The following is a 144,179-nucleotide window of genomic DNA, read 5'->3' as shown; positions in this document are numbered from 1 at the left end:
GAATGTGGTTAAGCTACAATACCACAGCACATGTGGGAAAAGTGTGTCAAGCGAGAAAATGACATTTGTTCGTCCTTCTTTTAATGACAAAAGTTTTTCTTTAGTGCTTTGCACTGTGGTTGGCCAAGAACACAGAACAACAGGAATTAGAATAACAATATAATTTATTGGCAACATGATAGGCTGAAAAAAAGGCACTACTGTTTCTTCATTAATGGGACCTGTTATCCAGAATGTTTGGGGCCTGGGGTTTTCCTGGTAGGGGGATTTGCCCCATACCTTAAGTCTACTAAATAAAATAATTTAAACATTAAATAAACCCAACAGGATTGTTTGTCCACAATGATGATTAATTATATCTTATGTATATAAAAGCCTGCAAATGTTCTGCATGGTCAGGCCCGGAAAGGCAAATGCCAGAGGGGCTGCTGTAAGATGCCACAGTCAGTCACTATATATTGGGCTGGTGAAGGCTGTTTTGGCCTCTGTGTACTTGACATGCCAGGGTCTATTTTGAAGTCCAGTCCAGCCCTGTGCATGGCCCAAATAAATAGTGCTTAGCCCCCTTCATCCCTACAACTTTTGTCTTTGGCATGCATGCTATGACTTCATTATACAGAGGTTTTATTTCTGTACAATCAGGGTGGTGGGATTGCATCTAAAGGTGCCCTACTTAGTGGATTCCTGAGGAATAATGCCCCATTATGGCTCTATGAGTTAATATATACACACAGCTTAAAATAATTAAATTCACACTCCATTATTGCAGACACCACTGCTAATTGTTCAGCCGGTATATCTAGGGAATAAATCAATCATGCTGCATGAGTAAAAATTGTGAAGTAGCCAACATGAGCAGCTACAATGAATGACTTAGTGTAAGCTGATGTACACTGAATACTTTCCTAAAGTTCTGAGAAGAATGTAGTTCTATGCACCACATGCATGTACACACAGTGTAATGCTCCCAGTTCATCTGTAAGATGAATAGATTGATATCTTATAAACCAGGTTGCCCTTGACTTATTTTATTTTGTCTAAAATCTTAGTCTATTTCCCTTTCTTCATCTTTGCTACTCTCTCTTTTCTTTTCTTCACATGCTTTGGAACCTTGTTTTTCCTTTTCTCTCGCTGGGCTTCTTTAACCATCTTTTTCCTTTCCTATTGAAAAGTGATGAAAAGACAGGATTAACGACTGATCACAAGACATAAAACCACAGGGAAATACTGGAATTCATACCATGTCTGCTCCAAAATCTGGTGTCAGTGGGTGGGGGGAAGACTTGGCAGAATATAAAAGGATTACTGTTAAAGCAGAAAATACAAGCAATAATATTAAATGACCACTACCTAAGCCTGATATATGAGTGTTAAAGAAGTTCTCTGTGACCCAAGCTAACCCCTAGTTTCAGTAAAGTAACTCTATAGATAAAATGTTACTGTATTCCTTACTGGCACCTATTGCCATGGCAGAAGGGAAATAAGAGGGATGTATCCCATTCTAATAAACCATGTAGATATTGGCAAAATGCCTTGCACTTACAATGTTAAAGGAGAACAAGGGATTAACTAAAGAAGTAGGAAAGAAATGCTGTACATTATGTTTGGCCTTCTGTTCCAGCTCAAGGCAACTACGGCCCTTTTACAGGAAAAATCGGTGCCTCTGAAATGCCCCCAGCAGCTCCCCATTTAATTTTCTGCTAATTCACTGCACATGCTCTGTGCTGCTGTCAGTTACTGAGCTTAGGGACTGACTCCCAATATACTCTACATACAGAATATAAATGTCATGATACAAGGCTGATTAGCATTTTATTCAGAGTCTCATTACATGGCAGGTCTAAAACCAGTGAAATTAACATCAGAATTTAATAATTAGCCGTGTAGCAACAGCATATGACAAGCCAGTCTCATTTTCTGCTTGCTCATTTGTGACAGCCCCTAGGCTTAGCTTCGCAGCAGCTGTTCAGAGCACATTGAGCATGTGAGTGTCACTGACATTCCTAATAAAATCCAAGATGGGGTGCTCCTGTGACAACTGTAAAGGCCGGCATCATTACTAATATAGAGATGCTAAACCTTTAGGCTGGTGTAGTAAGTTCAGTATAGAAAATATGACATTTACAGCTATATTAATTTGTAGGGTTTAGTTCCCCTTTAGTTTTAGTTTTATTATTTGTAGTCTAAATTACCCTAACAACCAGGCAGTGGTTTAAATGAGAAACTGAAATGTGAATAAGATAGGCCCAAATAGAAATATTAGTAATAAAAAGTAACAATAATAATGTTTTTTGGCTTCCGGGGGGCCATGACCTCATTTGAAAGCTGGGAAGAGTCAGAAGAAGTCAGTAAATAACTAAAAAACGAAGAATTGGCATTCTTAAAACATGCTAAGTTGACTTAAAGGTGAACTACTCTAAAATGGGGACTTGTTGACTGTTCTCAATACCCAGTTTCATTCAGAGTAAAAGAAATTGTATAGTCTATACAGCTTTTTACTAGTGATGAGCGAATTTTTTCACAACGAAATTCCACATTTCTCCATGGGCAAATTTTTGCCGTGATAAAATTTGACAAGAAAAAAAAAGTTGCCACACAAAAATGCCCATTGACTTTAATGCATTTGGAGTAAGAAAAAAAGTTGCGCATAAAAATGTTGCTGTGTAAAAAACACCAATTCGCTCATCACTACTTCTTACCCCTGGTCAAGTGGGAGATGTGTTGAGTATAGTTATTACACCATATGATATGTATTTATACAAACCTTTTTGTCCGTTGCTGGCTGAGACTCCTGATCTTTGGGATGTATTTCTTCATCTGAATCTGATGCAGAATCTTTAGCACTATCATCATCATCATCATCATCATCATCATCAGAGTCTGATCCCAGCTGCCCTTCAAGATTACTACTCTGAAGCAAGGCTGGAACCTACACACAAACAAACTAGGTTTACAGAATTTACAGACTACATTAAATGCTACATAGAGAAAGTAGATGAAGTAAGTTTCTACAGATGAGCTGATCAAATATATAAATACAATGCAAATATATAAATACAATGCAAAAATGCAATCAGAGACTCAACCTGCAAAATTTATAGCTATTCATAGCACACTTTCCTCTCCAAGGATTCGTAGTCATTTTACTTCCGGTCTATTGATCTGAACGGAGCTGCACTGACACAAACTATCTAAATCACACCAAATCCTATTTATTTGTTTAAAGTTTCTACTTGTTAGCTATAGTTAATTCGATTTACTAATATGGCTGAGCTCTCACTGAAGCATATGTGCAGTTAGAAACCCTGGCTCTGTATATATAAATATCCATGCTGTTTAGTTTCAGGTTAGCGGTTTGTTGGTTGCCTGAAGGAATCTTGGAAATAGCACAGGAATACAAACCAGAGATGATCGCTTTTTATTTAGGTCAGGAGGACATTTTTAAACTAGAAAGGGAAGTTTGAGAAAAAACTTCATGTTGGCTTGAAAAACATGAAGTCACTGAATGGGCTCCGCCCACTTTCTCTAACCTTGGACCACAGTTTTATAGTAAAAACCACTGTGCAAAGTTTGGGGACCCTGGTTTTAATAGTGTCTGAATGGCAGTAACTTAAATTTACCCACTGAAAGTCAACAAGTGACTTTTTCTAAACTGGAACTGCAGTTACCCAGTGACTAACTCTGCAAAGTTTAGGAACCCTAGGATTAATAGTTAAAGAACGGCAGCAGTTAAAATTTAAACCAATAAAAGTCAATAGGTGAATTGTGATAGGTGGTTGGTGGGTGTGCCCACTTTTTCTAACCCTGAGTCGAAGTCACCCAGTGACAAACAGTGGGCACCCTGACATAAATAGTGTGAGAATGACAGCATTTTAAATTTAAACCAATAAAATTCAATGGATGAAATCTGATTGGCTGTAAGTGACCCAACCCACTTTTCCTATTTTTGAACTGCAGTCCCCCAGTGAACAACTTTGCAAGTTTTGGGGACTCAGGCATAAAAATTGTGAGACTGACAGCATTTTACACTTCACCATTGAAAGTAAATAAGTGAAATGTGATTGGCTGTTGATGGCTCCGCCCACTTTTTTCTAACGTTGAACGGCAAATACCCAGTGACTAACTCTGGAAACTTTAACAACCCTGGAATTAATATTTAAATCATGGCTTCAGTTTAAATATAAACCAATGAAATCTAATGGGTGGAAATGGATTTGCTGTTGGTGGCTCCTCCCACTTGTTCTAACCCTGAATATGTAATCATCCCAAAGTTTGGGATGAACCCTGACATAAATAGTGTGAGAAAGATAGCATTTTAAATTTAAACCAAAAAAATTCAGTAGGTGAAGTCTGATTGGCTGTTGGTGGCTCCCTCCACTTTTTAAAACCTAAAAATGCAATCCCCTAGTGACCCTGGGGTTAATACTGTGAGAATGGCAGCAGGTTGAATTTCCCTATTGAAAATCAATAGTTAAAATCTGATTGACTTTTTCTAACTCTGAACCCCAGTTACCAGGTGACTAGCTCTGCAAAGTTTGGAGACCTTAGTATTAATATTTAAAGAATGGCCGCAGTTTAAATTTATGAAGCCTATAGATTAAATCTGATTGGTTGTAGGCCCTGCCCACTTTTGTAAACTTGGAACATAGTCACTCAGTGACAAACTGTGCAACGTGTGGGGACCCTGACATTAAATATGTGAGAATGGCAGCAGTTAAAATTTCCCCACTGAAAATAAAAGAAATGTGATTGGCTTTTGGCGGCCCCACCCACTTTTTTTAACCTTGAGTACGAAGTCACGCAGTGACTGACTGTGCAAAGTTTGCAAACCCTGGCACCTAACCAATAAAATTCAATAGGTGAAATTTGATTGGCTGTTGGTGGCCCCACCCACTTTTTCAAAACTAAAACTGCAGTCCTCTTGTGACCAACTGTGAAAAGTTTGGGGATCCTGGTGTTAATACTGTGAGAATGGCAGCAGATTGAATTTTCCCATTGAAAGTCAATAGGTAAAATCTGATTGGCTGTTGGTGGCTCCGCCCACTTTTTCTTACCTTAAACCACAGTTACCTGGTGCCTAACTCTGCAAAGTTTGGGGACCCTGCTGTTATTACTGTGAGAATGGCAGCAAGTTGAATTTCCGCCAAATCAATAGGTAAAATCTGATTGGCTGTTCACAGCTCCGCCCACTTTTGGGCATCCAGCAATCATCATATTTTCATTCAGGCTGACCTCATGACTATATGATTCAAGTTTGAGGAGTGTAGCCTCAAAGCTGTAAGATTGGCAGCAGTTTCAATTTCCCCATTAAAGTCAAAGGGTGAAATTTGATTGGCTGTTGTTGGCCCCTCCCACTTTGGGGTCATCCAACAAATGTCGCTGTTTCATTCGGGGTGACCCCATTATTATGTTATTCAAGTTTGGGGGGTGTAGCTTTAAAGCTGTAAGTGTGGCAGCAGTTTGAAAATCTTCCCTGTCAAAGTCAATGGAGAAATTGGCCACAAAAAGACGGGGGGCGGGATCGCTTAGAAAAGCACAAGCAACCTGCTCCGCTATAGGGTGAAGAAGTGTGGAGATTGGGTGTTGTACCCCTAAAACTGTAGGAGGAGTAGCGTTTAGAAAATGAGGGGCGCAGAATAAGAAGAAGAAGCGGAAGAATAAGCCAAAGTCGAAGAACAGTATGTTGGGGTTTTCAACCCAACACAACTATCCCATTAAAGGAGAAGGAAAGGCTAATAAAGAGTTAATCTCAAGCTGCAGGCATACCTTCAGTTGTCTCAATAGTCTCCCCATATTTCACCTGTTCAGATGATCAGAAGCCAAACAGGAAGATTAAACGCTGAGCTGTGTAAAGAAAGTTCCCATAATGCCTCACTCCTGCACCGAGACTGATACCAAGTGTACATGCTCAGTTAGTTAGACTATGGGGCAGATTTACTAATCCACGAACACTCCGAGCGTATTTTTGGCGACTTTTTTCAACGCTTGCACGACTTTTTCATATTTTGCGACAAAATTTGTGCGACAAAATCGTTACTGATACTTTCCTTTGGCCAGGTTGGAGCTGCAGAATGCCATGGATTCCTATTGGAGGCTTCCAAAATCATGCACAGAAGGAACAAAGTCGGAAAGGTTTTCCTGCATTTTACGATCGTTCAGTACGAAAATTTCGTGACTTTCGGATCGCCAATACGATATTATTGTGATTTTTTTGTAAGCATATTCATGATATTTGCGATCTTAAGAAATTATCGTATCCAATCCAAATTTATCCTATTCGGGATTTGAACTCGTGATTTCATGAATCTGGCCCTAAGAGTCAGCTTCCTGCCGATTGGCTCAGATCCACATTCCTAAGGGGGGGGGGAGTAAGTTCTTAGCATTCTTGAGGGAGGGGGGAGCAGGAGAGGGGAAAGAGCAGAGAGCTGCGTGTCTCTGGCACATGAATTACAGACACAAGAAATCTTTTGACAGAGGACTCAGTGCAGCATTTCTGTGAGTGCTTATGGCTGTATTTACATAGACCTTTCTGATAAAGCTTACTTAGTTTTTACTTTTCTTTCTCCTTTAAATGAAGATGAAGCCAGGAAAAGAAATCTTTTATGGTTAAATAACAATGAGTTTAAAGTGAAACCGACACTGAAAAATTACTTTTCAAAATCTACATGTACATAAAAGTGTATCTATAGGTCATGTTAATTGTTTTTCCCTGCTTTTCTATGTAATTGTTACCTATAGTTCTTAAACGGACTGTTTTGCCAACTTGACTGTCCCTTCCCAACCTGTCAGTTATAGCTTCTAATGCTTCCTGATGCCCAAATATGTTATACAGTATGTTAAAATGTTTGATTTCAGGTGTCAGTATACTGCTAATATTTTGTCTACGATTGTCTAAAAGACTATTCTTTCAGTAACTACGCAGTATCACACCAACTTAGACACCGCTTTAGTTTTCTGCATTTTCCAAAAACAATCGTGCTAAAATTGGGAAAAGTATAGCCATGGAAGCATAGATAGGTCTTCTTACCGTGATTTCATGAATCTGGCCCTAAGAGTCAGCTTCCTGCCGATTGGCTCAGATCCACATTCCTAAGGGGGGGGGGAGTAAGTTCTTAGCATTCTTGAGGGAGGGGGGAGCAGGAGAGGGGAAAGAGCAGAGAGCTGCGTGTCTCTGGCACATGAATTACAGACACAAGAAATCTTTTGACAGAGGACTCAGTGCAGCATTTCTGTGAGTGCTTATGGCTGTATTTACATAGACCTTTCTGATAAAGCTTACTTAGTTTTTACTTTTCTTTCTCCTTTAAATGAAGATGAAGCCAGGAAAAGAAATCTTTTATGGTTAAATAACAATGAGTTTAAAGTGAAACCGACACTGAAAAATTACTTTTCAAAATCTACATGTACATAAAAGTGTATCTATAGGTCATGTTAATTGTTTTTCCCTGCTTTTCTATGTAATTGTTACCTATAGTTCTTAAACGGACTGTTTTGCCAACTTGACTGTCCCTTCCCAACCTGTCAGTTATAGCTTCTAATGCTTCCTGATGCCCAAATATGTTATACAGTATGTTAAAATGTTTGATTTCAGGTGTCAGTATACTGCTAATATTTTGTCTACGATTGTCTAAAAGACTATTCTTTCAGTAACTACGCAGTATCACACCAACTTAGACACCGCTTTAGTTTTCTGCATTTTCCAAAAACAATCGTGCTAAAATTGGGAAAAGTATAGCCATGGAAGCATAGATAGGTCTTCTTACCGTTTCAGCACCTGACAAGTCTTTCTTCAGTCCAGTCACTGTCTGGTAGAGAATCTGCATGTGGCAAAAAACATGTCAGAGAAATAAATTTAACTTTAGGGCTGAGAGAGGAAAACTTCTGTGACTTCGGCAAATCGTGCTGCCGCCTATGCCATCCCGCCAGCGATTTACATTCTAGCCGGTGGGACGGCATTTCAGGGAGATTAGTCACCCGCGACAAGGGACTAATCTCTTCTTGTGTCACAGCCCTTAGTTGCAACCAGACATTATTACAATGTCATCTGCCTCCTTTAATCAATGACAGGACATCATGCAAAGTGAGAAAAGCAAATTTGTTTTCTTCATTTTGCAAACAGGACAAAGGGGCAGATTTGTCAAAATGAGTTTAGAGCTTACTACATAAAAACTCACAATGTTCTATTTATTCCTATGGGATTTTAAGAACATTTATCAACTAGTGAGCTCTAACTTCCACTCTGATAAATACACTTCTAAAAATCCCATAGGAATGAATAGAACATGGGTGAGTTTTTATGTAGTAAGCTCTAATTTCATTTTAATAAATCTGCCCCTTTGTCTGTCATGTTTGCCTATTTACTCCTATAATGGAGTGCACCTCACTGTGGATGTAACCCTGCCCACACCAATAAGGAGTTATAGGTGGGTGTCTAATGGCAACCCACTAAATGCTTCCAAGTGACTGATGAGCTCAAGGACCATGCCGATCAAAACACCTTGTGTGCCACTACCCTAATGAAAGCACAGCATCTGTATATGCGAGAGGGACACATTTTATTTCAGAGGAGTATGGATAGGTGTGGGTGCCTAAAGGTTTACTGTCATAATTTAAGGAATTACATTTATTATTATGGCCCTGCATTTTCGTGTACCTTTACTCCTCCTCTAAAGCAAAGCAAGCAATCTAGCACTGTTCATCAAATATTGCTGCTACACATAATTGCTATTACAACAGATGGAATGGTAGCTCATATATTCATTGCTATCAGAGAGTGCAGCCAGTGAATCCTGCGGCACATTACTATATTGTTTTAATCCACTTGGATGAAATATAAAGTATATTAAGTAGAACATTATACACTGATATGTAGCATAAGTTTAATGTGGGACATAACACAGTCAAAAACTTACGTTATCCTGTTGTGTGTTAAGGGCCATGTCTTCTTCTTTCAGCTTCTGCATTGTATCTACATCTCTCTCATAATTTTTTACCTCATTTAGAGTTCTAGGAATGTATGCCTTCATAAACACCTACAATGTCAATGAGAGTATGAAGCATAGGTGAAATGTCTGGGAGAGAAAGGAAACACGTCTCCTTCCTGGCCATAAGTTATTAAAAAATTAGTAACAATGTTTTATATATAAGGAATTTTAGTTGCCAAAGTATTCTAGTTACTTACTTCTTCATCAACCTTATCTTGGCTAGATCTCTCTTCCTCTGTCCGATCAACAGCTATCTCCATTACCTGCAGAATTCAGATATATGTTAAATTATACAAGTAGATTTGATTATCATATTAAAATGGAAAATGCCAAAAGCAAATACAAAAAAATATGTATTGTATGCTTATCTTTCTGTTTTACTAGAAACTTTTAAATCAACTGTCCCCCTTTTGTGGTTAAAAGCCTACAATCAGGTCCCCCAAAATTTTAGACTAGGCATTTCCCAGGTACCACAGACCAGTTACTGGTGTCAGATACAAACCCAAAGGATCAGACAGCAGGCTCTCATATTCAGCCTGGTCATAGATGGCATATGCAAAGTCTTTATTGCACTGTGTTGATTATCATACATAGGAATCCATAGGATGTGGTAGCAGTCTAGTTAAAGGGGATCTATACCATACATTTTTACAATGCACTAAACCATGTAAAATAGAAGTGCTTTTATTTTAATACCTTTGGGTTCAAATATGTCCATAACTGCTTGAAAACTGTTCTCTACCAAGACCTTTTGCCAGCTTCCAGTTTAGACTGTTCAGTATGTGGCTGGGAGCTGCTGGCCCTGATAGACTTTGGTAAGGCAGCCTCAGCTACTTAAAGTGCAGTGAATATGCATAGGGTGGGCAGGGCTTTGCGATGTCACAGGCAGTCTGTTCCTGCTCTGCTCACTCCCCCCTCCCCTGGCAGCAGCACAAGCAGAGAGACACAGAAGGAGGAAACTGGGAGGGGTTTTCCCTGATAATGTTGAGTAAAGCCCTCCCAGTTTCCTCCTTCTGTGTCTGTGCTGTTCCCACTTCCTGTGGAAGACTGAAGCGACACTCCTATGTTTCATTTTGCTTGGGCTTCTGATTAGAGAGGTTGTGTGTGCAACTCTCATATAATGACAGTTTTAGGAGGTAAAATGCTTTCAAAACATCTTTCTTTCTGCATCATTTCACATTTTGAGGGAGGATGAATATTATAACTGAATATGAATTTTATATAAAATGTCTCCTTTAAGATTTGACTGGTAGGCACTTCCAAAAATCCATTCAGGCATATTACAGCTTTTGGTCCTGAAAAATCAACAGCCTGTACTATCTTCTAAAGGACATCATGTTACACCTAAACTGCAACCTTTATACAGATCCGTTTTATATCATGCAAAGAATATAGAATTTAATGTAATACCTTCTCCAAGTAAGCATCCATATTGTCCATAGTAATTGATGGGTCTGTTATAAACTCAAACAGTTCTCGCACCGTCATTACTGCAACGCCATATTTGACAAAGAAATCTGTCAAAGAGGAACCAGTGTTTGATCAATATCAATACTAAACAATATGTTATTCGGAAATGAACCATTTGAAGAGGATAATGATAATGTTCTTGAAAGCTTTGGGTGTAAATACTAGGGATGCACTGAATGTCAGCATCCCATTCCAAATCTAAGGCAGAGCTCTCCCTATGCGCTTCTGCTCAGCAATCAGGGCCAAGAACTAGACGTAAAGCAGGCAAATATAGTGTATGGCAACCATGATTACCTTGATTCACAAAAACATTATCTTGTCCTATCGCCAGAATGTTACTCCATTCAAGCCCAAGACCTATGTTAATGTCACTGTGTGCTTTACTATGTTCCTTTTATTTTCGCAATTAAATTTTTATAGTGTGGGATCTGGATGAAAGCAAATAATGTACCATATACTGGTGGCTATGCCTTTTGTCTGCAGATTATTAATATAAATTTCTTTTCTATTACGCTTTATTTATATAGCACTGACATAATCAGCCGTACCTCCACAAAGACTGCTCATCCCTGCTCCAGTGGAGTGCAGAGCAATCCAAGGTCAATATCATGCTTTTTCAAGTATGAAAGGAGTAAAAGTACACACCTTGTGCCATAACTTGAACTGAATCCTGGACCCTAGTGCTGCTAGTAATTCTACTACTGGGTTTTTGCTTCCCAAATTAAAAATTAATTTCCAAGAAATACCACAATATAATAACGTCAGGGGTTGAAACATAAGGAATCAGCAGACAGGTCCCTGGAACTATCATTGAGATCACCTGTACATTAGAGGCTAAGGGCCAGATCATGTCAGGCCCCCTTAAGCTCAGAACAAAGTTATGGACATATGAAAACATGGCTGCACAGATCAAACTGTTATAGTTTTAAAGATACTGGAATATGAAAAGAAGCATTCTCCTTTATATCTCACCCATTTGCCTTGCAGCAGATTTAAACAAAAGAAATAATTAAAAAGTTATATTACTTATCTGAATGGTTATTTTACAGGCCTTGTGTAACGATTCTACATAGCTAAAAGCTATACTCAGGGATTGGTGATGCTCTACAGAAGCAGAGCAGTTGGCAGAAGCACAGTAAGTTAATAAAAAAGAACCAGCCTTACCATTAATATTAGAACAATCCTTTCGAAGGAACTCCAAGGCATGAGGATGATCGTGTTCAACTGATTGAGATACATCGATGATATACACCTTTCCATTGTGATAGCTTGTATATTCAGAAAAAAAAGGGGCAATTAATATACACTAATAATTGTCATATAAGATATTGTATTCCTCATCGCTTTGTTAGGAGTTACACCTTCTTCCAACAGTGATAAACAGAAAGCCCTAATTATTTATATGTGCATTTATTTCTTGGAGTGAACAGTGCCCTCCAGTGGACAAATCATCATGACACATGGCAGCATGCAAGGCAACAGTATACTAAAAATTAGTATAGATAGCAAATTGTTTAGACAAACATGAATGAGTGAGAAGTATATTCCGCAAACTCAGCAACATAACAAAACATAAGGTGAGCACAGTGACGAAAAACAAAAATGTATACTATATTTCAATATTTAATTAACACGAGATGCCCTTTAACAATATATGCAATTTTTACTCTAGTCTACGCTCTCTCTACATTCTATAAATCTGTGAACCAATAATCTTACTAACCACCAGCAAAAGAATCTTTGGTTACCTTATTATTTTAATTATTATTGATATATAATTTGGAAAACAGTGGTCAAACTTCTGCTTTCAACTGCAAATATGTAAAGATTTAATTTATATTGTCATTTATGTTATTTTGGAGAACTAAACCCTAAAAATGAATATGGCTAAAAATGCAATATTTTATACACTGTACTACTTATTGCCATATATACCAGCCTAAAGTTTCAGCATCTCAATAGCAGCAATATTGTGAGTTGGTCCCTAGGCTCAGTAACTGACAGCAGCACAGAGCACATGCAGTGAAGCAGCAGAAAAGAAGATGGGGAGCTTTGGCATCTTTAGAGGCAGAAATTTTCTGTGCTAAAGGGTTGTGGTTGCCTTGGGCAAAACATAACGGACAATATTTCTGCCCTACATCTTTAGTTATGTTTTAGTTCTCCAAAACGTTTTAAAGGGAGCTTTTTAAAGACATTAAAGCTGAGCAGAGACAGAAGACAAAAATAGCTGCAATTGCAAATTTTTTTTGGATTAAAGTTACTTACAGCATGTTAAACTCACTGAGATCAGCATGTACAAGCCTTGCATCTTGGTACATTCTCCTCATATACTGTATAATATCTAGGTAAAGCTCTCTAGCTTTGGAGTCTGATAGTGGAGCATTTTTCAGAAGAGGTGCAGGCCTAAAGGGAAATCATGATGCAGCAAGATTAGTATAAAAACAAAAAATCTGAATATTGAACTATTCTGTAGGTAAGAATTATTAATTCAGATGTGTATATAGTATAGATATGGGTATACAGAAATGTGTTTCTTACTTAAGATAAATATCCACAAATTGACAATACACATATGGGATCAGTTATCTAGAAACCTGTTATTCAGAATGCTCCAAATTACAGGAAGGCCATCTCCCACAGACATCACCTTGTATTTGATGGTAACTAACCTGCATGAATTCATATTGGAGGCAAAACAATCTGATTTAGTTTATCTAACTTATAAATAATTTTTAGTGGATTTAAGGGGCCTTTTTGTAATTTGGATCACCATACTATATCTGTAAAACCCCAAGTGCCAAGCATTCCGAATAATAGATCCAATACCTGCACTGCTTTATGAGACAGTGGATATAAAAAGTCTACACACCCCCTGGTAAAATGTCAGGTTCCTGTGCTGTACAAAAATGAGACAAAGATAAATCATTTCAGAACTTTCTCCACCTTTAATGTGACCTATAAACTGTACCACTCAATTGAAAAACAACCTGAAATCTTTTAGGTGGAGGAAAGAAAACCAAAAAAACTAAAATAATGTGGTTGCATAAGTGTGCACACCCTCTTCTAAATGGGGATGTAGCTGTGTTCAGAATTAAGCAATCACATTCAAAATCATGTTAAATAGGAGTCAGCATACACCTTCCATCATTTAAAGTGCCTCTGATTAACCCCAAATAAAGTTCAGCTGCTCTAGTTGGTCTTTCTTGACATTTTTTTAGTCGCATCCCAGAGCAAAAGCCATGGTCCACAGAGAGTTTCCAAAGCATCAGAGGGATCTCATTGTTAAAAGGATTGTCAGGAGAAGGGTACAAAAGAATTTCCAAGGCATTAGATATACCATGGAACACAGTGAAGACAGTCATCAGCAAGTGAAGAAAATATGGCACAACAGTGACATTACCAAGAACTGGACATCCCTCCAAAATTGATGAAAAGACGAGAAGAAAACTGGTCAGGGAGGCTACCAAGAGGCCTACAGCAACATTAAAGGAGCTGCAGGAATATCTGGCAAGTACTGGCTGTGGGGTACATGTGACAACAATCTCCTGTATTCTTCATATGTCTGGGCTATGGGGTAGAGTGGCAAGACGAAAGCCTTTTCTTAAAAAGAAAAACATCCAAGCCAGGCTACATTTTGCAAAAACACATCTGAAGTCTCCCAAAAGCACGTGGGAAAAGGTGTTATGGTCTGATGAAACCAAGGTTGAACTTTTTGGCCATAATTCCAAAAAATATGTTTGGTGCAAAAACAATACTGCACATCACCAAAAGAACACCATACCCACAGTGAAGCATGGTGGTGGCAGCATCATGCTTTGGGGCTGTTTTTCTTCAGCTGGAACTGGGGCCTTAGTTAAGATAGAGGGAATTATAAACAGTTCTAAATACCAGTCAATATTGGCACAAAACCTTCAGGCTTCTGCTAGAAAGCTGAACATAAGGAGGAACTTTATCTTTCAGCATGACAACGACCCAAAGCATACATCCAAATTAACAAAGAAATGGCTTCACCGGAAGAAGATTAAAGTTTTGGAATGGCCCAGCCAGAGCCCATACCTGAATCCAATTGAAAATCTGTGGGGTGATCTGAAGAGGGCTGTGCACAGGAGATGCCCTCGGAATCTGACAGATTTGGAGTGTTTCTGCAAAGAAGAGTGGGCAAATCTTGCAAAGTCAAAATGTGCCAAGCTGAGTATTAGTTTAAGGGTGTGCATACTTATGCAACCCCTTTTTTTTTTTTTTTTTTTTAGTTTTTTTGGTTTTCTTCCCTCCACCTAATAGATTTCAGTTTGTTTTTCAATTGAGTGGTACAGTGTATAGGTCACATTAAAGGTGGAAAAAGTTCTGAAATGATTTATCTGTGTCTTATTTTTGTACAGCACAGGAACCTAACATTTTATCAGGGGTGTGTAGACTTTTATATGCACTGTATGTGTGTAAAAGGCAAAGATAAGTTACTTAAAATGAACTGATGTGAAATCAGACAGCTCTAAATGTTTGTTTACTTACATGTCATTTTTCCCAATAAATCCCATAACAAGCACGTGGCTTCTCAACATGATAGGCTCTGGGCAAGGGATCCCTGCTGTGTTCAGCCTGTAAATAATTAACATAAATACATGGTACAAATCAGTTAGACATTTTTAAAGAATGAAAAAATGAAAATCCAATTTGAGTCAAGTATAGTAATCTCTGCCTCGGTGGACAGATGGGATGAAACAGACTTTTTAATTTACATTTTTCCCCCATAAATTCTAAGAGATTTATCTGGGAACTGAAAGAGGGCCTACAGCTCTTTTATAGTGTTGCTAGATTGAGCCCCTGTCATTGAATATAAAATGGTTTTGGAGCACATTAGAAGTGAACAGAACCTCTCCTTATATGTATGCAAAACAGCAGGAATCTTGCTCACGGAATCTTCATTCCCCCTACTGTTATAGAGAATTTGGTTTGGGAACAGAAACATTAGAGCACAAAAAAGAAAAATTATTAATTTGAATTAAATAACTTTTTGCAAAAAATGGTTTCTTTGAAGAAAAAGTCCTGGTATTGATGCAGTAATGCATTTAACACCACTGTACATTATGTAACATCATATATGGTACTAAAGCTGTCTGTATTTGCATATACGGTATATCCAAATATTGAACAGTTATTGTGGTGTAAAAAGCAGTGTTAAATTGAAAAAAGACACATATAGCACTGAAAGTGACTGCCTCAGACCTGGCATAACCCAGTAGTGTTCTATAACTATCGTGATCAGCTACTTGTAAATGATTATTTCCCTGACTGTGATACATGGTGTTATTCATGGTTAAGGAAAACAGACAGGTTTACACAACTTTTAACACTAGGGGTAAACACATGGGGTAAAACAATGCCTTTATAAATATGCCCATAGATGTAAAGGTATTTAGGGTATCTAAATTTCCTGTTATTAGCTGGCTGAAAACATCAATATCAGATTTTAACTTTGCACTTTGGTAAATGAGTAAAATAATATTCAATGCAATAGATGATATTATTAGAAGATAAATCTGAAAAACAAAATATCTTTAGGGACAATTTCTTATATACACACCTTATTAAGTTCCTCATTTCTTTTTCTGCCCATGTTTTCACCATTTTCCTTGGATTTCCTTTGCAGTAGCCATGACGAAATCTTAAAAAATACATTTATTTCTTAATTAGCAGTGGACATGTCAAAAGGGGAAGGCAATCTATTAGTGTTATTAAGCAGACACTGGCAATAAAAAAAAAATTCAACTTTTTTTGATTTCTAAATTACTGTGACTCCCCAGTTTAAACTGTTATCTGGCTTCTGCAACAGGCAAACCTAAACAAAGCTAAACATTTCTATGGACAGAGATTTGTAAAAAATAAAAAAAATTATAGTCTTAAAAAAAAAAAATTAACCTACTTGCTGAAAGTTTATTGAGAAAGCCAAGAGAAATACTTATAACACAAAACAGACCAACTGCAAACTAATATCTAACACTATGATACTAATTTTTTTATATGATTTTTCCCTTAAAAAGGAACAAGGCATATCCTCCCAGATTTCCTCACCTGAATTCCCCACTCACATATTTATCACGATCCTTAAACATCAGAATAGATGTCTTGTAAATTTTGATTGCTCTGCTGTCTCCAGATGAAGTGCCTGCATGGTACACATTTGCCTAGAAACATAGTAAAGAATTCAGTAAAGAATTGTATTAATCTCAAATTCTGTAAGGCTATTATTTGAATGGCAAACTGTCCAACTACATGCATTATGAATTTCGCACTAAGACACAAATAATTTTTCCCCTAACAGTCACTAAAGAGAAAATATTTAAATATATATTCTTGTATGACACTTGCTTCAGAAAAAAAAGAGAATACAAAAAATGCCAAGAGAGGAAGGTCACATTAATTGGGTTATTTGTAACCTCATCACTAACTAGGAAATAATTTTTCTAGATTTAGAACAAACTAAACACATTCATCAAATTCAGACAAAGTAATGAACATACTTCTTTGCCAGTGCTGATACACCCATTGATTTCTGATATGACCCCTCTTGTGAGCATCTTAAAAAGAATCATCCGAGTCCTAGGATCCAATACCTTAAAAATGACAGATAAAGATAAAGATAACTAAGTCAGGCAGTTATTCACTTTATTTATTAATGGCTAACAAAAGTGATTTTAGCAGCTAAGGTTCTTACAAAGACAAGGCAATCAAGTTCAACCGTTTGTTCTAATGCTTCCTACTTTGCTGAATGGGAAGACCAAATAACAAATCAGGGGTAGGTATAAAGAAGAATAACTATACCATTGAAATAAAGGTTCGGTTTTCAAGCTCAACCAATATCAAAACTCAGGAACAGAACCATTGCATTGTAACAAAATTCTGTACCACAGACATAACAGGTATAAAGATGCAAAAATATATTTAATTTCAATATTTGTTTTATTTTAAAGTGTAAAACAAACCACTGCTTTATATATTTATGACCGTGCCTTGTAAGAGCACTTATATCATAGGTCTGCAACATGTCTCTACAGCTACTATTAGAATACCCAGCACCTAATTTGATCCATTTACTCACAGGTAAATTCAGCAGCAGCAGCTTACACAAAAGTTACAGATACACCACCCAAGATGGGTGGGTCGCTGTAAGAATAATCACCATAAAACAAGATGTTGTGCAATCCAGAGCAGTACTTAAGGGTGGAGCAATGAGTGTACAAGATGGAGTGAATGAATTACAGCAAGTCTATCAAATAGGGAATGGCAATGAGCAAAGACACAGGCCTCTGATAATTGTGGCTCTCACAAAAAACCCACTTATTGCAACCATCTAAGTGCCAAGGGCCTAGGAATTTAATTAGCAATATAAAAGTTATAAATATCTACGTGATAATGGCTTATGAGGATAAAAGTTTACCTGCTCCACTGTTGCTCTGTCAGATTTATCTTTAACTCGGTACCTGATAAGGAAAAATATGGTTTAGTTCAGACAAAGTCACTGAAAATGCCCTAATTACTTTATCACAAGAAACGGGTATGAAATACAATATCTACACTTACATAGTTTTCAAGATTGCAATTAGATAGAGCTGAGAACTAGCCCCAGCAATTTGCAGTCATATTGAGCTACATTCTCAGCTTATGTTAAAGATTCAGTATACCCTCTTTTTACAATGGGTAACAGAAAAGTGCTAGTGTTATTTTCTGGTTGCTAGGGTCCCAATTACCTTAGCAACCAGGGATAGGAAAGGACCTGAATAGAAAAACGTTATAAAAAAAGTTATAGAAAAAGTTATAAAAAGTAACAATAACAATAAAATTGTAGCCTCATAAAGCAATAGTTTTTGACTGTTGGGGTCAGTGACCCCAATTTGAAAGCAAAGATTTAGTAGAAGAAGGGGCAAATAGTTCAAAAACTATAAAAATTGAAAAGTTGCTTAGAATAGGTCATCCTGTAACAAAGTTAACTTAAAGGTGAACCATCCCATTAACTGGTACAAATTTTTAAACTACTAAGTCACATTCTACTTCCTGATCCCAAAGAGAAAAATCAAACAAACCAACAGCCCACTGAGAAGCCTGTGTGTATATAAACACCATAAATATAATATAAGCAAAATGAGGATATATAAAGAACACTGTGGAGGTTGGGGTTGTTTTCCCTGATTAGATTAGCTTGTGAGGGGATATTATTACTTGTTAAAAGTACATTAGAGCACATTATAAACAGATAGCAGGGGAATGTTTCTCCTTAGAAAAGATCAAACATTGAGAGGGCATCCCTTTACACTTTAGGAACAAAACTTTCAATTGAAGCAGTGTAGGTGGTTCTTCACGGTGAGGGCATCCTGCCGGATGACATTTTGATACCAGATTCTATTACAGGTATGGGACCTGTTATCCAGAATGCTCGGGACCTGGGGTCTTCTGGATAAGGAATCTTTCTGTAATTTGGATCTCCATAACTTAAGTCTGCTAAAAATTATTTAAACATTAAATAAACCCAATAGGCTTGTTTTGCCTCTAATAAGGATTAACTACATTTTAGTTGGTACACAGTACTGTTTTATTGTTATAGAGAAAAAGCAAATCATTTTAAAAAAATTTGTTTTTTGTTTATAATGGAGTCTATGGGAAACAGCCTTTCCATAATTCAGAACTTTCTGGATAATGGGTTTCCAGATAAGGGATCCCATACCTGTTCTTGGATGATTTCTTACACAAGCATATTATACAAAATATACAAAGCTTTAGTAATCTTAGGATCTACAAGAAGTTTAGCATAGGTATCAGTATGTACAGTTAAGATCTATTTAAAAGGAATATTGTCATGGAAAAACATGTTATTTTTTTTCATAACGCATCAGTTAATAGAGCTTCTCCAGCAGAATCCTGCATTAAAATTATTTTTTCAAAAACAGATTTTTTTTTTTTTTTTAATTATTTAATTTTGAAATTTCACATGGGGCTAGCTATATTCCTCATTTCCCAGGGTGCCACAGACATGTGACCTGTGCTCTGATAAACTTCAGTCACACTTTATTGCTGAGCTGCAAGTTGGAGTGATATCATCCTCCCTTTCCCCTTCAGCAGTCGATCAGCAGAACAATGGATTTTATTTGGAGGGGTTATATTTTATGGACTTTTGTCTTTTTTTCAACCCAAATCAACTATGTCATATATATAAGCATAAAAGTAAGCAAAATTTTTGTAACTGGAACAAACTTTTATAGTTCAAAAACAGGCAGAGTCACTGGCAGCTATTTATCCCAGTTTCAAAGGGGTGAGAGGGAAAAAGTTATTTGTCTCTTCCATTCTGCAGTTCTAATATCAAAAGGATATTAATATTTATTTTGGTTTGATTTCTTTACTCACGTATCTGACTCCTTCTGCCTGGATTTTTCACTGACTTTATTGAGAACAGATTCAGAAATATAAAGCTTACCTGAAAATATACAAATTTTAAAACATTTCCTTAATTTGATTTGCTTTCACCCAGCTTCAAAGGAAGATTATTGTGATGATTATACAACTATACAATATAGATTATCTTTATAAGCAAAGACAGAAATGCTTATGAACTGATGCACCTAATGCACTTGATGTAAAAATAAACATAGAATAACTATAAACCCACCTAGTCTTGTAGACAATGATAAAAATATGTGGTACTGGATTCACTCTGGCCTAAAAATTATCATTATCTTTAAAAATGGCTTCTCTATTGAAGCTACCCAGGGTCGCCATCAAAAACTCTGGGGCCCCACACAGGTTATTTATATGGAGCCCCCCATGAACACAAGTACGCAGTACCCAAATTTTGGCCACGCCCCTTGTGTGTGCAATAAAAACGCTTGCCAAAAAACGTTTGCCAAAAATATCGCCATACCCTCCTACCTGTGCCTGCACCCAAATTAATGAAATACGCTGGGGTGCAGGCACATGTAGCTGATATCCGACGAAGATACGAAGTCTCTAGATTTTGGGTGGATACCGGCTATATGTGCCTGCACCCGAGTGTATTTCATTCGGGTGCAGGCACAAGATAGGGTAGATCTAGCACAGCATGGTGTATTCTCAGCTTGCCAAAAATACGCCCGTGTGGCATCAGCCTTACTCTATAATAAGCAGTATATATAAGGGCTGTGGCACACCCGAAATGCCATCCCACTGGCGAGAATTTAAATCGCCAGTGGGATGGCATATGCAGCGCCACGATTTCCCCGAAATCGCGGAAGTTTCCCCTTAAGGCAACTTTCACGATTTTGGGGAAACCGCAGCGCCATCCCACCGGCAGAATCCAGAATAGGCACAACTGTCTGTCTACTCCAAACTATCAAAATGGTTACCTGTGTCTTTCAACTCCAGAATACCAAGCCGCAAAGCTTTTCTAAAGTTAGCAATTTTGATGACATTTCCAAAAATCCCCTCAAAGCTTCCACTTTGCAGCATCTTATCTCCCACATAGTGTTATGTACCAAGATAAAACACCCTAAATTTGAACACCAGGGGTCCACTGAACAGTTTGATGCCCAATATGTATAGGTTTACCTAAATATGTGGCATGTAGGGGCCCCAATGGGAACATACCCCCATATGATCTATCATTTCAGCTCCTGCAAAATCAATACATTTACATCCTTTATGTGGGATAATGGTACAAAAAAGTACACTCACCCCAGAAAGCCATATATTTTTGGAAAGTACACATTCCCCCGAATCTATAATGGGTAAACATTTCTTTTTGCTCCAAAGTACCAATCCGTAAAGCTTTTCTAAGTTTGCAGATTTTTATGACATTTCAGAAAATCGCATAAAAATGTTGCACTTTGCCGCATTTATCTCTCAAAATTTCTTGATAAAGATCAGAAAAAGGCAAATCACCCCAAATAGGAACACCTAAGGTCTACTGAACAGTTTGATGCCCAATATGCATAGATATACCCAAGTCTGTGGTATATACTGACTGCAAAATGGTTGCCAACTTAGCTTTTGCATACAAAGCCCCCTGTCAACGTATTATGTGCCGTAACACCCCCTAACTATACAGAAAACCCAGAAAACCATATAGTTTTGGAAAGTACACATTCTGACAAATCCAACATGGGTAAAGAGTCCTTTCTACACCAAAGTACCAATCTGCAAAGCTTTCCTAAAGTTAGTGGTTTTTATGACATTTCAGAAAATCGCCTAAAAATGTTGCAATTTGCCCCATTTAACTCACACAATTTCTTGCGTACAAAGGCAAATCACCCCAAATAGGAACACCTAAGGTCTACTTAACAGTTTGATGCCCAATATGCATAGATATACCAAAGTCTGTGGTATGTACTGACCCCCAAAATAAAAATAGCGCATATGGATTTCTCGCCTGCCAAATCAACTTTTGCATACAGAGCCCCCTGTCAGCGTATTATGTTCTGTAACACCCCCTAACTATACAGAGACCCCCAGAAAACCATATATTTTTGAAAAGTACACATTCTGATTAATTCAAAATAGGTAAAGTTAATTTTGTACACCAAAGTTACACACAGCAAAGCTATGCTAAAAACATATTAGGAACACTTATACAGGGATAAAAATGCGATAAAACCACAAAAATTGTGCAAATCAGTGAAACAACAAAATAAGTCACACGACAGTGTAATTAGTGGTCAAAATATCTGATCCAATAGTCACGCTGTCAAAATAAGCAGTTTTTAGGGAAAAGAAACTAAGAACAAAGTGGTAAAATGAAAAAAACAAAGTGTTTGTGTATACATGTTGTGTACATGTGTAAAAGTTGTGTGACAATGTGTAAGTGTGTATATAAGTGTGAAAAATGAAAAAATAAATAAATAAATAAAAACTGCTAAATTGTGTGCTGTAAGTGTGTGTAAATGTATGTAAGTGTGTATAAATGTATGTAAGTGTGTGTGTGAGAAAAAAAAAAAAAAAATCGGCCTTACCTGCCCTGAAGATCAGATCGCTGCTCTGTCCTCCATGCTGCAGTCCTAGACCAGGAAGTCAGTAGCGCTGGGAGGGAAGGAGGAAGCAGGAACAAGCAGCAAACGCGATGCAATTGTGTCTGCTGCTTGTAGGTCGGTCCTGCGACGATCGCATTGCAGGACCGACATGACAGCCCCCCTGGCTCGTTGCCCAATCATCGCTACAAACTCTCTGCAGTGGCGGCACATGCTACCGCTGTAGGGAGAATCCTTTATCTGCCAACGACGTATGAGACACGTTGTTGGCAGTTAAACCTTTTTTCTGCCACAACGTATCCCATACTTTGTTGGCAGTAAAACGGTTAAAGCAATTAAATTTATATAATGTACTGTTTCCCTGCGCTGGTAAACATTGTGTGTTTTCTTCAGAAAGACTACTATATTTTATATCAACAAAGCTGGAAATAGGATAAATGGCACAGCTTAATTTACTGGATTACAAATAAGCTCTGTAGAACACCATTCTATTCTACATAGTATATCTGTTATCTTCAATGTAAACCAAGCATTTTCACTTTTGAATGTCTTTCTGAAGCAAACACACCAGTTTCACCAGTGCAGGGCAGCTGTCTATTACATTACTTTTATTTTTTTCGTTTTACTGTTCCTTTGTTATAGTTTTAAGCTTAGTGAAGTTTTTAAGGGTACATTATTACTGCAGCTTTTATTTAGCACCATCACAAATTACATCCAGGTGTATATAGAAATTCCGCTAGCTGTTGAAACTACATCTAGCCGTTGCATCCATATACATATATATATATATATATATATACACACACTATCTCTCCAGTAAGTAAAATCCACCAGCACTTCCAAACAATGATCCAGTGCGATTGCAGGACAACCTAATGAACTTCCAGATTTTTGGAAGTGATGCTGCACCAGAATCCTCTGCTATCATTCATTACTTCCCTCTAGCCTTCCCATCCCTCTGAACATGTTTTAATAGGTTGAAGGTCTGCTCTCTGCAGCTCTGTGTTTATCCAGATATTTATCATATTGTGATTGGACAGGAGTGAATATAACAACAATAAGCAACTAGACATCTAGAGAGCATAGAAACTGTAAAGAGTGAAGTTATATATTTTTTTTATATAGTTATATATATTTGATACGGTTGACCACTCCCTCCTAATGCAAATTCTGCATTCGATTGGTCTCCGTAGTCAGGCTGCATCCTGGATCTCTTCCTACCTCTCTAACCGTTCATTCACTGTCTCCTATGCTAACAAAATCTCATCTCCAGTTCCTCTTAATGTGGGGGTACCCCAAGGCTCTGTACTTGGGCCGTTGTTGTTCTCCCTTTACACGCTGTCTTTGGGAGATCTTATCCGTTCATTTGGCTTCAAATACCATCTGTATGCTGATGATACCCAAATTTACTTTTCGACCCCTTCATTAACAGTTGAAACTGAGACTCAAATCTCTAACTGCCTCCTGGCTATCTCCAATTGGATGAACCAACGCCACCTCAAATTCAACCTAACAAAAACTGAACTAATGATCTTTCCGCCTAAACCTGGTCCTACTCCCCCCTTTTCTATCTCTATTGAAGGCACCCTCATCAACCCTGTCAATTCCATGCTTTGTTTGGGGGTGATCTTTGACTCCAGTCTCTCCTTCTCTGACCATACTAACACCACTGTCAAAACCTGTCACTTTTTCTTACGCAATATTGCCAAAATCCGGCCCTTTCTTTCTACTGTAACAGCTAGGCTGCTCATGCATGCCCTCATCCTATCCCGACTTGACTACTGTAACCTGCTGCTAACCGGCCTCCCTAATTCCCATCTTTCCCCCCTACAGTCTATATTAAACACCGCTGCCAGAATTCTCCTCCTCTCATCCAGGAGAGTTCAGGCCCTTCCCCTGCTAAAGGCCTTATCATGGCTTTCTGTTAAACAAAGAATAGTTTACAAACTCCTTCTCTTAACCTTCAAAGCCCTCCATTCCTCTGCTCCTCACTACATCTCTTCCCTGGTGTCTCCGTACGTTCCTGGCCGACTCCTTCGTTCCTCGCAGAGCAACCGTTTGGTTGCGCCCCCCACTACTACTGCTGTTTCCCGCCTTAAACCCTTCTGCCTTGCTGCCCCTTACATTTGGAATTCCCTCCCTGATGTCCTCCGGAGAGAATCATCCCTCAGTCTTTTTAAAACTAAACTTAAAGACTACCTTTTGGAGCACTCGCCCAGCACCTGATCTGGAAACTGGCACTTATACTGTAATGTCACCCACTGTGACCTATAGCACTTATATTTGCCTATTTGTGTCTGTTAGTTACCCCTCCCATATAGATTGTAAGCTCTACAGGCAGGGACCGCCTTCATCTTGTGTTTCTGACTCTTATTGCAACTGCACTTTGTATTTATTGTATTTATTGTTGTACTTTGTATTTATCCATTATCTTTAACCCCCTGTCTGTATTAATGAATTCTACTGTACAGCGCTGCGTACATAAGTAGCGCTTTATAAATAAAGATATACATACATTATATCAATAAACAAAAAGCAAGCTATTATCAATAAAAGGATGCAGAACCAAGCACTTTGGGAGCAGAATCTGTCAAACCGAAACTGCACCCTCATTACAGCTAGTTTGAAATATGCACAAATCACTTCAAGGACACTGAACAGAAATTAAGGACTTACACTTAAGGCTTGTTATTTGTACTCACCCAAGTTGATTTTATTTTCATACTTCTGTAAAACTTTATCTGACACAGTGTAGGTTTTAGAGGACCCACTTTGTATGTCATTTCTGTTAGCCTGGAACACAACAAAGTGGTTTCTAAATAAGAATGTGAAAGAACATTAAAGGAGAAGGAAAGACATTTTGGCATTTTACTGCCAACAGATTAGCCACAATAGTGCAAGCTAGAACACTATATTTAGTGAGCAGAAAGTTTTACCATATCTGAGTACAGAGTCCTAGAAGCTCCCTCTCTCTGTTTAAGATAGAAGCTGCTATTTTAGCTTTGTCTCAGTAGCTTCCATGCTGCAGCTTTAGCTGCAGGTAGCTAAGATCTGCACAGCACAGTTGGGCGAGGGAGCAAGAGAAGGGAGGGGGAAAGGGAGAGAGGAGAAGACTCATTCCCCTGCCCTGAAAGATGTTTCTGACAGCAGGAAATCTGATACTGAAGAACATGTGTACAAAAAAGAAGAAAGGAAAATCCTGTGTTTCTTTTGCAGCTTTTCTGTGAGTGCTTATGGCTGTATTTACATAGACCTTTTCTGATAACTCCTGGTATGATGAAAAACACAAAAAGTAAAATGGTTTATTCAAATAATATGTACACCAAAAAACTTAACATGTTTAATGCCTACATGGCACCTAATCATATGTCTTAACACAAATTACAACAGGCCATAAGCAACCGTAATATGTCAAGAATTATTTTACTTTTAATTCCCTTCAAGGCAAAGCAAATTACCTGTGGATTACTACTTCTTGTAGCCGAATAGTGCTTCATGTTTGTATCAGTTCTATCCCAATACCAATCATCATCCTCATCCTGCTCCTCATCCTCACTATCCTCTTTATTGGCTCCTTCCTCCTGCATTGATGCCTGTTCTTTTCTCATGAGGAAACTTTCATAACTTTCCATTTCTTCATTATCTGACATTTGAGAAGTCATTGGCTTAACCTTTGCTCCCTTGTATAAATTATTTTGTGCCTTTGCTTTATACCTGGAAAAGAGTGTATCCAAAAAATGTTACAAGAATAAAAAGTAACACATGATTAACTAAAAAAATAGATTTCTCCATATAACACACAATAAACAAAAGTCTACCAATGTTTCCCATTAGTACATTCACTGGATACACATCCCTGCAAAATGGGAGGTTTTTGTTAAAGAACGGTAACACAAAAATATTTAAATACGTCACAAAACAATATTTATAAGTCACAAAACATCTTTAACATTAGGTCTAGCCTTTCCCCCCTTGCCTTTTTTAAATGCTTTATGTAGAATTTTAGTGACAAACTGCTCGAAAGCAGCATGGCAAAAAGGTGACAGGTGCTTGAATTCCTGTGTGTACTGACCCAATTTGAACAGCAATTTTCGCGAATCAAAAGCACAATTGGAAAAGATTTGGAGTAACGACGATAATTTCTGATGTGCTTAAATTCTTTTCTTGGTCATACAAAAATATTGTGGTTGCGATCCGAAAGTCACAAAATTTTTGTATCTGAGCTATCGTAAACGGAGAGAAAACCTTTCTGGCTTTGAAACTTCAATGCATGATTTTGAAAGCCTTCAATAGGACTCTCAATAGCACTCTACAGCTCCAACCTGGCCAAAAAAGGTCACAACACCAAAGCTTGAATGAATTCTGAAATGGCCATAGTCTTTGCAAAAAATACAACTTTTTTTGTGGAAGTTAATGGAAACCACAAAACAATCGCACTATTTTAACGATATTATCGTGGTCATTACCAAAAGTTCTATAAATTGGAAAAAATAGAATGTCTCAAAAAAAAAAATCGTGGTTTAATGAAACCATAATGAAGCCATAGTAACCTGGCCGCTAGTCTATGCTGGGACATGTAAGATTTATTTTGGGTTGAGGCGGGGCTTCCACTGACCAGTTTGAGTTACGAGATTTATAGTTTTTTAATTCCCACCTCTGTACACATTGCAACCATAGACTATACTGCCTAAAACCTGACCAACCATCAACCTTCTTTGTACAAGTACTCACCCGGTTACTTCGGAAGTGTTTATTATATCAGTAGCTCACATGTGGCGTGCAGACTGTACGTGCGGTGCGTCAAGACCACGTGACCAGACAGCGCTATGTGACGGAACTGGTGCTGCCTTCAGAGTACGCGAAAGCATTTCAGCTCTCTATTCCGGTCTCATACGTGCCACAGTGCGCACGCGTATTAGCGTATGTAGTTTGCGCATTCGTGCTAGGCTTTTCTGTTGGTTTCCGGGCCGTGGTGAGAGTCAACATGGCTACGTCGCTCGGATCAAACACGTACAATCGGCAAAATTGGGAAGACGCGGTGAGTTCTTAGTGTGTGAGGAAGGGTAGATTTGTGCGCTACATCATGGCCAGGTTTCTGTATGTTAGCATCGAGAAAGCCGCTTAGTAAAGACTAGAATTCTAAGTGAGCGGTAGGCCGGAGAGTAGTGAATGGCACTGTACTTTAGTAGGAATTCGCTGCAGACACGGTAGAAATGGAAAAAGACTCCTGGCTGTAGAACGGGGCTGGGTGCGGGTTAGGGATGTGATAGGGAGGGGTGAGTGCCAGGTTACACTGGTTAGTAATGAACTAGCTATAAGCGTCAGTGTGCCCCTGTACTGTGCGGGTTAGTAGTACGGCGGCCGCTGTGTGTGCGTTCTGCCTGCTGCTGGCTATTCCGTTACAGTGTTGGCTCCATCAGAGCAGCGAGTTTCAGTACAGTACATGGAAGTAGTGTTGAACTGCAAGTCGTGCCAGCTCTGTTATTCCCAGTGCAGTACAGCTGCAGTGCTAAACCTATTTTTAACTGTATTTGTTGGCTAGGAAAGTGATAGGTACTTATGGCACTTGCATGATGATGTGTTTGAACCCTAAACTATGCTCTGTATAGGACTAGATTTTACCTTTTACGTTGCCAGTAGTAATCTACGGTCTTGGGAAAAAGCCAACCTTCCCCTGACCCTAACCCACAAAACCTTAATCCGTGAGTCTTCCTGCTCCATACTCTACTTCTGCTACCTCTTGTTCCAAGACAGGGAATCTTAAGGAGCAGAGGACTTCCATAGTCTGACCTGCACCCTACCCAAACCCATGGCCAAATTTTAACTCTGACACTTTGTCGTCAACCCACACATCATTAATTGCCAGATATGAGCAGTGCTGCACTAAGGGACTACATGAAAGATATTATATCTGTCTGGCCAATTAATGGAAGCTTTTTTGCACTTAACTTTTGGGGCCTCGATTACCTACATACATTGTGCTTAGTCTTCTTAAGTCGGCAGCAGCTTGGCTAATTGTGGCCATGCTCCCAAACTATCTGAAGAACTGTAGATCAGGGGTCTCAAACTCGCGGCCCTCGGTACAATATTTTGTGGCCCGCACCAACGCCTTCGCAAAAGCAATGAATGGATCGCGATTTTTATTGCGATTCAAGGGATAATGCAAGACACGGCGGGCAGGAGCTGCTGATTGCGGAAATGACGTTATGCCATCATAACAGTTATTATGGGAAGACGTTCTGTGTGCACAATTAGCTGCTAACTAAGGAGCTAATTGTGCACACAGAACGTCTTCCCATAATAACTGTTATGATGGCATAACATCATTTCCGCAATCAACAGCGCCCGCCCGCCTTGCCTTGCATTATGCGATAATGCAAGCCTTCATGGACTTTTTTTTGTGAAATCCCTTATGCGGCCCAGCCTCATCCTGACTTTGCCTCCTGCGGCCCCCAGGTAAATTGAGTTTGAGCCCCCTGCTGTAGATGATTGGACATCTTTGCAAATTTTCCTTTGCAAAAACCTGCTGAGTTCATGTAGCATAGGCTCATGAGAAAGTGAAGAGGAATCACAGCTCCACTTTGCTTTTTGCCGTTCTAGTCATTTGAGCTTTTATCCCAAACAAACAGTAGAAAAATTGCTATACACGTCGCATGGTTGAAAACCTTTTCAGAAAAGAAATATGTAGCACACACTTATACGCATAACTTAGTAAGTGGTGAACTTCCCCCAAGATCCTCTACTCTTGGGACAACGTGCAAGAAATGGTTAAAGATGGCATTCTATTCTGAAAATGTTACAAAGCCAATTCATATCTGTTACTATTTAATTTTGAAGTCCAGTTTCGCATCCAGTACACAGCATCCACATAAATAATATAAAAATGAATAAAACAATGTTTTAAAAACAGTAGAAATATCATATTCTAAGTTTTTAAACATTAGGAGCCAAGACTGTTGAGTTTTTGAATCCACCAAGCTTACCTACATGAATTTTTGTTTGTATCACCTCCCCTACTCATCTTAGGGACTGAATCAACAGTTTAACATTTTAACTGATGCATTACATAGTTACATATTACCTATTTCTGGCCATCCATAATGTGTTTCCTACAAAAGTCATGTCACAAGTGAATTTAATCATGTATACTGCACACATGTTGGTCCATGAGTATTGACCAGAGATAGGAACAGGTATCCCTTGCATTGGATGATACACTGCGTCACCTTTTGCACACTGGAACATCAAATATAAGCACATGGGAAGGTACTGTACTTTTTTTTTAATTGTGCACAAAGTTGTTTGTCTGCAGGCTTTTTCAGGACCAATATATGCCTCAACCAACAATGACCCAATGGTCCATGGTTGTTTGTAAGACAAAACCAGTGTATTCTGAAAAGATTGTATGCTCTTTTTTAAAATACCCCAGTTCTCTTGCGCCCAATCCACCTACTTTAAAAGAACAGTAACACCAAAAAAATCGAAGTGTTTCAAAATATTTAATACATTGTGCTATTGCCCTGCACTGGTAAAAGTTGTGTGTTTGCTTCAGAAACACTACAATCTCATCCAGCCTTATTTCCACAGCTATTGTCTGAAACTATTCTTTTCACCTGAGCAAGGTATTGTGTATGTCTCCTTAAGAAACAGATCTCTTTGCAGAGGTGGTATTCGAATTTTTTTTAAACTTTTTTTTTTAATTATTGTTTGAGGCAAAATAGATGGCTTGGGGCCTTTGGTTAACGCTGCTGAATGATGATGCCTTGGTTTACCTCTTGTTTCTTTTTCACCCCCTATATAAAGGGTAGAGAGGTATGAGAGGTCAAGGCTTGCACTCTTGTAATGGCAAATCCGTATGATGTGCCTATTTTGTGAATGTGATCTAAGTGCACTTTGCAGCTTACCTTTGGTATATCCAAACTTGGTCATTTTGTTTTTAGGTTGTAAGCTAATAAAACCAAAAAAAGTAATGTACTGTTACCCTGCACTGTTCAAAAAATTGTGTTTACTTAAGAACTAATATAGCTATACTAATAAAATGCTGTAAACCCACAGAGCAGCAATTTTGTAACTATTGCAACTGGGCGAAAGGGAACACATACAGTATATAACAGATAATGTCATTTGTGTAGAATAAGCTTTTTTGGGTCAGATCTTCTTTACCTCTTTTATTGTTATTTGTTGTATTTGTATGCTATCTGTATGTTCAGTGTATATATATTTCTACTAAACAGCACTGCATTTATAAATAAATGTTAATAAAAATACAACACTTATAGTACTTAAACAGAAAGATAAACAGAAGTCAGATGCCTTTTGTGGCTCTCTACACAAGTGAACTTTATTTATCTTCCTTGTGGAATGAGTATTTGATTTGTTTTTCCAGGACTTTCCCATTTTGTGTCAGACATGTCTTGGCGAAAATCCATACATCAGGATGGTAAGCTATATTATTGAGTAATATTACTTTTTTAATTAGTTAAACAAAGGCTGCCATGTTATATTTGTAATACAAACAAATCTTTATATCTTGTATAACTTGATGTCCCCAGATAAGTGACTATTTTTCCTAGTTTGGGAACCCGAAGGGCCTAGGGCAAACAGCTTACGTAGGGGTGATGTACAGACTTGTCTGGAGAGGACAATGGCATGTTGTGCCCTCCACCTTATACAATTTTTTGACTGACTTGCGTCTGAGTCTTGATCAGATATCGGTCAGGGTGGCTGTACTTTTAGTTCAGTATGTTTCCAAGATGGTACCAGTGTTGAACTGTGCTTTAGGGCTCTGGCACACAGGGAGATTAGTCTCCCGCGGCAAAACTCCCTGTTCGCGGGCGACTAATCTCCCCGAGTTGCCTACCCCTGCCATCCCACCGGCGAACATGTAAGTCGCCGGCGGGATGGCAGATGCAGCAGCGTGATTTCGCACAAATCGCCGAAAAAGACTCGCGAGGCCGCGGGCGACTAATCTCCCCGTGTGCCAGAGCCCTTATAATCAGAGTAATGACTAGTTTTAAAGCTATTACAGTGGTACTCAATCATGTATCAGAAAATGTGCTTTTGCCTTCTTGCTTTTTTAGAATTTAGAGCCAAAAACAACTGCCCCTCAATGTAATTGTAAGTTGAAAGTATAGTAAGTGTGGCATGTTTCATCCCTTTATTTTCATTTGTTCTTTTACATGAATACTTGTTGAACTTCATGTTTTAATTGTAACTGTCACTTGAAAAAAAAATTGTGCTATTCTTTGCAGCAGTTGCAATTAGGAAGGGCTACGTAGCCCCCCAACAATTGACTCCTGCTTTGTGCAGTTTCTTTTCATTTGGCAATACACAAAAAGATCTGTTCGTTTTGTGAAGTTTCCTCATGAACATTATCTTGGCCCAAAAGCGGATGGCCAGACTTGGCAAATTCAGGCAGATCTGATCTCCTAAACCAGTGATTCGATCATAGCGTGGCCCTATGCTCACCTGTTGGGAGAGGAAGGCAGACGTGGGCTGATGCAATTTTTAGATCTGCTCAGTATGCTTCTTACAGATATCAATTGGGCAGCCCCCACTCATATTAAAACTGCCAAATCTGCAGCTTATGTCAAATTGTTTTAGCATATAATTTGAATTTTTATAAAATATTTGTTCAGTTCATTGAAATAACTTTATGCATTTTCTTTTAGACCAAAGAAAAATATGGAAAGGAGTGCAAGGTAAAGTAAAAAGGTGCACTTGATTGGGTTATTGTGCGCTTAAAAGTTTAGTGTTTTTTACGTAAGTGGTAATAAATTGGTGTGCTTTCCATTCCTCTTCAGCATGACACGATCACTGCATACAACAATTTTATTAGCACAGAAGTGCAGAATTCGGAGATTTCTGGATAACGGGTTTCTGGATAAGTGGTCCGATACCTGTACTATGTTTTGGGGCAAGGCGACATTTATTTGCCGTCCTTAATAATGTTGCATATTTAAAGTGGGGGAAAAACCTTTAGAGCCTTTATTTTTGAAAGCCAGTACTACCTAAAGTACTACCTACAGAGGTAGTAAGGGCAGTGACTGTATCTGGTTTATATGATATACATATACTGTCATGCATAGGTGTTGGAGAATCAATAAGCATTAGTTTCTTCCGTGCTAACACAGCTCCTTTTAAAGCGTATCTGCTTTCAATGTCTTAACTTTAAACAAATCAAAGAAACACTCAACCCTATTTTCTGAATTTCTCCTGTTTTCCCTCTATATAGTCTCCTTGAGCCTTTCTTTTCATTTGACTTCTAGCCTTAATTATGTCCTCTTTGGTCCTTTCCTTTATTCTTTTCTACTCTTCACATTACACATCTACACATTTTCTCCTGTTATCCTTTTTTTGTAATACATTTTTTCCTCATTGGAGTGAGATTTATACAGAAATAAAGAAAAATTAATATAAAACTCACCACAGGTAGGCTAGCTCTGCTGTTGGTATTTCAATAAATCTACTTGACTTTAAGTTGTATACCTTGAGCACTGCTCATTGAGTGCCTGCTCTCACATACACAGTTGTTTCCTCTTTGGAGTGAGCTACTATCCTATATTTGCATATAAGCGGATGTTTTGATCATTGCAATTCAAGTCCTTTAATACACTAGTTTTTCTTGATGTTAGCAAAAAATTTTTTTCAGATTTGTGCTCGTCCATTCACTGTGTTCCGCTGGTGTCCTGGTGTTCGGATGCGCTTTAAGAAGACCGAAGTGTGCCAAACGTGCAGCAAGTTGAAAAATGTCTGTCAGACCTGTCTGCTTGACCTTGAATATGGTGGGTTTTTTTTAATTTAATTGGGGTCTGACTTAGGTTAAGGGCAGTGGCAGACGGGGAGATTAGTCGCCCCAAGCTTGCTCTCAAGGCAACTTTGGGTGACTTGGGCAAATTGTAGCGACGCGTATGCTATCTCACTGCGATTTACATTCTTGCCGGTGGGATGGCATAGCTGGGAGATTAGTCGTCCGCGGCAACAAAGATTTGTCACGGGGTGATGGTTTATTAGCAGTGTTAAGCTGCACTACAAATTTCTGTTCTGTGTCAGAACACAATGTAGTAACACTTTAACACATAAAGTGGTATTTATGTAGAAGTTTCCTTTTTATAATGTATATTGTTTAAAACCTATTAGAGCAGGAAAAGGAGAATCAACTTAAAACTAAATTAATGCATAGAATAAGATTTGTAAATGATAAACTCTCATACAAAATTCAATTTTGCCTCTTGTCCATATTGTAAGTTTAGGAATATGTTGTCCACACACAGGTTTTGTTTCAGCTGCAAATACAAAGGAGGATTTGTGGAAGGGGTAGTTGACTGCTAACATGTTGCTGTTACATAGATGATGTTAGTAAAATCTTTTTGTATGGGTATTGTTGTTTCCTGCATGATGAATCCCATTCTTTCTTTAACCCATTTTTGTTTTGTGCCTTAACTTAGGACTGCCAATTCAAGTACGAGATGCTGGGGCATCCCTAAAAGATGAGATGCCTAGATCTGATGTGAATAAAGAGTATTATACACAGAACATGGAAAGAGAGGTATGTTTGATTTCATTGTGGTGATGATATTCCTAAGAATGCTGATGGTTGCTGTACTTTTAGAACATAATGAGAATATCAGTGTATTATCATCCTTTTCTGTATTTTAAAAGTTGCATGTACAGTGGCTTACAAAAGTATTCGGCCCCCTTGAACTTTTCCACATTTTGTCACATTACAGCCACAAACATGAATCAATTTTATTGGAATTCCACGTGAAAGACCAATACAAAGTGGTGTACACAGGAGAAGTGGAACGAAAATCATACATGATTCCAAACATTTTTTACAAATAAATAACTGCAAAGTGGGGTGTGCGTAATTATTCAGCCCCCTTTGGTCTGAGTGCAGTCAGTTGCCCATAGACATTGCCTGATGAGTGCTAAGGACTAAATAGAGTGCACCTGTGTGTAATCTAATGTCAGTACAAATACAGCTGCTCTGTGACGGCCTCAGAGGTTGTCTAAGAGAATATTGGGAGCAACAACACCATGAAGTCCAAAGAACACACCAGATAGGTCAGGGATAAAGTTATTGAGAAATTTAAAGCAGGCTTAGGCTACAAAAAGATTTCCAAAGCCTTGAACATCCCACGGAGCACTGTTCAAGCGATCATTCAGAAATGGAAGGAGTATGGCACAACTGTAAACCTACCAAGACAAGGCCGTCCACCTAAACTCACAGGCTGATCAGAAATGCAGCCAAGAGGCCCATGGTGACTCTGGACGAGCTGCAGAGATCTACAGCTCAGGTGGGGGAATCTGTCCATAGGACAACTATTAGTCGTGCACTGCACAAAGTTGGCCTTTATGGAAGAGTGGCAAGAAGAAAGCCATTGTTAACAGAAAACCATAAGAAGTCCCGTTTGCAGTTTGCCACAAGCCTTGTGGGGGACACAGCAAACATGTGGAAGAAGGTGCTCTGGTCAGATGAGACCAAAATGGAACTTTTTGGCCAAAATGCAAAACGCTATGTGTGGCGGAAAACTAACACTGCACATCACTCTGAACACACCATCCCCACTGTCAAATATGGTGGTGGCAGCATCATGCTCTGGGGGTGCTTCTCTACAGCAGGGACAGGGAAGCTGGTCAGAGTTGATGGGAAGATGGATGGAGCCAAATACAGGGCAATCGTGGAAGAAAACCTCTTGGAGTCTGCAAAAGACTTGAGACTGGGGCGGAGGTTCACTTTCCAGCAGGACAACGACCCTAAACATAAAGCCAGGGCAACAATGGAATGGTTTAAAACAAAACATATCCATGTGTTAGAATGGCCCAGTCAAAGTCCAGATCTAAATCCAATGGAGAATCTGTGGCAAGATCTGAAAACTGCTGTTCACAAACGCTGTCCATCTAATCTGACTGAGCTGGAGCTGTTTTGCAAAGAAGAATGGGCAAGGATTTCAGTCTCTAGATGTGCAAAGCTGGTAGAGACATACCCTAAAAGACTGGCAGCTGTAATTGCAGCAAAAGGTGGTTCTACAAAGTATTGACTCAGGGGGCTGAATAATTACGCACACCCCACTTTGCAGTTATTTATTTGTAAAAAATATTTGGAATCATGTATAATTTTCGTTCCACTTCTCACTTGTACACCACTTTGTATTGGTCTTTCACGTGGAATTCCAATAAAATTGATTCATGTTTGTGGCTGTAATGTGACAAAATGTGGAAAAGTTCAAGGGGGCCGAATATTTTTGCAAGACACTGTAAGTAAACCCTTTTATTTCTCACAGATTGCAAACTCTGATGGGACGAGACCTGTTGGTGCTCTGGGGAAAGCTACATCTAGCAGTGATATGCTGCTAAAACTTGCTCGCACCACCCCTTACTACAAACGCAACCGACCACATATTTGCTCTTTCTGGGTGAAAGGAGAATGTAAAAGAGGAGAGGAATGTCCATATAGGTACTGTGCAAAATCAAAGAAAAATAGAATAAAATGGTTGTAAAGAAAAAAAAAATTTTTCACAGGCAATTTCACTTCCTTGATTTTTTTTTTTTTTTTTTTTTTAACTTTAGACATGAGAAACCCACTGATCCTGATGATCCTCTTGCGGACCAGAATATCAAAGACCGCTACTATGGTATAAATGACCCTGTCGCAGACAAACTATTGAAAAGAGCCTCCACGATGCCACGTCTGGATCCACCAGAGGACAAGAGCATCACAACTCTTTATGTTGGGGGTTTGGGAGACACCATCAGTGAATCAGAACTCAGGTAAATACTTCTTTTTCTAAAGTGTACCCAGGTATCATTGGATTAAATCTGTTAACCAAAATGTTACAAGCTGGCTGCATATTAACCTTTTACAATTTAGATTTGATGTATGTTGTATGCTGTGTAATTGTCTCTCTTTAGCTATAACAGTCTAAAATATTTTTCCATTCTCAGGAATCATTTCTATCAGTTTGGTGAAATAAGGACAATTACTGTAGTTCAAAGGCAGCAATGTGCATTTATTCAGTTTGCCACTAGACAGGCAGCAGAAATGGCAGCAGAGAAATCCTTTAACAAGTTAATTGTGAATGGACGTCGACTCAATGTGAAGTGGGGAAGGTAAGTGTCAAAGCACTGGTATAACAGCATATGAATTTGAGTATCTGTCAGTGCAAATGTGCGTTTTAGATTACATTTTGTTGCCAATGCTTATTGTTTAGTTTTTATTTTCATGAATAATGTTTTTTAGGTCTCAGGCAGCCCGCGGAAAAGAGAGAGAACGTGATGGGTCAAGTGATCCTGGAATGAAACTTGAGCCTGTTCCTGGACTTCCTGGAGGTCTGTTTTCTTTGAAGGGACAGTTACAAAAAAAAAAAAACCAAAGGGCATTTAAACGTGCCATGCTGGAATGGAAAAAAGCTTTAGTGCATCATATTTAAAAAGCTACATTAAACATGGGTGCTGTCATTCAGATTTCAGTAGGACTTAAGTTAGGGCTCACATTTGCATAGCAAATGTTAGTTAGGGCAGTGGCATAATCAGTGCTGTTCAGGTCCTGAAATGTGCTCATGGTTTTAGGGCTAAAGAGCACCCATTTCTACATTTCCCTTTACTATTTTGTGTGGAAGACTATAAAAGCTGCTTTTCAGGTGTCTAAAAATCCTTTGCATATGCCATAGGGTCATTGCACATGGCACATGATTTCTGTTGCTTTGTCCCCAGTGATTACTACTTCCATGTAAGAGGTAAGCAAAATGCTAGCAAACACCCGCATATTCTGTGTCATTGTGAATTGCTGATACACACCTATCATGGCAAGTTCCTAGTGCATACCTATGATTCGCAGTGACACAGGATTGGGGGATGTTTTCTTGTGTTTTGTTTCATCCCATGGAGATAAAATTCTAGAAATTGTCCTGTGTGAAATTCCTCTTAGAATACAATTATTTTAGTATTTCATAGGAGATAAACAGGGGGCAGATGTTGTTCATGGTTCTCAACACACCTGTAGGTTGAAAACATTTTTCATGTAGAAGAAAGCTGGTTGTTGCTGCCAATAAATGTTATTTTAAGGCTCTGGTCAAAAAGATATAATTTTTAAATGTTTTTTTCTTTATAATGTTATTGGACATGTACAGCCTTGTGTATTGCCCAACAATAGCAATGCCTTATAATTTTAATTATAATCTTAATAAGGTCACTTTTCCAAGGAATAAGGGGGAAGACACACAGACTACTAGTAGCAGCTACTTGTCATGACTAATGCTGATAATTTACTAATATTTGTCTCTACATTTGTTTTAGCAAAGGCAATTCTCAATATTGTCTATGGCAGGGTATTTTCTGGAGTAGTCTTCACCCTAAAAATCATTGCCTGTTGCTTACCCTTAAGTTCTGTGACACAGTCAGTTTGGAAGCCTAACAGTTCCCAACTGTGCTGACATAAGTAGCTTAATTTAAACTTTGTGGGTTCCATTGCTGTAAGAGCTGAAGAGGTTTAATAGGATTGTCCAGTTTTCCAAGCAAAATGTTGATAAACTGGTTGGCCAACTTAAGTCCACATTACCAGTCAAGCAAATAGCTGCCCAAGCCTGTGTTGACTGCATACATACATTTTTAACTATAATTTAATAGATACCTGAAGCGCCTAGGCAGTATCGCTGATATAGTCTGGCACTGTAATTTTTGCAAACACATGTAGTAATTTTAACGTTAACAGTGGCATTTTCAAGTTCATAAAGATTGTTATAAAATACATAGTAAGTTAGGTTGAAAAAAGACATCCATCCATCAAGTTCAACCTTAATGCCTATATATAACCTGCTTAACAGATTGATCCAGAGGAAGGCAAAAAAAAAAAAAAACCCCATCTGAAGCCTCTCTAATTTGCCGCAGAGGGGGGAAAAATTCCTTCCTGACTCCAAAATGGGAATCATATCGGTCCCTGGATCAACTTGTACTAAGAGCTATCTCCCATAAACCCTGTATTCCCTCACTTGCTAAAAAGCCATCCAACCCCTTCTTGAAGCTATATAATGTATCAGCCAGTACGACTGGTTTTCTGAATATTTAAACAGAACCTCCTTTCTTCTAAACTGAGTGGGTGCCCTCATGTCAGTTGTAAGCACCTACTGGTAAATAAAGCATTAGAGAGGTTATTATATGATCCCCTTATATATTTATACATAGTTATCATACCACCCCTTAAAGGACATGTAAACCCCACACACACAAAATTTAATCAGTGAACAGCCTCTTTGAAATCTTTAAATAACTGCCATACTGGTTGTCCAGAGGTTAATAGTAAGGCTGCAACATCTCCTTAATCACTTAGATTTCCTTCTCCTCCTGTAACCCACTCAGCCCCCTCCCTTAGGAATTTGCTTTGGCTGTTGGCTTGTGGGCATGCTCAGTTGTTCTAAGCTCAGATTACTAAACACGCCCCCCAGTCTAGCAGCCAGTAAAGAGATGGCATTGCTGGTTCCCATAGAAACTCAGCTTTAGCTGTCTGCTTCAATTTGTTTCTCCTGAGCTTAGCTTTTACAGTGCAAAACAAAGCAAAACTTCTATCAGAGACAGTTGTGCCTGTGTGAGCCTGTATTCTTGATGAAATGTATGCTGAATAAGGGTCTGTGTGTGTGTATGCTGTTTGCAGATTTAAATGTATCTGATTACGTAGCAGAGGAAAAATGGCCACCGGGTGAAAGCTGCTATTTGCTTTAGGAAAATGTGATGGTGCTGGCATACGGAGGGGATATATGCAGTACAAATGATGCAATTTGGGAGACCTGCCTAACTGATATATATTGTAGGCAAATGTAGGCTTTACATGTCCTTTAAGCGCCTCTTCTCCAGTGTAAACAAATATAACTTGGCCAGCCTTTCTTCATAAGTGAGACTTTCCAAATTGAATCATGAATTAAAAGTATCAGCCTGTTTAATAAAACATTTCTGTTCTATCTCCAGCCCTGCCACCTCCACCAACAGAAGAAGAATCTTCAGCTAATTACTTTAACCTGCCTCCTAATGGGTCAGCAGCTCTAGTGAACATTTCTCTTCCACCTCCACCTGGATTAAGTGGGCCACCTCCAGGTAATGTTTGTTACAAGCTTCCATGTAAAGGCACTTTTTACATACTGAGAGTATTCAGAATCCTACATTAGCTCAGGAGCAATATAACTGTATCCTTAGTATTTTTGCATTGTGTTTTGGACATTTTCTCTACTAGTTGTACTCTGTTGCTTAATTAAAACACACATTTATAGCAGATTTCATTACAATTAATGTATTATTAATAATATTGCCCTACACCAACCTCTGTAGTAGCAGACTGTGTGTATATTGATTTTTTTTATCTTTTGGAAAAGATAGCATATTTCCATTTATTTGTTCATAGGGTAGAATAAATAGTATGCTGACTGAAAGATGTGTTTTTAATATAAAATGTGTGTTACAGTGGCTATTTGTACTCAAGTCACAGTTCTCTGGTGGTGTGCAACTGTTTATCTTGTGTTTTTTAGGATATGGCCCACACATGTTCCCACCCATGGCACCTCCACCATTCCTTCGTGCTCCTGGACATATCCACTATCCATCACAAGACCCTCAACGAATGGGAGCACATGCAGGAAAACCTAGCAGTGGTTAACATTTTGGTAACGGTGAAGCTAATGAAACTGTATGATGGCTAACGTGACCTGTATGGTCAAGGACACTTGCATTTAATGTTCAGGAAACAAAATGGGTATTCACAGCACCATTTGTATCAATGTACCACAGATTGTTCTGGTACAAGGAAAATACTGACCTGCCATGGTGGAAGCACCTTTTAAAGACAAAGTTAAAGGATTCAAGATCCATGACTGTCCTAAGGGAAATAAACATTTTTACCTTCTTGATGGTTGAATTTCATTTTTTTTCTTTTTATAAAACTGTTATTCATATTTGTATTGTGAAAAAAGCATTTTAGCTAAATGATGCAGTTGCTTAATATTTTTAGCCATCACTCTCTTGTTTTTCAGTAGCGGTTTTGTGGCCATGTTTGAATCAAGTTTTTATATATATATGGTTTTTTTTTTTAAACTTCTTAGTTGATGCGCCCTAATATATTGTTCCTGTGGTGGGGTACTACCTTGTCTGCCTTCCATTCTTTGTAACCAATTGGTGAGAGAAACTTGTAGAACGGTTCACACAGTAAGTTTTTGGCATGCTCCCACATTTTGCCTACCTAGGGTTTATGTGCTGCTATTACAAAAGCAGTCATGGTCAGCTTGTCTGTAAAATGACTGGGCTAGTGTTAGGGGAAGAAATGTTGCATCAGAAGTGACTCTGGCACACTTCTACATATTTGCTGCCTAAGTGTTTACAGATAAGTAATGGACTCTCCCTTAAGCTGGCCATACATGTGCGATGCTATCGTATAAAACGAGGTTTCATACAATATTTGGTGTGTGTGTATAGTGGATTGATGCGGCGACCGATATCGCAAAAGCCGTGGATATCAATTGTCGATCGAGCGGGACAGAAAAGGCAAAAGCAAGCCTTTAGGGATGAATCGTCGGATAGGGGTAGAATTCCTGTTTCTACCTTCATGTCTGGCGACTCAGCCCTGAACATTAGTGGATGGTATGAGCAATCTTTCCTGCGACCTAATTGTAACACGTATGGCCACCTTTACTGCTTTAAAGGGGAAACCATTTCTTTCTGACTGCACAAAGGATTGTGTAAAACTTTTATTTATTTATTTGAAGTTCAGATAGTGTTTATGCACCTTTTCTGTATAAGCCCAACTGAATGGGCTTTTGTAAAAAAAAAAAAAAAGTGATCTTTTTTCCTTAATTAAACAAATACACAAATGTTTTCATACAGCAGTGCAACAAAGTAACATAGAAAAAAATGCATAACCATACATAATACCACCCAGGAAATAAAAAGAAAGCTGGCAGAAAGCAGACACTTTCAGGTAATTGACAATTACCATAGTGTTCTCCCACCCAGTGTGGGAATATCCTACATTCCATAACGGATCAACATAAAACATTCTAAATATGAAAGTCAGGGGTCTACTGAACAGTTTGATACCCAGTATGCATAGATTTACCAAACTATGTGGTGTATAGAGGCACCCAAATGAAAATCGTGTATTTGGATTTTCAGGTCTGACACTCTGAACGCTGCTATATAAGCTCCCGGTATATGTATTATGTGCCATAAGACCCCCTAAAAGTATGGAGACCATAGAAAACCATATATTTTCCGAAAGTACAAATTCTGACAAAACAAAAATTTGTAAATACATCTTTCTTCTGCAAACTACTAAACTACAAAGCTATGCTAAATGTAGTAGTTTTTTTAAATTTCTGAAAATCATCACTAAACTTGCATTTTACCCCATTGTTTACCCCACATTTTGTAATATATCAAGATAAAACATTCTAAATATGAGTGTAAGGTCTACTGAACAGGCTGATGCCCAATATGCATAGATTTATCAGACTATGTGGTATACAGAGTCACCCAAATCAATAGCATATAAAATTTCCATGGGAAAAGAACAATGCAAAATGCAATAAAATCGTTAATATCCCCAAAAAAACACTAAAATCATTAAGGGGGGAGTTAACCTAGTGAAATCTGCAGTCAGAATCACAGTTTGAGTATTTTGGCTTGGGTAAATTAGTTTTATGGACAAAATCAAGTGAACAACAGTTATGCAGAACTTAAAATGCAACAAAATTACTAAAAATGCACCAATTACTGAAAATGTTATATAAGCACTGAAATAACATACAAACAGTATTGCACAGTGCGGTTAGCAATTACGCTATCCACAATGGCAATAAAAAATTTTTTTCAGGCAAAAAAAAAAAAACAAACGATTCGATTAAAAAAAAAAAAAAAAAAAATCCACAATTGTTAACCCCCCCCCCCCCCCAAAATGTATGTGTGTGTAAGTATAAGTGTGTATTTGTGTAATAAGTGTATGTTTGCGTGTCTATGTGACAATAACCTGGCGACAAGCAGGCTGGAGATCTGCAGGAGGGACCCAGGAACTGTGGGTGGTGCCGGGGGGAGGCAGGAGACTAGGAAATAACAGGCACATAGTGCCTGTCATTTCCTATGGGGCCCCTGGGCGATTGCACCCCTGGGGCCACACGTTCCCCACCTCTGCTTGTTGCCTAGAGGCTGGGGAACAAGCGGAAAGCGAAGGAGCGGCTTTAAAAGCCACAAAGTACAGCGGAACAAAGTATCTATGATATGTGGCATTTCAGTCCTTTTCCCACTGCAGATCGTACGTTCTATGATCTGTGGCACTTAAAGGGAAATAGGTACAGGGGGAAGGATTATTATTATTATAATTTATGAAAACACTGCAAGTGGGACAAACATGTAAAACCATTGAATAGAAACTATTGTTCAGTTAGGGTATTTAGTGACATTCCTCTCATGTCTGAATATTTATTACTTTATAGTCTTTTTTTGCCACGTTATCTGCTTTGACTGAAACACATGGGAAATTTCACTGTTTCATAAGTTGGCTTTTACACATTTAAACAGGGTTTTTCCCCACTAGTTCCTTATACACTGGAAATTTAGTCTGTCAAAGGTCTCAACATATTATCTGTCCTTATAGGAGAAGGAAAGGTAAAAACTAAGTAAGCTTTATCAGAAAGGTCTATGTAAATATAGCCATAAGTCCTCTCTAATGTTGGTGTTAAAGGACATGTAAAGCCTACATTTGCCTACAATGTATATCAGTTGGGCACGCCTCCCCCACCCAAATGGCATCATTTGTACTGCATATATCCCCTCTGCTTGCCAGCACCATCACATTTTCCTAAAGCAAATAGCAGCTTTCACCCGGTGGCCATTTTTCCTCTGATACATAATCAGTTACATTTAAATCTGCAACAGCCTACACACACACAGACCCTTATTCAGCATACATTTCATCAAGAATACAGGCTCACACAGGCAAAAAAATTGAAGCAGACAGCTAGAAATGAATTGCTTTGGGAACCAGTAATGCCATCTCTTTACTGGCTGCTCGACTCGAGGGCGTGTTTAGTAATCTGAGCTTAGAACAACTGAGCATGCCCAGGAGCTAAAAGACAAAGCAAATTCCCGAGGCAGGGGCAAGTGGGTTACAGGAGGAGAAGGAAATCTAAGTGATTAAGGAGATGTTGCAACCTTACTATTAACCTCTGGACAACCAGTGTGGCAGGTATTGAAAGATTTCAAAGAGGCTGTTCTCTGATTAAATTTTTGTATGTGGGGTTTACATGTCCTTTAAAGTGGACCTATCACCCAGACATAAAAAGCTGTATAATAAAAGTCCTTTTCAAATTAAACATAAAACCAAAATTCATTTTTATATTAACACATTCAAACCCATTATAAATGCATTTAAAAATCCCAGCTGTCAATCATATACTGCCTACCCCGCCTCTATGCCTTAGGCATAGAGGCGGGGCCGACAATTACTTAAACTTTCCGTTCAGCACTCACATTCCCTCTACTTTCTCACCATCTAATTGTGTAGCCAGTGCATGGGCAAGGGCATCAGGTCCCCCATTCTGGCACATATACAAGATTTTGGGGTGATACAAAGCTTGCCATAATAACAGTGCCCACAAAATGGCAGCTGCCTGCTGGCTGTGATTGTATATTCCCAAGACTAAAGGAAACAAGATTTATATCATTTATATAGTATGTGTATTTAATTTTGCTTAACAAACACAATAGAAAAAAAATGGAATTATTTCTTAGGGTGACAGGTCCCCTTTAAATCCTCCTTCCTCCTTCTTATTAATCCTCCTTCCTCCTTCTTATTAATCCTCCTTCCTCCTTCTTATTAATCTTCCTTCCTCCTATTTAATCCTCCTCTTCCTCCTCCTTCATGTAATCCGAGGCCAAACGTCTTTGCCAGGTTTTTAACAATGCAAACACCTAACAGGCCGCTGTAAGTTCTGAGAAGCTTAGCAAAGTTTGCCTTGTCATGTTATAACGATCTTAATTCTTGCCAAAAGTAGCAGCAAATTCTGGCATCAGAGCTTGGAGACTTTGGGCCAGGATTTGACTTGGATAACTTGACTTGCTTTTCCTTTGGGACGATTGAACCCTGGGCTTCTTCTGGTGGGTTTAGGTTCTAACTTCTTACTGTTGCTGTGGCTTCACACGAAAAGTGCGAGGGGCCAAAATCTGATGGAGGAAACAACAATCAGTGCTGGATAAAGAAAATTTGTAGCGGAGATAAACAACATAAGCAATATCAGAGATCAAGGACAGAATGTAAGAAAGATAATTTACTATTATGTCAGTATTCCTTTAATGCTAGAACGTAATTGAGACTACACTGTGTTACATACCCTCAGCTGCAGCTTCAGCTTAATCTTGCTGTTCTTTTCTTTGGACTCAAGAGGGAACCAGCCCTCCATGGTCATGTCCTTAGCAGCGATGAGGTTAGACAGGGGCACAGAGAAACTTCCCAGAAGCAGATTGCGCTGATTTCTTGCCTGTGAAAATAGCACTTGTAAGTGGTCCAAAAAAAAAAAAAACCAGAACCAGCACTCATGAACTACAAGTGTAAAGAATCCAATAAGTGAAGGTTATTTATACTCACCATTAGCTTCACTTTCTCATGCAGTGGGTTCTTTAATAGGAATTGTAATCTCTCCTTCCACTCTGGCTCTCCAGTATTTATTTGGGCCTTTAAATAAAACAATTAGATTCTAAATGAGAGCTGGATCAAAAGACATGCACTTGCTTGCTCATTATTATTGGATCTGAAACTTCTATAGCCCATTGTTAATCAGCTAATAAAAATATATTATTGCTTTACTTTATATATGGTGCAGAAATTTGTGGTTGGACACTGTTTTGTCTATACTTACCCCAGTCCTCTTTACCGTATCTCCGACAACAACGTCCACTGTGGCCAGTGGGTTCAATTTGCTTTTCTTCGGCTGTTAGAGAGGAACAGATGTGATTAATACATGTATAAGAAAAAAAATGTAACTCCAAATATAAGAAGTTTTAGACCTATTATGTGCCCAAGAGAGAGGCATCACTTCTGACTCACCTTTATTACTGGCAGACAGCTGGCTCTTTCGATATAAGTGTAGAGAACAACTGATGATAACTCCTCGTTCTTGGGGGATTTCAATGTTTTGTTCAGCTTTAACACCTATAAACCAAACAAATTTGATGCATTAATGAAAAAAAATAAAAGATCACAACCTTTCCCCAAGTAGCCAGAAAAAAAGGAACATGGACATACCTTCTTCAGTCTGGCAGAGTCTGAAAGAAGTCTGAGAGTTTCCACCTTGATATGGAGCTCCCCAGACTCCACATTCTCCAAACGGAGCCACTGCATGGGGAAGGAGAATCATCAATTATATCACATACATGACAAATCAATGAAATAATATAAAAATGTATCAGCATGGGAAGAGGACACTTACCTTATCAAGGCATTTCTTCTTTAGGACATGGGAAACAGCAATTTTACAGCTGGACATTGGGAAGGCAAAAAGAAAAAATAGTTATAAAAACTACCACATTAGTATTAAAGCCAAACTGGCTGCAAAATGTTTACAGCCTTGAAATAATCAATTTGTATTAATGAATAAAGATAAAGAAAATTAGAACCTGTGAAGCTACTGAACTATTACAAAAGGCCTTAATTTAAAGAAATATACTCACCTGCCCAGTGGATGATCTCTGTCCACATCTTTGTCCAAAACCTCAAATTCAATCTCCTGCATTGGTAAGACTGAGAATAATATCTAGAGATAAAATATTCAATGAGGTTACATTATCTGAGAGGATAACATCTGCATATGGCACAAACACTTTATAACCCAGATACCATTGTCATTACAATCTCAGCCAAAGCAAACAAAACTCAAACCACAAAATAAACTGGCATCTGATAATATATAGTGTATATCTTTAACTATAAACGGAAGACATTGACTGACAGTAGAACAGGGGCTAAATGCTGGTTTGTGTGTATGTAAATCTATGGGGATGTCCTACCTCAAAGGTCTGGTTCCACTGTGGGTTCAGGTTCTTAGATATCACCCTTGTTTTTACAATTGTACCACCTCCACGAACAATAACATAAGGGTCTGACTTCTTTGAGAAAAAGTCATTGGCAACAAGATTCCTGGCTCCTAACACATGGATACGAAGTGCGTTCTGCAGGCAAAACAAATGTCAAAATTAGTATAGAATATAAACACAGTTATAATATTCACTTCCCCAGAGACTTTGTATCTCAGCACCCTATTAGAAACTCTCATACTATGTCACTGTATAAAGATACAGAAGGGAACACAGGCTTGCAGTTCTAAAAAGAGAAATACTGGGCCTTACCCTGGGCTCTGCGAAGGGCAGTTCCATTATATTAAAGTTGGCTACCAAGGGCTGGGTGTAGTATTTTGGTGAAACCATGAAATTTGCTATTTGGTCCAAAATCATTCTTTCTGTCAAAGTTCTTGAGGAGGCAAAGAGAGAGACAAGAAAAATAAGTGAAATTATTGTAAAAAAAAAATATATAAAACAGGTGGGAAGGGAATAACAGAGGGATTAATGGAAAATGATGTTGATATTAAATAAATCCAACTGGAATAGCTGGGAAAGAATAGGCAGAGAATTAGTAGCATAAAAGTATGTCAGGTTGGGGCCACTTACTGAAGACCAGGAATATTAAGAAGGTTGGTAATTCCTGTCCAGCGTAAATTCAACACCTGTCATAAAAAAAAGATTTAAAATACTGAATTAGCAGAGACCAGAATGGTTAATGATGAAATATAATATATTTGAGAAAAGTTACTAATTGTTTATATATAGATCTTCTATCTAGATGCTTCTACCTCTTTAACCAGTTCTATCTATTACTGACTTACCGGTCGATGAGGGAAATAGAGGGTCACTGCTCCAGTGAAGGGCACATCTGGTATCAGTGGGGCAAGAACTATTTTTAATATTCCCTCAAGCTGTGAGAAAAGAGATAAGGTTGATTATATGTTCAATAAAAATATAGGCACATACAGTAGAAGGCTGCAGCATAACTCACCTTTATTCTATTCACTCCGGCTATAACAGCATGATCAGAGAATCCGACATCCACCTTTACTGCTGCATTATAGCTATTAAATAGGAGCAAATGGTCAGTGACTAGGGAAGAAATATTAAAGAGAGAGTTATACACAGTATAGGAACAAGACAATATTTACCTCACTTGGAGATCCACAATAATAAGCTTATTCTCTGGATCTGATTGGACTCTCATATGAGTGACCTGTGGAACCTAAACAGTAACATGGCAGTGTTAGAATCTGTTTGATCGGAAATCTCTAAGCAAGATGAGTTGAAGACATAAAGAGTCATTTACTGAAACCAGGAGTTCATGTACTAGAGCACTAAGGGTGCAGGTGCGTGCCTCTTAGTGCTTTTCTAGGAAGCAATTGTATCCCTGGATTTGCTGCTCTCTGCAGCAACTGTCAGATCCAAAATCTGGCAGCAGAGGGCAGCATCAGGAAATGCAGCAGCCCAAGTTACACAATGCAGTGCACAAAGTGCAAAAAAGCCTGATTGTTGCCTTTTTACCCTTTGCATGTTGTTTTCTGCACTTAAATAATCCCTATAATCTAAAATCGGGCAGGGGGATACTTACATTCTTGCCAAAATCAATGTCAAAGAAGTGGAAATTGGTCAGATATCTGAAGCGTGACCGTATAAGGGGCTGAATCCTCCATCGAAGAAACTTTTCCACATATTTGGTAACATAAGGCCACATACTCTCCACAATCTGCCAGGGGATTTAAAGAATAGACTACAATCAGTTTATTGTAAGGCAGGAATTAAGCAGCACACTCATCCAGACACACAAATGTAGCTTCAGTTAAAGAGAGCCAATTATCACTTACCACATTCAGGGACTTGACCCTCTCAAACTGTTCGTCTGGGACCTGCAAATCCGAAAGAGGCAAAAGTATATTAGAGTACATGTTCTACTTCCACATATAATGTAACACAAAGAATAATAATGGGATGTCATCCTCAGTTCATTGTATGAGCCATAAAAAAGACAAGCGTAGTATTAAAGGTAACCTCCATTATTCTTTTACATAATGAAAGAAAATGTAATTCTTAGCAACGCCAATATACATTCATTAAAAATTGTCAGTGGTGCTAAAGTTGTTTATAAATGTAATTGCAGTTTAAATCAGTGTCTGTTTATCTCTGGCTGTTTTCAGGGTCTGACCCATAAACCAATATAATAGGAGTCAGTTCTCCCCTAGATATGTTAATTAGTGAAATAAAAATCTCACTATCACTTCACTATAATTGCTTATATGCAGTAATTGGGGTGCCTTACTTTTTGTGGGGCCTTAGTCTGTTCCTTTGCATTGTCCTGAGGCTTTACTGGTGAGGGTTGGGTACTATGCTTCTTGTAGCAATACCAAACCCACATCAGTATTCCTGCTGCAATATACACAAATCTCAGGCCTGCGAATCCTGCAAAAAAGCCAAATAACAAAACCAGAATGCATTTTAAAAATGAATATATACTAGAAGATTTATGTTGATCAGACATAATCAGAAAAAGATATAAATAAAAAAAACAAAAAAATCAAGTCTAACAGTATTGGGAGCAAGGTCCTTTCTCCACAACTGATAAACTCAAAATAACTGCAAATCAGCTGATAGCAGCTAAAGCTGTTTTCCAGATTGTGACATCACAATGATGTTGCCGTGGGTTACAGTTAGCAGACAGGCATTGCAAGTACAACTGATGACATCATAATGCTAACACATGATAACAATAACAATGATAGCACATGCAGTACATTTTAGTAGAAATGTTTTTTTGTGTTTTAAATTAGGTACAACAGTCTGAATATTTTTAAATCTGTAAGAGCTTTTTGAAATAAAATTACATCTGATTTGTAAGGATGTATAGAAGCAATGAGTAATCACTAAGGATGCACCGAATCCTGGATTTGGTGCATCCCTAGTAATCTCCGCTTTAAATACAGTTGTTGTTTTTTTTCATATATTTGTTGAATGAAAACATCCAACACTTTATTCCAAACCAGCTGATAGAAGCTAAAGCTGGGTTACAGTGGGCAAGTGCAACTGATGATATTATAATGGTGTAACAGTGTAGGAAATATTAGTATAAATGTTTTTTATCTATTTTAAACCGGGTCCAACAGTCTGAATAACTGTAAACCTTTCAAAGCTTTTTGCTTTCCTACATTCATTTGAAATAAAATTTGCTCTGATTCATAAAGATGTATAAAAACAGTGAGAGTAATCACTTAAAATACAGTTTTGCATATCTTTGTTGAATGCATTATCCAACACTGATAGTTTCTCTTTCTGGAGAATGAAAAAGGTCCTCTAGGACAGCAATGTCCAAATGGTGATGCACGTATCTGCCTTGTTTGCCCCCTCCCCCCCCCCATTAATTGTTGGCTGCTGTGATTGCTAAGCCTTAAAAAGTATCAGTACTCAGATGAACTTGCCTCTGCATTGTTCGCACCACAAATTTAAGGTTTAAGCAACTACATTGTTCACACATCAGACATCCATAAGCTCTGTTCACACCTGTAACGAAATGTAATGTTCACACCTGTAAGGCCCTGTATTGTTCACACCGGTGTGTCACTGTAAACAGTACAGTACATACTGTTTATTTTAGAGTGGTTTGGATCAGTTACTTTCATGGTTCCCTAGTCTCCTGCCCTGCTCTTCCTGTACCTGCCTTATGCCATACTCTGTCTGCCCTACCCTGCCTGCATGTGCCATACTCTGTCTGCCCTACCTTGCCTGTGTGTGCCATACTCTGCCTGCCCTACCCTGCCTGTGTGTGCCATACGCTGTCTGCCCTACCCTGCCTGCATGTGCCATACTCTGTCTGCCCTACCTTGTCTGTGTGTGCCATACTCTGCCTGCCCTACCCTGCCTGTGTGTGCCATACTCTGCCTGCCCTACCCTGCCTGTGTGTGCCATACTCTGCCTGCCCAACCCTACCTATTGTAAAGGTCAGTTGAGAGCCTATTTTTTTTGCATGGCTAAGTTTCAGAAAAAACTCAAATTCAAAAATGAGTACATCCATTTAGCCAACATCCATAAAACATGATCCAGAAGGCTATAGGAGGAATTTGCTAACAAGGCAATTTAAACATTTAAGTATGAAATCAGAAATATGTAAGGAAAAAAATATATATACCACCAAAAGCAATTTCTAATAAATAAGCGTGAAAATGCATAAAACGCCATTTTCAGGGCAGAAAAAAATTGTAATTTCCTTTTTCAAGCATTGGTGAATAGGCCTATACACGGTACATAGATACCCCATTCTAAGTCAGCTTTGCAGTTGGCCATATATTCTTTGCAATTAACGGTTTATTCCAGTTTGGGACATAAAATGTTTCTGAAATGTATTTATAAGGCCTAAGAGGGAATTTATTTTCTTAGTGGCAGGAAGGTTTCTAGCTTTGGGAATTGGACGTTTGTACATCCTCTAATCCTAACTATAAATAGATTATTTCCTATCAGAATAAGCATTGGAATATCCCTAAACCTGATCCATATTTGACATCCATTTTAGATGATAAACCCAGAGTCTCCTTTAGAAAATCTAAAAATCTCTGAAACATTTTGACGCCAAGTAAATTAAGAGGCACATTGCATCAGGACTTTTTGGGGGTGTTTATATGTGGGGAAAAACAAATTTATCACATACAATGCAGGTAATTGATTCTAAAACCAGTCAAAAAAACAGCAAGGGGTGTGGACAACCATATGGGCCAATAAAGTATGAGGTATAACTATAAACTGTTACAAAAGCTTCTGCCCAGTAACAAGGGAATGTGTGAAGAGGTAGGGATATCACACCATAAGGCATTTAACCATATGGGTCCCTACATATATATATTGAATGCAACAAAAAAGATTAATCGACATTGGCAGTATTAGGTATAGATAGAATGGTAAGTGGAGGGAGCCATTTGTGGTTATTTGCGTCTATAAACTCACAAGCTATTAAGCTACTAGTTAGAATTGGGTTTGGAGGGAATATGCTGCACGACTGAAATAGTAAAACGTCAATGTGTCAAAGCCCATATGATACAGCATATATATCATGTAAATGCAATATGGCAGCTCAAAGTTCGACACTAAGGTAGGGTCAGGCTACCAAAAGAATATTTGCCCAAATTAAATATGGCGGGATTCTGCACCCAATAATAAGCAGTTTTCTAAACGCTAGACATTTATTTGACTTGGTAATTTGATTGGCTGTCCTTAGTGCAGACTCAGCGTCCCTGCACGATTTGGCTCCACCTCTTTCCCTAGCACTGTCAAGACGGTGAAAAAGAGTAAGGTTAACACAGCCACGTCTTCCTTGTCCCAACCGGGCGTGGGGGCGGGGATTATTTGCCACCTCCCTCCCACTTCCCGCCCAGAGTTTGGAGCTACGTAGCGCAACTTCATTGAGCAAACGGAGCTGCTAGAAAGGAGGGACTGACACCTCTCGGCCTCCTTTCGGACTAAGGTTTTCATACACACATACACGCACACCGGCCTTCGCCATGATCCCGCTCCGCAATCTGCTCCTACTCGTCCTCCTGGCCTTCCCGGTCACTCTCATCGGCAACAGCAAAGGTAAGCCAGGAGCAAGGATGGGAACAGCAGCCCGTGCGCTAGGGGCAGGGGCTGGTAACATTTGGCATTTCTGCTTTTCAACAAATACGATGTGAAGAGGATCGCGGAGAGTTGTAGTTCCTCCGCAACTAGTCTGCTAGTGGCCTGCTTCTATCTCCCTACCACTGTCCTTGCGTAGTGTACGTGTGTGTGCCGTATGGATGTGTATCCGCGCTGCAGTACGCTCCGTGTATCTTGTTTCCAGGCCCGGCCTCACTCCTAATCCCTACGCGTATTTGTGCGGGTCAAGAACCGGGGTAGGGGGGACATACCCGGGCAGAACTACAACTTGCAGCAGCGTCCTCCGGCTAAACTAACGTGGGGCTTGTGTTGGGGGTTGTAGGAATGCGGGGTATATGGGGTGTGTTGGTAAGAGCGGGTTGTTTCGGGGCTGGTAAGGAGAAGTAGCGGCAGGGCTGCTTATATTTGTTTCGTAGGCAGCTGTGCGCCTCACCGTGTAGCCTGACACGGACTCTTCCCATTGTAATGTGCAGGCCGAGCCGCCTCTGGCTGACGTGTCACTCTGCGCCCAGCTCATTCATTCTCAGGCCCCTCCTTATATCGTGTGTACATTGGGGAGGTGGGCTCCCAGGCTCATATACATTCACTTCAACCTCAGGGGGGTGATTAATGGCTACAGCAAATGCACTTCTACCAGTGTCCCCCCCGCAATAGTACTGCTTTTGGCTTGCCTCTTCCAGCACATTTTCTAGACTTGCTTGGATTTATAGTTCTGCTCTTAGTTCCTATAGTTGTACCTTCTAAGTCAATTATCCAGAATGCTTGGGACCTGGGTTTTTTTGTGGATAAGGGTCACCGTGCCTTAAAGGAACAGTAACACTAAAAAATGAAAGAGCTTTTAAAGTAATACAAATATAATGCACTGTTGCTCTGCACTGGTAAAACTGGTGTGTTTGCTACAGTAACACTACTATAATTTATATAATAAGCTGCTGTGTAGCCACGGGGGCAGCCATTCAAGCTGGAAAAAAGGAGAAAAGGCACAGGTTACATAGCAGATAACAGATAAGTTCTGTAGAATACAATAGTGTTTTATCTGTTATCTGCTATGTGCCTGTGCCTTTTCTCCTTTGAATGGCTGCCTCCATGGCTACATAGCAGCTTATTTATATAAATTATAGTAGACTTTCTGAAGTAAACTCACAACTTTTACCAGTGCAGGGCAGCAGCACATTATATTTTAGTTTTATACACTTTCATTTTTTGGTGTTACTGTTCCTTTAAAGCTGGCAGAAACATTTAAACATTGAAAAAACCCAATTAGATTATTTAGCCATTAGCCTGGGTTAATAAAGTTTAGTGTTGAAGTTAGGTCTGGGCTGGGATTCAAAGTCAGCTCTGTCACTCAGGTGCACAAACAGCCCCCCAGCCCACAAAGTAGTCACTGTGTACAGCATCTTACAGCAGCCCCTTTGGCATTTGTTTAAATAGAACTCTGTGGGAAATGGCATCCCCATATCTTGGAGCTTTTTAGATCATGAGTTTCCCACATACTGGATTTTGAGTAAATAATGGTTCCTGTTTTTACTCAAAATCTATTTCTATGAAGTATATAAATATATTGTTACTCTCATCAACTTCATTTTAACCAAATTATTGTAACTTTTAAAATTAATTCCTTTTGCCTGCATTAATAAAACAGTAGCTTGTACTGTTTTTCCTGTTAATCCCAACTAAAATACTGTAAATCCCAACTAAGATAATACATATCATTATTGGTGGCAAAACACTCCTATTGGGTTTCTTTAATGTTTAAATTATTATTTAGTAAACTTAATGCATGGTGATCCAAATTACAAAAAGACCCTTTATCTGAAAATTCCAAGCCCCCAAGCATCCTGGGTAACTGGTCCCATACCTATATGTCTCTATATAATATACTTTTTATCTCATACATTAGGGGTGTTTAGTAAAACTGGGGCCAGACCTGTTTTGTTGTTCTGTAGGGGTCTTACAATAATTCAGCAAACAGGGGTTAAAGGATGGAAATAAAATGAGAGAGAACTTTTTACAAGAAGCTACAGTCAAAGTGGAATATTATAATAGATTTTCTGTGACTGTTCTTGGGAAACATTGGTGACAAAGATCTGCCTGCTCCTTTAGAAACATAGTTGCTCTCTCAGGCAGGGGCTTGATATCCCTGACAAACTGAGCAGCACTGGTATAGAAGTTTGTATCTTAAGAATGATGCCTACTTATTCTGCTCACTGAATAATATTGAAAATGAAATATCTAAAACCTTTCACAGCATTTGTTTTGTGGGGTAAAGTATTTGTCATTTCAACTTCAGCTCCATGTTTGTAATGGTTATCAAGTAAACTCAGCAGCCATTCTTGGATGCCTTTCAGGTTACCACCCACTTTACAATTTGTCCTTCAGTGCAAGGTAGCATTTATTTATTTGGGATGAGTTGAAACTACTGATACTGTTCCACTGATTATTTAGGGATCAGCCACAAGTAATTCTTTACCATTATCCAGGTCCTCTGGTTGCTGCCCAAGATGCAACAGAAGATGAAGAAGCAATTGATGATTCTGTAGTAGAAGATGATGATGATGAAGCTGAAGTCGAGGAAGATGATACAACAGACCTGGTAAGTAATTTTTTTCATTTCTAAGACCAACACTTAACAGTCATTAAGTTTTAAACACTGGTACAGGCAGCAAAAAAAAACCCTACCAGTAACTACTGGCAGTTTACATGAAACTCATTGATAGGTGACATATTTGTTCTTGGGGGGGGGTGGGGGGTGTTATGCACTGGCAGAGTAGTCTTTGGGTTTGACAGGATTTTGTCACTGGAGATTAATCGCTTATGAGGGTTGGGAATCGATGCTTATAATTGCTCCCAGTTGATTTGAACAGCATTTGTCTGGAATCCTGCGTGCATCAGTTTGACATACAAATGTCCCACGTAAATACATCAGTGGCAGTTGCCCAACAAATAGATGCACCCATGATTCCATAGCAGGTCAATAGCTTTTTGCCACCAGGCCAGAAAAACTAACCTTGCCCTGAGTAAAAATTGGGTCTAATGATGCTGTTTTGTAAGAATTACATTTGCAACCAGTCTTTTAGCAGGAGTCACGACTTGGCTACAAATTTTAAAATCTTTTGAGATGTGAAAATTATTGTCCTACATTTTCTGGTACGTATTTTCTTATCTTTTTCTGTATGCCAAATAGACAGAAGAAAAGGAGGAAGAAGAAGACTTGAGTTCTGGGGAGCCAAAAGCATCCCCCAATGCTGACACCACTATTCTTTTTGTAAAAGGCGAAGGTGAGAGCTAATATTACTATCATATATTCCCCTGAGATAGAATGTCTGTAATTTTGTTTACATTTAGGTTAAATGGAATCTCAATGAAAGACTTTTTTTTTTTTACAGAATGAATGAACTTATACCAATATAAATTAGCATTTTTCTGAAGTGAGGTTGGTTATCTTCTGCTTTGAATAAAGGCGTTCTTGTGTTTATTTGTACATTATTTTCATCAATGAGCCTAAGAACCATTGCTTTAGTTTATCGTGAGGGGGAGCCTATAGATCTCTGCTATCGTGCAGTGGCGTTCTCGTCCAACCAGGAATGTGGGCTGCACTTCTTTAGGGATCTTTGTCCATCCTTGTGTGTGATTATTTTATACAGCATCCAGAAGATAGGCTTAAGCAAACTTGTTTCCCATCCTGATTCTATATCATTTTATTTTTCCCTTAGATTTCCCAGCCAATGACATTGTAAAGTTCTTGGTGGGCTTCACCAACAAGGGGCCAGAAAACTTCATTGTTGAGTCACTGGATGCCTCATTCAGATACCCTCAAGACTACCAGTTCTATATTCAGAATTTTACAGCTCTGCCTTTAAACACTGTTGTCCCCCCACAAAAACAGGCTACATTTGAATATTCATTTATTCCTGCTGAGCCCATGGGAGGACGCCCTTTTGGACTTGTCATCAATTTGAACTATAAAGATGCAAATGTAAGTATTTAGATTGCAATCTAATCTTTAGTTTTTCTAATTGGAAATGTGAAAATAACAATTCCAAAAAAATTTTGGTTCTGTGAATTGTGCTTTTACCCCAGGTGCTGAGCATTCAGCATAACAGGTCCCATACCTGTAGGTAAAAAGCCTTAAATTTAATAGCACACAGGCAGTTTGGAGTGTTTTGTTGCCCCAGTGATTTGTTACTCCATGTACCAGGGTTAAATGCTTAAAATGTTGTTTTTGTTTTTAGGGAAATGCTTTCCAAGATGCTGTCTTTAATCAGACTGTTACTATTACTGAGAAGGAGGATGGTCTGGATGGGGAAACGTAAGTCGCTGGCACACACTTGTTCCTTATCACTGTTTTTTTTATTGCAATGCATTGGTGTTCTTTCATGTTACCATTCATTATAGGGCAGCTGTTTTAACAGTGAGTACATTGAGCTTTTTCCTCTAAACATTTTCATTTGCTTTAAAATGTTTTTTTTTTTTTTTTTCTCGCACAGCCCATATGTTTTCAGAAAAATAAATTTAGTAGACATTTTTTTCCTTTAGTTAATGGCAAAGAACAGGGGTCATAAAGGATCTTCTAAGCATACTTGCATTCTATATAGGTCTGAGCTGCCATACCGTTTGCTTAGAAGAAGGATTGCTCCACATGAGGCACTATAGTTGTGTATTACAGTTTTGAGTATATAAATACACCTGGACTGTTGAATTTGCTTATACGGTTTTTAATTAGGTACAGTCTTTTCCTTAAGTGTATTTCCCTGTAATTTATAATTTTACAGTTTTGATTGCACATCACTAAATTTAAATACCATGGATCAGTAAATCTGCAAGTTTTGGCAGCAACCCATAAATATATGTGTGATTCTCAAATTTTTCTATTGTGATAATTGTACATACATATTTCATACAAGGTAATAAATTCAGAAAATGTGCATACATTTGACATGGCGTGTCAATTCGTATCAGGTGGTAACAGTGCTTATGTGATTAAACACTGATGATTTAACTGTTGTCCAAATCCTTTTTCCCATACATGATTTGTATCAGGGAGAATAGGTGATAGCGATCACTGCTTCTGCTGAGTGCTACCTTCCGACTGAGCTGAATGTTTTTTTCCTACTCAAAGCAGTCAAATACTTTTTGACAGTGACATAGGTATCGGGTTTGATAAAAAGGCAACATGTTGTACTTCTTGGAATCCTTCAGGATCTCCCAGTTTGAAATCTCTTCCTTATCACCATAATGTATATTCTTTCTGTTCTTTTTCTATTCATATTCAACAGCAGTGTACAATAAATTTTGGAAGTAAAAGTGATACTTTGTTTTAGGATATTCATGTACCTGTTCCTTGGTGGGCTCGGATTGCTTGTGATTGTTGGTTTGCATCAGCTGCTGGAATCCAGAAAGGTATGTATTATCTATTGGTAGAGAGGGTGAATGCAGTCATTGGTTCCTTTAATTTCCCTAAAATGAAGATGTTTAAAAGTAAAGAGTTTTTTCCCAGGGGCTTCACCTCAAATTCTCTAACACCAGATGGAAAATGACCTTTCATTGCTGGTGGCACAAATTTCATAGTAGCCCATAGTCAAGTTGAAGTTGATATAAATGATGTTGCTTTTCCATGGTTTTACCCATATGTTGATGACCCACAAAGCCCAGCATGCATCAACATGTTATCAAGGGATAAAGCATGTTGGGAGCCGTAGTACAGCAACATTAATGTTGCATTCTTAAAGCAACACTGCTTAAAGGAACAGTAACACCAAAAAATGAAAGTGTATAAAAGTAACTAAAATATAATGTGCTGCTGCCCTGCACTGGTAAAAGTTGTGTGTTTACTTCAGAAAGTCTACTATAATTTATATAAATAAGCTGCTATGTAGTCATGGAGGCAGCCATTTAAAGGATAACAGATAAAACACCATTGTATTCTACAGAACTTATCTGTTATCTGCTATGTAACCTGTGCCTTTTTTCCAGCTTGAATGGCTGCCCCCGTGGCTACACAGCAGCTTATTATATAAATTATAGTAGTGTTACTGTAGCAAACACACCAGTTTTACCAATGCAGGGCAACAGATAGCATTATACAGATAGCTGTCAACAGGATTCTCATAGGAGGATTTGGGTCATATCCTTTGGAAAGTTAGTGGGGCTCATTGTGAGAGTTTTATTATTTAAATCCCCCTTAAAGCTTCACAGCTTGGGGGTCACTAGGTAGAAATTATAGTTTTGTTAAAAGGAAAAAAAAATGAAAAGATAATCACTTTTGTTTCTGCAGAGAAAGAGACCAGCTCAAAAAGTGGAGATGGGCACTTCAAACCAAAATGATGTGGATATGAGTTGGATTCCCCCTGAGACTTTGAGCCAGATCAGTATGTATCTCGTATATAACTTTTGACTTTTGTATACCTTTTTGTTTTTCACTATTATGGCCTCTGTGTCATGCACATGTAAGCTAGTGTTCCTTAAAATAACAGAAGTGTTTTACAAAGGCTGATGTGTAGGTGAGCTAGAAACTACTCGCATAACTCCCTCCCCCAATATCCAAGACTAAAACCTTTCTGTCTTCATTAGTCATATCCAATTGAATTATTTGCTGTGTTTTTCTTGTTATAATCTGTCCTATCCATCTTTTTCTCCTAATCTTTGCTGCTGTCTCTTTATGCTTCCTTGCGGCTTCAGTGCAAAGTAGACGAGGTGAGATCACTTTTATTTTTAAACATTTATTTGCAGTGCAGTGACCTACTCTATCCTAGTGTGGTGCTATCGCCTGTTTTCTGTGAGTTCAGCTTGGTAATCATGTAGCTGCTCCATGTAGGATGAAGGTGGGCATAACAATGTCCAGGATACATTGGGATACTGTCTATACATTATCTGTACATGAGATATACAATTTTTTATATTACATATTGAAGTGGTAGTGCTGCATAGAGGGATACACTTCAGAAATCAAGATTGGCACTAGGAAGTTTTAAAGTTAAACCCTTGCCTCCCAGTATGTACCATTGCTATTTTAAACCTTCCAGCGCTGTTACTCTTCTGCCTGCCTTCCGAAATTCTCTGCTGCCACTGAGGATGCCTCTCCTTCCATTTCACGATGCCAGGAAGAATAGTGCTAGAAAGTATTTATACTGTAATTTTCTGGGTACACTCGGGCAGTTGTTTTGCCATAATTAAGAAGGACAGCTGGATATGTAAACCTTTAGTTATATAAGCAGCAAGGCAAGAGGTTAATACACACTAGTACTGTGTACTGTACCACATGTATTAAAGCCCACTGCTTTTTATATGGGACTACATAGAATTACTTAAGTCTTCATTGTATGCACAGACTGACATTGCTTTGTTTGCTTCTCTGCAGATAAGGCTTCTCCAAGAAGGTCTCCTCGCAAACGAGGCCCCAAAAGACCGGCAGGATCTGATGAATAAAAAGACTTTTTGCTCTGCAATTTATTTTGTCCACTAATTTTGCTCTCCTGCTACCCAAGACGGTTACCACACTAAATCAATGCTGGCATCACCGAGTAGGAAGGGCGGCTAGTCCATGAAAGATATTGACCCATTGAATTCAATTTTCTTCTCTCAATGATTGTACATGTTTCTTTCCCACGGTCGGTCGAATCCCTGATTAAAGCATCATCTGAATGTTAGAGTGAAAAAGCCAGCGTCTGTATGTGTGCAGCTCAGTTGGCAGAATGGGGTTGTTTTTTGCATACCCTCTTTGCATCTTTCTTCTATATGCACAGAAACTCGAAATGACTGATTCATGTCTATAGATAAATCTGGGATTTCTCGACATGGTTGGGCTAAATTGTGTTTCGTCAAAGATTTTCGCTTGCATCTCCATGTCTGGGATTCCAGCAGTTCAATGTGACAGATTACTTGTTTATTGGAGCCTTTGTGCTGGTCATCATTTTTACTGCCAGGGGAGTGATGCTAAAGTTTGGCTGCAGCACATGAACACATCGGCCAGTGCTTCATAAAGCGCCATGAGGCTAAGCCATTATCATAGCGGCCAAACTTTTGATTTCAGACCTATTTATGCCAAACTTTTCTCTGATGTTTGTAATACAGGGGGCAGGAGGGGGCTGAGAACATAATTTGCTGTACAGAATTTGTGCAGAGTTGTAAAGGTAAAATGCATTGCATTTTGGAAATAACGCAATGCACAAGTAATTCAGAAAGCCCTTGAAGAAAATTGGGAAGGTTTTTTTTTTTTTTTTTTTTTTTTTTTTTTCTTGTTTTGATTTATTTTTGGGGGAATTTTTTTTTTTAATGGAGGAATTGGCTTGAACATTGTTTGCCTATGTGTACAAAAGAATAAATTCTTCAATAAATATCAAAGCTTCATGTTTTTGTAAGACTATGTGCTTCCTTGTCATTTTTTATAGCAAAGGGATTCTTTTCCTGTCATTCCTTCACAGAAGCAAAATAATAATGAAATTATTTCTGGGAATTGCAGTTGGATTAAATCACATGTATGCCACTGCACTTTACAAATGCCACTGCACTTTACAAATGCCACATTACAGGGACAGATGAGTGTATATAAGCCATTCACGTTTGGATTTTAGTTGTCTTAAGACGAACGTTCATACATTGCTTGTACGTTTTAGTGCAACAATATAAAACTAACATTCAGATTGAAATTGTAGGATTACAATTAAAATAACACATAACAAAAATAGCAAATCTGTCATTATTTTGGCCATTAATATTTGCCAGACAACAATGAAACGAAAGCTTTGTCCTGGAAGTACATTGTAAGTCACCCATGGATATCGTCAGGCAATACATGAAATTATACTGTTATTCAACAGAAATTTTCTAACTTAACAACTGATTGCCATGGTATGAAAATTGTCGGGGCGATAATTCGGAGTCCACACATGGTCCAAGAATGATCTGAAACTTTGTTTCATAGATTATATCAGTGAGTGTATGGCCAGCTTATGAGCTGGGATGCTTGGAATTTTGCTGCCTGAGGCTACATATTCTGTGGTGTGGCCTGAGCAAGACAGGGGGAGGATCGCTAGTGGATGGCTAGACCTCAGCTGCAGTATTCTATACTAAAATAAAAAATGGACATTGAGTTCTTGAAGTCTTTGCAGTAACTTTGCTGTGTGCAGTGAACCTGGGCACTGCTAACTGATACAGGCACCTGGCTTGCCATTTATTGAAAAGGGCCAGTTGGTGCCTTGAGTTTGTGCTCTGATGCAATTATCAGACATTTCATAAAAAACTAAGTTTTTATTTTACAATATCTCCTTTCCCACATATAGTAATATGAATGCGGGGGGTTTAATGCCCGTTGTGCATAGAGTTACCAAACCTGGGCAATAAGAGACCCAAGAATGAAACTGGTGGCTCTCACCTTAGCTACTGCAGAACTGTGTACACTGTGTATTTTGTGTGTGTGGTAAAAGCCCCAAATTAGTTGCCTTAATTTATATAAAGTTGCATCACTAGGGGTATAACTATGTCATAGTAACAAGAGCAACTGTGGACCACAGCAGGTGGCATATATGTTTTTGTTCAAGGGCAATGGCATGTGAGCATGAGGAGATACAGACACCTGCCATGTTATTGTATGTAAAGTCCCAGCAAGAATTATCAGAGAGCACAGCATGTGCACCTGTCACATAGTTCTGACATTCCCATTGGCACATTTAGAATCGCTGGACGAGTAGAGGTGCTAATGCATTTGAGGGATTCTCATTTGAGTCAAAGGAAGGCAATTTTGAAAGTCAGCAGATTAGATATGGTTGTCAGTCTTCTCAAGGGCTTGCTGTAGTTCTTTTGTATTGCATTCGCCACGTATAAAAAGCCAAAAAGCACTACCCTAAATAGACAACATTTAATTATATCTTCTGATTTTGTTCCTTAAGCTAGCATCAGATGGGCAGATATAATAGGGGTAGTTTACTGATACAAGTGCTAGAGCGCTAAGGGGCACTAACATGCATGTGGGTGCCTTGGGAATGCTGCACTCTGCACTGAGCCCTGGATTAAAAATCAGAGGGTACATGTAAGGCCTGTCCTCACCATATGCCATAGGGTAGCAAGTAAGGACAGGGCAATTCAGGTGGCAACTAGAGGGACACCTAGGTACCTCTCCCACCCCCCTCTGCATTTTTTACACACCATTATATACCACTTTTTAGTTGGTTACACAAGATCTAAAGTGTGTAAAATAAAAAAAACATTTTGGGCATGAATCAGAATTAAGATTCAAGTGTATACTTTAAGTACCAATTGTAACAAATACTGTACTATAGTTGATGTGAAAGGAACGAGCACCACCATGTGTTCAAATAGTCCAATGGCATCTAAGCATCGCAGGCTTGAAGCTCTAATATTTAACTCTTTAACATTATGCATTGAAATTTGAGTGTGTTTGGTGTGGTTATTTGCAGATAGAAGAAGATACAGTAGGATAGCGCCCTCTTGGGGCAATTTAAAAACATTAAATATACATTATAATAAATAAATATATATATTATATATATGCTAATTTGTAGGAAATATGTATATTTAAGGAGGAACTCCAGCTTCTGAACCAAAATTTGTTAAAGGGGTAGTTCACCTATAAGTTAACTTTTAGTATGTTATACATTGGCCAATTCTAAGCAACTCGTCTTCAGTATTTATTTTTTTGTCATCTTCTTATAACTCAGTGTAGCTGTCAAATGGAGGTCACTGACACCAGCTGCCAGAAAACTATTACTCTGTGAGGCTATAGCTTTATTTTTATAGTTACTTTTTCTATTGAGGCCCTCTCCAATTAATATTCCTGTCTCTCATTCAAACCATTCCCGGGTTGCTGAGGTAATTTGGACCCTAGCAACCAAATAGCTGCTGAAACTCCAAACTTGAAAGCTGCTGGACAGACACAGAAATACTTAAAAAGCTGCAAATAAGAATAAAATTAAGACCAATTGCAATCTGTCTTGGAATATTACTCTCTACATCATGCTAAAAGTTAAAGGGCAACTATCGTTAATGGGAATCTGCTTAAACTGGCTCAGTTCTGACAGGCAGCTTGTGTTCTGAGCAGACAGTGGGTGGGGTCCAACCATTTTTGACTGACATCTTAAGGTGGCCATACACGGACCGATATTATCGTACGAAACCTCGTTTCGTACGATAATCGGTGCGTGTATGGCATGTCGGCGAGTCGACCGATATCGCAGGAAGCTGCTGAAATCGGACGACTCGCCGATCGGACCAGTTTGAAAATTTTGATCGGGCGCCATAGAAGGCGCCTGACCAAAATTCTCCCTTCAGAGCTGAATCGGCAGAAGGAGGTAGAAATCCTATTGTTTCTACCTCCTTTCCTGCCGATTCAGCCCTGAATGGTGTGTGGCGGATCTTACGATGTTTCGTGCGACTGATGGTCGTACGAAACATCGTCAGATCGCCACGTGTATGGCCACCTTTAAGTTCAACCCCCACCTGCCCATCCTTCCTATCTGATAGAAAAACTGGAAAAGACTTCAACCCAATTCTGCCTTACATTGTCTGACACTAAATTGTCTTCTCACTCACCTGAGTCACTAACAAACACCTAGAAGTTTATTTATTTGTTATTTATGAGAAAAACATGAAAGAAGCCACATATCACTTGCTTTTTGTAGCAGCAACAATCAAGTTATTTAGCACAAAGGCCCAGCAATTTGAAAGACACATGCCAAGTAAGCTGGTAGGCGATGCTGGGAGTTATAGTGAAACAATAACTTTAGGGCATTTTATTCCTGTAAAACTACACTTTGCTTTTGTATAAATAAATGTTGTTGGAACAATAACTTGCGCTACTGTTTGTGCAATAAAATTGTAGTCACTCTGAATATGCATGAAAGCTAATCAATAGAATATATAGCTATTTCTTAAGAATACATGGACTGACTATAGCAGAGTAAATGCTACAGACTGCCCAGGTGGGCCTGATTAGCCAGGCTTTCAGGCTTCTTGATTGGCCAGCTGAGTCTAGTCAGTCTACAGGAGAACTCTGACTGAGAGACATAGAGAGGTGTCTGTGAATCCAACATACAGGAATCTATGCGCCTGTACACACAGTTGCATATGCAGAGGTCTGTAATATTGCAACTGATGTGTCACTGGTATGGAGGAAGCCTCTTTTAGGGCTCTGGCACACGGGGAGATTAGTCGCCCACGACAAAACTCCCTGTTCGTGGGCGACTAATCTCCTCGAGTTGCCGCCAGTTGCCATCCCAACGGCAACAATGTAAGTCGCCGGTGGGATGGCACACGCGGCGGCGCGATTTCGGGAAATTACCGAAGTTGCCTCGCGAGGCTTTTTCGTCGATTTCCCGAAATCGCTCCGCCGCGTGTGCCATCGCTGGTGGGATGGCAACTGGCGGCAACTCAGGGAGATTAGTCGCCCGCGAACAGGGAGTTTTGTCGCAGGCGACTAATCTCCCCGTGTGCCAGAGCCCTTACACACTATTTTGTTAAACCTGTATCTGGCTATTGACGTAAGATTTGTATCTGCATGCGTAAATTGCAGGAGGGTGACTGGCAGCGGATCTAAGCCTGTGGGTGAGCAGCACAAAACCCAAATGCAAAAGAGCCTGAAGTGCTGTGTGTATGTGGATATAAAGGGTATAAATAATACGCTGCTTTACTGTTATATGTACAAATGCAGTTTCACTAGCGCCCGGCCCAGCCCGACTCCATTCCTTTACTTTCCCTTTGCACATGTTTGGTGTTGAGGGGTGTGGCCTAATGACATGCCACAGCAAATCAGCTTTCACTCTGCTCTACTCTACCCTAGATTCTGGGGGGTGGGGAGGCTGCTTTAATAACTAGCCATAACTTTTTAACAGCGCAAAATTTTCAAAAGCTATAAATTGTCAAAATGTTGTCTAAATTTTATATTTTCAATATTATAAAAACAATGTTCATGATAGTTCCCCCTTTAACTCAAAGCTGAACAACCCCCTTTAAAGAGCTCCACACTATACAGAAACTCCTAATACACTTATCACTGAAATTTTTTCCTTAAAAAAATTATGAATAAATACCATTTTTATAAGATGAAATCCAGCTGCAAAACAGTTCTTTTCATTCTGCATCATTTGAAATCCTGGCAGGGGATGAGGGACTAAAACACTAATGTTACAAATTGTAACAACTTCTCCACAGCTTACAGATAGCATTCGGTAACTACATAACCCACAATGCATTCCACTGTGACGTTACTTAGTCACATCACATGTGCAGGGAATTGTGGGATTGGAGAATGCAGGCTAAGGACAGGCAACTACTGTTACATTTTGTTTTTTGAGTCTCTAAGTAGTCAGCCAGATCAGCAGGAGAACAGGGGGCCAGTATAACCCATATTATTACATTAAATATCATAAAAAAGATACATTTTTTAACTGATGTATACTGCAGATATTAAGTAGGGGGTGGAGTTTCCCTTTAATGTAGGCTTATATCATTAGTGGAGATTAAAAACATCAGGCAATAATCTATGTTTCTAAAATGACTCGTAAAGCCTGACGTATCCGTCAGAAACATACATAGATTTTAAAAAACACATACAATGTCATGTCGCTTGTTTAATCTTTAGGGTACCTGTTTCCAGTGTGAAAATCCAGTCTAATCTGTCATTTACATGTTTACAATGGCTTTCTATTGGGAAATGGCTGTTTTGGGCTCACACAAGACTGGTTAATAGATAAGCAATATCTATGGGTGTGGAGCCAGTTGTAAACCATTTTCATATCCATGGTGTCCATTTTAGAAGTGCATGCAGAGAGGCCCAAACATATGAGGGGTTATATTGGGGGATATGTACCCAGCATAGGCAACACTATTTATGAGGAGAACATAGGTGTTCGCACCTCTGGCTGCAGGTCTGGAAAGCAAAGGTGGGGCAGAGTACAAAAACATGGTGGGTTATGCCTATTTTTTGCACATTTCACCCTGCCCCTCTGTCAATAAATAAGCTCTGTAGTAAGGATTATACCATTCACGCCTCATACCTGTAAGAGCATACTTGCAGACCCCCTTTTCAACGGCTGTTGCATGACTATGCAGTAATAACCCAAACTTCATGCCAGTATTTCTCCTTCAAAAAGTTTCTCCCAGTTGTAATTATAAGCAAAGAAAAAGCCATGGAAATATTGAAACAGTAAAATCAGAAGCCTGCTCAATTTTAAATATAACATTTTATTGCTTAGATTGTTTGATACAGAACAGCTTTCATTTTGAATTTGGAAGTACTGTACAAGTGAATAAAAAGGAGAAATACAAGTACCAATACAATGTGATTCTCTGTTCATGTGGCATAGACCAGTCTTGTACTTAACGCATAGCAGCAGTTTACGTTCCCTTTAGAAAAATAGGAGCTTCTACCTATTTCATATTATTTCCTGCTGGAGAAATTGGCTGTAATCACCGAGAGTAATATCCACTGCAGAGATACAGAAAGGAAACAAAATAAAAATCATTGTGGAAGTGGAATTGCGACTGTTGTGTAGGCCTCATCTATCTAAACTTAGACAGACATAGGCGGGCCCTTACTGCGGGTATGTCAGAAGGGCAGACCTCCTGCTGTTGTGCTCTACAGCTCTCAGCACCCCTCAGTATCTGAAAGCTGGTGGATGGGGTACAGTAGCTGTAATTCAGCCAGCGGGAGGGTTGCCAGTGTGACACATCAGCATTCACAGTCAAGTGCTTATTTGTAGTGATTCATTTAGCTCAGTTTTACATGTCTCTTGCAGCTGATTTGAAACACAGAAGTGACAAAATAAAATTATTCATAAGATTCATTTTTGCAAAAGCCCTGAGAGGAAAACAGAAAAAAAAGTAAAATAAAAAAAGGGAAAAAAAATATTGGCTGAACATGCAAGCTAAAACTAAGATTCATCCAGAGTTTAAACACAGAATACATTTCACAGCTTAATATTGGAAAGGGGCAGAGATGGCCAGGAACATTATCACCTCTCTGTCACACTCGCTTGTGTAGAAATGTTCATAAAAAAAAAAAAAAAAAAAGAGAACCTTATATTTCTGGGTCCATCTACATTTAAATAAAGCTTTTCCTGGAGATTGCTAATGTGTGTCCCACGGCTGCGCAGGCTACATAACGTGCTCCGTATAGCACAGGTTGTATAAAAATTTTTTAAAAAAAAGACTTGCTAAAACCCAGGGATGCCTGCAAATGTGATTGATAAGAACACTTGAAGTAGAAAATAAGGAATCATTGGTTCAATCTGCTTTGTGTTTTCACCTGAAATAGCCTTTTGGGGCAATATATTTGCACTTATTGCTCATTGTATTCAGTAATATATTAGTTTTCATCTACATAAAACTCTGTTATTCTAAACCTCAAAGGTTTGCTAGCTGCTACAGTGCCGTCTTCAGCATTTGATTGTCAACAAGTACACAGCATGCGTGCTTTACCTAATTCTCTCTCTCAAATTTTGACCTTTCCATTGCTTGATTGGCCTGTGCCAAGTTGGATAAGGTGTTAAATATATCCCACTGCAGCCATGTTTTTCATGTCAAGATTCACTCTATAAGAAATCTTTAAATACAGCTGTTGCCGAGCAAGATACAGGCTGATGTTACCGGACTAATTCATCCAGCACTGGAGTTAAATACATACTCCCTCTAGTGCATTTATAAATGCAGCATTGTGCAAATGCTGGATGCCGCTCAGTGGTGGTGGCCATGTAGAATGTCTCGGTAGGGCCTTCTGTTTCTCTAGGCTACTTAGACATCATCCTCAGCATGAGGAGAGTGTTGTATTTAAAGACAATAGTCTGTATTCCTAGCAGGGGAAAAAAGTTTATTATACAGGCCTTTGCCTATTACCTCTTGATAATATTATGCAATTAATTAATATTTGCCAATTGCAGCAATGCAGCCCAGTATAACTTTCAACATGGGCAAAGCCAGTGCAATAAATAACAAGGCATGGCCCTTTGATTGCATTGCAAGACTAGAGAGACAAAAAAACCAAAACAGTAAGGCTGAACAGCACAGTGTAATTAAATACTTTGGACAAATGGGATAACTAAAATGCAGTGCTAGGACCCCAGGGTCCAACAAATGTCATTCTTGAGAGCTTGATACAAACTGAGAAGAGCAATTGCATAGCTACAGTAGAGTCCATTTAATCTTAATAACAAATAATTCGCACACACTTGTGTATCTATGTGTGTAGATATATATGCAGGTACTACACATATATATATATATACACATATAAATACCTCAACACACACATATGTACACATCATTTTATAGACTCATCTTAAGCACCAACCCAAATATTCCCCATGAGCAAAGTCTCTCTCTATACATTTAATTTCTAGTTTTACCAGTAGTATGACATTCTTGCCCAAATGCATAAAGGGGCAAGGTAAAGGTAAGGCATGATTACTGATATTGGAAGACAGAACTCTTTGCTTGTTCTCAAATGTCATCAGGCAGCCACCATGACCATAACAAGATTTTCAATGGTAGGACACAGAAGAATCTGATTTGAGCCTATCACACACAGGCATTGGCTTTCACTGTGACTTGGGTTGATAACAATAAGGTAGGAATGATGTAATGCAAAAACTTGCAAATGATAGAATCCGGGGCTTGAAATTTTTTTTTTTATACATATATATTAATACCGAGATTCAAAAAGTTTTGAAGGGCAAATATTGCCCAAACAGTTCTGCAAAATGCAGAGACTAGTAAGCTGTTGAATTCAAGCAAACAGAATCAGTATGTAGGCAAGGGGGAAGAGTTTATGTCCACTCGATAGAATGTTCCTGTTGAATCCACTGTGCTCCGTTGGAGGTAGAACAATGACTGAATAATAACACCATTCAGGAAACGTGTGAGTGGAATCAAGTAGCATAGGTGAAAGCTATTGCAATTTTCCTGGTTTTACGGCACATGCCAATTTTTATGTATTTGTATCCAGCGTGTATGAAACATGACATCTTCTCATAGTTTATTCCTGCATTGCTAAAATGAGCTGGGAATTCAGGAGAAGAGGGGTTGAGAGGAGAAATAGTGGTGGTGAGGGGAAATTCTAAGAGGCTCACTATGAAGCCTCCTTGTGTGTACATTAATACTCGTTCAATTCTTCCAGTTATTTGCCATAGCACTGAATGATTTCCTCATGTGTCCACCACAGGAAGGACAGTGTTCTACAAGGGCAAGCTCTGTCACACAAATACAATTTCATCATAATGCTGTGCTTGAAACAGTCCTCTTTGTATATTTCTTTAAAGTAATATTCTTTCAGTAAAAAAAAAAAATATATATATATATATTTGAAAACTGAAAAATACATTTGATACCAATAGATGTAATAAAGTAGTAAGGCACTCAGAATCAGTATACAGTTATTTGCATGTAGCTGAAAGGTTATGGCACTTGTTATGGCTTGCCATACTCTCTTTGCTGTAAAAAATATTGCTTCAAAAATAATGCAGTATCATTCTAACTAGGTATTAAGGGATGTTTCCCACATCACTGGCTCAAGTAGTTCCCATACTGGGCCGGGCACATTCTGGGGTGGTAAAAATATTAGAAAGAAGTTTTTGCAGGTGGTGTGCTTGACTTTCCATGTCCTTAATACAATCTACAATGAAGATGATTTAGGGATGTTGCCCCCAGAAGTGTTATTTCTTTAGCACAATTCCTCATACATACATATCTCTTAGGAGGATCTTTTTGCTTCTGGCAAGTTTGGGTTAAGACTAGCTGGTGTATCACATTCGTTCTCAGATGTATGATGTGTGCTGCTTTGTATGGAGTCTGCGTCGCTTTCTTCTTCGCACCTTGACTGACTCTCCTCTTTGTCATAGTCTTTCCCTGGGCCCTTGACATCTTTAATTTTCTGGTGTATACGCTGATGGCGAACCAGGCTGTGCTTCAGAGTGAAAGTGCGTTCGCAGGTCTGACATTTATATGGCCTTTCACCTAAACAAAATGGTAAGAGAATTCAATTTTTTTTTTAGGAATAATTTTTTAATTTTCACCAGATGAACTGGTTATTGAAGTTACTAAAGGTTCACTTGTATCGGGGGTGATGGCCCATGGGGAGATTAGCTGCCTGTGGTTAATCTCGGCTAAAATGTGCAACTAATCTCCTTGAAATGCCTTTCCATCGGCAATAAATTGAATCACCAGTGGAAAGGCATATGCATTGCTTTATTTGCTGAAGTTATGCAAAGTTTACTTTGGAAAACAAAGCGATGTGTATGCCTTTTCATCTGAAATTCACTTTATTGCCAGTGGGAAGCCGAGATTAACCATGGGCAACTAATTTCCCTGTGGGCCATCACTTTAAGTCCTCAAGCTGTTATAGTACGACAATTTCCATCAGTTAACAACCAAATACTCAAATACAGACTGACAGTTATGCTCTAATTTAACTAGAATGCTGTAAAGTCTGTACTATGATCGGACAATCATACAGAACTTAGAAAACATTAGTAGCAGAGTAGGTAAAAAGTTCAAGGGTTATATATTACCTGGTACTCAAACAGATCTTATTGTTGTGCTATATGACTGAAGTGCTAGCTAACTTTATGACAGAGCACGAAGGATCAGAGCTCACAAATACTTGCTCTCTTAGGACATGTTCTGTTTGCACTATTATATAAATTATAGATCTGACAAAAGACAGAACCACAACAGTTTACAAGAGTCAACAATATACACCTGAGTTCAACATTAGCTAAAGAAATACAGTCTGCATGTAAACCTGTATTGCATATTAGTTCAATTAAAACTATTCCAAGTTTTGTTCTATTTTTAATATTAGAGTGCATAGAGATCATGGTTTGATATGACATTTAATATGGTCATGCTTAAAAAGGGCAGGGATGTGTTATTGGGGTGGCTCTGAGGGCAGGTAGCACTTTTTGTAAAACAGTATCATCTTCTATGTATTCATTTTGACATACATTTTTTGTAAATATAGATATAGAGATAGGGTTTTTGTCATACACATCTATGTACTGTACACTCTATAGCAGTAGTTTTCAAACTGAGGGGTTCTGCACCTAGGGGGGCAATAAAACTGACCTGGAGGTGGGGGAAGCCTGAAAGGAATAGTGCTAATGTTATCATGAAAAACAGCAGGTTACGCAACAACCAAAGTATCTTTGTAAGCACCATATGAACCATATGAAATGTTAAGGTAAAGGCTTTTAACCTAAGCTTAGTAAGAGACAATACTGATTTAGTATGCTTACCTGTATGGGATCTCATGTGTCTTGTTAGATCCTGCAAGGACCAGAAGCGTTTGCTGCAAACAGTGCATATTTTTTTCCGTTTATCAGCTTTTGAAGATGCCTTTGTTTCATTAGCTTTGGATTCCTTTTCATCATCACTTTTTTCTGAAAGTTTACTTTCTATGCATTCTTCAGCTGAGACAGCATCTCCTTCCCCCTTACTTTTTGAGTCCAATTCAATCTCCATGGGAGATTGTGATACCTTTAGATCAATTGGGTGCGCTTCTTCCATATCCCCAACTTCTGCAATGGTGATACTATTAGAAGAATTACAGGCAGACGCATCATTGTCATCTCCATTGCTGTCCCCTGCTCCCTTGTTTTCACATGAATGGGCCTTTTTGTGTCTGCCCAAAGTAGCAGCAAACTTAAAGTTTTTACCACAAACATCACAGAAGTTGCCATTGCTGCTGGCAGTCTGCTCACTTGCAGATAGTTTAAAGTCCATTAGTTTACTTGCTAAATTAAGATCAAGACTTTTGTTGCTTACAACATCATCTTCTAATTGTGCCTTGTATTCATCTGGTTCCACTTTGGTTTCTTTCTTGTTATCTGGCAGCTCATCTTCCATTTGTGAGTTCTGTAATGCAAGATTGCCTTCTTGAGTTTGATTCATTTCGTTTTTTTTATCCTTGTCCACTGACGTCAGGTCCAGTGCATCAAGCTCAGGAGAGGACAGCTCTGCATCCGATTGGCTATCTGCAATTAAATTATAGATTTTGGTTTGAATCAAAAGTCTATTAGGTATTTTTTGTATCATATTAGCATGAAATCCATAGGCCATATCAACATGAATTCACTGAATAGGAATTGTGCATACTTTTTGCCTATAGTATTATTCACAAAAATCCATGTACTTTATTTCTTGAGCTAAACAGGACAAATTTGGAAACTAAAGCTACTCCATGTTTGGTCCCTGCAAGATAGATAACGAGATTACCAGTGCACAGATAATCACCTGCAGACTCCTGCTTATTTGTCAAAACAATCAAAGGGGGAAGGGAGTGTATACTTGTAATCTAATGAAACTATTATAATTTCTGTTTTCCAATTTTATCTTAAGGGCAGTGGCACATGGGGAGATTAGTCACCCCGCGACAAATCTTCGTAACCATGGGTGGGATGGCATACGCAACTTCGGGAAATCGTAGCAACGTGTATGCCACCCACTGGCGATTTACATTATTGCCAGTGGGATGCCGTTGCAGGGAGATTAGTCGCCCGCATTAATGAAGATTTGTTGCGGGGTGACTTATCTCCTCGTGTGCCACTGCCCTTAGGGTGAAGACACATGGAGCTAATAGCAGCAGTTACTTGTTGTGGAAACTAAAAAAAACAATGCTGATCATTTACTGATAATTGTCTCCACGTGTGTTTTAGCAGAGGCAATTCTCAGTATTGTCTATGGCAGGGTATTTACGGAATTTAGTAGCCTTGAAAAAGTAGCTGCTACTAGTAGCCCAGTGTGTCTTCACCCTATGAAATAACAAAAAACTATTTTTACTCTTGAGTTCCTCTGATTCTCTGAATAACATTATCACTCACTTGAGGAAAAAGTAAAAGACAAATGACTGACACCTAAATTTACACACCTATTTTTACTTGATTGTTGTGATGCTCTTTGTTTTGTTGGTTATTATCTAATTGTGGTGATCTAAATGCTACATGTGCCATAGAACCAAAGAACCTGATTATAAATGATAATAGATAACTTTTTTTTTTTATAATGTAATCTAGTTAGGGTAGTAGACTATACAAAATGTAATGGTTATAAACTTCATTTGATCCCTCCCCCCACCCTATTCTATAGTCAATAAAATAGACTGTCTTGGTCTACACAGCTGAATGCTGAATTCCCAGCATTGTTAGGAACTTAAGTTCAAAAGAGAAGTTTGGTTTTCCTGGTATAAAACAATGAACCCATGGCTCAAAAAATAAATGAGTGATCATATTGGGAATCCAGATTTAATTTACAGTATTTGGCCTAAAACAAGGATAGACAACCTTTGCCACTCTAGCTATAGAAGAACCATAACTTCTGGTATAATTTCAAACCAGCATGGCAGCACAGAATCACAGGTTTAGGATTAGTTGCACAATAGTTGCCTTACCCTGTTAAGTTTTGAGGAAACATTTTCTCCCTTTGGGTGTAAGGCAACATGTTGAGCCTTTTTACAACAAATACCTACAGACACAAGGGGACCCCCCCCCCCCTACTTTAGGTTACTTAAAACATATACTGGACTATATAAAAAATACTAGAAAACGAGAGAGTATTAAATAGTGCTGACAATTCTGAACCCACAACTGAAAACTTCTAGAAAGAGGATCTATTTTTGTTGCACAGACCATGACAGGAAGAACATATGCCTGCCACATGCTAAAAAGACAAAGACAGAACACTGAGTGTATCAAGTCATAACGCAAAAGTCACCCTCTACCCCACCCAGAAAAATATATTGAAAGAAAACTTCATGCAAAGCGTATTGGAGTTGGGAGAGGTGGGATTCCGAAATGTAGTTCATCCTTATTAAATATAGAAATGCTAACTTTCTAGCCTGGCATTTAAGGCAGGGATGTCCAAATGCAGCCCTCCAGCTATCGACAATTTAACTCTTTGCAACCTTTGAATATTAGGAGGTACAGTGAGTTCAGTGGATGGGAACCACAGACTGGACATCAATAAAGAGATACAAAAAGTCTAAGCAAGCTAAAACTGCTACCTGTGCTATCATGAGATCCAACATCACTTTCTTTAGACGGGGAAATTAGACCGTTTCTTCGCAAGGACAGGTTGGCAACTCCATGCTTACGTAAAAGATGGCGTTCACAGTTAGATTTGGTAGAAAAGAAGGCATCGCATTTTGCACATGGGAAGGGCTTCTGACCTGAAGCAGAACAAAAAAAATTTTTTTTTGCTTTTTATTTGCGTCATTAAACATTCACCTATCTCAAAAAAGAACTGTGGGTAATACATACTCACACCGGTGAGTGCTCATGTGTATATTTTTCTTGCTGGTAATACATATGTGCAATATATCTTGCAATGCTTTAGGAGTATTTAGTCTTTATGGTAAAATAAGCAATCAGCAATGAGGGAGCAGAAGGAGGGGGAGGGAAGAGGAGGGCAATCAATATACTTTGGAAACAAGAGACCTTGTCTAGGCTGCCTACAATAGAAGCATTATAAGCAACAACTCTTCTTTAATCTGCCTCAAGTTGTGCATTTTGCTGGTAATTAACAGCTAAATCTGCATTAGCAGATCTCATGCCCAAACCCTAACTCTCAAGCTGCCATGTGACCTCTCTTTGCCTAATTATGTGGCTCTACTTGCATTCTCTGTTTCAGGTGAAGTGAAAAAGGAAATTGCACCCTACAAAACATCAATAAAAATATAGACTTTATAAAATGTACTTCGGAAACCAGGTAACTTAAAGAAATACTGTCAAAAAAACATGTTTTTTCAAAACATATCAGCTAATAGAGCTTCTCCAGCAGAATCCTGCTTTTCAAAGATCAGCAGAACAATGAGAAGGCAGAAAAGATAGGAGCTCCCAGTAGATATGAGAATAGCACTCAATAGTAACAAATCCAAGCCCAACTTGGCACTCCTTCAGTTACATGGGAGTAGGAGAAACAATTGGTTATCTGCAGTGTTCCCCAACCAGTGGCTTGTAAGCAACTCATTGGATATTGCTCCCAGTGGCCTCAAAGCATGTGCTCATTTTTGAATTTCTGGTTAGGAGGTAAGTTTTAGTTGCATAAAAACCAAGTATAATGTCAAACAGAGCCTTCTGTAGGCAGGTCTATATAGAGACTATTAAGTAGCCAATTATAGCTCTTATTGCTACTTCCAGGATCCTTTTTCATGCTTGTGTTGTTCCCCAACACTTTTTACATTTGAATGTGGTTCATGGGTATAAAAGGTTGGGGATCCCTGAGTTATCTGTAAGCAGTTTTAATGTGTAGTGCTGGCTTCTTCTGAAAGCTCAAACTCAGGCACTGAGATAGCTGCATACACACCAATATTACCGCTTGCCCCAAGTAGGTGTTAATATTCGCACAGACTTATGTGATACTTAGCGTGTTTAATGCTTCATATGTATTTGTGAATCATGCGTTAGTATTATTTGTATGCGAGAATTAACACAATGCAAGGTAAATAACGCATTGCTTTTTTTGCGCATGCGATATGCGTCTTAACGTATGCGAAATGACTCTGATGAATCGGGACTTAATTATCGCATGCTTTTTAACGCAAAAAAGCATGCGATAAGCGTTATCGACCTTTAGTGAATAGGCCCCATTATTAGCAACTTTTACATTTATATCCTTTTTTTAAAGTTTTGATTTGTCTATGTCTTCTGCCTATTTCCAGGTTTGGAATGGAATATATAAATATTTTTTTAAATGTATTTATTTAAATAAAAGTATTTTACAAATATATACTGTACTTTTCTACAAACCATATTTATTTTGTCCCCTGAAAAACATAAAATGGGGGTTTTACTGTATTATTGTGCCTATCAGTCTGGGCTCCAGTTCTTACCTGTGTGAGTGAGCATATGCCTTTGCAGAGAGCTGGCCCAGGGAAAAACTCGAGGACAATAGGGACAGGTGATTTTCTGTAGGGAATTGGAATAGGAATTTCTTTTTCCTCTTTTATCTTCACCGCTGTCTCTGTCTTCCTCACTGGTTCCATTTCGGTCTATGCTATTTTTGAGGTCCTCAGTAGACTGAAGGTAAGGGCTAAACTTATTAGTGTCTGTAGTGGCTAGCATTTTTTCAATACTTGCAAATTCCCCACTAGATTCAAGATCTAGACCAGGAGCTGTTTTCGGCTTGTTTTTTGTTCCTTTTTTTCTACCTCGTTTTTTTGCTCCTATGACCAGAGCATCATTGCTGTTTGAAGTACTTGGGGTTGCAGCAGGTTGGGAAGCATTACAAGAAGCAGCAAGTTCTTTGTTTGGGATTGTCATTACGGACTTGGAAGACCCAGATTTGTCAGTGGCTGATAAACTATTGGCATTCACCTGAGAAGCTGGATTTGTAATTTCAGTCTTCAACAAAGCAGATGCAGATGATACTGATGAAATTATTTGTGCAATGGATGCCAGGGGAGGAAGTTCTTTAGAGACTGGAGGCTTTGGCAAGAGAGGTGGTGGTTTAGGCCTCAAGGGGCGCAAAACCGTTGCACTACCAAGAACAGCAGGCGAAATGATAGGGACTGTCAATTGCAAAGGGGTTTTTACTGATTTGGAATGTATGACAGCTGTAGCTTTGTCTGGGTTTTCATTGGCACTTAAGGGAACAGGGCATGGTTGGCAGTTGTATAATGGTCCAACAGACCCAGGCGGAGTCACTGTTGTTTTTGGTTGAATCTGAGAATCCTCTTTGTCCTGTTTAGCTTGTTTAGGGATGGAAAGATCAATGGGCTCCATAATGTCCTCATATGAGGCTGCAGGGGGACTGTAGATTTGTTCCTGCTTGATTGGGGGAACACTAGAAATCTTATTCTTTTGTGAAAAATCTAAGGGCTCATCAAGATCTATAGGATAGCTGGTATTAGGTTCAAGTTTTAATGGAAAATTTGTCATCCCTCCATGAAGAAAGCCGTTATGGGACACCAAGTATGCTGTAGGCTTCCGATCTAGGTAAGTGCTATCTCCCATAACTGGGGTGCCTGATCGAATATGCTTAGGACTACACGTCACAGTTAAAATATGACTCTCAATTTCTTTCTCTTGCACATTCTGGTGTTGTTTAAGTATGTGGTGTATGCAGTTTCTTTTAGCAGAAAAGGCAGTTCCACACTCCTTGCACTCAAATGGCTTCTTTTTTTGAAAATTTTTGTGGGTCCTCATGTGTATATGAAGGGCACGATAGTTTTTCAAGTCCTCACCACAGCATTTGCAAACAGTATCTGGCGAACAGAGTGCATCCACCATTTCAGCTGTGTTTGTAGATATATAATCAATATTTTTTTCAATGTCTTTTCTGGTGACTTTAAGGTGTTTCTTACGAAGGTGCCTCTCACAGTTGGCTTTGACAGTAAAAGGATACTGGCAAATCTTACATACATATGGCCTTTCTCCACTATGTGTACGCAAGTGACGAATTAATGCTGCTTTGTCAGCTGCAATATAGTCACAGATATTACACTGGTATGGCGAGATCCCCAAGTGAGTGCGAATATGAGCCCTTAAAAGACCTGAGAATGTAAATACCTGATCACAAAACCGACAAGGATAGAAAACCTTTTTTGCTTGAGTTGTTTTTTTGTTGTTCGAAATAATTGCTTTCAGATCACCTTCAGTTACTTCTTGCTTTATTTTGGAGTCCAAATCCAAGGGCATGAATGCTTCTATAATACTGTCCTGTTCAAGTTGAGTTTTTATTTCATGCTGACTCAAAGCATCAGTGTTTGGTAATTGTAAATTCTGAGTTGAATAGCTGTTATTGGCTTCAGATCTTGACTGCAAAAATATGGCGCTTGTAGGAGACTCCACTGTGTTCTTATTTCTCAGTTGTGGTGGAGGTAGGCTTGGGCTGATAGAGCCTGGAGATGCCTGCTGAGTGCTGATGAGTGGGGGTGGCGTAGAGGCAGCAACAACTGTACGAGGTGCCACCAGTGGCTTTGGCTTCAGTAGAGGCATGTGCTTGAAGGCTTGAGGCTGAGTGCTGCCAGGGGAAGTTTTAGCCAGAGGTGGGAAACTAATTTGCGGGGGAGCTGAGGCTGCCATCTTTAATATCTGCTGAATATCAGCAAGCTCCCCAGAGATGGGTTTTACAACAATACTGTTGTCAGGCTGTATGGTAAAGCCCTTTTGAAAAGGCTGAAGGGAAAGCAGCTTCACATTCTCTTTCATTGGTGGAAGAATGGAGAATGAGCCACACACAGAGGGCGCTTCTAAAGTTGACATGCTAAGTAAGCTTACACTACCAATATCCTGAGAAAGGTTACTCTTCAAAGCTTCTCGTCGCATTGCCTCAAAACAGTCTGGCATGCTGTCTTCCTGGCTAGCAGGTTTGACATCTTTGGTGTGCTGAAGGCCCAGGGCTGCCATATATGCTTTCTGTTCTTGAGCTACTGCAGTTGTATATTCATTCTTATGCTTACTGTCACGTTGCCCTTTTTCGTGAGTTTCCATGTGCAGTTTCAAAGCAGAGATCATTGGAAATGCTTTATTGCAAGTTTCACAGATGAAGCGATGTAAATCACTGATGCATCTTCTTAAATTTGTCTCGCACCAGACCTATGCCAAATAAGAGAGACCGAGACAAGACATAAAGATGATAATAAATATTTGGAATATTGATATGCAAATTCAAACAGATTGTTAACAAATTCAATGAACTGGCAAGTGAACAAAAGTCAAGCAAATATTTTTATGTACAACTACTAAATAATTGTCAATATTGTTAATAGCAATTCTTTTTGAGAATGACAGGGTTAAACATCTATCTAGGACTAAGGGCAGGCTAGGGTTTTTTTTCTCCAGATGCCATTTAAAGCCCTTTGCACTGAGGATTATGGTAGTAAGCCCTTTACTGCTATAGAAACCCAGAGCATTGCATGTAGTACTCTATCCTACTGCACAAAACACAGGGCATAAAGCTGACCATCTTCCTTTGTATTCTCTCATTTTTAAATAGCAGCTTAACACAAGCACTGCACTTATGGGGGTGGCTTGTCCTGTTTTTAACAGATGAGATTAACTCTCTTGATTTTCTACCAATTAAAAATAATTAGTTTGAAATGACCTTCATGTAGATCTACATTTTCCTATATATTAACATGCTTGAATGTAAATCTGATATTATACTGATGTTATGCTTTAGGACATTCATTTTTATATATACCGGATCGTAATACAATGAAGAAACGGATATATTTACAGTATCAAATTATTTGTCTTCTAGATGTTGATAACTACAACTCTCAGCATCCTCTTCATCACAATAAAAGAACCACTAAGTTCAGTAAACTACACACTTTTAACACTATTAACACCTTTATTGGACAAATGTTAGTTAGATCATTGTTAAAGGGTCCTTACCTGAGAAATGATAGGAAACTTCCTGCAGGAAAAGTCAGTGAAACTTAAATCATTAAATCCAGCAGGGATGTTAGGGTTACTCTGAATAAAAGGTTTTCCAGAAGCATCTTTTGGGAGCATCTTGTGGATTACAGCATTGTGGCGCAGCATACCCCGATGGGTACGGAATGAAATGCAACAAATGTCACACCTACAAAAAATAAATAATAAGATTATAGCACAAGGAACATGTTAAGTACGGATAACTTTGCTGGCATTCGAGCTGCATGAAAAGTGCAATGAAGAATTTGCAGAGCAAAACACTAATTTTTAGTATACACGTTCATGTTAGAAGGGACCAGCCCAACAGCTGAAGCACACACACAAATGCAATAATTACATCATTACATTTCCCACTCACTGTCCTGCACACGAAATATAATACATTGGCCAAGGCCAACAAAAAAATCCTAAAGGGAACATTGGCTGGATCTGAAAATGCATGTTAAGTTTATTGCGTCGGGGACTGTTCTGCTTTAACTCATCTCATCATCAATCCCTACCAAGAAGGTCAACATTATAATTGCTACTGTCCCTTCTCCTATAGGGTGAGACTTACGCCAATGTGACACATAAAAAACCCCCCAAAAATTCCCTGCTGTACTTAGAAGATTGAAGTAAGAAACATGACATGACCAAGCATCACTCTGGGCTACCCTTAAAGGGGTTGGGGAGCAACATGTTGCTCTCGAGCCACTGGTTGGGGAACACTGCTCTAAACTATATTATTTCTAAGCTGCATTTCAACAAGAGTAAAAGTAAATGAAATGTTAGGTGGCAAGCATTATTTACTACCATAAGCTTATCACTCCATAGGGCAGAATGGTGCTTGACTAGCCCAATCTGACAGGCATACCCCAAGCATAAGGTTTTATAAAAGTGTCCATTTATTAGCCTTTTTTTTTTACAGTCTGGAAAGGGCAAAATATGACACCAATTGGAACCCCTAAGTATTCCCCAGTTTGATATTTAATAAATTATTTAAAGCCAACTTGATTTTAAGGAACAAAAAACAGGCAGGCATGACTGAACTACGTAGTAAAAAAAAACCAAAAAAAAAAACCCAGAAATTGCATCTAACATATGGATGGCCTTATGCATTTCATAAATAAAGATGGTCACTTTATCATATGATATATTAATTCCTGAATAAAACTTTGCTCTCCGAGGCCTTCTTTATTCACATACAGCAAACATGGCAGCTACAGTGGCTATGGAGAGGTAAATCCAGGGTTTGCATATCTTATACAGAAAGCCAGAAAATTGTTCAGAAAAAGAACAATAATAGAAGTTGAAAGACAAGAATTTATATTCAGTAGCCATTTGTTTTTATGCAAACTACATGCAAATTTTGGTTTAATGTTTGTGAATTATATCTATAGAGAAAAATATTATTTAAGGAAAACAGCACAAAAAATAAACTTCAAACAGAAGTTTTTAGTCAGAAGCAATATGGGACAATATGTGCAGGAGCCAGTGCAGAAATGCACACAACAGTGATTTACTTTGCCTGCATCAGTTTCACATGATTAAGAGACAGCAAGAAGCAGCAGTAAACACAAAAGACATGTATTCATGTAAAAGCCTCTTCTATCATCTTGCAGTATAAAAATACATATGTGCACACATAACCCATCTTCCTTTACTCTGAAACCATATCATTAGGGACTCCTATTTTAAGGCTGCTAGTTATAGAATGGGCATGCTGCCACTTACATTCCAGACACAGTAATACTGTTTTGGTATGACCCATAAACTGGGAACTTACAAGGCCCTAACATAAGTCCTAGATCCCCGACTCATTGAGACAGTTCTGAACCTGGAAGAAATGTAGTCTCCTTATTATTTAATTTCTTAAAAAGAAGCAATTTCCTTATACTAAGAAATGATAATAAAACAACACTTTCCACACTACTTTTAAAACAAATACAAATTGGTATCTTAAGAACAATGCACAAACACATAGTTCAAGCACACACAGCTTTATTGCAGAGTAACTGAAAGTGGAAAGTAAAAAAAGATCATTAATAAAATCAAATTAGGGGTGATAGCCTACATGCTAAATGTCCATTAAAACTGTACTCAAGAAGCAAGAAAAAGTCAAATCATGGTTCTTCAATTGCACAACTAGTCTCAGTATATATATATATATATATATATATATATATATATATGTTATGTAGCAGCACGTATCTTACTGTAACCAGTGCAAAAGGAAGGAAAAGAATGCAATTTTTTGGCATTTATACTAATTATAGCACCATGATATAACAGCTCTCTAAAACATATTTATAAAAGAGCAAATCAACCCCCCCAACCCGCATGGAAATTGATTTCATTTATCAGACTCTTTTTTCCCCACTGGAATGCTACACAAATAGAGAAAGTTTGTGAATCCATAGTACGCATAACTGAAATAACAGCATCACTAGACTAAGCAGACAATTCTACGTACATAGTGCAAGGCCTTGGAATATTTTTTATAGCACATTTTAAGCACAGTGAAGGCTTTTTTTGGCTTTTAAAGGAATACAGTCATAGGAAAACATCATTTAATAGAGCTTCTCCAACAGAATCCTGCATTAAATTCTGTTTTTTAAAAGCGCAAACAGATTTTTTGTAATGTTTAATTTTAAAGTCACATGGGGCTAGCCATATTCTTAATTTCCCAGTGTGCCAAGTGTGCCATGTGACTTGTGCTTCGATAAACTTCAGTCACACTTTACTGTGGCACTGCAAGTTAGGACTGATATCACTCCCCATTTTCCCCCTAGCAGCCTATTAGCAGAACAGTAAGAAGGTAGAAGATAGCAGCTCCCATTAGATATCAAAATAGCACTCAATAGTAAGAAATCCAAGTCCAACTTGGGACTTCTCCAGTTACATGGGAGTAGGAGAAACAATAAGTTATCTGAAAGCAGTTCTAATGTGTAGTGCTGGGTCCTTCTGAAAGCTCAGAATCATGCACAATGCACTGAGATGGCATCTACATGCCAAGATTTCAACTAAAAAAAATATACATCTGTTGGTTCGAGATTAAAATTTGAAATGGTAGAGTGAATTATTTGCTATGTAAACAGTGCAAGTTAGAAATAAATACCATAAAAATCATGACAGAATCCCTTTAACCCAGTTAACCCTTCTGCTTAGTCTGACTGCATTAAGGGGCAGTAACATCAGGATTAAAGTATCCAAAAGCAGTTACAAATAATTTCCACTTAGTATGCACATTTGAAAATTTGGCAGAGGGCAGTTCATGAATATATATTAGCTAATGCTCCAGTGAGCACAAGAGACTGTGTGAGGCTTTGTTTATACTATATATACACAAGATAGCATTCTTGTATGCATGATACAAAGCTTAAAGTAATACTAACATTTGAAACCCACTTTTAAAAATATTAATGTACATTAACAGTCACCTATTGGTCATGTTGATGGTTTTTCAATGATAGGTTTACTTTTGTAAGTAATTATTACTCAAAGTTCTTTAATATGACAGGTCCTTTTAACCAGTCAGTTAAGAGTTTCTAATGCTAATGGACTACTTAAACACAAATATGGCAGCCCCCTCATAGAGGAACATGGGGGATCAAATAGTTAATATAAAAGCAAATACTGTTATGCAAAATTAAATATATTATAAAATATAAAGACTTATAATATATGTAAAAAATATGTAATTTCTGGTGTCTAAATGTGATGTTATTGCTTTTGCATGTATCTGCATGAATATGGCTTGATAGACATGCACAGATTTTAGATGCATCTCTCCTACATCTGCAACTAGAAAAAAACAAAAAGTCACAAAAGCAGTCATGCACAATTCCTTACTTAAGAGAGGCTTCAGGATGCAGTTCCATGTGACTATCCAGATCTGATTTGCATGGAAATTCTTTAGCACACACAGGGCAGTGAACAATATCTTCTGTCTTCTTTAGTGGCTCCACAGCTTGAATCTCTTCAACAACCTAAAGCAAAAGAAATATGACATCAGAAATTAAAATTTTGATATCTAATCACATTTATAAGAAATTATTGTCACTAAGGCTGGGCAAGGGGATGCAACAGTGGCAAAAACAACTTATGAGCCTGAATGTTACATAGGAAAGCATAGGAGAATAATATGAGTTAGTAATAACCTTTTTTGCTGATGGTGTTTCTTCTTTTTCTGCTTCCACTTCAGGACTTAACTTCCTTTTTGCTGTCAATCTCCTTCGCTTTTGGGGTGATGGTGGACTTGTAGTAACTGCAACATTTGGGTCCTTCTCGTGTATCTTCATATGCCTAAACAACATTGGTGCATGTTAACACATTATAAATAAACTATTATTAATTCAGCTGTATATATATAAAATTAAAATTCACACCTAATACAAAATATTACACTTTATATATTATTTAATATGGGCTCAGTTCTACCTTAAAAGAGATGATGAATATGCTTCCCCTATTGAAAGAAGGAAAAGAAATCTGCAGGCTAAGTGCCCCGTGAACAAAAAGCAGACATTCAGGCCTGATATCTCTCAGGCAAGTTTCCTTTTTTGGCATTGCTGTTTTTCTCTTCTGCTCTTGCCAAATCTCAAGCATCTTACAAATGACATATTCATGGGAATAAAGACAATTAAGAAAAAGACAAGAACAGCCATGTTTGAACTTCACACGGCCACCAAACAGGAATTTACTAAAAAATACTGAAGGAAGCACATACTCTTTGTGCGATATAAACCAACAATAATTCTCCCCTCTACCCAAAACTCTGTCTGTGGTTAAACTAGGACTGCACAAATTCTTCACTGTAAAAGTTGAATTGATGTTTTATTAAAATTTTGATGGCTCCTGGCGGTTACAGTAAAAAGGCAAGAAAGTCATCAGGGCAACGCTAAAATGCCATTGCTCATTGTGCGCTATAGTTCTGTGGTAGATATAGGTAAGAAGAGCTGCACTCCTAATAGTCTGTATGTAGTTTATGCTATAGCAATAACCTGTGGCCTTGTCCCACTTCCCAAAATCAGGCCAAAAATAGCTTGCTCCTCCCCATAGCATGCTATCTATGATAGGGTAACACTGGTTGATTTAGTACATCAATGATTAAAAAAAGTGGAGTAGAAAAAGCTTAATCTAATACACATGCAAACCAAATGCAGGTCAATCTTGGCTCAGTCACAAGAAAAAAAAGCTTTATTCACATACATCAAAGGACAAACTTGGAGCCAGATTAACAAAAGAAAGTATTTAAAATTAACACAGTATGTACAAATATATCTTACAGGAAAAGTATAAAGTATAAATACTTATCATTCATGAACTATTATAATGTACCTGCAAGAGAGGTTTACATTTGCTATTTATCTGGTATATTGGAATATTCTAATTTTGCCACAGAATAGTGTTCAGTCAAACAGCAAACACACTCCAAGTTGTTAATTGATCATTTACAATGAAAAATAATAAATAATTTTATATATCATTGAATGCTACCTTGCAAAAAAAATTCAATACATATCTAATAAAAGGCTAGCTTGTATATTGATTTAAAATAACACTGGTTTAATGAGTTTCAATACATAAAAAAATGTAATAAGCTATGTTGATGTATGAAATTGCCTTTTATAAAAGAGTTCTGTAGTAAAATGTACCCACCAGTCTGTCTTGCAAAGTAAGGGCTTAAGAAAACACAAGCAGTGTTAAAGAAGTTAACAGGTTTGGACAGGACAAAGTTACTCAAACAGCTCCCCCTTCCTCTCATAGACAGGCACATTTCTCCAGCTAAGTGGCGTAACACTGAGCAATATGAGTGCTTAAGAATGCATTTTGTAGCTTATCACATATGTTGCAAGATGGTGAGTTTTAGGACTGGTTAGGCACTTTCCAGAATCATCCCAACATGAGTCAAAAGCCCCTTTCCTTGTGCCCAAGAGATGCCAGAAACCTGAACAGCTGCAGGCTGCTGCATACAGTGAAATAGTGTTTGTCAGGGCAGCTGCTGTTGCACATGAAGTAAGAAGTGTAACAACCATGTGGTACAAAGACTTACTTGGCAATGTATATCAGTCTTATGAAAGAATTCATGTTAACCCTTTATTGCAAGAATGGAGGTAGAAAGCCAAATGAGGACTTTGCCAAATGAGTAAAAAAAATTAGCATAAGACAAGGAGAATATTTATGCTATTTTGTTAACCTTTTGACACTGGCTCAACAGCATAAATTAAAGGTTTTTGGACAATGTCACTTCAAGCACAGCCTAACATTAAAATTAATGGGGTAGTTTACCTTCTAAACACTTTTCTAATTATTTATTTCTATTTTTAATTCTTTTTAGAAGAAGTTTCATTTTTAACTTTAACTTTTTTCTTGGGGAGGGGCTGAAGAAAATGTATTAACTAATGTTGCAAATTGTAACAATCTAGGGCATGTGCACCTGGCTTATTTAGATGATACTTGTGAATCTTGTGTCACAGAGCTTGTAAGAGAATAAAAAAACTGGATGAAAAGTGAGCGCTCTCCACTACTGCTCTATGATTTCAATTATCTCAGCACTGTATTCAAAGTTCCACTCGGCGAGTTCAGTCATGCTCCTCCCTTGGGCAACCACAGAATTGCACAAACCCAGTAATGAGTGATAGACACTACCTTAGAAAGGTCCGAAAGTCAAACATGCAAAGGATTCCACACAGGCAGAACTGGTACACGTTGTATGGTGAACCAGCCACACAACATGCCTGAATCAGCCTCCGCTCACCAGCTCAGAATGAAAGACAACTACACTTAACCCTTTGGAGAAAAATTATACATAAGGGGGAGAGGAACTGTTGGCGTGGCCTTAATAAGCATTAATATGTAAGAGTTCTATAAACATATGACATACACATAAAATATTATCTGTACAAATACACTACTTCTTTCCAAAGAAAGAAGAAATACACTACTTCTTTCCAAAGTCTCTAAAACCTTGCTGGGAGTACATAATACTGAGGTGTGCAGTTAAACATTTAAGTTAATATAAAAATATGAAGACCATTGTGACTATACTCATTCGGGGCCAAGGGATAAACCTTGGGGATAAAATGCATATGCAAGCTGGATGCACAGTTAGCCATAGTTATATGTGATTCTAAGGTTGCACAATAAAAAGACACAGCCAAAAAGACACCGTAATCACACAATGTCCCCCTGAATCTGTCTGATTCAGGGAGACCACTGAAATCTCAAAAGTTAATGCAAATGTAATGAAAATGTTAGAAATAACAGTTTAAGTGGTTTACTACCAGCCCTACTCATTTAAAGAGGGAGCACAGAACTGATACCCAAGCATGCTAATATGTACAGGGATGCTCTGATTTTGTTTGCCTCAACATTTTCAAAAAGAGGAAAGTGACCTTTTCAATCAGGGGAGGGGGATGAAATAGGATATGGCTCTGTTTGCTAGTTCCAGCCTGTTGGGTAAAAAACAGGTCAGGCAAGTTTTCTCTCTTTTGATTCTGGTTGTTGTGTGAGATGAGGTGAATGCCCAGTTAAAAGATGTATGACAGACTGAATGTTGAAAACATTATTGCACATTGCTAGGTAAAGTCACATATTCACTTTCAATTTTTGTTTAAAAGTTTCTACTCTGGATGCACAACATAAACCTTTTTTTAAATTTCAATGTCACTAGGAGGACACCATCTTTGCAAGCACAAAACGCTTTCATAATATCCTCTGGGGGTAAATAACTAGAGAACTAAAAGAAAATCAGCATCATTTTTTTTAACCACAATGCAACATTTTTTCGAAGAATTACAGCGTAAAGTTAGTAAACTGTGTGCAGGGAAAGGTGAGGGACATGGGCTTGTAATTTCCTTGTGTATGATTCAACTGGTGCAACTTCAGTGCAAAAAGAGCCCCGTGCTTCCAGCCTGGTTATTTAGCTTCTGGTAAAATTGTCACTAGTGCGTGTATGTTAATTTTACAGACCTTCGATTGTAAGCTCCATTGGGGCAGGTACTGAACCATAGGCAACGGTTTACTTTTCACCAAAAACAAAACTACTTCACACAACAGTATCACACACAATGTTTTGGAAAAGCAATAACATTGTATTCTCACAACAGTATCCCTGTAGATGTAAACTATAATCAGCCTCATTTGGCAGTAATTTAGAATACCTACCCTATGTCAGAAAATGTGTAAGTGGACAGCAATGAAACACTGAGCTAGGTCAAGAAAATACTTTTGATGTAGCGCAAACCTAGAATTCTGTCTTTTTAAGAAAGTAACAGTGGTGATCTACCAATCACATTCTAGCCTGTATCAAGTTAGTTGAGAAACCTTAAAACTGTAAATGCTTTTTAAAAGGTCCAAGCAATGAAAATTATTATTCCATCTAATGGCTCTACTAAGGTTTTCTAAGTTGGCCAGCGGCATTTAGCTCAAATAAATCTAAGAAACAGCAGACCAGACTTACAGCTGTTCAATAGGAGTTTCCTATGTTTGTGAGCCCTGATTTAGATGGTACAAAAGATTTCCCATGTGTGTGTTGATGGGAGTGAACCAGGATTACTGGAATTGGTTTCTGTACATATAAGCTTTGTGAACATATAGTTCTAAGTGAATGCAAAACCTATTTTCCTGTGGTTCACCAGTAAGGGCACATTTACAAACTGATGTGCAAAGCACTAACACATTTGCTAAATCAAGTGTGCATTGACTTTAGTAAGTTTAGTAAGCTACTTGTGTACATTCATGCTCCTTCCGAAATTAGCGGCGAGCAAGAAGTCACCCTTTCAGCCTGCTCTGCTACATTGAGGGTCCATAATGCATATTTATGCCACACTTCAGAAGTGATGTCACTCAAGCACAACTAAGGGAAAAAACATCTGCTTCAATGTAATGCAATTTACCAAAACAGATGCTAATGCAGTTTATGGGGGAATCCTGTGCAAGCTGTAGTGATTGCAACTTAGTGGGTACCCATAATCATTCTGGAATTCTAGAAAAATCCTTGCCATGTACATCTACTTGTTGCAGATTGCACTGTGGTGAAAAGACATGCTTTGATTTGCATGATTTGTGTTCAAATTCAGTTACATTTCTGTTGTTCACTCATCTTTCACATCCATAGCTGTATAAATATATACGTAAATACAATTCAGCCATCAAGGAGTTACTTTATGTTCCATGGAATGCAAGCTGCAATGTAGCTTAGAGTATATTAGGAACAATACAGCCAAGTGTGGAAGTAATAGTGTCACTTTATAAAGCAGACGAAGCTGGCAGTGGAATCACACTTTGCATTTAAATAGAGTGATCTGCAAAACTGTTAATAACAATGTCACAACAGTATACTGAATCTACATATAGCTGCTCACACAATTATGGGAAGGTACGAGAGCACACTACATTGCCTCTTTCCATATTTAGGCTTTGTCACTGTCAGACAATTATCAAGGGTCCAGAGCAACTTGTGGCACTTTCCATTGCTGTCAGTGGGAAGTAACCATCACTAATTTACTGCATTTTGGTTTCTTCTTTTAGATGCACTGTGTGCCACTCTGTCATAGTGGAATGGAAATTATACATGTTTCTCATTGCATTGATAATATATACACATATATAATTAAAAGTACACACATATTAATATTATTTATTGAACTGCTAACTACAATATCCTTGAAGACTGGATAGCTCATTTGTCCAGGCGTATGGTGCACAAGTTTGTTTTCAACACCTGAGTTCTCCTGCCTATATTTCTGCCCATTCAAAATGGATAAATGGCAATATCATTCAGTAATTGGCAAATTTTAACTATTTTTACAAAAAAAATGCAGGCCAACAGTAAGGCAAAGTAAAGAGAATCCATATATTGTTTGAGGTTAAACAGCCCCCCACATAAGGCCATGCTGTTAGAAACCATAAGACTCTACTAAATAATTTTCCAATTTTCCTTATGCTCACAGTCTCATTTAACCCATGCCACACCTTGTTACATTGTCATTAATTCTGGGACTTGAAGTCCACAGTAGGAACTACACAGGTTCTCTAAAAAGCAGAGGGACTTCAAGTCCCAGAACTGATCACTTCACAGGTGGGGTGGGGTAGGGCTGCATGACACTACAAGCCTAAAATGGGGAATGGGTCTCTTCAAGCAATAACATACTTTCATAATTTTCTTACAGTCTGTGGAAACAGGTATGTCTGTGTAGAAAACATTTTACATTTATATTTGGAAGTTTAGAATGTGTTTGTGCACTTTTTAACATATGCTGTGCTGATATTAGTAACTTGAATTCCACAAACAACAAAGGCAAATGTCGCTTACAGTACTGCATAGTCTATATCTCAGCTAACACTTACACACTTGACTGTAGCATATTTGCAGCGGTATGGAAAGACTGCATGGTACTTCTAAAAAAAAGCCTCTTGTTTAGCACCAGCTTTTTTTTCGCTCTTTTTCCACGTTTTTACAACAATGCAACATAAAAATGATATACATTGCCAAACAGATGTTGTAAAAACTATTTGAAAATTGTCACCAATACTTGTTACTCACCTGTGCATATTCCCATTGGTAGTAAAGGACTGCCCACACATACTACATTTGTAGGGCCTCTCTCCAGAGTGGACAAGCATATGGCGATCTAGTGAGCTAGCCGAACTCAGAGACTTTCCGCAGATACTGCAGCTATGGTCAGTCCCTCCTGTGTCAGTATTATGCTACAGGAAACAAGATATACAGTCAAATTTTATTTGTTGAGAAATGTCTGAGACTAAAATCTATGAGACTGGATGTGTTATACACAGAAATAAATACTAGGAGATAGCCAGTGGAACTTTTTACTCATTTACTATAAGCAGTAATGTTAAACTAAATGGGGGTCATTTAACAACAGTGGGCAAACTTGCACACAGGCAGTAACTCATGGCAACCAATCAAATTGTTACATTCATTGTCAACCTGCAGCTGGCTAAAAAAAAGGTAGTTACTGATTGGTGGCTATGAGTAACTGCCCATGGGCAAATTTGCCCACTGTTGATGAGTCTAATTAGCAGGAAATTTTCATAAAACTAAAGATATTAGTCCTGTAACAATAATTTATTGCATTATGAGAAAACACAAAACAACAAGTTTAAGGTGGTAAATGGCAGCCTTCATCAAATATTAAAACCTTTTAGGGCTCTGGCACACGGGGAGATTAGTCACCCGCGGCAAAACTCCCTGTTCGCGGGCGAACATGTAAGTCGCCGGTGGGATGGCAGACGCGACGGGAAATCGCTGAAAAAGCAATTTTAAATATGTCTAAATCAATGTCAACAGAAACACTACTGAACTAACATAGCACATCCTGGTTAAACCCTTCCGTATGGGCATTTTAAATTGGTGCTTTTACAGTGTTATATTTGCTGACATTTCTGTTGCCCAATATTAGTTTTATTGCTTCCAAGAGTCCCATTTTGGGCAAGGAACTGATTTAGTACATCAAATTTTAGGTTGCAAATAATCCACAACACTCTGCAAAATACAATTTACCTTAAATGCACTTGAAACTGAAATGCTAGAAGGCTTGGTAAAACTGTAAATGCACACAATCAACAGGTTACTGTAGGGGTGCCTGCACATGTACAACACACAGCTAGCCACTTAATCACGGAGAAAGGAATGATCACCAAGCATGTTATTCTATAGAGCCAATTTAATGGCCAATTTAATGTAGTTAGTGTGGTGTTACAAACTAAATGGAATGAAATCATAGAGATGTTAATTTCTTGATTAACACTTAAGGATTGACAACAATTCTACATGCACCTCCCCAAGAAATTTGAAAACTGAATTGAGTGTTACCTGGCGGATATGCATTGTAAGTTGATGCTGAGAATTGCAGACCTTTTCACACAAGGGACAGATATAAGATGATTTTTCCTCTTTTGATTCCTATACGATGAGAAAGAAAATTTCGTTTTGTTAAATTTAATCAAAGACACTTATTGCTTTCACAATGTTTCAGCATAGCTAAAACCACTGTGCTTGATTTCTATTACTTGATATGAATTTGGCAGTGCAGTTTAATCTAAAATATTTCATCAGAAGGGCATTCTTTTTGCCTTTTTATTACAAAAAAAAATAAATCTATGTCTTATATTATTAAACAGGGAGATTGAAGCTACTCCATGTTTGGTTCTTGCAAAGTAGGTAATTAAATTACTAGTGCACAGATCAGTTATGTAAGGAGATTATCTGTGCATTAGTAAACTTATTCTATACCTCGAAGGGAGTATCAGCAGTTTCCCTGTTTAGCTTAAGATAAAATAAAAAACAGCATTTTTGTGATTAAAAACTACAGGTTTAAAGTATAATCAGTGTATTTAGCTCTTTTCATTACATTTATATACAAGGGGGTATACCACCATTTAAGCAAAGTTTTAGTTAAAACCAAGTAATTACTTTTTAGTTATACTGTGTGTGTCCTTACATTTAATTTAGAAATAGTTAAAATTATTTCAATAAGAATTGTGGCTAAAGAATGCTTAAAAAAAATTCTGACCTGTGCAGCATCAGTAGCTAAAGGCTATTTTATTGTTTTAAAAGTTTTAATACAGTAGAGAAACATAATAAATTAAAAATAAGTAGAATCATTTCTAATATTTTCCATAAGGTCTACTGTATATGGCTGACTTTGCTGCATTGATTTATTGCGGAGACATTGCCCCAAATATCACTACCTACACTGTAGATGAAAGAATGTCAGCAAAGATTCAGATTCTCACATAAATCTGGCTGGGGTTCATATAACATGAGGTTTTAAGAGAGTAGCTGTTGCTTCACCTTGATGTACAGAATCATCAAAATAGAAATGGCCAGAGAAGTTATTATTTGAACAGTAGTTTATCATTAACCATGGCCCAAACACTCCCTAATGCCAGCACTGTATACTGCATACCATGCAAGGCTCTTCTGATAACCCAGTTCTAGGAGGTATATGGTCACCTGAAAAAGTAAGGATTTTGCAGTATGTTTTTTTGATGAATGCAAAAGGTACAACAGTGCCAGTCCACAATCTGCCACTCCAACAGTATCTAGGTAAGACCAGACTAAATATGATTAAAAAGTCAATGCCCACTATTTAAAAACCTGTTTACCCCATGTATTTTGAATTAAATAGTATACATTTTTTTTCCACATTTAGCAGACTTTCAATTAGCCTACTACAGCAATATTGTCATTTCATGTACTGTATGTTCTTGACTGCTTCATTCGTAGCCCAGATAACTTATTTACTGCTGGACACTAAAAACAAGTTACTGTATATACTCGAGTATAAGCCTAGTTTTTCAGCACCCAAAATGTGCTGAAAAAGTCACCCTCGGCTTATACTCGAGTCGGGTGCCAAGGGTCCCTCCAGACTAGCACCCTCTGTCCTTTGTGTGCAAATTAGGCCACCCACAACCAGACCCTCCAGTGCCTGTTGTTTTTGTTGACCCTCTTCTCCACTTACAGAGCTAGTTTACTGTTTTTCTTTGAAATACATATTTAAAAACATATACCCCACTGATGCCTCAATTAATGTAATTTTATTGGTATTTATATTTGATTATTGAAACTTAGCAGTAGCGGCTGCATTTCCCACCCTAGGCTTATACTCAAGTCAATACGTTTTTCCAGTTTTCTTAGGTAAAATTAGGTACCTCGGCTTATATTCGGATCGGCTTATACTCGAGTATATACGGTATACCTTGCTTAAAACATTATATTTAGTATTCAGGAAGCTGTACTATACAATAGCAAGTAAATGTCGAAATACAAATGATAGACCACATAAATGCACTTGTTATAGGAAAGGGCACATATAGTATAAACTACACTGCTCAAAAAAATAAAGGGAACACAAAAATAAGACATCCTAGATCTGAATGAATTAAATATTCTTATTAAATACTTTGTTCTTTACATAGTTAAATGTGCTGACAAACAAAATCACACAAAAATTATCAATGGAAATCAAATTTATCAACCCACGGAGGTCGAAATTTGGAGTCCCACTCAAAATTAAAGTGGAAATAAACACTACAAGCTGATCCAACTTTGATGTAATGTCCTTAAAACAAGTCAAAATGAGGCTCAGTAGTGTGTGTGGCCTCCACGTGCCTGTATGGCCTCCCTACAATGCCTGGGCATTCTCCTGGTGAGGTGGCGGATGGTCTCCTGAGGGATCTCCTCCCAGACCTGGACTAAAGCATCCACCAACTCCTGGATAGTCTGTGGTGCAATGTGGCGTTGGTGAATGGAGTGAGACATGATGTCCCAGATCCGCTCAATTGGATTCAGGTCTGGGAAACAGGCGGGCCAGTCCATAGCATCAATGCCTTTGTCTTGCAGGAACTGCTGACACACTCCATCCACATGAGGTCTAGCACTGTCTTGCATTAGGAGGAACTCGGGCCGCACCAGCATAGGAGGAACCCAACCGCACCAGCATATGGTCTCACAAGGGGTCTGAGGATCTCATCTCAGTACCTAATGGCAGTTAGGCTACCTCTGGCGAGCACATGGAGGGCTGTGCGGCCCCCCAAAGAAATGCCACCCCACACCATTACTGGCCCACTGCCAAACCGGTCATGCTGGAGGATGTTGCAGGAAGCAGAACATCTCCACCGTGTCTCCAGACTCTGTCATGTCTGTCTAATGTGCTCCGTGTGAACCTGCTTTCATCTGTGAAGAGCACAGGGAACCAGTGGCAAATTTGCCAATCTTGGTGTTCTGGTGTTCTCTGCTGTAAGCACAGCCCCCACCTGTGGACATCGGGCCCTCATACCACCCTCATGGAGTCTGTTTCTGACCGTTTGAGCAGACACATGCACATTTGTGGCCCGCTGGAGGTCATTTTGCAGGGCTGTTCCTCCTTGCACAAAGGCAGAGGTAGCGTTCCTGCTGCTGGGTTGTTGCCCTCCTACGGCCTTCTCCACGTCTCCTGATGTACTGGCTTGTCTCCTGGTAGCGCCTCCATGCTCTGGACACTACGCTGACAGACACAGCAAACCGTCTTGCCACAGCTCACATTGATGTGCCATCCTGGATGAGCTGCACTACCTGAGCCATTTGTGTGGGTTGTAGACTCCATCTCATGCTACCACTAGAGTGAAAGGACCACCAGCATTCAAAAGTGACCAAAACATCAGCCAGAAAGCATAGGAAATGAGAAGTGGTCTGTGGTCACCACCTGCAGAACCACACCTTTATTGGGGATGTCTTGCTAATTGCCACCTGTGGTCTATTCCATTTGCACAACCGCATGTGAAATTGCGTGTCAATCAGTGTTGCTACCTAAGTGGACAGTTTCATTTCACAGAAGTGTGATTGGAGTTACATTGTGTTGTTTAAGTGTTCCCTTTATTTTTTTGAGCAGTGTATAAACCTTACTAAGTATAGAAATATAGAAGCAGGCACACTAATAAAATAATGTTGCAAAGTTTTTTTGGATTTTTAATTAAAAAGCTATGTATATATTGGTCTTTGTTTTTGAGTGTTCACACTCTGTGTTTATCTTGCAGACCGGGGCTGTGTAAATGGAGAATCACAGGCCAAGTGTAGCTCACAGTATTCAAAGACTGCACTGTAAGACATAATTTGGCCCACATGTTGATACAGAATAATTAGCTTTCTATATTTGAAAAGTCTAAAAACACTGCCAGAGAAATGACTGTAGCTGATGTTTTATGTGACCAGGTACGAGTAAAAGGATAAGCTCATAGTTCGTATGATACCAAGAATAAAAGGCAACGTGTTTCTCAGAACCAAACCTTAAATGTCATTTAGAATGAGAAGTCACAAAAGGTAATTTATAATCTGGCAAAACATACCTCTGTAAATAGGAGAGTTTTGCAAAAGGAGAATCACTGAAAGCTGCAATGTAAGCAGTGTGTAGTTTAACAGATGAATTTGGATCTATAGGTGGCTCCTTAAGCAGTGGTGGAAATATCACTGGTTTATAATTAGTGTACACAGGGGGTCCATAAATCAGTGTCCACCCCTCACCTAGGGTATGCAGTTACCTAATGATCTTGCTGGTTGCATTTACAGTGTAGGATGATGCACACAATCCACTGAGAATGCAGCTTGTTCCCAGATAAGATACAATGCATACAGTCTATATGACACTTTTAGGCGGATGCCACACAGAGCTGATTCTCAGCCCCTACACTGGCATCAGCCTTCTACTTTACTGCATCTGGAACCATTGTACTGGCCCAGGTGCAGACACACACGGCAGATTTTGGGGAAGCAACACAAGAGTCTGCAATTTAGAGCAAATATTCGCCGTTTGTGTCTGCATATGGGCCGACAATAGTTCATGGTAAAGTAGAAGGCCAGCATAGCACAGGCCAAGAATCAGCCCTGTGTGGCATCAGCTTAAATTGGTGCACCTATCAGATCTCAGAGGTGAAAGGTTTGTAAGTCACCATATTGATTGTTCAGTTAACCAATGATACAAAACATCAGCTTAAAAATCCTTACCTGATTCCTTCGGCCAATCCTGTTTGGAGCTGGAGATTTCGCTGGGGATTTAGTGTTCTGCAAGCTCCCACCATTTTCAGCTATGCTGGTGGCACTCATTACAGTAGACATCATTGCGTTAACAGAGGATAGGTCACTGACTTCTGCTCCATTCATTAAGTTAACTGCCTTGAGCTGGTCTTTTTCAAATGCATTCTCTTTCTCTGTTAAACAAACCAACAAAAAACACTTGCAGATTAGAGGATTTACTGGGAGTGATTAATTTTAGCATTAACTATCATGCTATACATTCTAGAAGACATGAACACTAGTGCTATAAAAAACAATAGTAAAACTCACGTTTAGCTAGTTTACAAAACTATTGTTCTTTGGTTAATCTATGGCCTAATGATGTCCTTGGCCTACAGGATTTTCCAGCTTGCCTTATCAATAGCTAAACATGTGCTAGTCAAGTTTTAATCAGGATTGGGATCACTGGGGGTACTTATATGGGCCACTAGGCTGTCAAATTGGTTGCTCAGCCAATATCTACTTTGTTTAAGCACCTTTATTCCACAAAAAAATATTTGTAGTATGTATGAAAATGTTTGTCTAAATAGCAGACAAAGAGTTGAAACATAAGGTTGCTCTTGCTTTTTAACAACAAAATTAAGTGTTTGTTTATCCATCCTACTGTAATTTACTCAGTATATGCAAAATATGGTGTTCATGTTGGAGGTATGGCACAAAAGCGTAAAGGGGACTGCAAAGGTTATTTACAAATGTCTCTACCTCATGACTGGCCTTTATTGGTTTTTATAAGATCTTCTTACCTGCATTGGCAGCTGATGGTTCTGGAATGGTTTTCATTTCTTGTTTTCCAGTCTTCTCTGCAATGTTGGGGACACAGACTTTAGCATTAACCATAGCTCTATCTAGCACTACAAATCAAAACAAATATAGGTATAGGTATTAATTGGCGCCTGAATAATAAATATTATTTTACGATTTTTATTCTAAAGAAATGGGACATTTGTTATGTATGGAGATTAGTATTTATCAAACAACTGAATTGTTTGAGGTAAAAGCAAATACAATCACACAAGTGTCTTCAGTGGTCTAATAATAAAAACAGTAGCAGACTTGTTTGGCTAGAAGCATCATAACTTCAGTGAAATAAAAGATACTGTATAAGTCCATAAGATTTTTTAAATACTCCAAATTAGTCAGTGTAAAGTGCCTGTTAACATATGGGTCAAATTAATAATTAACTTTACTTTTACTAACTATATGCATTTTATTTAGTAGAAAAACTAACTGCTTCAGTGGAGAGCAAAACACACCTAATCTACACAGAACATACAGTATGCTATGTCCTTAGAACCCTAAATATTTACCCATTTAATACTTGGATTTATAATGATCAAAAAACGCTTTAGAAATATACGGAGAACAAAAAGTGGATAGGTTTTGGGTTTTTTTGCATGCTTTAGGCACAATATAATAAAACGATTAATGAAAACTGAAAAGTATGTTAAATCCTAAAGTAATATAATTAAGTTAGCAAACCTTTCAAACATACTGATATTAAATATCCGGATTGCTTTTGACAAGGTCTGAGCATCATACAACATTTGGTACAATCACAGAAATTTAGGCTAAATTTTGATTGCTATTCATAAAGGAAGGCATTAGCTAAATGTATTTTCTTATCAAGGAGAAAATGTAACTGTTGCAGTTATCCACACTCCATGCATCATATACTGCATAGACATCTCTCCTTTCCTATCATTTTCCCTTTCCTATCATTTTCTAATGATGCATCCGGGAGTCGTATACACTGCGAAATACACAGCTAACTTGCACACTGCCTACAGTCTTTTAGATTTTGCTTCTGAACAATACTGGTACTTTGCACTTATTACAACTGATTATTGTGAGTGTAGAAGGACTCATTAAAAGTAACTCTTTGCTGTGCTTGCTACACAACCCTGCAATCTGTACTTCCCAACAGAATCAAAAGCAGAAGCAGAAAGGACTTACTAAGCAAAAATACTTTAACTGTGACTGGCAGCTTTAACCAGCCCTGGTCAGTGCAGTTCCAAATAGATACCCAGAAAGGAAAAAAGACGAGTGGAATGATTTCTCAGCCTAATATATGCTGCCAGAGAAAACTCCCTATAAGCTGTTTATTAGCATCCTGGAACAGAGAGTTAAAGGCAAAAAAAAGTTGCTGGATAGTGCTACAGCAAATAAAAAGTTCAGGAAACGGGAGGATGCAGGGAGGGCCACAAAAAGATGGGAGGAGTGAGAAGGGAAGCAGCGCCTGACTAACTTCAGTCACAGCTCTGAGTCATGGAGAGGATGAAACTACAGTACACACAATGTTCATATACCCTCTGGAACCATACTGAGCTGGAACGAGGAGACAAGCACCTTTTGCACATATAAAGTATATGAAAAGTAAAAAGTTATTGTACAGCGCTGCGGAATATGTTGGCGCTTTATAAATAAATGTTAATGTAATGTAATGTAATGTAAAAAGGGGATGCTCAGCACAAATAACATGGCAGAAAAATGTTGTTGCAAAGCTCTGGCATGCCATAGGTTAAATACCTATGCAAAAGCGTACACATACTGTAGGTCAAGCGAGTCACTGAAGCAGTGTAAGGTTTAAACATCCTGGTTTGCCCTGCACAAGGGTGCCAATTAACCTAGCAGCAATGACACCAGTCCTTTTGTTCCATGAACTCTAATAATTCTAACAGCTGACAAAGGTGCCTTTCTGTTTCTGCTCGTCTCTGCTCAGATAGCCATTAACTGTTTGTATGACAGAGGTTTTGCAGTTCCCTTAAAACGAGGCCCAATTTGTAAGTTAAAGTATGAAAGGTTTTTCTGCAAACAAAACTGCCGTAATAATGTTTAGAGGAAACACGAAAATGTTTCCTAACATGAGAATAAAGGGAATTGCTACATTTGTCACAAATATAACCCTTTCTGTGACACATACTTGCTTTGATATTTGCTCAGCTATTTCTATCTTTAGAAGGGGGCAGGTCAGTAGAACCCGCTACACAGAGTGTAAAAACTGGAGCGCCCAATAAATGTTCACTATTTATCTACAACTTACTACAACCAGCAATGGCCAGAGAAATTGTGGAAGTTACACAAAAAGCCACAGGAGCACTGTTTTGCCACTCTTAATTTTATTGAAATCAATCCAAAATGACAGAGTAGCCTCTTCAAAGCAAATTCTTTCAGTGAATTTATTATTGTTGCTTTTCATTATTACTACCCAACATCAGTGTACCTGTTGCTATGGCTGCATTGTAGTTTGTAAAACAGTGTAAGACAATAGTAAGGATTACATTTTAAATTATTCCTATATGCAACAGTGCTGCTAAACAGCATACAGCACCTCTCACAGGGAAGATCTTAGTCAGGAATGCTAAGCACATAACCTTCCAACTGTTATAAAATACAATTCCCAGCATCCTCAGAAAACACCAGTGTTGGCCCCGGGATTTAAAAAATCATACAAATTAAGGGCTGCTTATTAATGGAGGTCATACACAGGATGAACTTGAAAAGTATTCAACCGATTGTCCCCATCTACCCAGTGGATAGAACAGACTGATACTGTTTAAAGGGCCATACATGGTATGGTCACCTTTCTATTGTCGACTCTGTCTGTGCACCTTGCTCTGGCTGACATAGAGCAAAGACAAATAAACATTTTTAAATCTGGCTGATCAATGAACCCACCAATATCTATACTGAATAGATATTGAGCAGGACTATTCGACAACCATACATACCAAAAATATGATTTGTGGCCATATTTAGCCAAACATGTTCAAGGAACTCAATATGGCTTTAAATTATAAGTGACAGGGACATGGCAGGAAAACAACCTCACATTTGATAAACATATATCGTTTATATATTTCTTTTTTTTTTAATTCAATTTTCAAGGTGCCGAGGCAAACCAATTTTTTATGTCCAAACACATCGCCTTTTGTTACCCCCTGAAGATATCTGCAAATATTATGCCAATTTTTCATAACGGATTTATTGAGCTGAAAAGCTTATAAAAAGTAGGTGACATCACTAATTAAGAAATGTTCACAGGAAGTATTTTCCAACTGACCTTCAACTACTAGGCTGCTCCCTGGCTGCTGAAAAGGTTGGAACTGACAGGACCCTGTCGAAAAGTTTGCTGGCAACATCCCTTCAATACCTCCACCAGAGGGGCACCAGTACACAGCTGCCTGCGGACAGGAAAAAAAACACATTCTCAGTGTATGCAATATTAATAAGATCTTATTCACTCTTTTTAAATATATTTAAGTTTTATTATTTTTTTTAGGACTATCTTCCTAATAGACCTTGAAGAATGACAAAGTATGAGTCAAATGCTGGCTGCACAACATATCAAGAGCAAATGAAGCCTATATATAAAGTTGGGTAAAAAATACAACATACATTTACTAATACTGTTGCCTAAATTTTAGGCACCGCAGTGTAAAACCAGGAATATATAAAAAGTATTGCATGTATTTTAGTGGGCTGTGAGGGCCGGAGTAAAATAGTGGCATAAAAAAGCAGATTACACTTCAAAAAATACTACTACATAAAAAAAAGCAAAACAAAAAAAGATGTGTCTGCAATCACTGCCTTGCTTATCGTTATTAATATAGAACCAACATTTATGCAGCCTTTTCATTCACATGAGTCCCTGCTAGGGATGCACTGAAACCAGGATTCAGTTGGGGATTCGGCCATTATCAGCAGGATTCGGAAATGCGAATCCTTAAAATCATGTGATTTTTTGGCACACACAGAAGTTAAAATTTTACCCACATGCTTCACTTGGTTCGGATCTGTTCCCTATTAAATTCACAAACAGTAGGGTCAGTTTTATCAGGAGTCAGTTAACCTGCCTGTAAGTTTTCGGGGTGTGGGAAAATACCGGAGCACTCGGAAAAAACCCACGCAGACATGGGGGATCATACAAACTCCTTGCAGATAATACTCATAATCAATACGTTTAAATAATAGTATAAATTGCTAATTGATATCCCATTTTTTCTTAAGAACTCCTAAGGCAGCAATTCTAAAGTAAAGCTAAAATAATGTATTCCAGTTTTCAGGTTTAAAATGCAGACTGGTGACAATAAAAACAAAAATATAAATTTCAAGAGTATGCTCATTTATGCACTGCCCCTTCCACATTCACACAGTATTGTTTCACCACAGGTATACTTTAAACATTAATATTCATAGTGCTCCTATCTACCTGTCACGAATTCCCATAAATATGCTCTGACTGTAGTTGACATGATGGCGATAGACAAGTCGACTATGAGTCATACACTCATGTTTTCAAATGATGGACTATTGTCATAGCCAGGTATGCCTTAGGTAGATTGTTTCCTATACAACTCTTGCAGTGACAGGTGGATAAAAATACATTGACCATGGTATTTTTCTATCTGAGCACAGTGGTGCTCAAAAAGCATTATGTAAGGCCTAATGCTAATGCAAGACTGTGAGCATCCAATATTTTGGTGACCACACCAAACAAAACAAATATATGGCCATTCTAAAGGAGTACATCAAGAATCCTCATGAACCTTTTTCTCATCACTCATAGCTTGACAAGGAATCGTGGTCTGCATTATTTTTGCTGGACAATTTTGTTTACCATTTCTATTTCTCCCCTCATCTGGTTTAAACAGGAAAATGACTGAATGAGCAAGTTACAATGAAAATACACTGTATCCAGAAACAGGCCTTATCTTTATTTAAGGACAGTAAAAACTATGAGGGTATAGTTACGTGCATGCAAATTACATTCCAGCCCTGCACATTTGTCTATGTATACGCGTGGGTGCAAGCTCCCATGGATATGCTTAGGAGATCTTCTAACTTATTTAACCATGGAGATTAAACTTTATTTTAAACAAGATAGGTTATATTATTATATTATCCCTTAAAGAGAATTATGGGCACAAAAGTTGTGTGTTAGAATATACAGGAAATGGAAGCACTATGGCTTCTCCTTTTATCTCTTGAAGTTGATGGGGTCCTCTGTTATGCATCAGTCCTCACATGCCTATCATTTTGCTTCTAGAAAGTAGGGAGGGGGTGCAGAAGGGAGAAAAAGACGGGAAGTGATAGAAAGGAGACACAGATATGAAGGAAGCTTAAAAAGAGATGTACATTGCTTGTTGTGCAGTAATAAAGAGAAAAAAGATGTATATCATTTCAGCATGTTCCCAGATGTGTATAGAAAAATGCTGGCTTAACTTAGAAGAGCTTTGGGGCAAAATAGAAAGTGTGAGGAAACCTGTATGGTCTTGAAAAAGAAAAAAAAACAGTAGAAGACGATAACCAATATAAATTTCTGCAGTACTTTCAAAACTAAGTTCTTAATCATATGTAACTAATAATGCCCAAGACAACATATGTCATATTGTAAAACTTGTTTAATTCCATGTTACACTTTCATGTAACCATGATTTGAGTTAAAAAGTAACTAAAGTAGAAAACAAAAATAGTACCAGTCCATGTGGGGCATATTGTCTAATACTGCATGTCCTTCTCATATGTATTAGTTGTGGGTATTCTTATGTTCCAAAGGGATGTAATGAAAAAAACAAAACAAAACACATTTCCTTAAAAAAATATTCACACAATTAAACAATGGGTATCAAATATCAAATGTGCCAAATGTATTAACAATGGGTTACCCCCATCCATGCACAGAAACAAAGGCAATGCAGCTAGCAGAACTCCTTTTTCTTTTCAGATCTTGTCCAGAGTAGTACACTAACACTGTAAGCGATCTGTAATCTATGGATTACTAACAATGGCTACAAAGTTAAACCTGATGTGTGCCAGTCCATGTGAGAGCAGTGGGAAAGAACAGTGCATGATGATGAAAATATGCATTATAAAAACCTTTTAAACAGAAAATAACTAGAACTTGTACAGTGGTGTGAAAAACTATTTGCCCCCTTCCTGATTTCTTATTCTTTTGCATGTTTGTCACACAAAATGTTTCTGATCATCAAACACATTTAACTATTAGTCAAAGATAACACAAGTAAACACAAAATGCAGTTTTTAAATGAGGGTTTTTATTATTTAGGGAGAAAAAAATCCAAACCTACATGGCCCTGTGTGAAAAAGTAATTGCCCCCTGAACCTAATAACTGGTTGGGCCACCCTTAGCAGCAATAACTGCAATCAAGCGTTTGCGATAACTTGCAGCGAGTCTTTTACAGCGCTCTGGAGGAATTTTGGCCCACTCATCTTTGCAGAATTGTTATAATTCAGCTTTATTTGAGGGTTTTCTAGCATGAACCGCCTTTTTAAGGTCATGCCACAACATCTCAATAGGATTCAGGTCAGGACTTTGACTAGGCCACTCCAAAGTCTTCATTTTGTTTTTCTTCAGCCATTCAGAGGTGGATTTGCTGGTGTGTTTTGGGTCATTGTCCTGCTGCAGCACCCAAGATCGCTTCAGCTTGAGTTGACGAACAGATGGCCGGACATTCTCCTTCAGGATTTTTTGGTAGACAGTAGAATTCATGGTTCCATCTATCACAGCAAGCCTTCCAGGTCCTGAAGCAGCAAAACAACCCCAGACCAACACACTACCACCACCATATTTTACTGTTGGTATGATGTTCTTTTTCTGAAATGCTGTGTTACTTTTACGCCAGATGTAACGGGACACGCACCTTCCAAAAAGTTCAACTTTTGTCTCGTCGATCCACAAGGTATTTTCCCAAAAGTCTTGGCAATCATTGAGATGTTTTTTAGCAAAATTGAGACGAGCCATAATGTTCTTTTTGCTTAAAAGTGGTTTGCGCCTTGGAAATCTGCCATGCAGGCCGTTTTTGCCCAGTCTCTTTCTTATGGTGGAGTCGTGAACACTGACCTTAATTGAGGCAAGTGAGGCCTGCAGTTCTTTAGATGTTGTCCTGGGGTCTTTTGTGGCCTCTCGGATGAGTTGTCTCTGCGCTCTTGGGGTAATTTTGGTCGGCCGGCCACTCCTGGGAAGGTTCACCACTGTTCCATGTTTTTGCCATTTGTGGATAATGGCTCTCACTGTGGTTCGCTGGAGTCCCAAAGCTTTAGAAATGGCTTTATAACCTTTACCAGACTGATAGATCTCAATTACTTTTGTTCTCATTTGTTCCTGAATTTCTTTGGATCTTGGCATGATGTCTAGCTTTTGAGGTGCTTTTGGTCAACTTCTCTGTGTCAGGTAGCTCCTATTTAAGTGATTTCTTGATTGAAACAGGTGTGGCAGTAATCAGGCCTGGGGGTGACTACAGAAATTGATATTGAAATTGAAAATTGAAATTGATAAACCACAGTTAAGTTATTTTTTAACAAGGGGGGCAATTACTTTTTCACACAGGGCCATGTAGATTTGGAGTTTTTTTTCTCCCTTAATAACGTAAACCTTCATTTAAAAACTGCATTTTGTGTTCAATTATGTTATCTTTGACTAATAGTTAACGGTTTTTGATGAGCAGAAACATTTAAGTGTGACAAACATGCAAAAGAATAAGAAATCAGGAAGGGGGCAAATAGTTTTTCACACCACTGTATATCACTTGTCATTCTAAAGGCATGTACTTTGGCTTATATATTCAGAGAGCAAATGGTTATATGAGGGATACAGCAATAGTTTTCTAAACCAAGGGCAGCTCAGCCTCCACAGATGCTTTCCTTCCCTTTGTATCCTTGTAAAACAGCCAACACCCTTTCGTCTTTCAGGCACAGAAATTGGACAAGAGAGCTCTCATTCAACCATAGGCACACAAGGCACAAACTTAAATAAATGTTTATAAGCTACAGCTCGAAGCAGCTGAAGGTTGAAGATCCCTACAATCATACCTTACTATCAAGACAGATACCATAGAAGACTTAGTAGGCACTTGTGGGGGCTTTTGTGAATGTAAAGAAACAGGGATTTTTGCATCCTTTCTATCCTTTGTCATATTTCCCACTGTCAGAACACAAATGATAGATCTGTACAAAGCTGTAACTGGTTTTAATTTTATTGACAAAGTTTAGCTTTGCCCAAGTTTGTAGATTCCTACTTTAACTGCTGGGTGCTTTATAAACCAATTCAACAAAACAGCACAGCGTGTATATATCCAGCCAATTTCAGGATTTAACCAAAATATAATGGGGGGGTTTGCATACCCATGTTACAACTTCTCTAAGCAAACTCTACTGAGCTGGCCTTGTTAATTAGAATCCCTGTGCTATACTAGGAAGCAAATAATTACATTAAGTGACAAAATGTGAACTAAAATATGACACCATTCTTAATGATACGAAAATGCTAATTTTGTTCATGCAGGTAATTTTATGGGTAGGTCCCTGCAGTATAACTGACCTTATATAAATAAAATATCACAAATGTGTATTTTAATGTTGTCCTGTTTTGCTCTTTGAAATTTCCTGGGTCCCATTTCATAAGAATAGATATTTTTAGTTTTCCTTAAATATATAATAAATCCTACCAGCTTTACTTATAATATGCACAAAAATGGAAGCACGGACAATAAATTAGCTGTTTTCAACAGTTCCATTCCTTTTAGCTATGAGAAGTTTAAGAGAAAATGAGTCCAAATACACTGTTACTTTTTAAGGGTTGTTTTCATAATGTTCCTAGAAATAGGCACTTCACCTTGAGTAAACTGGGTGGTGTTCAGTGATGTTATGTGTGAAAACCAGTGCACTCTGGGGAGATTAACACCCTGCAAATTAGCCAATCAGGATGCTTAGCAATGACTACAGAGATCCAATAAGCTTTTAATGTAACAGGACATTATACCAGGCACATTGATAAATAGGAATTTAAACTATTTTAAGGTAATAAATACAAGTGTTAGCCAAACCTTTTCAAATTAAATCCTTAGAGGCATAAAATACACACACACACACACACACACACAAAATTAGTGTCTATTTCCTAAGTACTTGCATCTCTCTGGACTCTGGACGTTGCACTCTGCACTAAGCGCTGGATAAAAAAATCAGGTGCTCAATGAAGAGCACATCATCACAACACACAGCTCAGTTCATCCTTACTGCCTGGCTTAGGCATGCGGAAAGGAAAGGGCTCTCACATGCTGGGTGTCCTGTCACCCCAAACTTGAGCCTCAGAATAATATGCATGGTAGGGATGGGTAGGGAGGATGCCAACATGCCTCCATTCGCCCGTCTTGAATAAGGGGCAGTGTTCCATTCATGGCACAGTCCGCAGGTCTCTGTGACTATTTGCATAATTTTTTATTTTTTTTATTAAAACAGCAGTTGATACAACCTGGTGATTACCTGCTATAAATTAGTAAACTACATGGGTATTGTAATGATGATTTTAGGTTTGTTACTTGTCTAACCACAGCACCCAATTAGCAGGTAACATTAACTGGTCAGCTGTTTAAAAACCTTACTATAAGTTACCAGATGGTGGCAAATTTAAGACGTAATGGTTTCTGAGACTTGAAGTCCCTCTGCTTTCCAGACAGACAATCTGTACACTGCCAACAAGATTTTTCTAAATGAAAAACCTGTCTTTGCGTAGACTGCCAGTCTGACTGCTAACATTCATCATATTTTATAATTTATCATTCTACATTAAGAATGATATGTCATACAACAGTTTGTCTGGTGTAAGAAAATATCTACACTATTGTGCCCCAAAATTTATCAAGAGAAGAATGCTTAGGTGTCATCTGAAAAGTTGCCAAAACCAAGCATCTTCCCAGAAGTCCTTTCAACTAGTCCTTTTTGAAGTCCGGTGTTACAAACCTTCAATTGAGATTAGAAAGATATTGTACACTTAACTTTTCAATGACAGGTATTTCAGAATATCTGCATGGGTATGTGGAGTATAATTAAAAAAGTTGACAGAGGTTTGGTGCAGATTTTCATTTTACATAACTGTACTAAACAATTACAAAGAATTCAAATTATGCTTCTTTGGGATTAGCAGGGCTGCTTATCCTGACCTAGAAGTGCATACTCTTCAAATAATTATAACAAAAATCAGGCACACTTTGCATGCTAAGTTATTAGTATTTCTTGTTAGACAGTGACATAAATCATCGTAACTAATGCATTTAAAATAGGAATGTATGTATGCATAATGAGACCTTTGGACAAATATATAATCTAGACCAAGTTCATTTGAATAAAGGCACTCTAGAACAAGCACATACATTGTGATAAAATCTAGATATGTCATGAATATCACAAACATGTGTTTAATAATAATTTTTATTGTACTGGTTACATATTGCCTCACATATAAACGCTTCTAAATCCAGGGTTTAAAAATATAAAATAAATGGTTCTGCATTTTACATTTTTGGTTGGTTACTTCTATGATATATAAACAATTTACATGCCTTTTTTACTACATACTTTTATTTTTCACACATTCAAAGGTTTGTTTTGGATAATGCTGGTAAAGGAGACTACAAACAATGTACAGCCTTTTGTCAGTACCAGGCTGTGTGGGTAGGGGACTCTGAATCCATGTGAAACACTACACTCACAAAAACAGAAAGCTTTCAGCATCAGGAAGCTCCAAGACAACTAACTATGCATGCAGCACAGCAGTATGTTTAACTGGGCCATTTAACACCTAGGATAAACTCAACAGGGAACCTTCTTCCCCCACTGCCAAACACACCTTTGTTTAGCTAGTATTTTTAACCTATTCACTACTAGAAACCTGCTAAGTAACTGTATATTTCTACTTGCCAGCCCTAAATGTAGATGCATCAACTAGGCACTAGTATTTGAATAGCATATGAAGTAATATAATAATATGAAAAAACTGTCAAAGAAATTAATGGCGGTCACGCTCTGGCTGGTCCTCTACATTATCCAACTCATTCCCAGGCCAAATTGTCGGGTAACATATACATATAGCCACACATGTACAAGGTCACCATCCATTGTTCTATTCCTTGAGGCCAACAGCCAGAATGAATGGTACCACAGGAAGTGAAAAAGAGACGTGACTCCTTGTTTCCTTCTCATCTACTGATGTATCATCAACTCACTGACAGGGCATAGGCAGATTACATTTTTAAATAAGGAAAGATCATCAGTGACTGAGCCTAAAAACCTTTTTTTGTGATTTTATTAATTTAGGGAAGAGAGTACTGTATTATACAGTCTACCTACATGGAGCAAAGAGTTAATTTAACAACACAGATACTAATCACAAAGGCCAATGGAATGCAGACTATTCTCCTGTTGATGATGCATCCCTGTCTTGTACAGACACATTTTTTCCTTGGATTTCATTAAACTTGAGAGAACGTTTAATTAAATTGGGTTCTTTTGGGGGCATTTTAAAAATGCTAACAAAAAAAATATCCCAGAATAATATGCCATATGTCTTTGAAAACACAAAGGGACAAGGGGGAATATTTATGCAATATTTTACCCACGGGACTCGGGATACTATATAGAGCAGTGATCTCCAACCAGTGGCTCGTGAGCAACAAGTTGCTCACCAACCCCTTGAATGTTGCTTTCAGTGCCCCCAGTAAATAAATAAATAAATTACCCAAGGTCACAAGGATTTGGCACTGAGAAGTTTAAACTTGTTTATTTCAGTATCAGCTCCCATTATTACCATTGACTGAGTCTTTGGATTCATGCACAATAGTAGTTATCATTCTGCAAACCTAAAGCTGGCCATCCACTTGTTTGGCGAGCTCGCCAAACAAGCCTACCTTTCCTTTGATATGGCTACCTAAGGTGGGCTATATCAGGCTAATTTGATTGTTTGGCCCTAGGGCCAAACTACTGGATTACAACAATGCCATTGGAGCATTGTTGTAATCCATTTTTGGACAGACATCGGCCCAGTAGGCCTATCAGAGGTCCCCATACATGGGCAGGAAACTACCCTTGTATGGTCACTAAAGGCAACAGGGACACATGCAGGGAATCATCTGCTTTCCCCCACATGCATTCTATACACAAGGGAAGAAAAACTGAACTGCTGCAATGCACTTCTTACTGTTGCCCCATTGACAGGCACAGGATCAGCCTGTATGGAGCTACATTGAGCGAATATATTTTCATGGGCCACAATGATTTTTGCTTAGTGTAGCTGCACCCAGGCTGATACAGGAAGGAGCATATAACAACAGATCCGCTTTCCTTCACTCTAACTGCATACAAAATGCAGGTAATGAAAGGTGTATATGATGAGCTGTATGTGTGCCCAATTACATTCATAATACATTTCCAAAATTTTCTGGCATGCCACCCAGCCAAGTGGGAACTGGACGCGAAACAATCTTCAGTGCATCCTCTCTCCAGTGCTCGGTATGTGAGTGAAAAGGGGATGCCCTGAGCATGCAAGCGATGTGGAGGTGTGTGCGGGGCGCGCAGCGAATGGGGTGGCCTCTGGGTGCCCCAAACGCAAATCCGACGCTGGCAGTATCCCCAGATTGTTGGTTTGGAATGCTGAAAGTTTAAAGTTCAGTGCACATTCTACCTGCCTAAATGTGTGTAACAGGTGATACACAAAAATAATTTATTTTAGGAAGGCTACTGTCACACAATCTATGGCTACTGTCACACAATCTATCTTGGAAAAATGAAATAGAGACGGAAAAAACAGGTGACAAAAAGGAACATGTGGACTTTTGCTGACTAGTCTATGGGGGGAATTTACAAAAGTGGAGGTAGAGGTTTGTGAATAAGTTGGAAAATCTGACAAATCTATCTACACTTTTATTTTGTCTCAATATCACCACTTTTGTGAATTCTCCCTTATAAGTTACCCAGTTACTCTGTCACAGGAAAGACTTAGTTCCTAAGCAAAAGGATACTTTTCTTACCACTTGAAGCATACAAGTGATCCCTGATCTAGCCATAATACATCATTAGTCCATCTTGAATTCTAAATACAAATAAAACTTGTGTCTGTTTATGCCTCAAAATAAAAAAATTATAAAATAAAAAAAACTATAGTAATAATAAGCGGCTATCATTATCAATAATCAACATGTATTTATAAAGCATCAAATTATTCTGCAACATCATGCTTCCATTTGTTTGGGACATGGAGATTCTGTGCTCTGCAGTGAAACAGAAGTTGTGAGAGGGCTTATGCAGACAACTGAAAGGTTACAGAGCACATGATGATGCATATCTGTTCATGTAAGTGCAAAGTACAAAGAAGGCATAGTATAAGGGGATGAGGGCAATGATTTCTCTGAGCTCAGGGTCCCAGCACAAGTATCTCGTTTGTCTGGGAGAGTGTGTTTGCTGCAAGTAATGAGTTACAGCTGGAGACTTCTGTCGACCATCATCATCTCTCTCATCCTATTTCTCTTTTCTATCCTTAAGTACCCCCTGTTGTTTCTAAAGTGCCAAGAGCATCACAAGTTGCATAACAGTTTGCACCAAGGTACTGCTGTGTTTTATTTTATTTAGAGTAATAACTTAGTTCTTCCATTGTTTTCATTTTATTTTTAGATATAAAAATCTAAATTGCACATTTTGCCACAGTGTAATTTGTAGCTTGTGGGTAGGTAGTACACATTCTCAAAATACCTCTCCACAGACTATTGTTGTAATTCTTCTGACCCTACAGGTGCAACTGGGCTCCTGTGATTATTGCTAGAAAATGCAGCAGTGAACATTTCCAACTAAGGATGGTTATAATTTAATGAATGGCATTAATTTGTGCAATGACTGCGTAAATATTTGCAGTCAGAGATAAACCCTGCTGTCATCAGAAGTTTATATGTGCAATATTATGTAGTTTTAGGGAAAATATTTCTAGCAACTTTAAATGCTGGCATGAAGGAATCCACGCCCTTGTACTCAGGTAACTCTATTTCCTTTCTGTAAACAACATAAACTTAATTTATTACAGGGATTAAAAATATACTTTGAGGATCAGAGCCAGTGACCTATGGGACAAAGCTGGATCAATTATCTGAACGGCTCATTAACATTTACTACACCAGTACTCAGAATGCCTGTGGCTAATTGAATAATGAGGGTTTAAAGTTGGACACTCTAAGGGCACTGACATACAGGGCGCTTCATTGCCCGGCAGGAAATCTCTTCTCCCCCAGGCGATGAAGAGCCCGACAATACCTGCCCCTTCATATTAGTTGGAATCGCCGGCATGTAAACACATTACAGGCTGAGATTCTAGGTAATCACCTGAAAATGCGGAAGGAGGCATTTTTAAGCAATTACCCAGGATTGTCGCATGGCATGTGTTTAACATGTAAGAATTCTAACTAATGTAAAGGGGCAGGTATTGTCGGGAGTGGAGATTTCCTGCTGGGCCATAAAGAGCCACATGTGTCAGTGCCTTACTGCTCACTCCTGTGGTGAGTAAATCTTTACTGATTTAATTACCTGTGTATTGAGCCAAAATGGGTTGATCCAATCATTTATCCATCAGCCCAATATCTAATAATAATGGAGGCCTATGTGGAGGGGACCGTATTTGCACAGTATAATAGGAGGGGGGATTCGTAAATATACAGCTCACATATACGTATCATTATATGTGGGTACCTGTTTATTAGAACTTGCACTACATAAGTAGCCAATAACAAAGTTGATGACAAATACAATGTCTTTTCCACATGGTGCAAAAATGCCATAAACGAAGTCAATACTGGCAGTGCAGGCTGACTGACATTTATGGCAGCCACCTGTCACTGCACACCCCTTGTGAAGGGGCATATTTTAGCCATTTCAACCATAAAAAAGTACAGACAAAAATCCTTTATATTGCTCTGTGAAAAAACAGTATTTAAGAAATGTTAAATCTGGAGACAGATAGACTTCTAGAGCTCACTCATCTACAAATAAAATAGATACAACAAGTCAAATAAGTCATCACATGCTTTCTATGATTTGGAAGTCATAAGATATGTTATAGACCAGAGACAATTTGAGTTAAGATGGGTCATACTTCAGTGGTAGTGTTTAAAATACTTGACAGCCTTCCCTGTTATTTAATGAGGATGGGGTACCAGCCAATTAACTTATGATCAAACTGATTCACAATTACAGTAAATTACAGTGTACCTTTAAATAGCCATAACTGTCATTACTCTCATTTCAACTGGTAGGCAAAAACTCCCTTTATAGCAAATTAATTTTAAATGGTGAAGCCTGTTATGACCAAACTTTGCCACTGGGACATGTTATAAACCCAGTTAGCATTGAAAGTGTTAAGAATGAGGGTTCTTCATGTCTCCAATGCTGCCGAATGATGGGCACAGACATGTGCAAAGTCTCTCTGTCCTAGGCATTAAAACAGCAGAGTCTTTATTTACCAGCTGTTGCTGCTGCTTCTTGTGGCGTTTTCTATCTTGTACCCCTCCCAGTCATCCTTCAAAAACCTGTCTCTGTGTAACATTTTCATTAGTCTAATAGGGAGGGGGCAACAAAAAAGTAAAAATGGTAGTTAGATTTACAGTATATGCCTTGCAGCAAACAAGAGTTTTACATGGATGGCTTCAAAAATCTTGTCAAACTGGTTAGCCGGCATTGTGTGTCGCATTTGTACAAGACCAAGATCTGGTCTGCTGTGTACCTCTGAGCCTTCTCTCACACCCATATGCTATCACACACACTGTAATTGTGTCAATAAGATAGGGGTGAAGGGGAGTGAGAAAAAAAAGTCATGTACTATTGACTTTAACGACTCCAGAAAAGCAGAATTTAATGGGTTCTGCAAATGTGTCCTTCTCCACTGAGTTGGCATCAGTTCCACACAGAAAAGTTTTCTTAACAAGGTTGTCTAAAAATGAAGCATGTTTTCTGGAAGCCACTAGTTTTATTTACAAAGGTATACTTTTACTTTCACTTTTACCCACTGACAAAATGCCCAGATATTGTTACATGTCACACATGGAGTTTCTCTGCCCATTTACTGCCTACCGCCTTTTAGAGCATGCACCGGTGACTACTAATTCGATGCAGGTTTTGCCATGAAAATGGATGCTTTCACTTTTTTTGCACCAAAATCCACCACGCATGTACAGTGACAGGCAGATGTGGTGCCAGTGCTGATCCTGTACAGCTGATTCCACAGCTAAAAGTACTAGTTAGCTTCTGAAGTACACCATTTTTACAACTTTAAACTAAAAGTACAGTACATTTAAGCAAGCAAGAATCCCTGAAATATACAGTCATAAATGAGAAGTGTCCTCTACTCATAAGGACTCCAGTGAGCAGTTCCTATTTTGGTATCTTCTCTTCAAATAAAGAGCAATTCCAGATTTTAAAGGGGAACTAATTTCAATAATAAAATGTAATAAATTTATTAAAGGAACAGTAACACCAAAAAAATGAAAGTATATAAAAGTAATAACAATATAATGTACTGTTGCCCTGCACTGCTACAACTGGTGTCTTTGCCTCAGAAAGACTACTATAGTTTATATAAATAAGCTGCTGTGTAGCCATGGGGGCAGCCATTCAAAGGAGAAAAGGCACAGGTTACTTAGCAGATAACAGATAAAGCCCCATTATATGGGGCTTATCTACTAGTTATCTGCTATGTAACCTGTGCCTTTTCTCCTTTTTTCCAGCCTGAATGGCTGCCCCCATGGCTACACAGCAGCTTATTTATATAGTAGCTTTTCTGTAGCAAAAACACCAGTTTTTTTTGCAGAGCAACAGCACATTATATTTTAATTACTTTAAAACACTTTAATTTTTTGATGTTACTGTTCCTTTAATGCACTGCATATTGAAAAGTTGTTTAGAATCACATTTCTTTTAATTGGTTTTCATTATGTTAATTGTTTTGAAAGTATGAAGGCCAATCCTGCCTACTTCTAAAAGGTAACACTGGAAAGCCAGCATTCCTCCGATAAGGAATTTGCAAGACAGCAATAATTATGAGAAAACTGCATTTAGCTACCCAGCAACAGATGAATCCAGTGGAGGAGGAGAAAAAAAAGAATGTGGAGAAGACTAGGATAGGCCTACATATTCTAATTTAACAAATCAAATGTGCATTAACATCATGAATATGTAAGTGACATGACAGGGACATATTTCAGCCACTGGAGGAACTGTCCTATACACCCCTGCCTCCTGTCAATGATATTTATGAAAACATCCTGTAGCCTATCCCGATCTGTCAGATGTGCTGTCATAAGGTTTCCATATCTTAAATAGGTATTTTTGGGTCCATGTGTGTCTGTATTAAATGTGTCATACATTCAGTCATATATTTCCCCTTTAAGCCCTTCACAACCCATTTTATACTGATATTATCTGGTATGAATGCTGCCTCCTAGAAGTGGCGATCTGAGTTTCACAAACTTAATTTGGTCTTTTGCATCAATTATGTTTGACATGATCCTTAAAGTTACTGTCACAATAAATATTAAACTGTAGAAGGAAAACTATAATTCTACGTTGCAGTCTCTATAAAAATATAGTGCATGTGACAGCCCATAAATAAAACAAAGATTTGGAGAAACTGGAAGTTGTAGTTCTAAATTGTAAGGGCAGAGGTTACCAAACCAAGGGCCACTTCACCTTCTGAATAAGCTGTAATTACTAATTAATTGTTTTGAACATTCATAAAACATTTAAGAGTTTTTATCACAATATATGATGATTCCCTGACTTTGTCATGAGCTTAGGTGGTATAAAAAAAAATTTGTGGGCTATACCCCAAAAAATCTAAAAGCCTCTGAGCTAGGTTACATGCTTAAACATCCCTTCTTATTCCCAAGGATACCTCTAGACATGCCTATGCAAGACTCTATTTCAGAGCAGGATATTTGTCAGACACCCAATTTTAGCAACACTGCTATACGAGCAGGCTCCTTTTGGCTTAAATGAGGTAACTACGAAAACACGGCAAAACTTATAATTCGTTTTTCAGGTTTTTTTGTATAAAACATACAAACAAATATTGTGCCAGAAAATGCTCTATGCTTTGGCTTAAAATTGAAAAACACTTAAAATGTGATTTGTTGTAACTTGTTGTAACTCTATAAATAGGAAAACACAACTTGTGAGAATAACTATGACCCATGACAGCGTCCATTTGAACATGAGTTGATGAAGAAGTGTAGGATGCTGGGCTAGCTAAATCTAACAGTTGTGCATACAGTAACAAATGGTCCATTCATAAGGCGAAACAGTGTCTGTTTGGAGAGCTCTGAATTCTACAGTGAAATGGGTGGTTGCTGTCTCATCACTCTCCCACACCAACAAGGGAGGAGGAGGATGGAACTCACTGGATCATATTCTCTGATATTACAAAATTTTGCCTTTAAAAAAAAAAACCATTAACTTATTCAAACAAACAGATGAAACATAAGTACCTAAGTGTGTGAGAAGCAGTTACAGATGATACAACACCATTGGAAAATGGCTAGAAAAACATTTTTTTTTTAATTTAAGCATTAACTGCCTTAATCTTATCACAACTGCTGTCACTGAATTTAAACTTTTAATAATCCTGTTGGTGTAAATTAGTTGTACCCTAAAGCAAAAACAGGACCACTCAGACCAGTTCTCTGTAGTTAAGTTACAACTCCCAGCACCCCTTAAATGCCTGAAAAAAAAACCAAGGGTGCATTCTATGGTCATAAATACATTTGTAGGTTTTAAATCTAACAATGTGAAAAAAACCAGAAAGACTTGTTCAATGCATGTCCTAAAACATTGATTCCAATGAAATGCAATCATGAAACCAATGTCAATTCAATTAATTTAAGAAATAAACCTGAAATCCCTTCTCCCCGTCTTCCCTAATGAAACTGTTGTTTCAGCATCTGTAAATCATGCCACACAAACAGCTGCATTAAATAGTGTCTGCAATATGAGCACAGCTGGTCACTGTGGGCACAGACACTAATACATAGTTCAGACAAAAGAGCCATGCTGCTGTATCTGAATGCAAAAAGATGGAAATTGGGATATTCATATACAGTGTGTTGAATGTAACATATATTTACATAATAAATTCCCTTTACCTTCATTTTGTATCTTATAGTAATGCCTGATACCAACTGCACTGGGTAAAATATTGGTAGTTAAAGCAACATGTAATAATGAAAACAGAATACTTTATTTCTATTATACACATAAAAATGTATGCACACCAAAATAGCTAAACAAGTAAAATGTGCTGCCTGTGTCATTTCCACTGCACCACACAAAAAGTCTTATGGGCAGGGTAACAAAAGACAAGAGTGACACATATATAAAAAGGTGTTTATCTAAGTAAACCTGTTATTGCAAAATCCCTCTGTCTCTGCTAATCTGATTCTTTCTCTGTGTTACAAATCTTCAGGCATAAGGATGCAGACCAAAGTACAAGGCAAGAACATTGGCCAACTGTTGCTGCAGCCACATCCCCCCCTCCTTTAAGCGTGTGGTTCCTAAGGACCAATCAGCATCCTGCCAACAGCTGTCCCGCCCTGCTGAGCCTCCCTGAGTGACAGCGGTGCACTGTTCAACAGAAGGTAAAATCCATCACTAAACAGAGAGAACTACATGGAGTCCTGTAACAGTATCAGCTAAGAAACACTGCAAAGCAAGGCTAACACATCTGCAGCATATACTCTGCTTGTTTCCTTATAAACCCTGACAAAGCAAGAACTGTTTAGTCTCAGCAGGGCTTTGTGGACACATACAACAGAAACACTAGAATACTGAAATATGTTTATACTGCTCAGGGATGAGGGTGTTTATGTCTGCACAATGCACTTTGCCCCTTGTCTGCTTAGCAGTTATTTTTCAAAGTGGGAAATAATTAAAGATAAAAGTAATCAAGTAACACAGTAGGCTTAAATTATGGTACAAACAGCCATTGCTGCAACAAAATATAATTGTGGTTTTATAGAGTTAACACATACGTGTATCTCATCCTTTTGACCTTGGACTCGTTTGTTTCATCTGTGTCTTTGGGCACATTCTCTTTGCTAACCATTCAGCACACTGTGAGCTCTGATAATAATGGTTAATGTTTACTGAAACCTGTGCATGAACTGTACTAAACCCGACAGAAGAACTTTGCCTTTACAGCTCTGACAGCATCTATGATTTTCAACTTTTGCAAAATTTAATTTGCCTAAATTAAAAAAATAAAAGCGACATACTATCAAGTATACAGTTCATGTTTTCCACCAGTTTTGCTACTAACTGTACAAGCCATTTGCAATATAATGTAGGAAGTGGGGCTTGAAGCAGTTACATTTTGATGTTCTTTTTAGTCAGAGTTTACATTATGGTTATGCCACACTTTATTGTTACAAAATGTTTTAGTAGATATTTAAAAGTGTAGCTGAATAGCTCTACTGCAGGTGCTGAGAGGCTGATCCTGAACATACAGGTAATTATCACAATAAAGGAAACAACTTATATATACAAGGATACTGAAAGCAGATGATCCAAAGCTCACCAAGTTCTATAGTAACACAGGCTACGGATCATGCTGGTGTGTCTCAAGTAACAATGGATGAAGTAATTGTTGTCAAGGACATATAAAAGAAATACATCATTGACTGGGGCAGCTGCGAAGAAAGCATATGCTTCCCAACTGTGCTATCGGTGCTCTAGAACAGATCAACATGCAATGGAACAGACACAAGCTACTCTGAACAAGTCAGCAGTAGCTTGTGTGACCCCACCCCCCAAGCTTTAGTGGCTGCAGACTGACCAGAATGGGAGATGTTCACCATAAGCTATTGCCAGACGGGGCTCAATCTAGGCCTGCGGATAAACACAGGCCGACAATCAGCCCCTGTGCCTACATCTGGAGCCATTCCATGATGCAGATACATGGAGCGGATCCACTAGGGCCAGTGTAATGGCTCTGGGTGCAGGTACAGGAAAAGGCTGATGTCAGCACAGGGGCTGATTCTTGGCCTGCGGATAACAACACCCTTCTTAATCTTAATTAGTCTTAACAGAATTCAATACACTGTAACATGACAGGGTAACCTGGCTTATGTGGATCCACCACTTAGACAAAACAATTCCAGTAGGCATGCTGAGTACATAAATTCTCTTCAATTTAAGTGATAGCACACAAAGCACTGCTGAATACAGGCATGGTCAAAGCATTCTCAACAATCAGTCAAACATGTGACACTGTGGTCTACAGGCTTGAATGATTGTTTCACGCAGCGATAAAGAAAATACATAAATAAAAGGTATTCAGATAGCTCCTTAAAAATGAGGAGTCCATTTATCTGTATCCAGTCATCACCTTACAAGTGAAGTTCCTTCAATTATATGGCTGGCCAAACTTTTGATCTAAGCCTAAATCACATTACAGCTGGCTTGGATGCTTATTTGCAGTCACTGATATTATTGGAACTGAAGGATGTTTGTTAAATGGGCAATATTATCCCAAAACCCTTGAGCTGGCAGTAGCCTTCAGAACTTTTTACTGATTCTGTTTAGTGAATGGTCTGATAACTGGACCAATTCTCAATTGTGTGCCTAATCTACATACAAAATGCTGTCAAACATATTTCCTGAACTGAAATGCCTAGATGTCTTTTTAAAGGCATTAATGAATGGTGTTATCACTCCTGTAAGTTCTACAATTGTTTAGCTTCTACTTGTCCCGCCTGCCTGGTGCTGTCTTTTAAGGTACCATTGTTTGTTCTGCAAATAAAGGGTGTAGCTTGTTTCCAAGGTGACTGCAGTTCACTTGCCCTTTTGCAGCTCACACACACAAAGTTACATTTTTGCACCTAAATGCATCTTGCAGACAGGAAGAACTTTTTTCAGTTCTTGGAGAAAATATACTGCCCCTTTTTGACATAAGATCATTTATTTAGGCTAATTTAAAAGATGTTCCAAAAATATAAATGGATTTTTAAACATATACCTAAGTTCTCAGATTGAAAGAAAAATACTGTAGTATGCCTGTGCAGCAGGGACCAATTTACACACCCCTGCGCTCACAGAATAATGGATTCGGGGACCCGAAAATGCTCTGCTTTCCAAATACTGAGATTGATTTGTGCACCTTTTCTTAATCTTTCTAAATCCTTACTAAATTATTCCACTTGTCCACATGTCAAAAAGTGGCAAATATTCATTCAGATATGTCAAGCTAGCTGCTAGGTAGAGCCAATACACAGGGTCTGCAGTGGACAAATAGCTAGCTTAAACCTGTCCATGTATGGCCAACTCTACCCTATTTGGCATCTATGTGTGGTCACAGGTTGATCCAGAAATGCACAAGCCTACACTACCCGAACAGTACTATCAATACTATCTATTTGACTGATCCATCTGATTAGTGCAATTTGGCTATCCATAAATTGCATACATTTCTATCTGATTATACTGCAGGATTACCCAGCCATCTCCTTAGTCACTTAATCTGCTTGTTCCTCGCACAGTCCACACAAGTGGGTCAGCTAGCTGGCAAAGAAATTGGTACATGTGTAGCCACCTTAGCACGAGGCACTGAGCAAGCCAGTAAAGGCCACTAAACCTCAGTCAACAAGCTTAGCTTGGAAGTTTAATAGGGCAGGGATTTATAAAGTGCTGTGTATATTTGTAAACACAATATAAGAATAAAAATGGTAGTCTATTAGTTTGTAATTGCAGGAAATGCTGCATGTTCTTTTGCTGTTAAAAATGAAACACAGCTATATAAAGGGGCAAACACCCAAATGTGCATTAAGGGCTATTGCAACAGGGGCAATTATCTCATTGGGAAGCCATCAATGTCATGTAAGGCAGTGCTGTCTTCAGTGGTGCCGAGGGCCGGAATTTCTCTAGTATACATAGTGGAGGGACGCTAATGGAAGCCAGTTTTGACAACTCCCCTTTTTTAAACCGCACCCACTTCAAACTCACCCATGTTATCACAAGACCATGCCCACATTAATGGTGGTAGCGCAGCAAAAACCCAAATGCTTGGTGCTCATTGTGGGTATATCAACCATCAGAATTATATTATGTCATATTATGGCAGAGTATGGCACACACAGGCAGTACTCTGCCTGCCCTATGCTGCCTGTGTGTGCCAAACTCTGCCTGCCCTATGCTGCCTGTGTGTGCCATACTCTGCCTGCCATATGCTGCCTGTGAGTGCCATACTTTAATCTGCCCTATGTTGCCCTTGTGTGCCGTAATCTACCTGCCCTACCCTGCTGTGTGTGCCAAACTCTGCCTGCCCTATGCTGCCTGTGTGTGCCATACTCTGCCTGCCCTATGCTGCCTGTGAGTGCCATACTTTAATCTGCCCTATGTTGCCCTTGTGTGCCATAATCTACCTGCCCCACCCTGCTGTGTGTGCCATACTCTGCCTGTCCTATGCTGCATGTGTGTGCCATACTCTGCCTGCCCTACCCCGCCTGTATGTGCCATACTCTGCCTGCCCTATGCTGCCTGTGTGTGCCATACTCTGCCTGCCCTATGCTGCCTGTGTGTGCCATACTCTGCCTGTCCTATGCTACCTGTATGTGCCATACTCTGCCTGCCCTACTCCACTTGTGTATACCATACTCTGCCTGGCCAATTAATCTCAATACGGATACCATTTAAAGTTTACACAAAAGGTAACCCATCAAAGCAGCCAGACAGGTGGGAGGGCCACACAGAGGGGGGTCCACCAGTTGGACAGCACTGCCCTAAGGCATACTGTATACACTAGTAAACTTGATGCAAAGATAAAAATTATTTCTCCATATTACTTTCACATCAATAACAGTAACACAGGGTTGCACTAGCTGTGAAATAGCAGAATATAGTTGATTCAATATATATATATATATATATATATATATATGTATATATATATATATATATATATATATATATATATTCCTCGATATCTATGAAATAAGCATCTAAAATGGCTGCCTAAAATAAAGATAGTTTTTACTGAATTTGTAAACCCAGTTCAACCTATGTTGATCCAGTTCAACCTTACAGCAAAGATATATTAGTTTAAATGAACCTGATTAGGCTGAGAAAATATGTGGCTCTCTTCCTCCAGCTAATAAACTATACAGAGATACGTAGACAATAAAGAGTCATGCACTTAAATCACAATTAGAAGGGTTCCTCCAACCAATCTCCCCTACATTTTATAATGTTGCACTTTTTAGATAAACTAACAATGTAGAAGTCGAGATCTGAGGGTGAAGACACTCTGGACTACAAGTAGCAGCTATTTTTTCAAGGCTACTAAACTCCAGAAAATTCCTATGTCATAGACAATACTGAGAATTGCCTCTGCTAAAACACACTTAGAGACAGTTAACAGTAAATGATCAGCATTGTCATTTTTAGTAGCCGCAACAAGTAGCTGCTACTAGTAGCTCCGTGTGTCTTCACCCTAAAACATACCTAGATGTATTCATGAATGAAAAGCACACTTTGTTGATAAGGACAAAGTTTGCATCAGTAAAATATACACCCTCTTTATTGGCAGGGATTGTTTCCATTTTTTTCATTACACGGAAAGAAAAAGTTGAGGGAAAAGAAAATTGTGTACAAAGAGCAATCCTCCTCTGCATATCTGCAATTAATATATGAGCAAATGTAAAAATAATGCATACAGCATAGACTACAAATGCAACAGCTTCCCTATTGGTCCAAATTAATTTTACCCACAAGAACATATTTATATGTAACAATATAGAAATAAATATCTTTTACAAACATTAGCATCTCCTTAAAATTTAGAACTTATAGATGCAAGTGTGAATTACAACACAATACATATATACGTGATTAAAAAGTGTTGGAAAGTATGGGCTACCCACATGTCCAGCATAAAGCATGTACAAACTCAAATACACAGGAGGATCTGAGAGCGGAGGTAAAGCACTACCACAATGCACTATCACTAATAAATAACGTGGCTTTCCTCCAAGCAACACACCCTACATTTTGAAAATGAATACCAGCTTTTAAACGGAGAGAAACACACGTGTGAATTTAACACTATTTGCAAACTATTACAGGCTGATGGGGTTACCAAATCAAATATAGTATAAGAAAACAAAAAAGTAACGGAATAGTTACAGTTTCTCTAGATACACAGCTTAAAGGGAGCAACAGTTGGTGCCCGTAGGACTCCCCCTCCCCCTGCCTCCCAATCTCCTCCACACCCTTCCAGCAACTATCAGAAATCCTCAGGCCTTGCGACTGCCAGCTGAGAAAACTGTTAAGTCAGCAACAAGCAACAAATACACACAACTGCTCCATCACTTTTATCTGCATCCATACCTTACTGTCAAGTTAAAAAGTAGAGAAGATTAGCACAGCCACTTAATTTTGCCACTAGTCTGTTGTATAGGTGTTGCTATGTAAAACAATAAGTATGCTGCGTTCAATTCAAGCTGCTAGCAAGTTAGAATTGAAATTGCATGATTGTATTGCTGGGTAACAGTATATTTACCATGAAGGGCAAACTTTTTTAATTAAGTACTTTTTACTCATGTTTATCTAATTTTACAATTTTAATGATTCAGGGTAGAGATAAAATGTGAGACGTGTGGAGCAGGGGCAGGAGAAATGTATAGATATTTCCCAAAAGCTACAAGGTGCCACCCACTATAATGCTCCAGAGCCACACAGGCTATAAACAAACCCCTGCAGATGTATCTGTACAGAGCCTTCGGTAATGGCTGGTAATTTATGACCTTTTTAAACGGTCAGACTCAACAGAAAAAAACACTGCTAAAGAAATACAGCATGTGTTTTGAATACAACATGTATACTTTGAATGCTATGTTTAATTCTGTCCCTTTAAATATAATTTCTTACACCAGTCTCCTAATAAGGGTATAAAACAAACACACAGATTGGTTTATCAGTCTAAAAACATTGACACCATGATGTTCTATCCATGCCTTGAAGCTAACTGCTGTTTTCTGTCCCTCAAGAATATTCACCCCATCTCTCATTTTCACCACCAATGTTTTCCATGCTTTACACTTTACCTTGTCACCTATAGTGCATAAAAGCATTGACTTGCATGACCTTGTCATGTTAAGAGTACAACTTGTGCTACCTGCACATGGAGTCTGTGTTCCTAATGCCTAGTACATTCCACAGGATGTAGTGTTATATTGGTGTTTTTTGTTTTTAAGCATAAAGGCCTTTTTCTGCAATTAGATTCCTATGGTACACATTTAGGATAATGAACAAAGCATGACAGATATGGTATTTGTTGCTGTCCTGAGTTAGAATGCTTTTAATATAAATAGGGAATAATATAACCCCCATTGTTAAACATTCCATCATGTAACAACTGATTTTATGTAACATAAAGATGTATTTTTATACATTATCATTCTTATTTTTGCATTACTTGAAATTCTAGCAACAAACAATTTAATGGGACTGAAGACTTGAGAAGTTTATCATCTTATCCCTCCTCCTCCTTCATGCAGCTATGTGATGCTTCTTTTGAAGCAACTTCCTCCATCTTATGTGCGCAGCATAACACAGGCCCTCATGTTTCACTTCCTCAGGCACTAAAGCCTGTTTAGTTACTCTTATGTCTTTTTTCACTCCCTACATCTTAACATTTCAGTTAACCCTTAAAATTCTTTTAAAATGTACTGTAGTTTCAGCATGTTTAGTGATGTTAACTTATAAAAAAAGAAAAGTGTATTGCTGCTTAGGTTTCTTTGCCATATGATGTAAGCATATTCCATAAATTGTGTAAGTGCAAATTGCAAACTTCTCCTTTAACTCCTGCCTCAAAAATGTTTTTCCTGCACATCAAGATTTTTCCGTAATTTATCAGTTTTGAGTTTTCTCTTTTAAATACTGTGAGAGCTCAAAAGTAACAAGATCCATTTAAACCAATAGGGGCACACAAACATTTATTTTATGAAATACTTCTATCAGGGGTCTCAGATGAGAATTCTCAATGTGTGTTAACAATGCCATTCAAGAAAAGCCTAATGCAATATATTTGGGTGTCTTCAAGCCCAAAAAATTGATGGAATAAATTGCTACTTGCCTAGTACTGCAAGAAGCAAATAATTTGATAATGGGAAATAATTTAGGTGTGCAGTCTAGTCTGGTGATGTAGATATTTAGTATTTCATATTTTCTATGATAAGAAAACTTCAACGTCATACTTTAAAAAATTTAACTTAAAATTAGCTCAGTGAAAGCTTTTTTTTTTTTTTTTACACATTATTGGGGGCTAGATTATTACAAAACAACTAGTTGGGGGCTAGATTATTATAAAACTAAAAGCATTTGTTTAGAGGGCCACATTCAGCCTGTAGGTCTATAGGTTCCTTATAAAACTCACAGTGCAGAATGTCTGCTCTGTATCTGTTTTAGGTAAAAACAAGTGGTCCTGTATACTAAATAAACAATAAACATGGGTAAAAGGCATACAATACCCAAAACAGCCAAACAAACCCCAAGCATTAAACAAATCTGCAGAACCTGGAGATGCAAATTCAGGCCTCTAACAGCAACAGGCATTTAAATATTTAAATACAGACTGCCTTGACTTGCATATATCAACTTCATCCAAAAAAAAAAAAAAAAACACAGGAACTACCCATCTCCAAATACTTTAAAGGATGGTTGTCATCTAACATGACCACCATGTGTGCCAAAGTAAGATAAATCACTTTGGCCTCTCAACTGAATAAATGAATATGTACACAGGCTAGCAAGTAGAATTCTGTGCAGTGAATGTCAATATTTTGACCAAGCTCTTCTTATGAACGTCCCATTCAAAGATCTTGCAGTAGCTACAGTAGATGTAGGCAGCTTTTACATCAATACAGCTGGAAACCTATACTTTGCATGTCTACTGTAAATAACAAACCAATTTTACATGAAGTCTATATTTCTGCTTTAGGGAAGTGACCATTGTTTTTCCCAGATGTGTTAGGCCTACGAAGCGAGTTAATCACCCATGATAGAGCTCTGCTACAGCGATGACTAACCGTTCCGAAATGCCTTTTCACCAGCAACAATAGGAGCCTTCCAAAGTTACGCAAAGTTTTCTCCGGCAGATGCATAGGTCTTTCCACCAGTGGAGAGGCATTTTGGAGTGGATAGTTGCCCACGGTAGCCCACGGAGATCTATTGCAAGTGACTCAGCCTTATAGAACAACCTTCATGTTGGAGCACTGAAGCAATGGTAATATTTGTATAGAAATAATTTTGCTGTTTAAAAGGTGGAAAAAAAAAAACAAGGAAAAACTTTGCTTTGGCTTTCCAAAGTTGGGCAAAGTTGCCTGCAGGAGGACATTTGGTGCAACTTTGGAAAGGGAAGAAATGCACAGGCTTTTCCACTGGCGACTCCTTTTGTTGTTGGTGAAAAGGCATTTCGGGGTAGTTAGTCGCCCACGGTAGGAGAGATCTATTGTGGGCGAATAACTCGCTCCGTGGCCTTCAGGTGTATGGGCATCCCTGACAGGCCTACCCAACCGATATCTGGCCTAAAATTGGGATCTCGATATGGCCAGTTTGATATTTTAGGTCTTTTTTTTTTGTGGTCTTTGGTCCGACGGAGCCTATGCCCGTCGCAGTAATTCGATCGTTTGGGCCTAAGGCTTTAGGTGGGCATATAGGGAGAAGATCCCGTCCTCGTCCTTGCCAAACGAGTAATCTTACCATGTACGCCCACCTTAAAGGATGGGGGAATTATCACTGTTGAATACATTAACAGATTCCCCAAAACAAGCAGACAGTGATCATTTAACTACAATATAGATTTTAATCAAAAAGGGCTTTTGTCTGTACCTCTTTGAAATGGTAATTACTGGCAGGAACGTTATCTTATCACTAGTTTTTCATGTCTGGTGAGAGTAGAAAATTGACATGGGGGGCTTGAGGGGAGGCAAAGAAGATAGACACTCAATCCCTACCTGGTTTTCCATCGGTGAAAGCCAGCTTTCTGTCCCAGTCAGCCGAGGGGGTCACGTTAGGTTTCTGCAATTCATTAGTTTCCATTAGCAGCCAGCAGTCATTTCATTATGCCCACAACAGATTCACTTTCAAAAGTAATATACCACTAAGGACACTCTTTTGTAGTTTTATTGCCTTAACAAACTTGTTTTTTCTCAGAAACAAATTAATAATAGAGTAACTGACATTCTAATTAATTAAAATTGCTTGTAGCAGACATAAAAATGAATGTAATGTCAAATATCATGGTACATATCTAATGTAAGAAAAAAGTCTGCACAGTAGTAAAACTACTATGCAGAAAAAACCCCAAAGACATTGGCCCTGTTTAAAAAATAGATTGCTTATATGCAACTTTAGTGAAGAAATTGAATAAATAAATAAAACTGCACTTAAATTCTCTTTGGAGTAATTTAGAAAGGTAAGATGTTCCCACCTGCTGCCCATTTTGCATGCAAAAATTGCAGTTACATTGGAAGGGGGACTTGAAAGCCATTATTTTATTATCCAGTGGTAGCCCCCCTTGTGCTGTCATTTACATGCATATTTATACACAAGACTTGGAGCTCAGCACATCTCCCTTCCCAAAATCAGATGATTAACAACACTGAATCTGCTTGCTAGGTGGTGTTTATCCTTGGAGCACTACATAGATATATCAGCAGACACTTAATTTTGCTTTAGAACTCACACAAGGAAAAGTGCACGCATGAGATGAGCAAGTTCTAGCATCTCACTACCATGCCATCAAGGGATTGTTCCTCTCAGCTCCTGGAGGGGCTTGCAGCATTGCAATGAGAGGATTTTACAAGTAGGAGTGAAAGATTGCAAAGTAACACTCCCACACATCTTACTGGCAAGGAATTAACCCCCAATTGCTCCAAAAAAAAAAAAAAAAAACTACAAAAGACTTGGAAAAGGTTTGCAGGCAAACCAGTTTTCAGCTAAGCCTATTACATTTACAAAACACATCTCTGTGTTGGAAAATGTGCTCAAGTATTGCAGGTCCCTTACGGTGGGCAAACAGGTTTAAGTATGTAAACCCTGTGCTGCCATGGAAACACCCAAGTTTTAAAGCAGCAGAACACAAGCTTTTCTTGTTAAATGTAAAGCATTAGTATACCAAGGCAAAGGTCACCTACATAGAAAGTGCTACTTGATTATGGGTTAATCTACACTGTGTCACATATCATATTCTAGCCCCCAATCCTGGGTTTTACGAATTCTATCCATATTTATTGCTTTAGGTGGCAGACACTAGAAATGCATAAATGTGTTTAAATGTTGCCCTGAACAATTGGATTTGCTGAAAGAGGAGCTGCAGGTACTTTCAATTGCTCATCTGCAAAGTACCATGAACCAGATAAACTGCAGTGCAATAAAGTAATTGGATGGTGTGCACAAAAGGGTATGCCCAAGGTGACTCACATACCTAGCTGTTCAAGTTTGTATATGAAAACGATATCAGTATACGAAAACTGGTCAAACAGCCCAACCAAATCTTTGCATGTACTGCCAGTTTAAGGCACTCATTGGATGTTAAACAGATTGCAAACCTTCCAAACACTGTTTTCAGTTCGGTTGTTTTCAGGTAGTTTGCCATGTAAACATCCCTTTTAAAAAACAGCACCAGCATAATAATATAGTATATAACATGAGATAGATAAATATAGATGAGGAATTGCAGATAATTAACAATTTAGGTTGAAATTGTTGGATGCAAGAAAAAAAAATATGTCTTTGTTACTCTTTGTTCATTTACACAGACATATGTGCAAAGGATTTACACTGGTAGCTGTTTAAAACCTTTTGGTAAGGACACATGCAATTAGCGTCATTAATACATGCACAATGCAAGATCTCTCCTTTCAAGACTGAGGGTGTGGAGTAGCAGGATGAAGATATTAGTCCAGAAAGAATACCCCTCAAAGAGGGAAATGAGTTCCCAAACAGGAAGAAAGGCAGGAGGTACAGATCATTCGTTTCTAGCCGACATCCTTTCCTCAAAGACAAGCAACTAGCTAGAAAGGACTACAGTGATAACTGAATTTCGTACAAGCTTTATGACAATCTCGCTTTAAGGGCAAACACTGTAACCTTCAAAAATCAGTGCACCTAATGAACATATAAACACATCATTAATTTCCTACTTCTTGCACAATTGCATATTTAGAAAACTAAAGGATATCAAATTAACAAACAATATGCAAAATAATTTCAAGAAAAAAAAAATCACTTCTGATCTAGGTCTGTCTTGCTATCCTCTTTGTAATATTGTGGATTGAACTGCAACATGTCACAGTTCCTTTGCTTCATAATTAGTCTATGCAACTATTTTCTATTCACTTAAGTAATTAAACACAGAAATTAGCAGGGGTTTCTAGCTGTGCCCATAGCATCAGTGAGAAAAACTAATTCTAATTCATCTGCTTGAAAACATACATCTGACTGGTTGCCAAGCTGGACTACAGCTAAAGCAAATGTATTAATTGCAACTTTTATTACATTACCGCATCAAAATTATAGGTAGTTGTAAATAAACTTCCCCCAGGTTATGAAGGTTGTACTAGTTATGGTTATGGTAGAACCAGTTTCTCACTGATGGAACTTGTGTGACATGACTAAAATGGAACATGTCTATCATAAAAAATATTAAATCCCGTTTTCTAAGATTGGAAGATATGAGACTTTGCCTTGGTGTATTTCAGCAATTAGCTTGGGGCCTTGTGACTATTTCTGGTCATAGAACTAGTTAGGGACTGTTAATATCCTTTTTTTATACGAGTTTCCCTCTGCATATAGATAAATGTAGACTTAATCCTGCCCCTGCACTTTGGTTGGACTTACAACTCCAGATGAGCCATCATCAACCCTATCCCAACAACTAAACAAAAACAAAAAAAAAATAAGGCTTGAATAAAAGTAATGAAACTTTAGAAGCTAGCTAGTGCTACAAAAGGAGTTGCATATTCTTCAGGAGCCAGAAAGGTGGGGGTATTAGAGGGGATTGTTTGCATATTATAGGGAAACCAGACATCCCTTTTAACAAGGGACAATTATGCAAAATGCCTCTGTGAAGCAGCACTTACATGAACAAGTCACTAACACCTTGTTATAAAATCAGCAATTTCCCCACCACCATCTACAGAAGATCTCTAGATCTCTGGGCAGCTAGTCAAAGTTAGCTCCAATATTTGTATTGCTCTTTATTATAAAGCAGAATGACAATTGTTTTACTTTATAGAGAGCCCATTATGACAAATGTTGGGCACTGTTTCTGTATAGCCATGTAGCATATATATTTATACACTATGTCCTCTGCCAGTTATGAACATCAGAAATTTTAAATACGCATCTAACTTTGGGCAGGACTCATGATGATTCAGTCTGCTCACAAGCTATCACTTCCAGTAATGGTTGAAAATTCTGCAAGTTGTACCTTAGCAATAGCTAAAAACTTAGATGGGCAAAATATCTAAAAGCTAAATAACAAAACTACATATAAAAACAATTGTGACTAAATCTGCCTGTACTAATGTCATTTCCAAACCACAGATACCATTGACAAAGTTTTATAAAATTGCAGGTACATGCGGGGAGGCTATGTTCTTTATTTTAATAAAATAATTCCTATTTTTAAAATATGATTTCCTTTTTCTTTGTAATAACAGAACAGTACCTTGTATATGACCCTTACTAAGATATAATTAATCCTTATTGGAGACTAAACAATCCTTTTGGATTTATTTAATGTTTAAATTATCCAATTTACAGAAAGATCTCATATCCGGAAAACCCCTGGTCTTGAGCATTCTGGATAACAGGTCCTATAGCTGTACTTCTGAACTCAAAAATAATAGACTTTTCTTTTCTATACATTGTTTAGTATCTAAACTCAATTTAATAAACAAAAGGCTCTTAAGTCGTTGCATCGTTAGCCTGGGCAACCAGAAAGCAGGTACATTCATAGTACGCTTTTCAGCTGCTCTGTTTGCTATGGAAACCTCTTAGCTTTAAACGTTACCATGTGGCCTGCAGCCGCCTGTGCAAAGGATGCAGGTTTGTGCCCCATCTAAAGCTAATCCAGCAAGATGGGTATCTGTTACAAAAAGCACTGGCAGCAATATGGTTGGCCTTTTTCTCTTTCTAAGGGGGGAAAGGAATCTAAAGACAGAACTTGCTGAGGATTCCTATATCTAAACGATACAAAATCCAACATATACTTCATGGAAACTGAAAACTACACCAACATCAGTCCTTTAGAGATTTTACTCTACCTGTCCCCCCATTGTAAGGTTTTTAGAAAAGTCAAACAATGCCTGTGGGGGGTTTCAGTGGAGCTTCTCCTCCCCCATCTGCAAAGTAACCAGGAAAGTCTGGAGTCTGCAGGTGAATCCCTGTCAGGTTATTCAAATACCTGGCCCTGGGACTCATACATAGGCTCTTACAGCTTTTCTTGACTGAATCACACTGAGCAAACAGTCTCCACCCGTCACCCACTGCTTTTGTCTGAAGCACCTTTTCACTGAAATCTACCTTTGTTTAATGGCAGAACTCCTAACATGAAAGCTAAGGCACCACTGAAAACAAGATACACAGGAATGCTTCTATCCTGCCAAGGAAAACACACATGTACATACAATGAAATTATACGTGTGCATTAAAGCTAATTTGACTTTAATGCAGAATAACTATAGATGGGATATGCACATTCCATATGAATGCATGCCAAACTTGTCATGCCACCCCTCCCCCCAAAAAATAAAATTGCTTTATATTTTTATTTATGTTGAACTAGGAGGGGATAATTACCATTTTGAAAGCAAAATATAAAAAGCAGTAGACCGATAATACAACCCACTGTTAATCTTCAATTACATCACATCTGCTGTCCCCATCCTTATCCTCTACATTAGCTTATTAATGTAGATGAAGCCATAACCAATTAACCCAAATTCAGCATGACCTGCAGTTTATTTCACCTCCCAGTCATAGGCAGCGCCGTTTGAGTAATACTTTTGCAGCACAAGGTTTACTTCTGCTAATGGATGAAGAAACCAGTAGAACATGGCTGGCTGATGTGACAGGTTACAAAGTGGTTCTTGCTAAATAATAATTAGAAATTATATCACAAAATACTAGAAAGAAGGTGTAAGCTCTGTATCCTAGCCTGGTTAGTCTGTCATCTTTCTCTCACATGACAAAAAAATTGCACTCTAACAGGGGTTTAAGTACAAGGCCTGGAAATAGAATATGGGATTCCTTTAAAAAAATAAAAAACACTTAAATGCACCTAAAAAAGTTTTGATAACTATCTTTTTATAGATATTAATATAAAAGATTCCAAGGGACATGCAGGTATTGGGTTTTTTGGATAAGGGATCTTCCCTTAATTTGGATGGCCATACCTTAGGTTTGTTAAAAATGATATAGTCATAGAGAATGTGTTTCTGGATAAGGGAACCTAGTACTCAATTCTAATACAGTATGTGCTAAAAGACACAGTAGGAAGCAGGCTCCTACCCCATACAGCTTACAATCAAAGCACATGGCACTTATCTTTGTATATTTATACTTATGTATTACTATGCTTGCTATTTGCTATTATTATACTTCCCCCCCCCCCCATGGCTGTACTTTGTCTACTCTGAAAAATTGTACAGCATTGTGTATTCATGTAGAGTTTTATAAATACATTTTTACATACATACATGTGCTGCCGTTTCTTATGCAGCAGGGAAAGCTCGTTGCTAACTCTTGCTCAATAGGCTAGATTAGTGATGTTAAGTTTGTCACCCTCCAGATGGTGTGCGTTGCAACTCCCAGAATTCTCAGACAGCTGTTCATTTGTTGGGGGATGCTGGGTGTTATAATTCACAGGTGTAGAAGAAGTGCAATGTGCGAGTTTGACCCTCCTTATTTATAACCTATCTTAAGCATGTTTGGACATTCTGGCAAAATGTTTGTAGAATAAATTATCATTCTATTATCCTATTATTCTATCACAACAGAAATTGTGATATTTTGTTATTTTTAAATAAGAAGCTAACAATCTTTTGCACCTTTGCCAAATTAATACCAACATGCTCCTCACTGGACAAAGTAAAAAGAAACACAAAAAGAAACAAAACCAGTTTTTAGGAAACCTGTGCATAGGTGACACTTTTAAAGTGGATTTTACTGGAAATCATCACCTCAAACTCCATCCAGAGAAGGATATACCAAGAAAATAGGGGGAAAAAAGTCAGTTATTTGATTTGCCCCTGTTAAACATATCCACATTAGAAATATTCCCTTTTGTCATTTACGGCACAGACTACTTGGAAAGCTGAAAAACTGCATAGAATATAAGTGTTGATTAAGAGTAGTTTACTCAGAGAACAATTCTACTCACACCTTCATCTTATTGTGTGGAACAGACATCCTTTACCTGATGGCTGATAACAGGATCAGGGAGAGGTCCCACCCTTTGTCCCACCTTTTACAGCTTAACATGTCAGAACAATGATTTACTCTCCTATTTTTTGTCTCTCATACTGTTGGGTAATAAACCTGATGGGCAAAGTCTTCTCTTTTAGATATATGCAAGCACCAAGAAAGGTGATGGAACTGAATCATTAACTCTTATTCTGCCAAAGAGTTGCAATGCACTGTAGGAAATAGTTGTTGCTCTAAAAAAGGAATTAAGTTTGCACCAAAGAAGAATTACAAATTCTGTACTTTGCATTATTCTCGACAGAAGAAAAAGAATTAGGGGTTTCTTCCTTAACAAATTAACTGATAAGCTTCAAAGTACCAAAAAGGAATGCAGGGTAAAAGTAAAGCAACACGTAGTATATCGGTAAGGGATCCTGCATTATGAGAGGTCATTTAACCTTAATCAACAGGCAAAAAAAATCATACATTTTTTTGTACAGTATTTTTAGTTATAACATTTATAAAGGATGCTAGAGAAAGGTAAAATAAATAATTGACACTTATAATAGAAGGTTTAGCATTAAAGATGCATATCAGACAGTATATATCAATTTAAAAGAAGACTTGTGTTTGCTCTGATGTAAAACTGTTACATCTAAGAAGCTGACTATAAAACATCTGGAATGTATCTATTTTTCAGTTTGCAAATCCAAAAATTATGTCAGGGATATGGACCAGAACATTTTCTTCCACACCAGTCTAAAATGAGTCCACTCCATCCTCACCCTTTGCAGAGATATCAGGGTTAATTTTAGCATACATCTGACTAGCTGCTTAGCAACACTTATCCTATGACCTTCAAAGCACCACCTTCTTTTAAAGGGGATCATGAATACAACCACTCAAAGGGTTTTTACTTTCCCTCCTTCCCAAACTTCAAAAAGTTGCATAAAAAAGTTGAAAGTTAATGAATTTCAGTGTGACATAATTCAAGTCATACAGTACTAACAGTCAAGGCCTAACCAGTACCTGATACAGATAAAAATCTGTATGCTGAGCAACACAATACAATGCAAGCATCTTTCACATGCCTAATTAAATAACAGATTTTGGTATTGCTTTCCCGTTTCTAAAATGCCATTAATATGCTGCATTGTACTGAAAATTTTGTATCAGTAAGGAAACCTGTAGCAACCAAACATTCATATTTATCAGTCTACAAACACACAGAGTGCGCACATGAGGGTATAACCTTGAGTGATTTCACTTGTATCAGAGCATATAAATGTGATATGCATTTGTACTAGTTGCAGTGTTGCTAAATGTTCATTTATAGGCACTCCACAACACTCTGAAAAAACACAAGTTCACCAAGTTACATAAACACATATAAAATACTAAATGCTGTAACACCATCTGATAAACCCCAAAACATTAAAATTGGTGTCAAATGCTAAAAAATTTGCACATGCTTTGTTAAACGCTTAAAGATTCAACTGACCATAAACACTTGAATAAATACACATAAGTATTGCTCAACGTGCTTATCACTAAACATTCTTATGCCTTTAAGGTAGATTAAAAATGTTTCCAAAGGCCTGTCTGTATGAGCCCTAAGTGCACTAGACTGACTAAAGATTTACAGAGATGGATACAGCAAATTTGTGTGTCTTAAGCCGGCCATACAGGTTCAGATTTTAGGTTCTTCTAACTAACAATCGGATGTCAATCGTACGTTTAGTCTGATCGACTAAACAACCGATTGTCATGGAAAGAAAATTATCTGGAAGATAATTTGGAGGCCACACACAGTCCAAAAATCGTATATTAACTTGTTCATAGAGTAGAGATTTTTTCTGGGGTCATTTTTAAATTACAAAAAAAAAAACTCACAAAGACCTGACAATAAAAACACTACTGCTGTTCCAAACACACTAACTTAAATAACTAGATTTTGAAAGTATTGTATTGTTTTGATGTACACTGCTGCATATACAATAGCTATTAATAAAAACAAATATGCATTACACTATATGACAGCTACAGTAACTGTTACTTCACTGGCAGAGGAAGGGTTACAACCAAAATTGCAGACCATCAGACTCCATTCAGACTGCTGCAAACAGAAAGTTGCTCAACTACTTTGCAATTCAGATTGATGAAATAACTAGTGATTCTGGACTGCAGTTGAAAAGAAATTGAGGGAATGTTTGCATTCTGATTCCTCATTCTTTGGTCAAGGTGTGTCTCTACAGAGAAACTGTAGCAACAAGAAGGATGTACCTTATTCAGAAAAAGAAGCAAGTGTCTCAGTTGGACCAGAAAAAGCAACTGCAAACCTTCACATTTAACAACAACATTTCCACAGATTTAAACCATCTGGAAACTCAATTATGCTATCATTTTTGCAAACCATCACTTAATCATATGAATGTTGAATGTAAATACATACAGCTCACATAGAGGTGCTTGTTTACTAACAAATAATCTAAACTGCACCCGCAACTGTAATGCACAGCAAACAACCAGCATTTAGATTTAATTAGCCTACTGCAAGTTAGAATATGAAAGCACCGATGCAATGTACCATTGGGGTTGTTAAATAAGCCTTGTAGTGTCATATGTACAGTATATCAAAGCAACTTATTTTGGCAGTTTTTATTGTATCTGTTAAGGAAGACTTCAGAAATATCCTCATCTGCTTACCCATAACTAGAAAGCAATCCTAAAGAGAAAGCTGGCATCCCTTTCTTGCCCCACCACTGCCCAATAGGTGCAAGTACTTAGTTTATAGGCATGTGGTAAATCCTCTTGGAGAAAAGAGATGTTAAGCTGTAGAGTAAGCTGTAGAGTAGAGTGAGTACCCTCCATCAGAAACACTTCCCTCCCCTAAGTTAGTGTAGAGTTGTATGTTGGTGCTGCTGTGCTGGCTATTAAGCCGTGTAGAATTTCGTAATGGAATGTGAACTGCTCATCCGGATCTGGGCTAGTTCTATCTCCTAACCAGTAAGGAGCAGGGGAGGACAGATCTGCTGAGACAGGAGAAATGCTTTCTCCTCCTCCTTTTATAACCCATCAAGGATGCCTTACAGAGACGAAGTGAGCACAGGCAAATTGTGAAAGCATTAAATAATTAACAGCATACAGAGACGCAAAATAGATCCCAAAGAAAGTGATGAGTGTAACAGATGCAAGGAAGTCAAACTGCAGCACATTGTCTTTCTGGGTGTGAGGAGGAAGCACCTCAAGCTTTTCAAAAGTTCTCCTAATCATCAAAGGCAAAACTGAATTTTTAGGATTGTGACGAATCCTAATATACATGAGGACTAAGATGAGTAAGACCTTACACACAAGCAAAAAAAAAAAAAGGGTGATAAAGGAGTGCTGTCCCTATCTCCCTCCCAGAAAGCCGAGGCATCAAGAGCAGAGTCAGAGGAGTGGAATAAAATACTCTGCCTCTTAGCAACCATTAAGGTCGCAGTCTCCTAAGAGACGAGTCCCAACTAGTTTTAACAACTTGACTTAAAATAATACATTTGGGGGGAAAATCCTTTATAAACAAGCTGATCATGAAAAACTCAAAAAAATAATAAATAATAAATAAATATTTAAACAAAAAAAATCATAAGATGCACATAACAAAACTTAGAATAAAAAAAAGCAGAATCCCATAAAATGAAGTTATCAGATAGACCTGACCAATGTGTGGTCCTCCAGCTGCTGTTGAACAACTGGTGGAGGGTCACAATGTCGACTCCCTTAAATTAAACAATATGAATCAGCCAAGGATGGCCAGCATATGACACAAATGAGCGTCGTACGGAAAGAGGTGGATGCTGAGAGCAGCTGAAAAGGTTTAGGAGGCACCACCCAACAGCCCAAAAAGGACTGCACAGAAAAAAATGCAAAAGATCATGCCCAACTGTGTGAAAGGGAACTTATGTATGTCTGTGGGAATATACAAAGGACATTCTATACTGTAAAGGATAGCAAATGTGGCATGTTGTGACTTGATACAAGCACACGCAGTGCTTTGCTAGTTTGTAATTTTGTCAGTCGTGACACTGATTACAAAAACTGTCCTTCCAGCTTGCCCCTAAAAGTTTTCAGCATACCACCCCCCATCTCTGCTCTGATGCCAGACTCCTTCCTGTACTCATGACGACAGTAGTCCTAGTTCTGCTACGTGTGATTCCAGCTCTGATCCCCATTTCACATGCTTAGCACAAGGAACAGATGCTAGCTACCCATCATTATAAATACACACAACTATATTCCTTTTTACCTGTCATACATATCATATATGAGAAAAAAAACTCAAGTTCTGCTGCTCTAGTCTTTCTCAACACACAAGGGTTGGAAAGTTTGTCAAGGCCAACAGGCACTCACCCCCACCTCTCTCCCACACAGCAAGTGGTATCAGAGAACGACGAGAGATACATGGTGGATGCAACAAACACACGTAGAAGGACAGGGAGGGGAGATCAACTATCAGAGAGAGAAGCTTCGACCCCTCCATTGCACTTTAACCCCTTTTTCTACCAGAAGCAGCACTAAAGCATTGCATGACATTTTAATACTATTACATTTCAGTTTAGTAAAACATCTACAAAATACATGAAATGAAATCCAACATCATAAGCTAAAACACACACACACACATAAAGTAATTACAACCATCCCCCACTCCTTACCTTAAAAAAGACTCCTTCATCACAGCTTCTGAATCGAGTTGCTACGATAGTAAAAAAAAAAAAAAAGTTTTCACTGTAAGAAAGAGTGATCTAGGAAAAGAAATAAAAGTTTGCTGAAGTGTGGCAGTGAAAAAGTTGGCTAGTCCTTTCTCTGCGAGGCAAGAGTGCTAAGAGCAACAGCAGCAGCACCACCATCCAGGATCTGCTAGTTAAAAATAAACTTTGCACTAGGAGGAGATGATCTGGCTGGATTCCTGAGCTCAGACGGTTTAATATGGATGAGCATCAGGTCCTGCAGGCAAAATGCTGCTCTTGGTACTGCTGCTGTTGCTGCTGCTCAATGCTGGTTGGTAGAGAGACTTTAACAAGGAAGGGGAAGGAGAGTTAAGAGGGCGGGGAGACAGCGGAGGGGGAAGGGAGGGCGAAAAAAAGGCAACATCATCTCCTCCAACACTGGGTCACAACTTTAAAAAGTTTTCTCCTATAACTTAACTATATTGATTTGCATCCTCCTCACACCCAGCCAAGGGGGGCACCTGGTTAAACGTCATTTATTTACTGTTACTATAATGCGTAGGCTATATACATCGGCGGGTACCTGGTAGTAGTAGGTGCTCTCCGAGAATCCTGCTGAAGGAGGAAGTTTGCTGAGCAGATACTGATATATGTAGCACGCAGCCCTCCTCGCTGAAACGAGGGCGCTCGAAAGTCTGAGGGATGCTTAAAGAGAAAGCCTTCGCTCATTTACATGAGAATTCGCCCAGTGGGGGCGGTGTTGCATTGGAGTCTGGGGAGGAGAGTTTGTTTTACCTCAACAGAGGATGAAACGCTATACCTTAACCATATGCAGATAAGCATGTGAAGAAAAGCTATCTCTGCTGCCCATATGTTTTGATAAGAAAGTCATGAGTAGCCCCTGTGTCTAGGGTGTGTTTCCCCTTTAACAAAAGTTACCGGGAAGCAAATTATTAAACCGTGTGCGCAAGATGGACGCCCTTCATGTCATCCTCCCCTCACCACTACTAGTACGGTCCTTCCCTACTGCAGCTTGTGTGTAAAATGTCACAGCTATAAAGGTCGGGACGAAGCACAAAATAGAACAAAAAATGTCCCGTCCAAGTGCGCAGGAGGGAGGGGAGCCTGTGGTCCCAGAATGATGGGGCTGCGGGATACAGTGGGAAGGCAATGCGCTCGCACCTCCCCTCCTCCTGAGTTGGAGTTTGGAGGCGCCCGAGCAGGTGAGGCTGGGAAGGGCGGGGATGTTGCTGAGTTGTGTAAAGGCAGGAATGCGCTGGGGATGTGCAAAGTTCAGCCTGCTACAGCTCGTGTTATCTCTCCTTCTGCTGCCACAATTGCTCCTTTAGTGAAGCAAGGGGCTAAAAATGCACTGACCTCTCTCAAATATTCTGGAGGAAGGGGGGCTGCACCGGCAGGTAGAGCAGGTTGGGGCAGCAGAGACAAACAACCTTGGGACTGCAACTCCCAGCATCTCGTTAAGACTTTGTTGAAAGTTGTAGGACCAAGTGATAAAGGTTGCTACCAGGACTTAAAACGTATCGTAAAAAGACTTGTGGTGCTCTTTTATTACCAGTTTCCCATACCCCCTCCTCCTATGACATCTCCCTCCCAAGCCTGATAAAGCAACCATCACGTGTTTCTTCTGGGGACGTGTTACTACTGAGCCTTGTGGTTCTCTTCTAGAAGTCCTCATGCACAAACTCTCGCAATATGTTTTAACATCTCTACAGAAAGTGAATGTGCTTCACATATACCAGTGTTTTATAAACCTACTCCTTTATTTTGATGTTAATTCTTCAGGGAATTTGACTTTGATATACTTAATAAATGTCACATGGTGCAGAGCTCATGCCTAAGTGTGCAAATCAGTTACAGCTACATTTAAAATTAATAGGATTTGAAATAAATAACGTGTGATACAGTTTGTACTGGAATATTTAATCCCTACCAGAGTATAAAACCAGTAACCCTAATGCTGTTGTGAGGTTTGTGTTTCATCATTCCCTGCAGGGCCTATATAAAATGCATAGTTGTGCGATACAGTAACTGCGTGGAAGAAAAGGGGTTAAAAACAACAATGTCAGGAAGTTCCTACCTTTTGGCAAGGAAGCCCATGTCCCACCTTTCTGCAGTTTACTTACTAGTTCAACGTGTCCTTCAACCAATGATCTTCAAGATCTAAAAACCAAAGTTATTTACAGGCCATTTAATATTTATAAATTGCAATTCATTGTCGTATGCCAGAGAACTGTGATAAAGGATACTGGGTAATGTAGTTTTTACAACTACTTTATTATTTGACATTGCTATAAATGTTATAGTGATTCAGGATCCTGTAAAGATCACAAAAGGAGCAAAGCCCTAATGTTCTAAAGAAATTTGTTTTTGCTTGTGTTCTGTGGTGTGAGGTCTTATTATATGCTTACATCAACTGACATACACTCTAGAACAGTGATACATAACCAGTGGCTCTTGAGCAACATGTTGCTCCCATTGTCCTCAAAGTAGGTGCCCATTTTTAAAATTTTGGCTTAGAGGCAAGTTTGGAAGCATAGAGACACAGTTTTACTCCAAGTAGAGCCTCGTGCAGGCTATCAGTCCACATGGGGCTACCAAACAGTCAATTACAGTCCTTATTTGGCATCCTCAAGTAACTTTTTTCATGCTTATGGGGCTGATTTTAGATATGTGTGTGGCTCAAAAGGTTGGGGATTCCTGCTTTAGCGTTTAGGACAACAGCACTATCTATTTAGGAATTCATTGGGTGCAGTTCTAAAGAAATCAATAGAAATAACACAGTCAAGCAGTATGGTAGCTACCACTATATAAATACAATCATGGTAAACAATGCATAATAGGGAGACAAGGACAAAGCATCTTGATACTGAACACAACCTGTTTTTGGATTCACATGCCCTTAATTAAGTCTCAGTTCACACTTGATAACAGGCCTGTGAAGCCCAAAATGTTCTGTGAATAGATAGCATTTGCAGTATTAACTTGTTTGGGTCTTCTCTCCCTATTATTACCTGTAAAATATTGTGCTATGACAGGGTCCCAGTAAAAGGCAAGTGGACAGCTGATTGATCTTTGGGTTGCGGTATGCTAGTTTAGTCACCTAAGTGCCAATAAACTTTTATGAGTATTTACAGAATTTTAAATTATTTTAATAAAAATAGGTTAGTAAAAAAAATAGGCAGTAAAGAGTAATTGCAAGTAATGACAAATACTTGTCACTTTATTTATTTTGGTGTACACTGCCATAAACGTAGATGTTCCTTTCAGATATAATATTAACATTTTTAATAATAGTTGTGCTTGATTTTTTGAATTCCCCATGTATTTATTTGAACCAAATGTTATCTTATCACACAGAATTTATGTATTTAAACACTGCTAGTGAAGCTACGTGCATCCTTGCAAAATGCGTCAAGTGCAAATATGTCAGTTCAGTTTGGTTTAATGAACTGTGTGACAAATGCAAAGTATAGAAGCAAGGGGAAATGCAGTGACATAACTCCAGTTGGGCCCAGTGAAACAGGGGCCTAGTAAGTATAGGGTGGGGTTCACAGGTTACCAAGTAGTGTGTGTACATCATTGGCCACATATTAGTCCATACACATTGTGGGTAGAACACAAGTGAGGCCCAAAAATGTTGTTGCCTAGGGAGTAAAGTTATGCCCCAGCATCCTGGATTCACATTGCATGTTGCCCCTACTCATAGAACTGTTATGCTAATTAGTATCAGAATTGGTAATTTACATACAAGCTGCAGCACAAACTACATGCCTCCCCAAACGACATCTGGCCTGAAATCAGCCAGATATCAAACAGGCAGGTTTGATCTTTCCGCCAGTAACTATACCTGCCGTTTTAATTTGACTATTTGGACCTAGGGCCAAACAACCAAATGAGCCTGATTTTGTCAACCCATAGGTGGGCATATCGGGAGAAGGTCCACTTGCTTGGCAACCTCGCTGAGCAAGCGGATCTTACCCCGTGTATGGGCAGCTTTAGTTTACAAGTCATTAAAATAGTAGAGCTTTTTTACAAGTTTTGTAATAATTTTGCTTACAAGATGACGTAGAACACCTTTAAAACTTAGGGGACACACTTAGGGGCTGATTTACTAACCCACGAATCCGACCCGAATTGGAAAAGTTCCGACTTGAAAACGAACATTTTGCGACTTTTTCGTATGTTTTGCGATTTTTTCGGATTCTTTACGAATTTTTCGTTACCAATACGATTTTTGCGTAAAAACGCGAGTTTTTCGTATCCATTACGAAAGTTGCGTAAAAAGTTGCGCATTTTTCGTAGCGTTAAAACGTACGCGAAAAGTTGCGCATTTTTCGTAGCGTTAAAACTTAAAAGGTGCAAAGTTTCGCGTAAGTTTTAACGCTACGAAAAATGCGCAACTTTTCGCGTAAGTTTTAACGCTACGAAAAATGCGCAACTTTCGTAATGGATACGAAAAACTCGCGTTTTTACGCAAAAATCGTATTGGTAACAAAAAATTCGTAAAGAATCCGAAAAAATCGCAAAACATACGAAAAAATCGCAAAATACCGATCATTACGAAAAAAACGCAATCGGACTCATTTCGACCCGTTCGTGGGTAAGTAAATCAGCCCCTTAATCTAAAGTCAAAGGAGTGGGCATGGACTGCAAAGCTGTAAAAAGAGGAATGCACATGGCCCCTAAACACTAACTGAACATGGGATTTTTACCCAGACAAGCTTTATAGCAGACTCTGCAGTCTAAAGCAAAATAAATATATTTCCTTACTGAAACTAGATATACACATTTTTCTCTACTGTCTCTGGCTTTGGTTCTTGCATGTAGTGGCAGTGACTAACTAGAGTGTAGTTAGGTTACAGTTGCTCCAAGCACATAAAGGTCATCCCACAAAATGCAGAGCTACATTCCATCCTGCACTCTCTTTATAATGGGGATGTTAACATGCCAGCCTCCAGCTCTTCTTCTGAACAACAACTTCCATCACACGTTGTCAAGCAGAGACTGCCTGAGGATGATGGGATGTTGTAGTTAAGAACTGCCTCAGGGCTGCAGGGTTCACATGCCTTCCCAAAACCTTCAGTGGGATGCATGTGCGTAACAGAAGAAAAGTAAGTAAAATAAAACCCCCCATTATATTCATTATCCTTTATAATGTGGGAAATTGAAGTAGACTAATGTGTAACAGAGTAGAGCATAAACTCAATCCCACTTGAAATAGCCACCAGTGAGATGAAGCTAAATGTTCACCATCAACACTGTTTTAAACAGTGGCCAAAGTTCAGAAGCTGCTCTGGCATATACAAATTCCCTCTGTTCCAAAAATACAGAGCCCTTTGGTAAATACAGACAGGCCCTTCACTCTGTAAATGGTATAACAGTGGTAAAGAAAGTTTAGGTTGTGTGCACTACAAACACTGTAGCATTTCTAGAAATCACCCTTTAATAACTCATCAGCATCTTTTCAGAGAAATAACAAGAAACAAATGTGTAATATATTACTGAAATATTTGGCATAATGAAATATGTTGCTGCAAGTTAACTTCTCTTTTTAACCTGAAACATTTGGCACTGATTGCTGTTTTCAGTGCCTAGTGCAGTTTTAGAAACTGCCATTAATAGGTTAGATGTTGCTTTTGCTTTTAGTAGGAATGCAAGTGAAATAAATGTACAAATATATATATCTTGAGAAAGGTCCAGGTGCTGTGACTGAAATGTAGATTTTGCACAAATAAAGGATCAATTATTTTCAGTATGAAGTCCTGTGAGTGCTGTGTCTGTTCCTCAATTATATTTTTATCTCCATGCTCGGCACCCAGGCAATGAAGGATTTACTTATTTACCATGGTATATATATGTATAAATATATATATATATATATACAGTATTTGATTTGCACAGAAATCCCAGTGTTGCTGGTCTTTTTGATATGATGTGTTATATTTTTACCGTGCGCCTGGGTATTTAATTAAAGCGGTGTGCCACCCTTCTGGTAAAATATACACTTTATACTAGTAGATTATACATTGTACATTATATCATTATAATAATGTGGCTGGAAATGTTTATTATGTTAAGACTTTTTGTTCTGGCTCTCATTCCTACAATATTTATAAAATCTATTGTACCTGGTGTGGACTTTCAGGCCAGGAGTGCCACACTGGTAACAAAACCTAACAAGTGGTTGCTATAAGCCCTAACATTTTTAAGGATGGTGGGAGATACGTGCTTAAAAGAAATATTGTTTTAAATTACAGTAACAAAGTGAGAAACAGATTTTTACTCCAAAGGCCAATTGTACTGATGGAAGATAAACTGTATTTTAAACATTTTGTAATTTATACCTATATATCAAAAATACTTCACATCCTATGGCCCGCAGCCTTAAAAAAGCAGGCAGAGGCAACATCTTCCTGTTTTACATATGGAAGCTATTTACAAAGTGTGTCGTCAATAGGCACTAATTCACACACTGCTACAAGTTGGGGGTTATCTTCCATTCAATTAAAGGGGAAGTTCACCTTTCACAATGTGGGCCTACACAAGTAAAAATAATATCATAATAATAAAGTAAAGTCTTGTATTTATGATTATGTATAATTAAAATATGTGTCCTTTGGTTTGGGGTCCTCAGTGCACATAGTCATTATCTAAATTCTGTATAAAAGAGGCATTAAGACTCATTTATGAATGCAGCCCCAAGTGAAGTTGCGCGAAAATGGCGCAATTGTTGCACATATTGATGCTATTCCAAGGAGTCCGAACACACTCCTTGTAATTCTGCATATTTGCACACTGTGTTTATAAATGACCCCTTTTAAACAATTGTATTGGGAAAAGTCTTTCTTTTACAAAGTCCAACCACTTTTGTAGGCCTTTGCAAAAAAGGTTGACATCCCCTTATTAAAGTACAATACAGAATGAATGTCTAACATTTCTAGAATGACTAAATATGTGGGTATTTCGTTTGTTATAGCAAACCCAGGTCTCAGTTAGTGAGAATTTAGAATTTTTTTTTAACTTTTTACTTGAACAATAGTAAACAAAGTATCTTTTAT

At 38.4% G+C, this 144,179-nt stretch overlaps 5 protein-coding genes across 15 annotated transcripts; 2 read left to right on the top strand and 3 right to left on the bottom strand.

The window, feature by feature from the left end:
- Window positions 1–146: 146 nt before the first annotated feature.
- Window positions 147–27,262, bottom strand: riok1 (RIO kinase 1). 2 transcript variants are annotated; one of them, XM_004915294.2, is made up of 17 exons: window positions 27,170–27,262; window positions 25,897–26,152; window positions 25,141–25,231; window positions 19,848–19,917; window positions 17,890–17,932; window positions 16,973–17,065; window positions 16,524–16,636; window positions 16,036–16,116; window positions 14,964–15,050; window positions 12,720–12,857; window positions 11,619–11,722; window positions 10,395–10,501; window positions 9,182–9,247; window positions 8,913–9,032; window positions 7,764–7,817; window positions 2,765–2,929; window positions 147–1,161 (listed from the first exon to the last, which is right to left on the bottom strand). In XM_004915294.2, the coding sequence occupies exons 2-17, from the start codon at window positions 26,098–26,100 to the stop codon at window positions 1,051–1,053; spliced, it is 1,647 nt and encodes a 548-aa protein (XP_004915351.1). In that variant the 5' UTR covers window positions 26,101–26,152; window positions 27,170–27,262; the 3' UTR covers window positions 147–1,050. The 2 variants fall into 2 exon arrangements, with proteins under 2 accessions (XP_004915351.1, XP_002932721.2); XM_002932675.5 differs by lacking the exon at window positions 27,170–27,262 and adding an exon at window positions 26,511–26,610.
- Window positions 27,263–27,405: 143 nt separating this feature from the next.
- rbm22 (RNA binding motif protein 22) lies at window positions 27,406–40,327 on the top strand. The gene is made up of 11 exons (NM_203777.1): window positions 27,406–27,476; window positions 30,825–30,878; window positions 32,110–32,139; window positions 33,090–33,222; window positions 33,886–33,986; window positions 35,725–35,897; window positions 36,011–36,211; window positions 36,386–36,550; window positions 36,681–36,769; window positions 39,398–39,523; window positions 39,952–40,327. Exons 1-11 carry the CDS (start codon window positions 27,423–27,425, stop codon window positions 40,077–40,079), a joined length of 1,254 nt encoding a protein of 417 aa, NP_989108.1. The 5' UTR covers window positions 27,406–27,422; the 3' UTR covers window positions 40,080–40,327.
- Window positions 40,328–44,272: 3,945 nt separating this feature from the next.
- On the bottom strand, window positions 44,273–49,087 carry LOC105947570 (extended synaptotagmin-1-like). Of its 4 annotated transcripts, XM_031904637.1 has the most exons (16): window positions 48,819–49,087; window positions 48,367–48,408; window positions 48,114–48,248; window positions 47,514–47,747; window positions 47,344–47,433; window positions 47,129–47,184; window positions 46,811–46,931; window positions 46,472–46,633; window positions 46,136–46,218; window positions 45,895–45,943; window positions 45,711–45,800; window positions 45,513–45,617; window positions 45,325–45,396; window positions 45,054–45,140; window positions 44,800–44,946; window positions 44,273–44,632 (listed from the first exon to the last, which is right to left on the bottom strand). In XM_031904637.1, the coding sequence occupies exons 7-16, from the start codon at window positions 46,913–46,915 to the stop codon at window positions 44,588–44,590; spliced, it is 945 nt and encodes a 314-aa protein (XP_031760497.1). In that variant the 5' UTR covers window positions 46,916–46,931; window positions 47,129–47,184; window positions 47,344–47,433; window positions 47,514–47,747; window positions 48,114–48,248; window positions 48,367–48,408; window positions 48,819–49,087; the 3' UTR covers window positions 44,273–44,587. The 4 variants fall into 4 exon arrangements, with proteins under 4 accessions (XP_031760497.1, XP_031760498.1, XP_031760499.1 ...); XM_031904638.1 differs by having other exon boundaries at window positions 47,344–47,747; XM_031904639.1 differs by lacking the exons at window positions 48,367–48,408; window positions 48,819–49,087 and having other exon boundaries at window positions 48,114–48,354.
- A 2,694-nt stretch (window positions 49,088–51,781) lies between these two features.
- On the top strand, window positions 51,782–60,534 carry ssr1 (signal sequence receptor, alpha (translocon-associated protein alpha)). Of its 2 annotated transcripts, XM_012964757.3 has the most exons (9): window positions 51,782–52,114; window positions 54,655–54,767; window positions 55,359–55,452; window positions 55,888–56,150; window positions 56,407–56,483; window positions 57,496–57,574; window positions 58,449–58,542; window positions 58,853–58,867; window positions 59,532–60,534. In XM_012964757.3, exons 1-9 carry the CDS (start codon window positions 52,042–52,044, stop codon window positions 59,597–59,599), a joined length of 876 nt encoding a protein of 291 aa, XP_012820211.1. In that variant the 5' UTR covers window positions 51,782–52,041; the 3' UTR covers window positions 59,600–60,534.
- Window positions 60,535–66,347: 5,813 nt separating this feature from the next.
- Window positions 66,348–138,823, bottom strand: rreb1 (ras responsive element binding protein 1). Of its 6 annotated transcripts, XM_002932676.5 has the most exons (15): window positions 137,684–138,822; window positions 137,086–137,126; window positions 125,935–125,998; window positions 100,170–100,290; window positions 96,853–96,960; window positions 96,041–96,243; window positions 91,373–91,462; window positions 90,083–90,246; window positions 83,694–83,838; window positions 83,386–83,522; window positions 79,513–79,702; window positions 76,002–78,708; window positions 74,175–74,339; window positions 71,413–72,150; window positions 66,348–70,132 (listed from the first exon to the last, which is right to left on the bottom strand). In XM_002932676.5, the coding sequence occupies exons 3-15, from the start codon at window positions 125,944–125,946 to the stop codon at window positions 69,870–69,872; spliced, it is 5,043 nt and encodes a 1,680-aa protein (XP_002932722.1). In that variant the 5' UTR covers window positions 125,947–125,998; window positions 137,086–137,126; window positions 137,684–138,822; the 3' UTR covers window positions 66,348–69,869. The 6 variants fall into 6 exon arrangements, with proteins under 6 accessions (XP_002932722.1, XP_004915349.1, XP_004915348.1 ...); XM_004915292.4 differs by lacking the exon at window positions 125,935–125,998 and having other exon boundaries at window positions 96,853–96,909; window positions 137,684–138,823; XM_004915291.4 differs by lacking the exon at window positions 125,935–125,998.
- Between the last annotated feature and the right edge of the window lie 5,356 nt (window positions 138,824–144,179).

This window comes from Xenopus tropicalis, chromosome 6, assembly GCF_000004195.4.
Source record: "Xenopus tropicalis strain Nigerian chromosome 6, UCB_Xtro_10.0, whole genome shotgun sequence".
NCBI classification, from domain to species: domain Eukaryota; kingdom Metazoa; phylum Chordata; class Amphibia; order Anura; family Pipidae; genus Xenopus; species Xenopus tropicalis.
The sequence above is the reverse complement of the archived record's forward strand: the minus strand, read 5'-3'. Positions and strand labels throughout refer to the sequence as shown.

Bases quoted from the DNA above. Each gene is read 5' to 3' on its own strand.
- ssr1 (XM_012964757.3), top strand. From the start codon at position 52,042: ATGATCCCGCTCCGCAATCTGCTCCTACTCGTCCTCCTGGCCTTCCCG. The intron at 54,768-55,358 runs GTAAGTAATTTT...TATGCCAAATAG, and splicing joins AAGATGATACAACAGACCTG to ACAGAAGAAAAGGAGGAAGA. The intron at 55,453-55,887 runs GTGAGAGCTAAT...TTTTTCCCTTAG, and splicing joins TCTTTTTGTAAAAGGCGAAG to ATTTCCCAGCCAATGACATT.
- riok1 (XM_004915294.2), bottom strand. From the start codon at position 26,100: ATGACTTCTCAAATGTCAGATAATGAAGAAATGGAAAGTTATGAAAGT. The intron at 15,051-16,035 runs GTGTGTATATAA...AATTATTTACAG, and splicing joins GAAATGAGGAACTTAATAAG to GCTGAACACAGCAGGGATCC. The intron at 2,930-7,763 runs GTAAGAAGACCT...GTTTGTGTGTAG, and splicing joins ACTTGTCAGGTGCTGAAACG to GTTCCAGCCTTGCTTCAGAG.
- rbm22 (NM_203777.1), top strand. From the start codon at position 27,423: ATGGCTACGTCGCTCGGATCAAACACGTACAATCGGCAAAATTGGGAA. The intron at 30,879-32,109 runs GTAAGCTATATT...ATTTTCTTTTAG, and splicing joins AAAATCCATACATCAGGATG to ACCAAAGAAAAATATGGAAA. The intron at 36,551-36,680 runs GTAAGTGTCAAA...AATGTTTTTTAG, and splicing joins CTCAATGTGAAGTGGGGAAG to GTCTCAGGCAGCCCGCGGAA.
- LOC105947570 (XM_031904638.1), bottom strand. From the start codon at position 46,915: ATGATTTTGGACCAAATAGCAAATTTCATGGTTTCACCAAAATACTAC. The intron at 46,219-46,471 runs GTAGGACATCCC...TTTTATCTCTAG, and splicing joins AGTGGAACCAGACCTTTGAG to ATATTATTCTCAGTCTTACC. The intron at 44,947-45,053 runs GTGAGTATAAAT...CTATTTTCACAG, and splicing joins ATGAGAAAGTGAAGCTAATG to GCAAGAAATCAGCGCAATCT.
- rreb1 (XM_002932676.5), bottom strand. The intron at 96,961-100,169 runs GTCAGTTGGAAA...TTTGATTTGTAG, and splicing joins GAGCAGCCTAGTAGTTGAAG to TGCTAGATAGAGCTATGGTT. The intron at 78,709-79,512 runs GTAAGGACCCTT...TATTTGGCATAG, and splicing joins AGTTTCCTATCATTTCTCAG to GTCTGGTGCGAGACAAATTT.